This window comes from Acipenser ruthenus, chromosome 1 (genome assembly GCF_902713425.1).
Source record: "Acipenser ruthenus chromosome 1, fAciRut3.2 maternal haplotype, whole genome shotgun sequence".
Taxonomy (NCBI): domain Eukaryota; kingdom Metazoa; phylum Chordata; class Actinopteri; order Acipenseriformes; family Acipenseridae; genus Acipenser; species Acipenser ruthenus.
Genome location: NC_081189.1, coordinates 30,796,201 through 30,912,011, shown reverse-complemented (window position 1 = coordinate 30,912,011; position 115,811 = coordinate 30,796,201). Strand labels below are relative to the sequence as shown.

At 37.7% G+C, this 115,811-nt stretch overlaps 4 protein-coding genes across 12 annotated transcripts; all 4 read left to right on the top strand.

Annotated features, from left to right (window-relative positions):
• Positions 1–2,123: 2,123 nt before the first annotated feature.
• Positions 2,124–35,069, top strand: LOC117420995 (FSD1-like protein). Of its 4 annotated transcripts, none has more exons than XM_059023507.1 (14): positions 2,124–2,284; positions 8,423–8,518; positions 8,755–8,886; positions 11,960–12,061; positions 14,711–14,733; positions 16,548–16,669; positions 23,791–23,997; positions 24,406–24,504; positions 24,793–24,922; positions 27,155–27,187; positions 29,282–29,379; positions 30,109–30,360; positions 31,277–31,365; positions 32,106–35,069. In XM_059023507.1, exons 1-14 carry the CDS (start codon positions 2,270–2,272, stop codon positions 32,226–32,228), a joined length of 1,521 nt encoding a protein of 506 aa, XP_058879490.1. In that variant the 5' UTR covers positions 2,124–2,269; the 3' UTR covers positions 32,229–35,069. The 4 variants fall into 4 exon arrangements, with proteins under 4 accessions (XP_058879490.1, XP_058879485.1, XP_058879497.1 ...); XM_059023502.1 differs by having other exon boundaries at positions 29,279–29,379; XM_059023514.1 differs by lacking the exon at positions 27,155–27,187.
• A 3,835-nt stretch (positions 35,070–38,904) lies between these two features.
• On the top strand, positions 38,905–50,901 carry LOC117973023 (ribitol-5-phosphate transferase FKTN-like). Of its 5 annotated transcripts, none has more exons than XM_059023489.1 (11): positions 38,906–39,036; positions 44,419–44,502; positions 44,954–45,146; positions 45,313–45,360; positions 45,669–45,869; positions 46,098–46,375; positions 47,289–47,421; positions 48,230–48,359; positions 48,623–48,756; positions 49,475–49,599; positions 49,851–50,901. In XM_059023489.1, the coding sequence occupies exons 3-11, from the start codon at positions 45,045–45,047 to the stop codon at positions 50,062–50,064; spliced, it is 1,365 nt and encodes a 454-aa protein (XP_058879472.1). In that variant the 5' UTR covers positions 38,906–39,036; positions 44,419–44,502; positions 44,954–45,044; the 3' UTR covers positions 50,065–50,901. The 5 variants fall into 5 exon arrangements, with proteins under 5 accessions (XP_058879479.1, XP_058879472.1, XP_058879463.1 ...); XM_059023480.1 differs by having other exon boundaries at positions 38,906–39,051; XM_059023496.1 differs by lacking the exon at positions 44,419–44,502 and having other exon boundaries at positions 38,905–39,051; positions 45,672–45,869.
• A 13,264-nt stretch (positions 50,902–64,165) lies between these two features.
• On the top strand, positions 64,166–68,954 carry LOC131737072 (T-cell acute lymphocytic leukemia protein 2-like). The gene is made up of 2 exons (XM_059023477.1): positions 64,166–64,306; positions 66,790–68,954. The coding sequence occupies exon 2, from the start codon at positions 66,801–66,803 to the stop codon at positions 67,134–67,136; it is 336 nt and encodes a 111-aa protein (XP_058879460.1). The 5' UTR covers positions 64,166–64,306; positions 66,790–66,800; the 3' UTR covers positions 67,137–68,954.
• Positions 68,955–83,416: 14,462 nt separating this feature from the next.
• On the top strand, positions 83,417–110,381 carry LOC117420522 (trimeric intracellular cation channel type B-like). 2 transcript variants are annotated; one of them, XM_059023475.1, is made up of 7 exons: positions 83,716–83,823; positions 90,581–90,607; positions 99,349–99,505; positions 103,195–103,379; positions 107,883–107,970; positions 109,227–109,344; positions 109,693–110,381. In XM_059023475.1, the coding sequence occupies exons 3-7, from the start codon at positions 99,399–99,401 to the stop codon at positions 109,939–109,941; spliced, it is 747 nt and encodes a 248-aa protein (XP_058879458.1). In that variant the 5' UTR covers positions 83,716–83,823; positions 90,581–90,607; positions 99,349–99,398; the 3' UTR covers positions 109,942–110,381. The 2 variants fall into 2 exon arrangements, with proteins under 2 accessions (XP_034760769.2, XP_058879458.1); XM_034904878.2 differs by lacking the exon at positions 90,581–90,607 and having other exon boundaries at positions 83,417–83,823.
• Positions 110,382–115,811: the final 5,430 nt, after the last annotated feature.

The following is a 115,811-nucleotide window of genomic DNA, read 5'->3' as shown; positions in this document are numbered from 1 at the left end:
TGATATGTATGAATATCATCAGCCTAGCAACACATATTAAGATACATATATAATACTGGTTGACAAAGTGCTGACACTAGTACTAAAAATAAGTACCATAACAAATGCAGTTTGGAAGGGTGGAGGAAGTATGATATGCTTTCTGATAATAAAGGCTAGAGTCATGCACTGAAGGAATGACTGAAACGTTGAACATCATTGTGAGTCACTGCAGCTTTGGTGGGCTTTGTTACCTTCCTTACCTTTGTCAACCACATGGGAACACTTCACTACTTCTTCAGCTCTCCGGGCTCTGAAGTGAACTCGATCCTCACAGGTGAATACAGTATATCAGGTGAGCATATGTCCAGTTTCATTGCTACTATGTGTGCATTATATTGTAAACAACTCAATAATGGGCTTCACTGAAGGGAAATTCTTTCCAACCGACAGTATGAAGTTGTAGGAATGATGTTATACAACAGAGGTGAAACACTTAGTTATTGTGCCTTTCATCTTTCACCATGACTAGAATCTACATAAAAGCTAAGGTGTGTTTTTGTTATGCTTTTGAGGAAGGAAGCATGAGGCTAAGGGGTTGTCATAAATGTCACAATGTTTTGTAATCTCACCATCATCTTCCAACCATGCCGCTAAACATTTTAGACAGGTGGGCCTCCATACAGGTTTCAGCACTATTTTACCTGTGATAGCCCTCATCACTTTCACTGCACTGCACTTATAGTCTTGTTTTGGCAAAACAGTGTCATTTTAAACTGTTTGTAACATTTATTGTTGTGCTTTGAACCCTACCATATAACTATACAAAGGTGTCAAATGTAATGTGGGGTTATCAAATCACTTTGGTTTAGAAAAGGTTTTAGACACTAAGCAATGAGATTTTTTAGCTAGAGTAGCCACGGGATGTTCATTGTCACAGCTTCCTCTAGCCCATAGGGGGAGCTATTTCCACATATTCAGAGGTTTAAATCCACGAGTTGGTCCGTTTGCTTCAATTACATTCACTCTTGTCAGGATGCTGTAAACTTTTGATCAGAGCATCTTCACTGCAAAGGCCTCATGGAATCTTGGCATACAAGGGTTATTCCCTGTTCATGATGGAGTGTGATGGACACATTTGACCTGTTAATACACTAGGAACTGCTTTTATATACAGTGCTGATGCTAGCTAATTCAGCTTTATGTAAATTATGGAAACGCAGGGCCCCCAAGCCCCAGTGGAACTTGTGTAAATGTGACACACATTATTTGGCAAATATCAGTGCACTGTGATATAAATATGCTCTGTAACCAAGCCAAATGATCATTTAGAGATATCTCAAATTACTTTTTAAGATATCTCTAAATAATAATTTGGCTTGTAATAGTGTAGTGATATTACCCTCAAGCATCACTGCTCCCCCAAGGTGAATTTGCCAGGAATGTCAAGTTTCTGGCCCTCATTGTCTGTCACTATTTTTGTTTTCACTATTAGTAGAATTGAAACAAAACATCTATAAAAATGGATGAAATGATATATTGTGTGTTAGTAGACCACAGACATCTCTCAGGTGTTAAAACGTTTAAGGTTGTTCTTGAATTTGACTGGTTTCCACACAATTTCAGCATTTCAAGATTAACTTGTTGTTTTTATTTGTTGCAATATGTGAGTGGTTGAGATTAAACTTTTTGAACACAGTCTTTTAAAATAACAACAAAGAAAGTTACAGTTAACATATAACAAGTTAACCCCACACATCACTGATTCAGAAAGCAGTTGTGTTATCTGTCATACAAGTCTACTACAGTACACCAGTGTGAAAGCAACGGAAAGTACTAAAGCATTGGAAAATCACAGTATAAGCATGGGAAAGTGCAAAATTGCTGTACAAATTTATCATAATAGGTTTTATAAGGGATCCTAACACTATCCTGTGCATTACACAAATACACCTTAATTATTTTCCACTTATACACTTTTTTAATTCTAATTATTTTAGACTAAACGTTTGATTTTCTTTTTAGAAACTTAACACTGCAGTAAATGTTTTGTGAACGCCTTCTATTTAAGACCCTCAATACACTGGTGCACTCCACAGCTCATGACTATTAATAAAACGTAGAGGTCGTATATCCCTTTGGTCTACGTGAGGGCGGAGTGTTGATTAGTGCGCATGTCTCTGGAGCCCCGCCTTGTATCAGGCTGCTAACATCGTCCTCCTTTTCTAAAAACTTGCCTCTTCTTTGAACTGTATCGAGGTCTTTTTCTTCCATATTCATCATCCTCAATATGGACCCCCAGAAAGTAAGTGGCATCTTATTTGAGCAAGCATGCTATACATCATGACGATCTGAAACTGCAATTTCTGTGTGTAAGGTTGATACATTTTGAAACTTGCACCGTTACGTGGTGCTCTGAGCTGATGATATATACGCAGACTATTCATGACCTAGCAGATTTAGCAATTTTTGTTCTTATGATTTGATCGATGTATTAAATAATGTGTGCATTTGTTTTTTTGGCATAAATGAGTCTACCAGAAAACACGGGATTATATTGTTGTTAAATGCTGCTTTTGCAAATAAGTGTTGACTTTTGCTTTGTGCCTTTTATTTCTATATATATATATATATATATATATATATATATATATACCTTGCACTTATCTGATTCATTAATAATGCTTTATGAATTTGGTTGAAAGATTCCACTACACAACGAAATACCTTGTACAATTCTTAGTAAATTACGTAATGGTAAAGTAGGCCTATTACATTTACTTGAGTCGATATTTATAAGTAAGTATTGTATTTAAGTATATATTGTTAAAAAATTCTTCCAGTGTTACAAATTGCAGCGAATTTGCATTGGGAGCGGTTAAGATGTAACCGGATACTAGTGTGCAGCATACTGTGTATCCTCACAGTCAGTAAGCGGCTTCTTTTCTGTACCTTGCTTCTGCGAATACGTTCAAGTAACAATAACAGATTACATTAGTGTCTGATGAAACTGGATTAGCAACGTATGTTACTATGCTTTTAAATGGGATAAGGGCGACGATCTAAGAATAGTTTGGCCGCATGGGCACATTTTTAGCAGGGTGGAAAATTACAGAAACAAGCTTCATTAAAAAAATTAATACTGAACAGTCTGCAGATGTACTGTAGCTCAGTAGTTTTGTACTTTGGGCTCCATTGTTTGCGTTCTGGGAGTGCCCAGAACACTTAACTATGCTTTTACTATGGCCAACTTTTATAAGGGTGGTGTCTCTAAAGAAAATTGTTACAAAACCAACCTGAGTCTTTATATTTGTACATGTTGTCAATAACTACATCCTCACGCTGTTTAATATTTATTATGTCCAGTAGAGCAAAGGCTCTACCACATGCAGTTACAGTTACAGTATTGCCTGTGCCCCTGACTCATCCATTTGTGTCAGGGGGGTTAATGGGATCTGGGGGCTTAGATACCGACAGGCTGACACACAGCAGAGGACTTTGGCTTGGGATTGTATTGGAAAGAGCCAGAGTCAGCACACAAGGGAAGCGCTATGAGAAAGGTTAAGGGATAGCAGTTTTTCAGGTTTGTTTTCTGTACCTTCACAAGTGTGTAAATAGTAAAAGGTACACTGGTTTAAACCCTAAGCGTTTTCAGACGTAACCCCTTAAATTCAGCAGTGTCTTTTACACAAAAGTGTAGATCAATTAGTTAAGACATTATTTTTGGGGTCCATGTAACCAATCGCTTTTATTTTGGGGTGGTCTTTTTTAGTTTGCCAAAATTGTTTTTTAAGTTCTATTAAGTTCCTCTCCTTAATATACTGGCAAAACTACATTATTTAAGTACAGTAAGCAAATGTTGGTTACAGTCTGTAGTCTATAATTAACTATGTCATTTGTATGTGAAATGCTAGCCAGGGAAAATGAAAATGTTGTTAGTAAATCGATAGTGGATTCCAACCTAGTTAAATCATTGTAAGGTACCTGTTAAAGAATGGGCTATGGTAGTAGGCACTGGGGATTCAGAAATGTAACTGCAGACCTTTTGATTAATATATATATATATATATATATATATATATATATATATATATATATATATATATATATATAGTTCCTATTTTCTTACACAGTTTGATTTGAATCTTGAAAAATGTTAAGAATAAATGCAAGGAAGAAGTAGATTTATCCTGTGGGATTAATGTCTATAAAACAGAATGGGGGAGGTGCATGTTTTGTGGCTACTATTTTCATGGTGACACATCATGACAGGACAGAGGACGAGTTTGTTGGAGTGTCGGTTAATAATTCCAGTTGACTTTGTCTTCCTAAGAGTAGTGTCTGCCAGCTGTGGAGGAATTGTACAGTACTTCTCAGAGTTAGACTGGCAGTGTATTTTATTCCTGTATATAGGACTTGGCAAACTTGTGCCTTCCAGTCCAGGTCTTTGTTTCAATTCAAACTATTACACTTCCATGGAGGTCTTGCAGTAGTTAATCACCTGTTTAACTGATACTGAAATTTACCACCCATGCTGTAAAGGAAGAGCTGCTTGAATCCAAATAACCTGCTTTTGGGTGCTCAAAGAGAAATTGGGGGATGTCCCACTGTGAGCCCCACCAGTCAAATTTCATGACAGTATGCCTATAGTGTGGGCAGTGGGCAAGGCCAACCCCCATATGGGGTCTAACATGATGTTATGATAAGGAAGGGCTCCCATAGCAGCAGTTTGTGCATCATAAATAAGCTGTTCTGTTGATGGACACGCTTTCAGTTTTTATGTACTGTATGAAAATATTGTTTTTGGTTATTTTCCAAAATGCTTGGGCATTTCTTTGTCACAATATGTATAGTAACGCGACAGTACTTGCACTCTTAAGTTTTACACAAAGAAATCCTTATGGTCATGGCCACAATCTTCTGGGGTTTTTGTGTGTAGGCATTTTTTTACATTTAGCCACAATTTGCAATTCTCTTTGTATCTTAACTGTAGTACAGCTTTAAATCCCGCAAACAAGCCTTCATTCCTGATTGTAATCTCGTTGTAAATCTCGCAAGCGGAGTCTGCCACTCAGTAGTTAGGGTGGGTTTAAAGTATTCAGAGCGAATCAATGATAGATACAAGTCAAGAAGGAGGGACATTGCCCAGCTGCACTGGGAAAGGTATTTTTATTTTTTTTGTCGGTAGTAGTAGTTTTTTTTTTTTGTTTGTTTCATGGGAAAGGGGTGGTCAACATGAATTGAGTAACCATTTTCAGTGTTTATTGGCTATACACCCATTTAATTTTTTTGTATCAGGGATGTGCTATCAGTTTTTATCTGTTAAAACCGAAAATCAGGGCTTCTGAACAAAATCCATCAGGAGAAGCCCTGAAATACTGTAGTTAACACGTGTAACAAATTAATACCAGCGTTTTTGTGCATACAGTACGACTACTGCACATGTGTGTGGAAAAGACTGAATGAATACTGAATAGCTGAATATTGTGGCTGGTTCTGCAGGGGTTATACTCTGTGATTAAAGGATTGGGACGTACTTCCAGCTCAGGATAACTTCACATGTCTGTCCAACACTAGGGGCCCTGCCTGTATTTTGAAGCAAGTGAAAAGGAACAGTTTCTGAGAAGATTGAAACAATACTCTTAGTAGGTTACTGCAGTAACTTGCTTCAAAATAGGGCTGTTTCATTACTTTACAAAATACTTATTATTTACCTAAAAAATATAGAACTGGCAGTTGATTTCTCACGGTCTGACAATTTAAAAGGAGTTTAGGGTGAATAAAGTTATATAATTTGTTGTTTTTTTCAGCATACTGAAGATGATTAACTTTATATAACCTTAATGATATGTTTGTTCCCTGAAGCATTTTGCATTATGAAATGAAAAGCGTAGTTAATATGTCCCCTAAAAGCTTTGACAGAGCATTGTCAGAAGATCTCCTGATGCCTGGTAATAAGACAGAGCTGTACAGTAATGCAGTGGCATAGATGTCCTCTTGTGTTTGGACTGATCATTCTCAGTAGCAGTAGCAAAACAGTAGGGATTGTTTCCTGTATGAAAAGCAGAACTATCAGAAGATACTTGTTTTCAATATGTTTTAGATTTTTGTTTGAAATTAAAACATATGACTTTGCCAGCCCTTTCATATTGGTAAACCTGTTTTTCTTTAAAGAGCAGTTTGTTAATTCAATAAAAGATAAAGCTTTACGGACCATTGTGTTTATACGTTACTTAAATACTGTGATTATGTGGTTACGGTAGGTGACATTTTATTTTCAATTGTTGTGTCTGTTTGGCCCAGTTGCCAAAAGTAAGCTGACAAGGTTGAAACTATAAAATGTTGGTGTCCATCTGTCAGGTCTAACTTTAGCTGCTTTTTTATACCCTTGCACATTTCTTTTTTTCTTTTTTGTGACTTCCTAAATATTCTGTTTCACCAACCTGTCCTTTTCACTTCAGCACTTGTCAACTTTAAAGAAAGACTACTCTTAAATAAAAGTTTCTTATTCTGTTGTTTATTCATTGGGGCTATCTTTCTTATACAAGAGTGGTGCGGAGTTACTGTGTTTCGTAGACCTGCAGACAGGAATATAGTGTTCACAAAGAACATGAAACCTGAAGAACTTCCTCAAGGATCAATGTGCTTTTGAGTGAAATTATTTGACTCCTTGGTGCTGCAGGGTCCAGCTAAAAATCAATACAGGAAGTTTTCCAACCCCATTGTTGCCAGAAATATTTTCCAGGACATATGCGTGTGTTACATCTGAAGCTAATGGTAACCTTAATGCACACCGCAATTCCACAAATAGACCCGTCCAGCTTTGACGTGTTTGCATGTGGGAAAGAGATCAACACTTCCTGGCACACGGTAACTCATGAAGAAGCTGTTGACATGCAATGCCCTTTGCTTCTCGGTAGATTTTTATGTACAGTAATGCTTGATTCTGAGTAAAACTGAAATGTGCTGTTGTTAAATGTAACTAGTCAGAAACAGTAGGTGTTGTGGAAAACAAAAACATATGAATGTTAAATAATACAAATACGGTACAGTGTTTGTTGTAGGCTACTTTGTGGAGAACATTTACCTATACAGTGCATATCCAACAGTCCCAGTAGTCATGGGGTTCAGAAATCCCCTTGTTTAAGTAGGCCGATATGTTGGAAGACTATGTGCTTGTAATTTTAGCAATCGTGCTGCTAACTCTTAAATAAGTCTTGCCTGAGTGTATATGTGTAACAGGGCACTGACGTGGATGCTTGATCGACAGGCCGAGACTGGAAGGTTGGGATTGACACTCCCTGCAGGCACGCAGGTTTATTTACATATAGATGTACATACAGGTACCCCACATAATGCATCTCAGTCCGACAGAATGTCGCCTTCTATCACAGTATTAAAATGTCTTCTGCTCATTCAGTTGAATCTCACCCAAAGAAATAATTGCTCAATAAAATGACCGTCAGTTATAAAATGACAACTTTCATGAAATTCTGTCACATTAACATCACCTTGTCATTCAGGATTTTGCTGAGAACCTTTCAAATGTGAATTATTTTTTATTTATTTTTTTCACAAAACACACAGTTTATCTATTCTAACTCTTATTTAAAGGTACAGTGGTCAGTCCAGTTAAAAAATGTGTTATACATATAAGGTTATTGCCTCACAAGCCCATGTTGCAAATGGACACCTTAAGAGACGGTTGCATCCTTTGGAAATTATTAATTGTGTCTGACATAGAAAATTACTAGGTTACTTTCAAGGGCGACAAAAAACTACCTAGCAGAGTTGAAGGTGAATTGTTCTGAAGATAAATGGGGTGGAATATGCAGGAATATGGGGGTATTTGAAGTTTCCTGGATTTGAATTATTTGGTCAAATTGAAGAACTCGCAGAGAATTGTCAATCCAGTATTTAAGTAATTTCCCCTGGTTTACAGTTTGCGCTAAAACTGAGGCCATTGAACCATGAACAGTTTTTCCATGAGACAAGATCAAAGTTTGATGGAATCTGTTATACATTGAAGGACAGGGTTAACTGAGTCGAATAATATACAGTAAAAAATTGAGTATACTGATATAGTAAGAATGGGTCCTTTTGGGGCAATAAGACACTATGCAGTGATGCAGTGACAGAAGCAAAAATACTGTAGTCCTATGAGCTCATCAGAATCAGGTGGTAACCCAGTTTGGAGGCGTTGAGGAGAAAAGAATAAAAAGGTTTGTTCCTGCTTCTTTTAAGAGTGGCAGTAAGAATGTGTTACAGTATTGTGGGGTTGTGTGACTTAATGTGGATCCAAACCGCTTTTAAAATAAGCGTTGAGGTGTCATGGAAAGGCGTATTTACAAGATGGAACTGGAAAGTTAAGTCACTCTTTATTACCCGTTCCAGTATTGTTATTATGTAACATGACTTCTAATTCTAATCTGCTGTTTTGTAGGCGGCCCTACATCGGATAATCGCAACGCTGGCCAGCAAAAATGAGGAACTCCATAGTTTCATTGATACACTGAGCCACTCACTAAGAGGTGTGCAGGTAATAAGTCCTTTCTTTTTTTACAGTGGTACCTGCTAGATTGTAACATGCTAGGTTCAATACAACACATATGAACACATTCTTAGAATTTCTTTGGTACTGTACTGACAAGTCAAAACCAGATTAGTTGAATTTATGCTCAGGTGGTCAGTTTTGGAATAATACCAAACTCTTTTGTTATAATTTCAAAAATTAAAATCTGGTTGTTTAAGCACTAATACTACTATTTTCCACAGGAAAATTCTTCAAAAGTTATATTGGACCTGGATGAGGAATTTGATAGTCTTTATTCTGTCCTGGACGAGATGAAAGCGAGCATGACAAACACAATAAAACTGGAGCAGGCCCGAAAAATGCAGGAACTCCAGGTAACCTTTTACTGACATAGATCAATGAACATGTGGTGATTCTGAAGTTGTTTAACTAACTTTTATACTGATTTATGCTAATATATTAAACACTTCAAACCCTTTCTGCACTTATTGTTGAGAAAAAGTTGCTGCAAATCTCTGTTGACAAAGGTCAAGACAAAGCCCAGACACACCTGCTGTAGAGTTATTGTCAACTGAAACCTTGTATTCTCTATAATGCCATGGCAACCTGGCAGGAGTTTTGTGGGAGAAAAGTCTCTTGTGATTGAATACACACAAAGCATCATTCAGGTATTCTGCCACAGTATGAGATATTTCAAACGGATAACTTAGTAAATAAATATATTTATAGTCTGGCCTAACAGTTCTTTCGATTTTATTAAACAGACAGGCAGCACTGGCCAACCACGAAGTCAGTTAGCCAGTAACAGTATTTTAATAATTCTGCCTGACAAGTACCGGTAGCTAACCAAAACAACACTGTTTATAAACAGATTGGACATACTCCAGGCAGATGTATTTCAGGCTTCCCCACTATGCAACCTCTGACCTGGAAGGAGAGCGTAATCCTGTCTCCACATGCACTCAGTCATCAGCGATCAGTCGCTGTCAATTATGCCTGACTGGATGTTGGCTTAGTGATGGGGGGCTGTTTGCTAGGAGTAGAGCCGCGTGCCAAACTCATCGTTTGAGCCTGATTGTATTGCTGGATGTGTAAAAAGACCAGTGCCCACCAATAACCTAGTCCAACCAACACCTTCAGTCATTGAACAGCATGTATTAGTAGTGCAGAAATAACACAACAGGGCCAACATATCAATTTCTTTACACTGAAATGTAATTTGTATTAGTAACATGACTATCTTGACTGTAAATCTTTGTTGCATCTTGAGTCTTTTAACAGTGAACGTGTCTCTGTTTTAATTGGTTCGGACAAGCTGTCTAGCAGGGGTGTGCCGATACTCATAATTACCTTTAAGAGGTAATCGTCGGCAGTTATTAAATACATGAAAACACAGTAATTTCATGAATGTGTTGATTTCAAAACAAGAAAAGCAGCCCTTCCATCACATATTGGGTACCCATCAATAACAATTAACTTCCGCATTGAGTGTTTTAAAAGCCGCTTGGAAGCGAATTTTCATCCGCGGTGCTGACATTTTTACTGCTATACTGCTGTATGAAGGCCGTAAACTGACAATGAAAATGTATAGCAAAACTAGCAAATACAACTGATTCGTCACGTAAACACGACCTTTCCTCAAAACTAACATGAGCTACCACTGTGGACACTGGGATGTGTATTTCTTTGTCAAGTTTAATCACAGGTAACACCTTGCTCAGTACTACAATCCCACAATTCACTGCAGAGGTAACACATTTCTAAGGAAACTAAGGAAATAAAACTAATTAAAAAATTCATATCAACAGGATAAAATAAAGGTAAGAAAAATCGCTTAAAATATAAATATATGATCATTAAAGGTTCAATATTAAATAACACCATCAGATTGTTATTTTTTGTTACTCAAGAATTGGGTAACTGAGGGACCACATTGTTTTGTGTTGAGTAACATGTTTTCTTCCATTTTAATTAATACCTGACAGCATCCGTTATGTCTTAAATTATTCTCATGTTCCCCATAATAGGGTAAAGTACACAGATTTTTAGTTCTAGCGATGAAGCTGGTGGGACATTCTCCAAAAGTGGTTATTTAGATATTCACTGCAGCTCGATTCTCAAACTATTCATAAATGACATTACTAACTTTAACCTGTTACATTGTAACTCTGAGTCTACCCACTGAGACAGCAAAAAGAACCAATATTTGCTGACTATTCTGATTTAAAAAAAAAAAAAAAAAAAAAAAAAAAAAGTGCATATCCGAGCCAGCACACCATGACTCTGCACAGAAACGTGGCAAGCTTCCAGACCTGCATCCCAGAGAATAGGCTGTTGCAGTTATGATGAAGGGTTCCTTCCTGGATGGCCAGAGATACTTGAGCCAGTAGTGCTCGCTTTGCTACTGTGCCCAGTTCTGCATGCTTGCTAGTTAGTGTAAAGTTTGTGTGAAGTGCACTTCTTACAGTCTGAATTTGATAGAAATCGGCTTCTTGTGCAGATGCAAAGCTTAAATATTAGACATATAATTATAAATATGATCGTTTTCTAGTGCGCTGTACATTTTTTAGGCCATCTCATTTTCCTACTGCTTAGTAGAGAGCATCCAATCCCCTACTACTTCCGTGACAAAGCAGTACCAAGCAGTGATCAAGCACCAGTTTGCATGCCCTGCATGCTGTGGAGTTATATTAGCATAGTCCTGCTTTCTAGCTTTTCCTTTCCTCTTTAATGCAGCGCATCAATCTTTATGGTGGTTGTATGTGATGGAATACAAGTAAAACCCCATTCACCTGTATAACCTCAAATTCACTTCAATTTATTTAAAAAGAAAAACTGCCTTTAGTGGATGTAAGAAATACTGAATAAAACATAAAGTGTTTCTTAAATTCTCTAGAGGTAGTGTTTCATGGTTACAGTCTGTTGTACCAAAGAACTACACAAGTGAAATCGGTTTCTTATAGTAGCAAAACACCCTTAAAGGCCATGGTGCTGGCATACAAGTTGTTGGAAAAGTGTGCCTTTTTTATCTGTGCCCCTGTCTCCCCCACTTTGCATAGACTGGTGCTTCAAGCCCTACTCACACTGGACGTCTGGCGAGCAAATTCTTATCCCTCGATGAGTCACCCCAAATGCGTCAACAATGACCTCGTCCATTGCCGTTTCCATATGAAAGACACACACTGTTGGTTGCTGACCAGTCGGTTCCAAATCGAGTGGGGTGAGCGAGTTTGCACCACAGACAGCGGGACTGTTCTCCCTGATATCAATATCATTTTTTGGTTGATCGCCATGTGTCTCTTGCCAAACCATAATAGAAAAGGAAAACAACCTCAAAAAGACCGGGAATCATGACTATACTCAACGATACTCTTAAGCCCCAGGGAACATAACATTCCTACAACTGAAAAGAAATAGCAGAGCTAATTTCCTTGTATCTTTTTCTAGAACCAACACAGCCAGAGCATCAGCGCCTTGGAAAGCTCAGAAGAGTTACTGGAGTTTGCCAACAATGCATTGGACATCAAAGACCCTGAGGGATTCACAAAGGTAGAGACAGGCTGTGCAGTAATATGGGAGCAACAGAGTCTGCTGCCAGTTTCTGAGGGCAGGGATCATTTACTCTGGCAAAGCTCATCACATTTCAGTTAGTACAATACCGTTAGTATGGTTTTGCTGTTAATCTAGCATTTAAGTGGGGTCAAAAGCAGACCTGCAGTCAATTACAATTATTATTGTGTAATTTGTAATTAATTGCCATTACAATGTAAATTTACCATATTGATCAGTTACACATTTATTTGTCATACTTCTTTTTTCAGAATGTGAGTAATACAGTCACCAGCGCGCAGGTTTGTTTCCTGGCTGGGCGAAGCTGCTGTTTTTCATTAGGGATTCCAATGGCATTGTCTGTGGATCTCCTGCGGGTTTGGGAGGCAAAATCTGCAGGGACTGAGTCACTTCAGTTCTCCTGAGCTGTTGTGGGGAGCTGCTGCTGTGCGGTTTTAAACTAGACATTTTCTAATACTTGGGAGTAAAAAAAACAAAACAGGGGTAGATAAATAAAAATGAAAGTTTAAAGGTCAGCTTTATTTTTTATTTGATTGGGGTAAACTGTTTTTTATCCTTTCACAACAATATAAGTCCACTTCCTGTGCTACAGGTAATAATATACACCTTGGCCTTACACTTCTGCATTGAAGCACAGTGGAAACTAACTTTTTATTTGATGTATAATGTTTAAACTGCATAGATTTTATTACAGATTGAAATGTCATGAAAAGTACTTTATAATGTCTGTTGTTGTTTGGAGTCCTGTATCGTCGTGTAACACAGGAAGTGAAGGAGAAAGAAAAACATTTTTTTAAAGCAACCTTTTTTAATTCTATAACTAGTGGATCTGAATACTTTAACTAAATGTCCCATAGGGCCCAATTTTGAATCAAGGTCAAAGGCAAATGTTCTAATAATAAAACCACTGTAACAGTTTACCGCTAGCAAGAAACAACTTAGTTCTAGGAAGGAGCAGTTCAGTTATTATTCTGAGTAGTTACTTACTAGATTCATCCAATTAAAAAAAAAAATATATATATATATATATATATATATATATATATATATATATATATATATATAATTGATTGTTTTTGTATTTTCTTCAAAGTGGGACCCTGATTCTGTTGAAAGTCTGTTAACAGTTGCTCAGCTAATCACTTTTTATCAGATGGTTATTTTAACCTCAAAACCTTAAAGATAATTTATTGTACTAACTGTGTTCCTTCCCTCCAAACCAAAGGGTATGAGCTCGCTCACGCTTTCTTCTAGATGGTCTTGCTATGCTGCTTGCTTCACCTTGTATGCTAACAATGCAGATATGTAGAATAAGGTTATCTGAAAAGCTACCATAATTGCTAAGGTAGATGCAGTAAATCAGTTATGCATGTGTTCTAACAAGTAAAACACTAAGCTTCACTTTTGGCTTAAATGTATTCATATTTAGTCATGACTTATCAATAGACATTGAAGCCCATCATATATTATGTAATGTATCTGCAGTACTGTATATTTATTTTGCTTGAGACAATTATACATACATTACTTTCTAACCAATGCAGCTGTCACCTAGAATACACAGGGATTCATTGTTTTCTCATGTACAAGAACCTGTTCTATAAATAACTTTTTTAAAGTTTTTTTTTTTTTACAAAAGCAAAAAACATAATATATAGAATATAGTAGGTGGCTGTGTGGTCCAGTGGTTATAGAAAAGGCCTTGTAACTAGGAGGTCCCCGGTTCAAATCCCACCTCAGCCACTGACTCATTGTGTGACCCTGAGCAAGTCACTTAACCTCCTTGTGCTCCGTCTTTCAGGTGAGACGTAATTGTAAGTGACTCTGCAGCTGATGTATAGTTCACACACCCTAGTCTCTGTAAGTCGACTTGGATAAAGGCGTTTGCTAAATAAACAAATAATAATAGTGGTCAAGTTCTACAAAATGCATGTGCTAATGTCCTTCATATACTTGTGTGTCTATTGCACAGTATTCATAATGACCTGCCCCTCTTTAAAAATACATACCGTAGGAAATCTCTGAATGTCAAGTGAAAAAGCAGGGAAAGGGCTTATCTTGTTCCCTTTTGCAGTGCGAAAATGTTAGATTTAATCTGCCTCTTAGCCACATGTGGTTTTGTCCTTGTATATATTTTAATTTAAACTCGACTCCAATCAAAGTGAAAAGTTTGACCCCATTTCTGACCCCAGTAGGGTTAAAAACTTTGCACTTTCACGTGGCTCTTCCTTCCTGTAGGAAGGAATCTAGACCAGTCCATGAAAAATGTAATGTTTATTGCACTGGATAAGAGGTCAATATCGGACTACTGGCAGGCCCAAGTCTTATTGATACTCAGACTTCCGTGTGTTATGTTAGACTCCTCACCAAAAAATATTGGGCTTATCGTTTGTGTGATACTGATGAACAACATTTCCATGGGACGGCCTGGCTGGGATTTTACTCAAATCTGCTATACTGACAGTGAAGTTTATGCTGACCATTTTAATAATGTGATTCCAACAGACCCAGCGATGTTGATCCAGCACTTGACCCAATCTGCACTCTTCTGCATGATTCCCTCCATTCCGACTTGCATGGCTCCACTAACCAACCTTCTCTTCTCTTTCCTTCTCCTCTTCCACAAAGGCTGCGAAACAGATCAAGGATAGGTATGGTACTCTTTTCACTTTTTTTTTCAGGGGTTGGCCTGTTATATTGCTTTGCAAGTGATTGTATTCCTTTACAAACGCACCTTATTTTCAGTTCATTCAGGATGGCAAAGAGTATGTACTTTTCAGTGGAATATTGCTTGTTCAATGTGGTTATAAAGTCACCTAGGGGCTAAACAGCAAAATGAATTAGTCACAGAGCACAGAAATGATGTAGCTATAGCTTGTTAAACATACACGCCAGGTGTAACGGGCACTGTTGTGTCTTGTGTGATACACTGCCGGTATGGATTCTGACCCCTGTCGGTGAGATGAGATGAGGTGAACAGCTCTATAAGTTCTAAAGCAGATAGGCCTGGCCCTTTTGCATAGCGATGAAGATGCTTGCTTGTGTTGTGCGTGGTCACCGATTCACGACCAGCTGCTACCTTGTTACATTGGTGCCATGGTTCAGATCTCATTGGCTGCAGTCGGTTGCAGAGGTTAAAGGAGGACGCGTGTAACAGGCAGTGTTGTGGGATGCACTTCCTTCATGAATTCTGGACCTTGTTGGTGAGATGAGGTGAAAAGCTCTATAATATGTGCAGTAATTTACTGAACCAAAAAATGTTAGTTGCCATTCCTTAAATAGGGGGATACAGCCACCTACCCCCGCACAACTGTTTGTTTACAAAAAAAGAATTCTTAATTCCGTTTCAATTTGGGTTGCACAATATGTTTTATTAAATGTATAGCATTGACACCGACAGCCATTCTAAAATGCATATTCCACCCCACATAGATGCAACTACAGATGTTATTTTTTCAGTGTCCCTAGGCTATGTGACTTGTTCACTTTATTCACTATTGCTGTTTAGTCCCCAAGTGACTTTATCACTAGCTTTTACTACTACGCAGGTCTAAATTAGTCCCAAATAGATGAAGCGACTTAGTCAAACAGAAAGTGAATGGCCCAGTCTAGCTGAAACCTGAATTCCCTGGCTTCTAGTCTACAGCCATGCCAAGCTCTGGCTTGCATGTTTTTAAGGTAATGTTCTTTGGTAACTTTGTGTACCTACAGTTCAAGCCCTTGTTTTGTTTGTTTTTTTTTTAGTTTGTGGTGTGTTTTTTGACATTCAGTTTTTTGCCAGTTTTATTTATATTTGCCTTTGTATTTTTTTTTCAAAATTGAGCCTTTTAAACTTGTTTAAAAAAACAAACACAAAATAACACATTAGATCGATGTGGGTAAATGTCTACTTTCATTTGAAGGTCATGATGTACATGGGTGACACTGTTTCTACCTGTATTTCCCATGCATTATGCACCATAAGCTACATTTACATGTACACAAATACAAGTGATACACTGGGCTAATGCTCTACCGTTTCACCTCCTGAAGGACAGAAGGGAAATGAGTTTGGTGTTTTCAATTTAAACCTCAACAGACCACATCATGAAACTACAACACAATTCAGCATAGAGGCACATCTTATAGGCAATCTCAAAGAGATGCAAGTGTTTACATCTATAGATTTGGAGATTGGACTGCAGCCTTGCCCATTAGTTAGGTTCCTCTTGTACAGACTTGAGGCACATTTGCAGGGGAATGTCTGGAAACTGTCCTCCCCACTGCTTGTGCTGCAACAGCTCTGTATAAATACTTCAGTTACTAATGCCTCTAACCCAGCTTATGTCATGTGCACAGCCATAAAATAAATGTATAATTATGCATACATTTTGACTGGTGACCTTTTTAAATAAGCAAAAATAAACAGCTTAAGGAACGCCTGCCAGAAGTGTTCTTTATGCTAAAGGTACACTGTTGGTTGCAGGGTGACAATGGCTCCAGCGTTTCGCTTGACGATGAAGCCCAAGGCCACTGACTGCATGACTCATCTGATGGTCGATTTCTCTCAGGAAAGGCAAATGATTCAGTCCCTCAAGTTCTTGCCAGGTAAGAGAAACCTCTTTTATAATTGCACATGTTAATACCAGACAAGGGTAAAAGACTTCAAAGAAAATGCATGAAAAGGCTTGGAGTCTCCGGATCCCTTTGTATGAATATTTACCTGCGCTTTGCTTTTAAGGAAAGTTAACTTTTTATTTCAGGAACATTCTTGTATCAAGTATGGTATCCTAACTATTGCAGTGCTTAGAACTGCAACATGTCATGTTTATATATGTATGTATTTACAAGCCAAAAAGCAGACATTTAAAAAAAATGAATCGGAACTAAAGCATTTTTTTCAGGGTGCCCTACTTTGTATGTGTTTCTGGATTCATTGTGGCAACACCCTTTTCTTTGAGCCAGACAAAGCACAAGCCTACTGTTTCTTTATATTTTCAAGATTTATGTCTGTTTTTTTGTTCTTTTCAGCAACATACGTTCATTGCCAGTTTTTTTTTTTTTTCCTCCTTCCTTAGGCAGCCCATTTTGGGTTTTGTGTTGCAAAAGGAAAACATGTCAATCTATTCCGTTTTTGGTTTCTATTTTAAATTAATGTTCTTTTTAAAAATGTTTTTGTCTGGCTCCTCATGCGGGCCACAATGGATTTTATGACTTTTTTTAAAATCCCGGTTACAGGTGTAATCATGCAGAAAGCATTTTATGTTGGTTTATTTAGCATTATTACAGCAAATGTCACAGCGCATAACGTTCCAGCAATAAATTTGCTGTTTGTGAGCCAAAAGGCTCGGAGCCCTTAGGCACATTGTATTGAGGAGCTCTGCAGGAATAACCGCAATCCACTTGACATTGTGAAGTTCTTCCGGAAATTCAAAGTGACATGTTTTTAAAGACCAATGCCAGCAAATAGGGATTTCTTCAGGACATGTTTGTTTTTGTTAACAAATCCATCAGACTTGCATCTCACGTGGACCCTCATTTTGTGGTGTTTACATACAACACGGTTCTGCTTACCAACCTCATGTCCCCACAATTTGCCGTGAAGATCTTTTCAAGGAAAATTTTACTGTTATAATTAAATATGGGCATGAAAACAAAACAAGGGTGAAATTAAATATTAGAACAATGAAGATGATAAATAGGGCCCTACCAAGTTTACGGTCCATTTTCATAAATTTCATATTCATAAAATTTCATGGTGGTGTAACAAAGTATGACCATGTAATTGAAAACGGTAAAATATAAAAATGTAAAGCCCTGAAGTTAACAAAAGCACGTGACTAACTCGGAAAGAAAATGAAACTTAAATCCAGAGGATCGCTCTATGATTGCGTTTGTTATTGTTATTATTTTAAAAAACTGTTCTGGTTTTAAAAGTCATTTATATGCAACAGTAACTCAAAAACTATTCTGAAATACTGAGCATTAACAGGTCACACTCTTTACTTAAGCCAGGGGTTGAATGGGAGCAAGCACGGAGCATCTTGCAACTGTTTTTTACTTAATTCCATGTCTCTGCGGTGTAAATGCCTGTCCATATTTAGACACAGCTTTCTCTGCATCCACAGAGTTTGTTGGAATTGACAGACAGTGCTGAGCTAGCCTTGCGAGCAAGCCCAGGCAAAGAGCGTCTGTAGCTGGGCAATATATTCAGAGGCTAACAAATATAAACGTGAAGCCTCTTCCACTGCAGTAATGATTGTAGCACTTTTTGATTTATTTTGGACACTCTTTTTAAAATCTAGGTCTAATTTGACTTGCCTAACGGTACTACCAGTTGAGATTCGTAGGTCATACTAAACCCGCCCCGGATGCTCATATCTACCAGTAAGTGTGTAGAGCCCAGTTATTGGGTGCTGTCAAGTGTCAATCAATAAATCCTGTCTAGTTCATGATGAGCCTTTTTTTTTTTTTTTTTTTTTTTTTTTTTTTTTTTTAATTAAAACAAGCTAATAATCGCATCAAGAACGTGTAACGGTACATACAACTTCATTGGATTTTAGTACAGTGTAAAAGTACACAAAACACACCAGATTGCATGGTGCAGCATGAATTTTAAGGTCCGTGTCTGTTTTAAGGTATTCTCTGACTGGAGTGTCTTACTGTTCCAGATTCTGCAAGCCATGTTTGGTTACCTAGCAACTGTGCAAACACAACATGGATAGAAACTCGATCTCCTGGCATAAAGCGGGAAATGTAAAGATGCACTTACGCATACTAAAGTATTGACATCCTACGCTTATTCAAGGTAACGGGTTAAAGTCATGCATAAAATAAGCTTCAACCACACAAAGCAAAATACATCATTCTAGTAATTTAACAAATAAGTGTTATCAAAAAACAAACTTATTTCTTTGAAAGTTTTCATTCATGACAAAAGTATTGGCACCCCTGCTTTAGTATTTCGTGTGGCCTCCTTTTATTTTGATTACAGCTTTCAGGTGTTTATGATAATTCTTAACCAGTATGTTACATCTTGTTGGTGAAATCTGGGCCCATTCTGTCTTGCCTATTTCCTTCAGCACAGACAGATTGGATACAAAGTGCTTGGCTACAGCTTTCTTCAGATCAGTCCAAAGCATTTCTAATGGATTGAGATCTGGTGATTGCTAAGGCCATTCCAGAACTTCTATTTTCATTTTCTTCAAGAACTCCAGAGTTGACTTAGTTGGGCCGTTGTTAACTATCTGCTAATCAACCTATGAGCAGATGGTATCATTGTACTTAGTATAATGTTTTGATACATGGCTGAATTAATTCACTCTTCAATCACTAAATGTCCCTGAACTGCTAAAACACCCTCATATCATGATCAAACCATCTCCATGTTTAACTGTAGGTGCAATGTTTTCTTCATTGAAGCTTTCCCTTTTTTCTCCAAACATACTGTGGCCCATTTGTGGGGAAACGTTATATTTTAGTCTCATTGGACCAGAGAATTTTGTTGAAGAATGCTTCAGATTCCAGATCATATTTCTTCATATTGTATACATTTTCTTTAAAAGTGGTTTGCAGCGATGTCTATGTGCATACATTTATTCTGTGTTCAGGTGCCTTTGTACAGTTATTTCGTGCAACATTATGCCTGATTCTTTTAAATCTTTCTTTTAAGTCGTTGGCTGTTAATCTTGATATTTTTTGAGCTGCTCGGATGATTTTCATACCTGGTGTACCCATCATTTTCTTATGATGTCCACTTATTTCAAGCTTTTCCAGTTGAATTTGTTCTGTGGTACTTCTTGATTATTGCTCAGATTGTGGATTTTGATAGTCCATATTTATTTGATACTGTTCTGTAGCCATTTCCTTTGTTGCAGTTTGCTGCGAGTGCTTTTCTCAAACATGAATCCAACTGCATTGTCTTGACCATCTGCCTTGTTGCCAACATGTTCATCTTCAACAGATGTTGGAAATACAGTAATAAGTACTTTTTGTTTTTTTATAAATTGTTTAAACTACCAGAAATTGTGTATTTTGGTCTTTGTCATATTAATAATGGCTAATGTTCACTAAATGTTTGTATTTAGCTAATGTTTTCTTGAATTATCCGCAACCTGTATTTTCAAATGAAACAATTTATTTAAATGAAAACTTTTTAAAGTATTTTTATTTGAAAATAAATCATTTAAGCTTCGAAAATCAAATTTAAATGAGTTTTATAAATTACTGTGAAAGAGCAGTCCATATCAGAGACATTTGATACTTTCAGTTCACTACCTCCTGTTTCTCTTCTTTCCAACTTTGTCCTTCGTGTTGTTGGGTTTGGTCCAATCATTTGCTTTTTCAATTGAACCTATCAACTGCATATTGATGACACCATCCTGTGCCGTCATACTGCAGAGAAAAACACTATGGAATGAATTACCCTCGTCCGCCGATCTCATCCACAGATCCGATACAGAAAGCAGCATCCCCCTCAAGTCCCTTACCCTGCCTGTCCAACACTGATGAAATAAAGAGCCTTTTCGGGATGCCTTTCCTTGTATATTTATTTTCTAACAATCAACAGTGGCCTGGGGCGACTCGTCTAATGGACTGATTAAATCCTGCCAGCACTTCTAGATTTAGAAAAGGAGCTGTGCAGTAGTGCAGTTTCAGTAAATGGACTGTAGGGCTGAACAGTCCTCTGAAGTCACTCAGTTTAAAGGGGTTTGCACAGACTATCATTGAAGGGAGGGAGGGCATGAGTGGCTGGGTCATTAGAGGAGTGAATTTTAGCACTAGCCATCTGTTCCAGAGTATTGAGACACACCAATCACTTGTACAATATACCTATGTAATGCTGTACATCAGCTGAAATGTGTTAAGTCATTGTTGTCAACATCCCCCACTGTGAGTATTTTTAAGGTCATTGTTGGTATTGAATGTTGAAGTCCAGTTTTGCTAGTAGTTTAATAATGACTAATGTATACCCAAGTGTATAATGTTGCTGTAATTCTATCCAGGGTTTCTGGTGACATAAATCATGAGTGCTTACTCTCTGAAAATACCATTTTACTCAACTGACTGTTTATGAATGTGTATGAGGCATTACTAATGCACTCGAAGAAAGGCGTTCGGTTTTTTTTAACGAAAGGAAATTGAAGTATTTTTTGTAAAATGTTTGAAGAAACATATTTCCACCTGGATGAGGCTTGTTTTAAGTACTGTATATTAACATTCTTTTGTAGTGTCCAATTTGAACAATTCTTGCTAAGTTAGAATTAAATTAGGGTAGGCTTAATCTTCTCATACAAACCAATGAAGTGCAATGTCATGTATTTCATTTTTATATATTAGAGTTTTGAAATTGTCATCCCTGCAAATGTTGAGTAGCTTGTGAGTGGTGCTTAAATGTTCTTTTCAATCTGATGTTATCCCTTGACTGCTGCCTCCTCATCAGAACACATTAAGTATTTTGACATATATCTTTAGATTTAAAAACATAAATAAAAAAATACATAACTTTCACGGCCACATTGTTTTCATTCATAACTTTAGGCCTCCATTTCAAGTCAGTTAGAGTGCTTGGTACATTTCATCCAACCAAAAAAAAAAAAAAAAAAAGGTTTTGTCTCTTGGCCACAGCAGTAGTAGTTAACCTGTGTAGGCCCAAAACGTGTTCCATTTTAGCACCTTGTCCTTTGTTGGTGTGTAATTTCTAATTCATGCAGCTGTTTTGAGAACCATGTGGAAAGCTTAAGTATTAAAATGTGGTCCATCTTGTGTCCCTGAAGGCTAGTGTTTGCTCCAGCTGTGATGCTCTCAGACCTCGCTGTTTTTTTCTTAGAGACTTGCAGGCCACATGCTAATTGAGAAATGGTACATTGTCATGGTAATTGAGACATCTGTCACTGGAAACGGACATTTTTATTGGTCAGGATAGTGCCCAGCAGTTTGAATTTTGTATATTTTAAAGTGCAACAAAATAAGGTGTACCTTAATATTTACAATACCTAGTAAATCTTGTGTCAGGCAGCAAAAGCTGACATTCTTATTACTGAGGGTGAACAAAGTGATGGAGTTTTATAGGGGCAGGAATATACATTTAGATGCTGTTTATCTATGCAGTGCTATCCCATGGTATCTTTTTGTCATAATCACTTATTTATATTCTCATCATTTACACATTTGTTATTTTTGAATATCTGTTTCCAGCATTTCCAAGCCAGAAGGGCTTTAGCTTCCAGCCAGGCTACTGCTAGTTGTGTTCTGTCAGATATGAATCAGAACATGGAAGCAGCTAGGTTTGTTGTCATATCACAGGAATTGATTATTGGTCTATGGGAGCGTGTCATGCATACTGTACAGACACGAGTATCTTGAACACAATAATACAGAAGCTCTAATGATTTCCCCTGTTTTATTTAAACATGATAGAACATGTCTGGGAGCAAATACCTGCTGATATGGAACAGTTATGAAATGCACGTGTGGGGAGACGCTATGAATCTTAGTACTGTAAAACTTCAAATAATTGCCGGGTCTCAAATAATCGCCTGTCTCCAATACTGCTAATAAGTGACAGTGATGAAAGTGACTCTCAGGATTAATAAATAATAATAGAAAACATAATTTAAGGTAGGCCTACATGTAATCCATATTTGTTTAATGATATTAAAAAAAGTTTTGATAATTTTAAGCGTGCTGAAAGTAGGCCAGATACAAACCTCTAGGTGTATTTTAATGTGTTTTGTTGTATTAACTTTGAGATTAAACAATACTTTATTTTTGATTATGACTTATTGCTTTTATTGTTCATTTTTAAAAACATTTTAGAAGTTTTTATTATTATTATTATTGTTGTTGTTGTTGTCATTATTGTGCTGCAACAAGCCTGTGTTATGATATCTACAGGGCTTTTAGTGGATTTAATTATTATTATTATTATTATTATTATTATTATTATTATTTTTATTATTATTATTATTATTATTAACAACAATGGTAGATCTAAATCAGTTTTTAAATACAAATCTGTACGTCTGCTTGTTCATTTTCCAACGTTTTGCATACCGTATCCTTGTTAACCAGTGCATATAAAAAGACTATACTAATACTTTCGCTTTATACTTGAGGGTGTACAATACAATGTCATTTTGTTATAAAACAAAACTGTTACTTGGTTCCCACTGCCACACAACCTTTTAACAAAGTTGCTGGAATGTTTAAATTGAGTTACGATGTTGCTACAAGATTGTGTGTTAGCGGCTTCTCAGTGACGCATGAATAAATGACTCTGGGAGTCATTTTTTTGTACCCTGCAATGCGTTCCCAGGACTGAAAATGCTGTGTCACCAAATGATCTCAGCCAAGTCCTTTGGCTAAGCTGCAAAGACTTAAGGACAGTCACTGGGTGAAGGAAATTGAATTGAATTTGATAATGATGCTGTGTGGTCCAGTGGTTAAAGAAACGGGCTTGTAAGCAGAAGGTCCCCGGTTCAAATCCCACCTCAACCACCGACTCATTGTGTGACTCTGAGCAAGTCGCTCAACCTCCTTGTGCTCTGTCTTTCGGGTGAGGTGTAATTGTAAGTGACTCTGCAGCTGATGCATAGTTCACACACCCTAGTGTCTGTAAGTCGCCTTGGATAAAGGTGTCTGCTAAATAAACAACAAATAATAATAATAATAATAATAATAATAATAATAATAATAATAAATGAACCTGTATCCCATTTCTTTTTTAGTTCCAAGTGCTCCAGAAGTAGACATTTCAGACTGTCTGGTTGCTGACAACTCGGTAACAGTAGCGTGGAGAATGCCAGAGGACTCCAAGATTGAATACTACATACTGGAATACAGGAAGACCAACCATGATGGGCTTCCCAGGGTAAAAGATGAGCGCTGCTGGGAAGTTGTTGATAACATCAAGGCCACTGAATATTCATTGACAGGTAATATGAGCTTTGCTGTGTAGATCCTTTGTAAAAAACTATCCTTGATTGACCGGTAAGAAATGCACCCATCATTCCAGAGTATTCCACTACACACACCGTTTACTTCACAAGCAGTCACTACAGCTGGCTGTAGATGTGCTTTGTTTTGGTTGAAATGTGTGTTTCTTACTGTAGTGAGCTACTTCTTTAGTTAGTTAGTAAGAAAGCTAGCACATTCAAAATAATTAAAACATTAAAAGTGAAGCAAAATGTTTACCTGACTTCCACGAATCAAAACTATTAAATCTGAAAACACTTCCTCATTTAAAAAATAACTGAACCAATCAGAGTAGACAGTCAGTATGATGTTTGCATCCTGTTCAATGTTATAGTCTTCTTCAGTGAAATGTACAATTGGTCTTTCAGACTTAAAGTTTGACTCCAAATACATGAACTTCAGAGTGAGAGCTTGTAACAAAGCAGCTGCAGGGGACTACTCCAATCCAATTACACTTGAAACTAGAGGTGGGTGAAGTCTTTTTATAAAACCAAATAAGCCCTGTCCTCTTTTGGGAATTGAATATGGGAATGTCCTCAGGAGTCGTTACCCTTGTCCATGGTACCAGGTTGTTATTAAAGGGCCGCTGATCTATTTAACCGACAGTAATTGATCAGTTTATTGATTTTATGTATTGGTTTATTAACTTTAGGTTCAACTGTATATAAAAACAACAACAACAAAAAGAAAAGTCATTAAAACTAATTATGTTGGTGAGTAACAATGTTATGTCTTTCTGTCCTGATCTTGAACAGCCTTTAACTTTAGTTTAGATTCAACGTCGTCACACCAGAACTTGAAAGTAGAAGACGGCTGTGTGGAGTGGGATTCTGCGGGGGGCAAAGGGCAAGAGAGCAAAATCAAGGGCAAGGAGAACAAGGGCAGGTGAGGCTTATTGTGTTAAAGTAGTATCTTGAATCTAGTGGTTAGGTTATAAAGCTTCACATCTGGTGGTGGTTGGTTTTATTACAGACTAGGTCAATGGCGAAATAAAGTCCTTTTTCATCTGAAGGGCCATGACAATGGTCAATGTTTTTTTAATGGTTGTTGTCCATAAAACAATGCACAGCACAGAAACTTGCTGGCTGTCTCTTAACCATTTAAGGACCAATGCAATTTACATTTTGGTATTGCTAGGCTGCAGTAAAGATGCCACCCCAAAAAGCCAGGAGACAGTTGCATAAAACACTGCAAGTATTAAGTTTAAGTATTAAAGATTAGTTTTCCCTTATCTAGGTGTGGCAGTGTGCTGGTTCACGTGAGTGTGTTGGTGTGGGGAATATTGGTTTGGCAGGGAGGGGGTTACATTTATCCCTGTCAAAACACGTGGGAACGTGGCTGCAGCTGACAAGTGAATAAATGATTAAATGATTAATTAGGCTCCAGCCACATGTGTATAAAATAGGTGTGCACAGGTGGTAATGGAGAGTTATTGGATTAATGCTGGTGATAGAGGTGGAGGTTTGTGTTGTGTGTTACTGTGCTGTGCTGTGCTGTTCTGTGTTCGTAAGTTTTTGTAAAACCTTTTGTTTTGGCCCTTGTGCCATTTATTTTGTTAATGTGTTTTGTTTAATGGTTATGTCCACGTTATTTTTGTTTAATTGATTATTAAAGAGAGTATTGGTGCATTTTAAACTTGCAGCTTTCTGTGTCTGAGTCTCTATCCCTGCCATTACCATCTGGGCTGGGAGGATACCGCGCCACACTAGGGTATTGACTTCAATGTGTTAAGCTGCTTTCTGAATCATCCGTAAACTAAAAAAAAATACTTCAGGGGAACACTAAGGTGGAATTTTAACGCAAGGTGTTTTAGGCAACTGGCCACTGGTCTTCAAAATGAGACCAAGAATCAGATGGGCACAAAGCAGAAACTGCTATCTCTTTTTCATAAAGTGCCAATTAACAGGCAGTGTTGAGACGCCCCTACTGCCTAATAGTCTTGGGCCAAAAAAATTAAATTAAACGTGTGCATATATTTTAAGTTAAAATAAAATATAAAGTCTGTCAACAACTTTACGTGAAGTTCAGTTATGTATTATCCTGTCTTAACCTGACCTGTACATTTGAAGCTGTCTGGGAAAGAGAAGCTTTGTCTTCTTTGGTTTAATTAAATGCATTGTTCGTGGAACACAAGGCCTCATCCTGTATTCACATGGAGTTATCTACCTCTTTACAGGAGGTAAAGTGGCTAGTCACTTCTATTAGGAGAAAAAGGGAAAGTTGGCAGGATCACTTTCAGTTTGTGGATCAAATGTTTCTTTCTGTATTGATGTGCAATACTCTTTTGTTTCATTTAAATTGTGGACATCTAACACGTTTCTTTTGTGCTGCTTTCATCACTAAATTGAAAAAAGGAGACCCACAGTTAGATTTAGGGGCATTCCACAATAAAGTAGACATGATAGTCCAGTGCAGGGGCCGACACCATGTTGAGTGGTGACAGACATTTAAAAAAACAAACAAAAAAAACATCTTGGCCACAGACAAACAAAACAGAAGTTCTATACAATTTTGTGTGTGTGTGTGTGTGTGTGTGTGTGTGTGTGTGTGTGTGTGTGTGTGAGTGTGATACTGATAACTTGCCACGGACATGCGTGTCCGTGTACCGACAAGTTGCCGACCCCTGGTCCAGTCACTCACATTTTTGTTTTTGTACTGACCGACAATTACACATCCTAAAAAAAGGTTGTTCTGTTTCCATTAATCTATACATTGTATGATAGCAAACAGCCTGAATTTACGGTTTTTAGCCTGGCTCACTAACTGTACTGATAGGACTCTACCAATTACCCGGGCCAGTAATGAATGTTATTTTGAGAAAACTCGAAACAAAAATCTCTTCTCCAAGTCTGTGTCGGGCTGTGAAATGCCCTTTTAATTTTAAACTAAAATTGAACTTTACTGTTTACATTCCCCAAAGATAGTTTCAACTACAGGGATACAGTAATGTCATAAGTGGTTATGAAAGACATCCGCATCATCATATCCTACTGTTACAAGGCACTAGCGACAATGCATATGACTTTCTGGGCAATGTAATGAAGTGCTAGACCATTCAAATGCTTGTTAACCCATTGCTTATTTTTTTGTTTTGTTTTGTTTTTTGTTCACTGACAGCGGCCATGTTACCATTCTGAAGAACACTTCAAGGTGATCCTGTGACTCAAGCTGTAGGATTTAGCTTAGCTGACCACATTAGCAAGCTGCTGTGAACTGTAGCTTGTAACAATAGCAACAATCTTTAACACACTTTAAAACTCATTTTTACCCAGCCTGTGTTACATGCAGAGTTTTATTTCCAGGGTAGCAGCATTTGGTTTAGCTGCTTTTAGTGAAAGCTTAGTAAAATAATTGTATTTCCCGACACATTCTGAAAACCTGTTTCAGAGAAACAGGAGTACTTTTTAAAAATACATACATTGAGTCTTCTGTGAATTAATTCATTTAAAAATACAAAAAGCTTAAAGTGGCTGGTTAAAAAGGTTTGATCTGCAGTGTAAAAATGATATACGATGTGGTCATTTATAGATGGCATATATTATACTAGAAAAAACATGTTGAAAAGCACTTTGAGAATTGGGCTACAATTCCATGTCTACCCAAATCCATATGCTAAGTGTATAGTTGTTTAAAACCTTTTATTATTATTTCGTGTGTGTGGCAAAATACAGCAGCAACATCTATAAATGGCCATATGTATTACAAATAACTTAGCTTCCCTCCTATTAATTTAGTTTTCCTCCTTATTTTTTCTTTCTTGCACAAGAAATGGCAACAAAAAAAGACAATAAATTAACAGCAAAGTTTGGGGTAAAGTTGCTGTTAATAACTTTTTTAATTGCTTATTTTTTTCATGCTTGCAAAAATGTTTTTGTTGGTGGTGAGTAAAAATGTTTTATTTATTTATTTATTTATTTATTTATTTATTTATTTATTTTTGCCAGTATACTCTGCTTGGAATGCCTTGAATATTTGATATAACACAGCATGACTCAAACATGAGCAGAATTTTGCAACTTATAAGCACCTGTTAACACCTCTGTTAAAATAAATTGCAATATAATACAACATTTTTCTTGTGAATTTGCACTTTTCATATACACACATCTTGGCGCTCTTTACAGACTACAGACTCCTTGACAGATAAATTGGGTCTAGCTTAAAAGCGCCTGCATGTCAAATCTGTCTAGTCAGTGCCGTGCACAGCTTCTAACTTAGGGCTGCAGGTAATCTGCTGGCTACAGGCCTCAGTAAGCAACCAGGCGCACAAGGGGTGATTTTAAATCATAAAAGTAACCAATAACCATATCGGTCCTATTTATAAAAACAAGCTACCTATTTGAATTAAATAGCGCAAACTTTGTGGTAAATCTGTCTCAGTCTTTCATTTGACTTCAGGTGTTTATAAGAAGCATAGGTATGCAACTAGAGGAGCATCTTTTTGACACAAATTGATTTAATATTCCTCAATTTTAGGGATTGTAGGGAAGGAGGATGCCAGGTCTCACGGTTTGCCAGCATCACTGCCCATGTATACATGTACAGCATGTAATCACATATCTGTAGCTCACTGTTTCAACTTAAAGTGATACTGAATTATGAAGGCATGTACTTTGCGGTTGTTTTTTTTTTCTCTACCATTGTGACATAAGTGTATGGTTAATCAGTAATTGAGTTGAATACATGAGTGCAGACCATTCAGTACCATTTACTACCCAGCTGTTCCTTGCCAATGTGAGGCATGCACCAAATGGGCCCTGGAAAAAGAGTTCCCCCACACCCATCACATCAGTACAGCTGACATTCCAGAACTACTGCTGCAGCGCTGATACAAGGAGATATCTTAGCAATGCTGACCTTGTGAGGAGGAATGATATACATTATATAAAGAAACTGACTGGGTTTACAATAATCGCTATATTGTTTTACCTTTTGCATCCTGTTGCATTCTTTACAATAAAGAAGCCTGCTCACGTGTCTGTCTATGTACACCAGTACCAAACCTGGAAATGTATCAGACCCAAATCTAGTTACAACAATTAAGAGCATAAAACTCCAAGCCAATACCAATATCACATATCCATTACACTATGTTACACTATGTATTGGATACTTTTGACTCAAGAGCAGGACAGCAGTTTAATGTTAGCTGTTGCCCTGTTCTTACCATGTCATCCTTCAGTTTTTAATTAATATATTTATCCAGTAGTTTGTGTTGAACTTTTCTTCTGATGTTTCTAGAAGTGGAACTCCATCTCCCAAACGGACATCTGTCTCCTCAAGGCCACCATCAGTGAGAGGAAGCAGAGACCGTTTTACAGGGGAATCCTACACAGTACTGGGTAGGCTTTGTAAAACATAACTGACAATTAAAAGGAAATCTGTTTCAACAGACCTGTGATGTGCCAGGGACACATAAAGCCACACTCACATGTATTGGATCTGTGACCATTACTAAACTGCAATGGTGGAGAAAATGTATTCACCACATGTCACTAAAATTTAGTAGTTAAGAGATACCACATGATGTGCTTCACAACATTTCAGTCCATATGTTGTTCAATTGCAACATCCATTATCATAAGGATGTTGTTAACAGCAGATCAGAGCATATCTACTGCAAAGGCCTGGTGGAAGTTTTGATTCCTGGCTGTAAGCTTTTAAAGCTAGAACAGCATTGCTCTTGTTGGCATAATAAATTGCTTATTTGCTGTTCCAAGGTCAGTATGTATTGTCTGTTCTGGACACAAATAAACTGTTGGCACTCTAAAAGAATTTGAGGTGCATAGCTTCTCCTGTGGGGCACAACAGAGGTTGTGACAATGTGGAGCATATCATGTGGCTAGTCTACCTACAGTACAATATTCCAATTCTCTGAGACTACAGGTACAGGTATTATCCTCCATTACTGATTTGTCACTTTAACCACCCTGTTTTTTGAGGTCATGTAAAACACATATCCTACAAGTGATACAGCTTATGAAAGCCAAGAAGTGAAAGAGCGATGAAGAATGCTTTTCCTTTGTCTATATTGAGCTAACTGAAGGCATATTGCCTTTGTGAGTTTTCAGGTGACACATGCATTGACAATGGGCAGCATTACTGGGAAGTGAAGGCCCAAAAGGACTGCAAATCCTATAGCCTGGGTGTGGCCTTCAGAAACCTGGGGAAATTTGACCAGCTGGGCAAGACAAACACAAGCTGGTGCATCCACGTCAATAACTGGCTGCAGGCCACCTTCGCAGCCAAACACAACAACAAAGCCAAGACCCTGGATATGCCAGTCCCTGACAGGATAGGTGTCTACTGTGATTTTGATGGAGGTAATGCTCTTCCTTTTTGAGTAAATTCATACTTGGTTGGACAAGGACAAAATCTAGGGATTTTTTTTATAAAATCTGCATTTTTATTATTATTTATTTCTTAGCCCATTCTTCCAATTTAATTTATCTGTTGCAAGACATTATTCTGCATACTGTGACTTTGTCATGGTGACCTGTTTTATTCAATAAGATGAGCTATTAAGGTTATGTGTCTTGGGGAACCATTTTACAGTACACAGACATTTTATTACGAGTTTCAGTATTGTGTGCTGTGGTTACCAGCATTTTCATTGCCAGGTACAACAACTTAGTTGACAAATAGATGGACATAGATTACCTTACCATCCAAACCTAGCTTGGTTATATTAGAGTCAATAATACAATCAAGGGGTTTCCGATTACATAATGTGAACTCATGAAAAGATATTGAAAACCCTGAGATCGGATTACAGACACATTATGCATTTTGCCAGCCAGATGATATGATTTAAAGTATATTTGGTTGCTATTTATTTATTTATTTATTTATTTATTTATTTATTTATTTTTACCTTATACATTAACAAGCTTACTCCAAAGTTACTTTGAATTGTTAAACAGCACAACAATATTTCTCAATACCGTTCCTAATTACCTTGTGCCATGAAAACTATTGAAACAAAAATTGCTTAAAACCAGGAGCATTAGTCTGTTTTTTGAGGATTATCGTCTGGCTTCAAAAATTCACATTGTGCAATTTTACCGTATTTAGGATCTCACACAGGTAATATTAAATATATTGTAGTGCTGGATAAACTTTCAGCTGCCTTAAAGAACAGTGTAAATGTTTTTTTTTTTTTCTGACTAGGGACTGGGGTTGTTTTCTTGTGTTTTGTATAATAATATAACTGTCATTTTGTTTCATTTTTTTCTTTAGGTCAGCTCTTATTTTACAATGCAGACACCAAGCAGTTGCTGCACACATTCAAAACAAAGTTCACCCAGCCAATTCTTCCAGCTTTCATGGCAAGTATCTGTTTACCCTTTGGTTTCTAAACACTGGGGCACCCCTTTGTATCTAAAACCAGAAACAAATACTGGAAGCAGATCTCGTTCATTGCTCATTGTTTCTTTAGAAGCCTCAATGAAACACCAGCACACATTTTGTGGTGATGATTTTAGCGGTTTCAGATGTATTCTAATATAACTGAGTCTCACGTGATCTTGTAAAAGGCACGGCTTTTGGAGTTCATGCTGAACATTCGTTCAAGGGGCAGACTGAGATCAGAATAGCATAATATAAAAGGAGCTCCTCTTTCTCTTGTTGTACCACACCTGCAACACTGAGCTGTATGCCTGTCTGGGTGACTCAGTGGAAATTAACCTGCTTTTGATGCTGGGACCTGGTTTGAAAGGTACCAGGGGATAGGTCCATTGTTTTCTGGTGGCCTATTAACCCAATATGCAGTGGAGTTGCTTGAGGACTGATTGTCAAACTAGAGGTAAAAGTACAATAACCTGTTCCTGGTCTTTTTCTCACTTGGTTATCAAGTGTTAACTGTTTATCGGACATCTTTTAATGAGTGGGAGCACCTAACTGCAAGTGACAATAACTGGCATGTATAGGTAAAATTATGTGTTTTTGACTGCTAGAAATGCATGCACTTCTGTAACTAGTGTCATACTGAATGATGGCTTGACCTGTGGATGTCATTGCAGGTCCCCTTTTACATTCACAGTAGTAATTCGGTGTGCTTTCCTTGCAGGTCTGGTGTGGAGGGCTGACATTGTTTACAGGACTCCAGGTCCCCAGTGCAGTGAAATGCTTCCAGAAAACAGAGAACGGCTTGAGTGGCTCAGCCAACAGTCTCAACAGTGTTGTACATTAGCTACCAGCAAGAGGATTCTTCCTTTCTTTATGCACGGTGCGGTTTCTATCGGCAGGAAAGCAAACCTGAAACCTGGATTGACACAAGGAGCGGTCAGACTGCTGCTGTAAAGGCCTGGTTGCCCTAGCTGTTTAAATACTGAATTCCCTTGAGTAATAAGAGTTTGTTTACTTCCCCTTGGAATTTTATTGAGATGCTAGAGACTTAGTCAGGGAATAATAGCTGGATGAAAGATTTGTGTGATTTTTTTTTTTTTTTTTTACATTTTTTGTCTTGTACTTCCTTTTCGGTTTCAGATCAATTCTCACCCGAATGAATTGCTTCAAACGACTTTACATAAGTTCTGTTGCTCCAGTATTGATTTTTAACTTATTTTAAATCTGCTGTTGAATGCTTTAGTGCCTTCTGTTTGTCACGTGATACTCAAACGTTTTCACTTTGTTGGCTCTACCTACACTATATTCTACATTGAACAATATAGTTTAAAGGTCAAAGCATTGCATGCATTTCCTGGAATGAGGAATATCAGGCAGTGTCTGGGCCGTTATCAATCCTCAGCTTTAAGGGAATTCAATAAAAATCAATATTGAAGCTACAGAACTCATAAGTAAAGATTAGAAAGCACATTCAAAGGAATTTAAGATTTCATTCCTTGCATATTAATGATATCGTGCATTTATGGAATTTATAGTTTAATGCAGTTAGGTGATGGTGGCCAGTCAGTGTTGGCAGCAGTCAAAAATTGAACAATTCTAGTGTTATTTTTTTATAAGTGAGTGTGTCTGTGTGTGTGTGTGTGTGTGCGCTCGTGAGTGTGGCTTGGCTTCTTGCCTGGACACATGCTTAAAACTACTTCAGTACATTTTATGCACTCCTTTATCCTGATGCTTTTGAAATACCTCTGCCTCATTTTTGCTGGTAGGAAGACTGAAAGGAATGACGGTTCAGCTTATACTGATGCTCCTCTGTGGCTTACCTTGGCACGCCATACCTCAAGTTCTGATGGTCCTTTTACCAGGTCCCCTCGAGTTACTCGCCCTCCACTTAAACATAATCTGCAGTGTAAACTTGCTGCTTTATCATTTTACAAAATCATCCCCCTGTGCTAACGGTTTGTTAGACTAGCATACAGTACTTTACAGAATTTCTGACAGTGGTATTCCCACACACAGATATGGTAAAGACAACACTACTAATTCAAGCTCCTTGTGCACAGTTGTGCTGAATACTAGTTGTTGGAGTTTTTGTTAATGCTGGCTCATCACAATGTGGTGGTAGTCTCTTCAGCTGACTTGCATCTCATTCAAGGGGGGTCTTAAACTCAGTCGTATCACGTCTTTCCCCTGACAAAGCTTTGCATACAGCTTCTATATAAACCATTTCTCTTCAAGATATGTTGTTAGTCACGGGATAGACCTTGGAAGAAGCATACCCATCAGCCTATAAATTCAGGGATGATTCTAAGACATGCTTTAGAACTCTTGTCCGTTTGTGTTCTGAGCTGATGGTGATGTGATCACACAGACCCCAGTGGCAAATGGCATTTAGTCCTTATTGGGTAATGGAGAAATGTGACGTGGCAGTCTGATGTCAGCTGCTCTTTGCTGACTTAGGAACAAGGCCAAGCAGGGAAGAGCTGCTGTATTAAGTCAGACCTGGCCGTATCTGCCCCCTGGTGTTTATTCAGAAGAACTACTTGGAAGAGAAGACCAAAACATTATTGGGGGACAGGACAAAACATATCTTTTCAAGATAGTAAATCAGAAGATGAATTGAGATATTGCCTATATCTTAATCCATGTAGGTTTACAAAGTCAAACTACAAAGATTGGACAGAACAATGATTTACATAAAGAATGTACAGAGGAATTGACCAGGACTGTAAGAGAAAATGAACAAAACAAAAACCTTCACGTGTTTAATCGCCAGTTGTTTAATATACATGTATTGATCTTGTATTCAGTAGTGACTTGCATTTATTCATAGCTTGCCTTTCTTTTAAGCTATTTTCCCTTTGAATCGGCTACGTCAATAACACCCAATTTAACTGTTCAGCGGTTGCATAGTAAGATAGACACCCGGAGCTTGATTTGCAAGCTGTGTAGAGCCAACCAAAGTATATATCAATATCTTAATTGACACAGGCTCTGAACAGGTTTTGTTTTATTTATTTCTAATGTGTGTTTTAATTTGAGTAGTTCAAAATGAATACTGTATTTAAATCCTGGTTTAAGTACTAAACTGGGTAGTTTGAACTCTGTATGCATTTTATTCACAGGGGTGTGTTGAATTGAGGTAGGAATCAAAGGGTTAAAGGTGTAATAACCAAAGTAAAAATAATAATAATAATAATAATTTCTTACCTCAAACAGCATTCTCACAAGCCCTTTTTTTGACAGTTCTTTATTTTCAGGTGAAACATTAATTAAACAAGAAGTACTTGACTTGCTTTCCTTTCCCCATTCACTTCCTGTGTTACAGGTAATAGCACCCCACCTGACCCCATAAGTGTCCTTTGGGCAGCATGGAATGAAAATGTAGGCCTTAGATGGGGTCACATTACTGGTACGGGACATGATGAGAATGGTTGGACATCTGTTGCTTTAAAATGTGTCTCATTATCCTGAACTATCCAAACTGTAATTACTGTGATTATTTGTTTGATCCCGCCCCCCCCCCCCCCCCCCTTTGATTTAAAATGTATATTTCTAACACAGGGTGCTGCTGTACAAGAGCTTTTATGTCAAGTGAAGAAGAATAGCAATCGAGTGAGTCGAAATGTTTTAAAGGATAAACCCTGTACAAAGATCTTTTAAATAAAAAATAAAGCTCATAATTTGAGATCGGAATACTTCTTGTAAAGGTACAGTAAATATGCTGTGCATACACACTACACACTTAAAAACATGTACATGAAGTAAAAAGGTATTATGTAATAGATGTTTTGTATTATTGCTATTTATTTATTCATAACAAAACTGAATTCTTAATTCTGATGTTGGACCCCCACAAGCTGATAGGGGAGGTCTCTTAACCCCTGCTCATCAATTGAAATCAGTTATTAAACAGGAGCCTTGGTTACACACACTGTTTAGTGGAATGCACTCTATACACGTTGGCCATAGTGTGTAAGTGATCTGCATATCATGTCACTGATAAATGATACCCTGCAGGAGGGTATGATGACAAGGATAGTGGAGGTGTACATATGTTTCACATGTACAGTATCTAGAGAACAATTATCCAATTGTGATGCAACTTGGTAAGGATAAAGTAATGTGGTTTATTACTTGAAGAAAAAACTACTCAACATCAGGATTTCACTGATATAAATACTCAACCTCTCATATTTGAGTCAATATAGGATGCTGTAAGGAACACACAAATCTGCTTATCTGTAGTGTTCACTGTCTGTGTTTGTACAGACTGCAGCAACATGTTTTGACCACAAGGGGGAAGACTTGCACCTTCTGTTTCAGATGTATCTTTAAGGCAGTCAATAAAAATGGAGAGAATGAAAACCTTGTTATATATGTCTAATATTCCAAATAAAATATGCATTTATGAAATGCTGAACCATATTTTTAGTTGACAAAAAAAAAATCAATAAAATGTGTTGCAGGGAAGTTAATGTGAAATTTAGGAATTACTGTAAATGTATCTGAAATGTCTTGTCATGCTCCATACACTTTGGTTTTGTTCCATGTCTCGCTTGTGAGATGTATCAGATTTACACACAGAGTCCCAACTGTGCGACCCATTCCTGACACATATACTGAACTTGTCAGCTATTAACACAGGTACAAAGAATGAAAGTACATTAGTTTGGTAATATGCTTATGTCCTGTGAACTGATTTACACATTGGCTATTAATACAGGCTGTAGGTGGTTGGAATTAATGCCTTGTCATTCGGTATGTTGTGCATACCGCAGAAAATGGCACTAACTAGGGGAAACCAGCCGTCAATCATAAACTCTGAGGTAAAAATAAAAGAAACCATGTCAGGTAGACAAACAACACTGGTAGCCAACAGATGTGTGTTCTTGACATACAGGGAGATGTGATCAACCTATACCCCACCTGAATAAGACAGCTTGATTGTATTGGGCATTTTACAGTAGCAAGGCACCCGCTGGATTGTATCACCTATGTGTTGTGGTAATCCAGATTTATCCACGGTTGGGTGACGTATGCAAAAATCAAGCTCTGTCTTAAAGGATTATAAATCAAATGGACCCCTCAGTTTCTTATAGGTTTACTGATGTGGAGTTCTGATTGGAGAGAGGCTTTCTCTATCCAGCAAAGAAATGATAAGGGACTTTCCAACATGGAGGAGAGTGACGGTCTATAGTGTAGTAGAGGCGTTTCAGAGTGAATTTGAAAGTATTAGAAATGAAATGCACACAATGATAAAATAAGCATTGAGAATGGCACTGGATCTACTGTAATACATTAAAACAATCTTTAATACCTTACGAAGTAAACCTTAAAGTCTTCAATTCTATTCTGTATTCTGTAGTTGACCCACATCAGTATTCTTGGTAGTGTGTTACTGCAATCCCAGTATAGCACACATCAGAGGTACGGATACATAAAGCAATAAACTGTAAGTATAAACGTAGATCTTCAACTGCAGGTTTAAATATGCAGAGATAGCAAATTACATTACACACAGGAGAAATGCATGCCTTGATGATATTGACACAATGACAAGAACACATGAAGTGGAATTTCACAGCTTTTTTTATGGTAGGTCTTGACTGGAATATAAATGGGTGGTTTCCCATGCATGAAATCACTCTGCTGTAAAAGCTATGAGCAGCAGGGAGCGTAATCTACCCACTACACAACCTATCAGCTTTCCACAAAAACATTTATTTTGGCATTATTATTATTTTGAATAATGTTTTCAGTTGAATTTGGTTTGTACATTCACTGCATCTGCAATGAAAATTGAATTCTGACAATATGGTATATGACTTAAACTTACGGATGTATAGAGAGAATGACTGACCAGTCCCTAAAGTGCCAAAGTTGGGTTGCTGGTAATGTAATCAAATGGAAAGCCAATTAAAGATAATGCATTTAAACTGGAAAGAATTCTCAGGTAAATCCTCAATTGTCCAGCTAGCTCAGACCACTCACAGGCAGGGTGCATTACCAAATTAAACAAGTGGTGGATTATGTTATCTCTCGGCATTGGCAACATTGCACTCATAAATGTTGTGCTGAACATCTTTTTGTTTGATTCATTTTATGTTGTACTTTCATTTCAAGCACCACACTGCTGCAAAATTAAATCTGTCTCACTTCCTGAGGTGAAGGTCAATTCCATTCTTGCTCAACTGTGTTGACGGATGTAAAATGGACCAGAAAGGACAGTCCAAGATGCTATGACATATTAGGGGACCATGTTCCAAATGAGGTGCAAACATCTACTTCAGAGTCAGTAGTGCATATCCATTACCTGCCACTGTGCAGAGATCCCATGAACCTTCGGCGTCACTAGGTCACTAAATGGGCAACAGTAATAACAAACTTATTTACACCAGCTTTGCAGGGCACCTTTAACATCATAAATGAAGGCACATATAAAATTAATTCAATTTTAAAGTGTAGTTGTTATCTTGCCAAGATCTACTAATACAAACAAAACCAACAGGGTGTTGCTGCTGCATCCTTTTCAGCAGCACTCAGTGTCTCAGCACCTTCTCAACAAACCTTTAGTTTTAGGATATAGCCACGTGGTCTACTTGAGTTTGTCATGTGACATGAGTCAGCTGGTTGGTTTCAGCTTCGGAGCAGACCCTGGGTTTGAGGGTGCGTTCACGACACTTTTGTGCCGGCTAGATTGCAGACGGGAGTCTGCGCGTAACGTCACGGTCTGTGCAGACGGAGCGTGGACAGCTTTGGTAGATGAACAACAGTTCTGAGCAGAACCAAAATGGAGATGGTGTTGAGAGAAATTCTAATCGCAGAAGTGGATGCAATCGAAGTTCCTTTTGTGCTCCACCAGCTTCATAATTTACAGCATGATCAGAAAAATGTATAGTAGAAACAGTCCCTGCTATAAAGATATAATATAAACGTATGTTTTGTGATGTGAGACAAATTAATGAGTATTATAACGGACAGGATTCCCCCCCGCCCTCTCACAAAGGGGTTGTTAGACAGTACTGTATTTTGATCTGGGACAAAAATAGTTCAAATACTTGCACATATGGTCACATATCTCACTTCAACTACCTGTTATTAAAGCTGATTTATTCTCCTTAATTCAAAGTAGGTTATTCCCTGTCCCTGAAGCCTTTCATCAATAACCAATTACACCTGCTGAAAATAACAGAGCGGTTTTAGGTTCATTTCAACCGTTTAGCTTTTTTTTTTTTTTTTTACATGTTTAAACCTTTAGAATAAATATCTGAATATTTGAAAAGTATAATAACTGTGTGTAAAAAGAGTCAAATCATTTTAATTTGTATTACAAATCATTCATAAGATAATTAATGACATGACTGGAAGGCGATTCACACCCCCTGACTAGGTGGCAGTAGCACATGGAGTGAGGATTGTATCTGGTTGCCTACACACTTCTTTGTCAGCCACCGCTTGCGCAGTAACTCTTGAGAAGCTGCGCGACTGTGCAGACTTTTAAGCCGTGGATGCGTGACCTGGTGACGTCTTTTCCGGCTGAGTTCACGCAGACGATGAATTTGGACAGGTTTTCCGCAGAACCTGCGCAGACTTACCCTGAGTGTTTCAATGGACGCTATGGGATTTCTATTTTGTTATCATGAAACTGCACAGTAAGCGTTGGGACAGTAAGAATATGCATCTCTATTTATTCGTTTCATTTTCCCCCCACAACTGACATGTATCAATCACATTTCATGCAAAAGTTGACGTGTTGTGGAGGGTTTTCATTTCTTTAACGCATTCTATTGTACTGAATTGTTTTCTGTTGTCTCTAGTGTGCCGTTCCAGACATTATCGTCTCTCAATCGTACTGTAGTAAGGACAGTCAGGAGACATTCAGTCTTAAAAATCCCATAATACGTTTTATGTGCCGCTTATGTAAAACACATTTACCTACCTATGTTTATCGTGTTTTTCCAGTTCCATACCTCTCTCGGTGCTTTGTCGTGGTTGACTGATTTACTGTAACTGTGTTTTACTGTATGGTACACTGCACTGCAGTCAAGTTTTATAAGGGAACTAAGCTAAAGAACCAGAAAGAGTGCATCATTATTCATTGGGTATTTTTTTCTGTGACTAGAAATGGAGGTAAATCACATTTTAGTGAAACTGCATTAATCATACAAGCACACCGGTGGAGTATTAGAAATAAGTACCGCTATCCCTAGTATATTGCATCATAGTGCAGCAAAGGAAAACACAGCGTTGCATAAATTGAGATGTAGAGAGTACTGAAATCCACGGTGATGGACACTTGAAAGATATGTTAGTTAGTACCTAAGTCTGTGCAATACAGCTGAATTACACATTGCTTGTTGTTTATTAAAACTAAACGTTTACTGCTCAAAATGCAATGTCAAACTGCCCATATGGGCCTGTTCTGTTTGTGGAGTGTGACCCCGTAGAAACAAATGAACGCCACTACTTCAAATGCATCCCTTTCCTAACGAGTTTAATAGGAAGCTACAGTGCCTTACATAAGTATTCACCCCTCTTGGACTTTTCCACATTTTGTAGTGTTACAACCTGGAATTAAAATGGATTTAATTGGGATTTTTACCATTTGATTTACACAACATACTGAACACTTTGAAGGTGCAAAATATTTTTTATTGTAACACCAAAGTTAATTAAACAAAAAAAAAGACATTTGTTGGTTGCATAAGTATTCACCCCCCTGAGTCAATACTTGGTAGAAGCACCTTTGACAGCAATTACAGCTGTGAGTCTTTTTGGGTAAGTCTCTACCAGCTTTGCACATCAGGATCCGGCAATTTTTCCCCATTCTTCTTGGCAAAATTGCTCAAGCTCTGTCAAGTTGGATGGGGACAGCAATTTTCAAGTTGGTGAACAGCAATTTTCAAGTCTTGCCACAGATTCTCAATCGGATTGAGGTCTGGGCTTTGACTGGGCCATTCTAAGACATTCAGTTTTGTTTTTAAACCACTCCAGTGTAGCTTTGGCTGTGTGTTTAAGGTCATTGTCCTGCTGGAAGGTGAACCTCCGCCCCAGTCCCAGGTCTCTTGCACTGAAACAGGTTTTCCTCTAGAATTTCCATGTATTTGGCTCCATCCATCTTGCCCTCAATCCTGACCAGTTTCCCAGTCCCTGCCGATGAAAAGCATCCCCATAACATGATGCTGCCACCACCATGCATCACCGTGGGGATGGTGTTCTCAGGGTGATGAGCAGTGTTGGCTTTGCGCCACACATAACATTTTGCGCTAAGGCCAAAAAGTTCAATTTTGGTCTCATCAGACCAGAGAACCTTTTTCCACATGTTTGTTGTGTCTCCCACATGCCTTTTGGCAAAATCCAAACGGGATTTGATGTGGCTTTCTTCTCGCCACTCTTCCATAAAGCCCAGCTTTGTGGAGCGTCCGGGTTATAGTTGTCCCATGGACGGTTTCTCCCATCTCAGCTGTGGATCTCTCCAGCTCCTTCAGAGTTACCATTGGCCTCTTGGTTGCTTCTCTGACTAATGCCCTCCTTACCTGGTCACTGAGTTTTGGTGGACGGCCTTCTCTAGGCAGAGTCGTGGTTGTGCCATATTCTTTCCATTTTTTAATAATGGATTTAACGGTGCTCCAGGGGATGTTCAAAGTTTGGGATATTTTTTTATAACCCAACCCTGATTGGTGCTTCTCTAGAACTTTATCCCAGACTTGTTTTGATAGCTCCTTGGTCTTCATGATGCTGTTTGTTTAGATATGCTCTAACAAACTCCGGGGCCTTCCAGAAACAGGTGTATTTAATCTGAGATCATGTGACACTTTAATTGCACACAGGTGGACTCCATTCAACTAATTATGTGACTTCAAGGCAATTGGTTGCACCAGAGCTTATTTAGGGGTGTGTGGCAAAGTGCCCCGCCCCTGTGTGCATTTGTGTGTTCTGTGTTGTATATATGCGTGCGTATGTTAATGTTGGTGTATAGATTGGTACACGGGATATAAACGGGTCTGTGTTTCACGTGTGTAAAAAGTGTATATTTGTATTTAGGCACGGGATTGCACATCACGCACGTGCATTTAAAATGTAATATGTGAGCACGGGGTTGCACAGAATTAATTCACGTGCTGGGATTCAAGTGAATAATTAATTAGTAATTGAATCCCAGCACAACAGTATATATAGAGACACGTAGCACTCAGTCAGGGTTGGGTGTTCGGAAGAGGAGAACGGGTGAGAGAGAAAGGAGTTAAAATAAGTGATATAAATATAATAGTTGTTTGTACTCACCGTGTTTGTTTGTCTCCGTGCACCGTTTGTTAAGTGTTTAGTCGTTTTGTCTGTCTGTTTATTTTGGCGTCAAGTGCCGTGTCCTGTTTTGTATTCCATTGTTCAAACCTTTTATTTGTTATTAAACGCTGAGTGCAGCCATTGCACTCAGCTCATCACTATCACCGTCTGTCTGTGTTTGAATTCCTTCCTGCTTCCGGTCTGACGCCACCCACTCTGGCCGTCTTTGTGACACGTGGTGTCAGAAGTGGGATAGCCGCGCCTCCAAGCGTCAGACCAGGAGGGGTCTGGGAAAAAAAAAAAAAAAAAAAAAAAAAAAAAAAAAAAAAGGTCAATGGCAGAAGACGCCATCAAACTGCGGGGCTGGTTCCTAGAGAATGCTGGGCTGGAGGCCCAGTCTCTGCCCATAATCGTCCGGGCCCTGTGGATGATGGACAGTGAGAGATGGGAGGCCTATCAGGAGGAACACACCCCAAACACCTTGGAGGAAGGTGTGGAGTTTCTCCTCAGCTACCTGGAGGCAACGATAAAAGGAACAGCAGCCCAGGTAGCAGGCCCACCAGCAGAGGGTGAATGCCTGCTGTCCCCATCTCCACCAGCAGAGGGTGAATGCCTGCTGGTTTTGCCTCCACAGCCCAAATGGGAGGAGCCTGAGCGTCCACAGCCCAAATGGGAGGAGCCTGAGCGTCCGCAGCCCAAGCGGAAGGAGCCCGAACGTCCTACGCCTGAGTGGGAGGAGCCCGAACGTCCTACGCCTGAGTGGGAGGAGCCCGAACGTCCTATGCCTGAGTGGGAGGAGCCCGAACGTCCTACGCCTGAGTGGGAGGAGCCCGAACGTCCTACGCCTGAGTGGGGGGAGCCCGAACGTCCACAGCCCAAGAGGGGGGAGTCGGTGCGTCCACAGCCCAAAAGGGAGGAGTCGGTGCGTCCACAGCCCAAAAGGGAGGAGTCGGTGCGTCCACAGCCCAAAAGGGAGGAGTCGGTGCGTCCACAGCCCAAAGGGAGGCAAGTCGGGGCTTCCACAGCCCTGGGACCCAAGCCACCAGCAGAGGGAAAATGCCTGCTGGTTCAGCCCCAAGAGCCGGAAGGGGAGGGGTTACAGGCTCAACCCCCTGAAAATTTTTGGGGGGGAGAAGGGCAGGATGCTGGTGTCCCCCAGCAGCCTCTCGCTATGCTGCTGAAGGCAGCACGGCGCGCACATGCCCAGCCGCCACAGCAGAGGGAGCCAGCACCGCCAGGAGCAGAGGAGCAGGAGCTGCCTCTGCCTCCGCCACCACCACCGCAAGGAGCAGAGGAGCAGGAGCTGCCTCTGCCTCCGCCACCACCACCGCAAGGAGCAGAGGAGCAGGAGCTGCCTCTGCCTCCGCCACCACCACCGCAAGGAGCAGAGGAGCTGGAGCTGCCTCTGCCTCCACCACCGCCAGGAGCAGAGGAGCTGGAGCTGCCTCTGCCTCCACCACCGCCAGGAGCAGAGGAGCTGGAGCTGCCTCTGCCTCCACCACCGCCAGGAGCAGAGGAGCTGGAGCTGCCTCTGCCTCCGCCACCGCCTGGAGCAGAGGAGCTGGAGCTGCCTCTGCTGCCCGTACCTCCGCAGGGAGTACGATGGCCGGAGCCCCAGAAAGGGGAGCTGCCGGCCACGAAGAAGGGGGATGAGGTCTGGAGACCACTTTCCCCAGCAGCAGTTTCGCTGCAGGAGTTCTTGTGGCCGGAGCCCCACAGGAGGGAGCTGCCGGCTATGAAGAAGGGGGAGGTCGGGGGACCACCTGCCCCCGCAGCTTTTTCGCTGCAGGACGGGACCAGCATGCTGTCAGCCGTGCCACTACCGGCAGGGGAGCTGACAGCATGTCCAGCCATGGGCCCACTAAAGCCTCCCTTCCCAGCCCGAGACTTTGGCCTGGACTGCTGGGTATTTAAGGGGGGAGGTGGCCGTTGAGGCCATGTGTGCTGCGCACAAGGGGGGGTATATGTGGCAAAGTGCCCCGCCCCTGTGTGCATTTGTGTGTTCTGTGTTGTATATATGCGTGCGTATGTTAATGTTGGTGTATAGATTGGTACACGGGATATAAACGGGTCTGTGATTCACGTGTGTAAAAAGTGTATATTTGTATTTAGGCACGGGATTGCACATCACGCACGTGCATTTAAAATGTAATATGTGAGCACGGGGTTGCACAGAATTAATTCACGTGCTGGGATTCAAGTGAATAATTAATTAGTAATTGAATCCCAGCACAACAGTATATATAGAGACACGTAGCACTCAGTCAGGGTTGGGTGTTCGGAAGAGGAGAACGGGTGAGAGAGAAAGGAGTTAAAATAAGTGATATAAATATAATAGTTGTTTGTACTCACCGTGTTTGTTTGTCTCCGTGCACCGTTTGTTAAGTGTTTAGTCGTTTTGTCTGTCTGTTTATTTTGGCGTCAAGTGCCGTGTCCTGTTTTGTATTCCATTGTTCAAACCTTTTATTTGTTATTAAACGCTGAGTGCAGCCATTGCACTCAGCTCATCACTATCACCGTCTGTCTGTGTTTGAATTCCTTCCTGCTTCCGGTCTGACGCCACCCACTCTGGCCGTCTTTGTGACAGGGTGTCACAGCAAAGGGGGTGAATACTTATGCAATCAAGACTTTTCAGTTTTTTATTTGTAAATAATTTTGAAAAATATGTAGATTTGTTTCCCCGCTTCATTATGGACTATTTTGTGTAGATCAGTGACAAAAAATCCTAATTAAATCCATTTTAATTCCAGGTTGTAACACTACAAAATGTGGAAAAGTCTAAGTGGGGTGAATACTTATGCAAGGCACTGTAATCCATATTAACGCTGGAGAAGGTGATTTACACACTACTTTGTTTTTTTTTGTTGTTGTTGTTTTTAAATAATGCATAGCCTACATTACAGTTGATATGTACAATTCATTATGATATTTCAATCTTCATGATTTACAGTATTTCATTTTTGTAAGTTCAACAATGAATCATGTGAGTTTTGTAAAGGTTTTTATTATAAAGATTAATGAAATTACTCTTGTTTTTTATAAAACATTTTCAGTGTGTTTCTAAAGAAGCCAAATTAATTAATTGTTATTAATATCCGGATGAAAATATTACTCCCATTGCAAATGCATTTGAGCCATTCTGGGTTTTACTGTGGGTTTAATGAAACACCGCCGTGCTCTTTACACAATGGTTAATAAAACACAAAAGCTGGAACTGTATGCTATGGGAGCTGTAATCCCAGCCCTATGAAAAATAAATACACCTTGTCACATTGTTTCCAACAGGATAAATGTCATCGCAAATATAAGTAAAGATGAACAAGAGCACCCCATACCATCTACTGTTTTTTCATAACAAAGAAACTGAGGAGGACTAATGCCTAGGATTAACAAGTCTGTGATTTTGGCCCTCCTGACTGTGACAAGTTCAGTATTCCTCTTATTCCAGCTGTATTATTATAAGCAGTATTTGTCAAAGGTATGCTGTTTTTATCTTTTTTTAATTAGTTTTTAAATTGTGATGAATTGTGTGATGTCGAATGATGCCCTGAGTTTTTGTTGTTTTAACAGTAGTTTGTATTTACTGTAAATCAGTGGTTTTGTCAGCGAGACCCTTCAAATAACACATGATGTCTTATTTTTAGGATGGAGTGCGTAATTTTAATAGCCTGTCTGCAAATGATGCACAGTGGGTAAGTATCACACACATGTTGTTTTTTGGAGTTGATGTTACCTCTGGTAGAAATGAATTAGGGATTATCTTGAATGTAGTGGGGAATTTTAAACCGTCATATTAAAATAACATTTTGGGTATATTCATATAATACACTGAACCGTGTCCCATGAACAACTGTGCTGTAAGGAGAGAATGCATGTACACATTTATAACTGTATCTACATCATTAATAACGAGTTAAGGGAGTGAAGTCACTAATTATAATGAAATGTACCCTCGACCACATGTTTGAAACCATCAGTTTGATTTCGGTCCTCCCTTTAGCAGGTGTTTAAAAAGTTCCTCGACTTGGTGGGCAGACACAACTTGCCAGTGTACCTCATCGACCCCGTGACCCTGGGCTTGCTAACTCCAGATACACAGCATCTGAGGGAGAGTGACACTAAAGGGCCAAATTGCAAGTATTTCTGTGCCCGGAGAGAGTTTACTACATTTGCACTGTTAGCCAAACTGTGGAAATATGATGTAAGTAATACACATTTCTTGTCTTGTGTGTATGTATAATATGGATATAAAAGGGAGAGCATGCTGGGTTCAGTAGTTCTAGTTTTACCTGTAGAACTTATTTTCTATGCTATTAGAGGGCAATTCTGTAAAACATGTCATTCATAATACACATTTTGATATTAAAGTGAAACAGAAGTTATAATCCCCAACACAACTAAAGTGGATCCCTCTTGTTTTGGTGACTAGGCAGCCCTGGCCAAGTCGGCTGCGGAGAAGGGGTTTGAGTTTCTAGAGCTGCGTGGGAAGGACCCTCGCCTGGCCAGCATGGATGACTTGTCTGGGACCGAGATCCCACTGCACTTTATCTTCAGGCTGCAGTCTCACGCCATCCACCTTGTGGTATTCTATGAGAGGAGCGGCAACTACCTCTGGCATGGACCCCTGCGGCTCAAGCCGAACATGGACAGGAAGTTTGTGCCCTTCCGAAAACTGGATTTTGGACACCAAGCCGGGGTGTATGACAGGTAAGCAGTTTATCAGCGTTGGTCTGGAATATACAGTGGTGTCCAACAATATTGACCCTCCCATCCCGGGTTTAAAAGGCATGTCGTATGCAGACAGGCTCAAAGAATTGAATCTGTTCAGTTTTGAACAAAGAAGACTACGCGGTGATCTGATTCAAGCATTCAAAATTCTAAAAGGTATTGACAGTGTTGACCCAGGGGACTTTTTCAACCTGAAAAAAGAAACAAGGACCAGGGGTCACAAATGGAGATTACTTAAAGGGGCATTCAGAAAAGAAAATAGGAGGCACTTTTTTACACAGAGAATTGTGAGGGTCTGGAACCAACTCCCCAGTAATGTTGTTGAAGCCAACACCCTGGGATCCTTTAAGAAGCTGCTTGATGAGATTCTGGGATCAATAAGCTACTAACAACCAAACAAGCAAGATGGGCTGAGTGGCTTCCTCTCGTTTGTAAACTTTCTTATGTTCTTATGTTCTAATGCAGAATGTTATATATATATATATATATATAATTCTGAGCACTTATAGTATTCAATTACACAAAGATCTATTGAGTAAAACATCTGAATTTGAAATTGTGGTCAAATATAAATGTAAAAAAATACCCATTCCTCTCAGGTTTGCAGTTTTAATGTATTTTATTTATTTATTTTTATATACAATTGGTTAGATATAGTAAAGCTCTGTTTTTTAACTTTGAAGTCGTCCGTATCTCAGAAGCACAGTTGGTAAAGTTGGCACTGGACACCTTGGCAGTCTTTCCAGATTGTAAGAGCAGGCCAGTGTAAACAGACGCGTTGCCACTACTTGGGTAACAATACTCTGTGGGTTACTGTGTGCGTCACCATTTTATTACAACAAAAACAAAAATAAATGTATACAGCATATAGCTATCTTTCCTAATGTTTCAGACCAGAGCTGCTGCTGACTTCCATTGATGGTCTGGAGATACGCATTCCGAAGAACGTCTCGAGATTTCTGGGTGAAGTGGCCAATTCCAGGTTTCTGGAATGCAGATACAAGGAGGCACGGGCTTTCTATCAGGTCTGCCTACTGTTGCTTGATTTGGAATGCTGTATAATTATATAAAACCACAAAATACATTGATAAAGACACACTTGTAAATGCTTGTCTACGTTAACTTTTTTTGTATAACTGAAGAGCTTATGATTCAGTGTTTAAAGTTAAGGATGGTATGACCCTTGGTATTGGTTGTTGGTAAAAATCTAGTAACTGATGTTTTAAAAAAAAAAAAAAAAAAAAGTGACCACCAGGTGGCATATGTTTTATGCAAAAAGCACATTCCGTGAAACAGCCATTACAAGGGCATTAGAATGAATAATACACATTTTTAAAACAGGGAGAAGTGAAGCGAAATATCTCTTGAGCAACAGAAAATTGTCATACCTGGGTAAGATTGTGAATTCTTTATACAGTGAAATATTCAGCTTTGTGCAACAATGAAGACTTTAAACAGAACTTATCAAGCGCATAATTAGCTACCCATCTCAATACTTGTACAGTGTTGTTGTTGCACGGAATTCTTTTGAACTAAAAAAATTATGTTGCACAAATGGCAGTGCTACAGCTTTGTAGTAAAACAAAGTATATCCCCTTGTGGACATACAATTATGTGTTAAATACTAACTTACTTTCTAATCACCCTGTATATAAAATAACTCTATACAAATGTAATTTAAAATAATGAGTTCATTTAGCCTAATGTTAACTGTAGGGGATATGGTAAATGTTTTGATTGAAGACCTAATGATTCTATTTTTTTAAGGGTGAATGTGTTTTATGGGAAATACATGCTTTTGGATAAATGTCTTTGCATAAATTCCCACTACAGCTGTACCCTGATGATACCTCCCAGGAGGCAATAGAGTTCAGGAAGAATGCCAAGACCTTGCTTCATCTGGCAGCCAGGACCCTGAACAGCCTGGGAATGAGGTTCTGGCTGAGCAGCGGGACCTGTCTGGGTAAGGGCCTGAGCTGGAACTAAAGAGTTAGAATCTCGTTGGTTGATTTGATCAGCCTTCACCCTGCCGGGATAAAGCCTCTACTGGATTTTGTTGTGCAGTTTACTGGATTGCATGTATTATTAGGGATAAACCCAGGATAACCATGGATAGGTGGTTCATGCAATTTACAGGGATTTCCACACTGTTCCCATGCATGTTATCTATCTGTCTGTCTATTTATCTATCTATCCATCTATATCTATATTTCTGTTTTTTTGTAGGCTGGTTCAGGCAGTGCAGTGTCATTCCACACAGTAAAGATGTCGACCTAGGAATATGGATAAAGGACTACAGGTCAGACATTATCCCAGCATTCCAGAGGGCAGGCCTTCCGCTGAAGCACAAATTTGGAAAGGTATGCAATATAAAGGACTTGTGTAATGCAAAAAAATAATATTTACTGAATGTGAGGTGTCTTGTTTTTAAACTTACTGCAGCATTGTTAAAATAGAAGGAGGCAATTCCCTTAGTGTTTTAAGGGGTTCATTTTTAAAGTTGCATATGTTTTTCTAAACCAGCCGTGGCGGTTATTACAGTTTCTAAAAAACGTGGTCACTAGTTGTTGAGGATGAAAAGGTTTGTTATAAATCAAAAATATGAACCCTTTAAAGCTGCAGGGTCCCACAGTTGGTTGATTTTGCACTCAAATATAATTTGTTGGTGGCAGTTCATTCATCTATAGTTTTTCCTTTTGTGCAATCGGCTGTTTACAGTTTTTGCTATTGGGACAGAAGCTTCCTCCTCCCTTAACCAATTTGAGAGCCAAATAACAGCAGGAGGTTATACATGCCATTGGTTAGGTCTGTTATAGCTCTGGTAGCAAAGCATACTTTAAAAAAAACAATTGGCCTTTTATTTCAAATTGGGTTTTTATTATACTGGTAACATTTGATAACAAGAAGCATCAACAGGTCTGATATTTTCATATAATGTAGACAACTTTTTGACTATTAAAAAACACCTTTCAAAACATATTTATTTTGGATGATCTGGTCTTAAGCACCAGATGTGTTAACGTGAGGCTTCCACTCTTCGTGTTGAGGATTTACCAAGTGCTTCTCTGTATATTGTAGAAGGAAGACAGCCTGGAGCTCTCCTTCCAGGCTCAAGACGTGAAACTCGATATCTTCTTCTTCTATGAGGAGGAGGATCATGTGTGGAACGGAGGGACCCAGGCCAAGAGTGGAAAAAAATTCAAGTAGGTTCTAGTTCTGCCCCCCACCCTTTTTCTTTATTTTACAAAGTGATTAGATACATTAAAGCTGCAGTTATATTCCAAAGATCCTGGGCGACTATGCAATTTATCTAAACTTCTGCAGATTTAAATACAGGCAAAAAAAAATGCAAATGCAATTTTTGAGGAGTTTTATTTTTAGTTGTGTAACATCAGCAGGCGTTTAACTGAACTGAACTGCATTTGATACTAACCAGCTGACCTGACCTGTGCAGGTACATGTTCCCAAAGTTTACCCTGTGCTGGACTGAGTTGGTGGAGCTCAAGGTCCAGGTTCCCTGTGAGACAATGGATTACATTGAAGCGAATTACGGTAAGAGCTGGAACGTTCCGGTGAAGACGTGGGACTGGAAGAGTTCTCCAGCCAACGTCCAGGAGAACGGGGTCTGGCCTGTGGGAGAATGGGATGACGTCATTCAAGTCTACTGAGTCGGGATGCACTAACAAAGAGCAGTTTAAACAGCATCACATGGAGTTTCCTCAAATGGAGCTTCAGGTTCAGTTCTTTGAGAAATCAGAGAGGGGTTGCAGCCCAGCTGTATCCATTTTGTGCATAGGTTGTGTAATATGGCCATTGAATCATCAGTCCTTATTGCTGGTTAATACCTCTTTCTGAATAAAATAGTAGCTAAGGCTTCTCAGCAGCTTTGAGCCATCCTAGAATAGGCGTGGCCAATCTTTTTTTGCCATTTAAAACGACCCTGTACATAAGGAATATGTGTTTTTATCACTTGATGTTGGTATCTTGAATGCATAAACTCACTTTGGGATTGTTGACCACTATCTTCCACCCTTTAAGTACCCCCTCAATTTGAATAAGTACAAAAAATAGTAATAATAATAATTATTCCACTAGGGATGTAAATCAACTTTTTCTGCATTTTCCATGACTAAGTACTCTGTTTTACAGAACTGTTATGTCTTAATTGGGCTTTTGCATTTTAAATATGGTCTATAGTCTATAGTCTTATAATGTGATTAAAACAAAACATTTTTAATTGTGTTCATTTTTTCCTCAAACTGTATTTTATGAATCACGGAAGAACATTACGAACGTTATTTCCGACTCTTGGAGTTTAATGTTTGAGATCACTATCCTCCTAAATTGTTTACCACAACCCCCTTGCAAATGAGACCACGGTCTCAATTGGTTTACTTCCTGCATAAATAATAAACACATAAATAATGAATCAATGATGTGTATCTTATAAATATAATTTACTGATTTTATGTTCATTCAATAAAAAAAAATACTGTTAAAAAGTTTGTATTTCACTTGATGCCCATTTTTTACACCCCACAATTAATTGCTTGAGCAGCATCTTTAAAATCTGATCGGGGACTGCATTTGCTCAAAGCACATTTTGCATTTTGAGTAAATCCCTTTACTCACAGACTGAAGAAGCTGTCTCTCTTCTGTTTCACTCTTTGCTTGTTTAATATTTTCCATTTCGCAATTTGATCAAAATAATTTGCTCAAAGACCAGAATAACCTTTCGTTTTGTTGTTTGATAATTTGTAAATGCTCGAATCGAGACGTGGTAGTTTTTTTCGATGATTGACCGAATCCTGACTGAGTGTAACATATATATATATATATATATATATTTCCCGGGGCTGGAGTGAAAGATTGCTACTTGGAGAGGTAGTTTGAGGAGTGGCCTCAGGGGATAGGATAGAAAAGTAAAGAGGTTCCCAACCGGCGGGAGCCTTTTTGCTCAGAGGAGGGAGCGGCCTCAAAGGCTGGCTTTTCAGCAACTTCGGGAACCAGAAAACACATAAGATAGATTGGCTTGGCGGAGGGTAGAATAGATTTGATTATTGTGATTAATAGTCCACGTGATTGGAATGTTTATCCTAAATGCTGTGATGCTGTATCATGATTGTATTTGGACAGAGCAAAGTAGAGTGGGCTGTGGATGCGCAGAGTCTGCAGGCTTCGGCTCACGAACCGCTGAAAATGCGGTTAAAAGAGGTCTAAAGTCAGGAAAATAAGATGGCGGCAGCTTTAGCGGAGAATGCTTTATGGTACTCATAGAACATAGTACCCCCGTATCTAACGGAGAACTCCACAATGTAGAATAAAGTATTGATCCAGTTCTTGAAAGTGTAACCCTGATATCTTTACCTTCAATTATTTATTTTCTGGTGTTAGGAGAGAGAGTGACACCTGATAGAAGGGGCTGTTGAAATCACAGGCAAGTGAGGCATGGCCTGCTGAGCGTCATCTATCTGACTATCTATGAAGACATTTTGCATATTCTTTATATAGTTATTATTCTTTTAAAATATATATTGAATACATATTGTAGGACAGTTAAGCATGTATACAAGTAAGTTAACATAGGTCCATGAGACGCGCCTGCAGTTTGATTTAAATGTCACAAATTCAGCGCATTGAACATTCTCTCTCCCGTTGTGAAAACACAGAGGCAGGAAGCTGGAAGATTGCAGTAGTGAGGCACAGAGCTCACAGAGCCACATGAGACTGCCTGGTTACCACGGCAACTTAATCATCCCAATGGTTTGTTTTGAAAGTGATGTTATGGGAATTGAAAACAAATTAGTGTCCTTACCCATTATGATTTTTTGTCAAAAACTTTTCACCTCTTACAAGGTGCAAACCATTGTAGAAGTGAGTAACCAAGAGCTGCATAAAAACACACCAGCAGAGACCTGTCATGGGCTTCAGGATCGCTGCTGTGGTACACTTCCTGATTGGCTCTTTTTGAGAAGAGGCAGCAATACGTTCGGAGGAGAAGGGCAAGACGAAGAAGACCCAGCATATTCAAACCCAGGGTCACTTTGTTTGGGATGCCGGAGGATGCAGTGCCACTCCGCAGGTCATCCTAGACCTAATAGCTGAATTGAGGGATGGGTTAGACCCCAGCGTCAATCTAGGGACCGCCATCCCTGCACATGTGAAAGTGCTGTGTTCTCTGCACTACTTAGCCTCTGGTTCCTTTCAGACCACAGTTGGAATGTCTGGAGGGATAGCGCAATCCACCTTTTCCAGAGTGCTTGGCAAATTTCTGGATGTCATGCTGAAAAGGGCAGGCCAATACATATCGTTTCCTAAGGATACTCACATACTAATGTTGGATGAGGCTTTTCCAAACAACTTCATTTCATGCTGAGTGATCTCAGCCGTAAGGACCCTTAGTGCTCCACAAATGTCATACAGCGACTACTGTTCTCTGTACTCCTAACTCTGTGCGGCCACTAAATAGACTGATGCGCTCATTGAGACCCTCATTGTCATAATTGCAGATTATTATTTGTGTGTGTTGAGTAATTTGCATTGCTCTTTAGCTTACATAGGGCACAGTGCAAAACAATTGCCTGGCCATAATGCAATTTGAATCTTGCATCTGCAATTATTTGCACAGCGCCTATACTTATATCACCCCCTATGGGCAGTAATCATTAAGCAGGGCTCACATATCCATCCATAACAAATTAAAAACCTTACAGATTCATCTCATCAAATCAGTACTGTCCACGGTGACCAATGACTATTGATAGCATTAAGGCAGGTGTTTCTATTTATTTGTTTCCGTGAAAAATAAAATGTATTGTGGCTTTAGCAACTTGTCTTTACAGTTTGTCCTCTTAAGCCAGTTTTCATTGGGGCTGTGAAATGTGCTAGTTCCCAGTAAACTGCGACATAAGAAAGTGTATATGACAAAGAAAAAATCTGTCATACTGACTAGTGGCTGAAAGCACCAGGAATGTCATCTTCTTACCATGCAGTGTTTAGGACCTCAGATTTCAAACTCTGGTATGCTGAGTTAGCCGCTGAGGTGGAACAGCAGGGGTGAAGAGTCCAGCTTTATCCAGGTGGGTTATCTGGGATTTGTCGCATACTCCATGAACCAGCTTCTCAGAAATACTGGATTCAATGGACAGGAGTTGCGGCGTATAGTGAAGGCTCTAAGCAAGGAGGCAGAGGGACCTCAAAACAGAGGTGATGGCGGAAGTTAACATCAATGGTAAGGAATGGATGGCTAAAGTAAGTGATGGATTAAGTTAACATCAATGGAAAGGAATGGATGGCTAAGGTAAGTGAACTTGGCTGGGTTGGGTGGGGGATGGAGGGGAATGGTGCTGGGACACCATCATCAACGTCGAGCATACCCGAGGTGTTGTGGACTAACATCGAAGTCGGGAGGTGCCCACCTCATGACACCTGCGAAGTGCCCCACTCAGCCCATTCCAGACGGTTTGATTAATCCTTGGAGGCAGCATCGTTGCCGTTGTGTGCTGATGCGCCAGGGAGGCTGCAAATAGGCTGATCCCTGGAGCCACAATTACACTTGAGCCATCAACACCGGGCCAATAGGAAATCCTTGTTACCTGGCAGAGGACTAGTGCGGAAGGCTCATATATTACAACAAAGCTACATCTTGGTTGGTGCCCATCACTACTATCTCATTTTATCTTGGCAACAGCCGAGTCCAATATTAGCATGAAGTAAATAACAGCTACTCTCATGTTATAAAAATCAGAAATCCTGAGAACACTTTGGGGGGGGGGGGGGGGGGGGGTTGGTGCTCATGGTGGTTTCTGTTTTGGCATGCTTCAATGCCATTTTCGTTCTTTTAGACCTTAGTGCTGTATTTTATACTGTGGATCATGACATTTTAATTGATCTTCTTAAAAGCTGGGTTGGCCTGACAAACTGTTCTAAACTGGTTTAAGTCATATTTAACTAACAGATAATACTTTGTTTCTTAAGGGACATTACTTGTGGTGTCCCCCAGAGACTTGTGGTCCCATATTATTTCCTTTGTATATGTTATCACTGGGTGAGATCATTTGTAAACATAATGTACATTTCTACTATTTTGCTGACGACACACAAGTTTTCTGTTTCTGTAAAACCTGGCAAGTGTCTTACCAATATAAAAAGTTGGATGTCTCAAAATTTCTTGCAGTTAAACTCAGATAAGACAGAACTTGTTACAATTCCTTGCAAATTTCTTAAAAAATGATTTGACCGCTAATTTTTGTCCCCATATAAACGCTGGCCTTTTGTGCCTCCCAAATTAAAATTGAAAAGGAGAGTAGAAACAGCATTTTTTTTATAATGCCCCCAGATTGTGGAACTCATTGACCTTCACTATTAGAGATGCTACTTCAGTCAATATTTTTAAGTCAAGATTAAAGACTTACTTCACAGTTTAGCCCTTTTAACCTGATTTTGATTTATAATTGTTTGTATCTATTTTATTTGCTTAATTTTGTAATGTTGTGTTTTATTCATCATTCTTATTAATTTCCAAGCACTTTGAGATACCGTGGTATGAAAGGCTCTATATAAATAAATAGATTGAAATTTAATTATTATATCATGTATAAAGAGTACAATGCTAACCAGTGACCAGAAGTCAGGTGAGATGTTGACTACTGATATGTTGAAATCACCAAATGTATTTTACTTTGAACACATGCCTAAAGAGGTGAAAAGCTAACCCATTATGCCATCCTCATTTTTAATAATGATCCTTCCCATTGTGGGAACCACAATAATATCAGTCAATTACTCTACAACCCTAGAAGTCTGCATTATTACCAACAATGGCAACACAGTGGTCCTGATTCAGTAGCTATTATGATATTGTACAGTACCATGGTGCTACAGTGGATTGCCAATGTACAGTATATTTTCTAGCATCATTCATTGATCCCCTATATGCTGTATTGCCTGAATGAAAGTGAAATATATATAACGTCTCCGTCGGTTTTCAGCCATGGTGATCTGCAATACCTGTGGGTCAGTTTCATTTTATACCTTCGAGATCATTTTTAATTAATGAGTCATAAGATAAATTAGTTGAAACAGTATTCACTACTAACGACATGACACCCCACTAATGACATTTGAAAACAATTTGGGCAAGAGCAGTAAAACGCATTATTAACCAACCTGGCATGAGGTATTTTGCTTTATTATAGCAGCTTAGATTCACTCGTGTAGCAGGTCTCTGCGCTTGGAAACCACATTTTCACAAAATTTACTGATTTTATGTTCATTCAATAAAAAAAAATACTGTTAAAAAGTTTGTATTTCACTTGATGCCCATTTTTTACACCCCACAATTAATTGCTAGTAATCTTCAAAAACAGCAGGAGCACTTTATGCATCGCTCATTTACATATCAACCCCCACCTTTCATTTGCATGACGTCGGGTGAAAAGTCACCCATGTGATACCATTGGTATCTCAAAATATGAAAAACGTTACCTGTGGTAGTAGTTGCCTTTGTTTGCCATTGCCCCATTGTACATAACTATTACCTCTATAGTGTCTATTGATGCCCTTTCCAGTAAAGGTCAAACCATGTAAATGCTGGATGCAAAGGGAACAGTCTGCCCCTCCCCTAGTTTGTTTTTTTAAGATAAAAGAAGCATGTGTACTAACTCCCATTTAAAGAAACTTAGGAATCCTGGCACTTAAAGGATAACTGCTGTGTTTACAAGTAATTAGAAGAACCTTTGCAAAACCAAATGAGAGGTTGTAAATGTATCACAACTGACGTTTGCTGAACATACTGACAAAGCCACAAAGTCTGTGGCTAATACAAATGTTTTGCAACATGATTAGAAACCAGAGAAACCATTTCAACGTATCACTGAATGAAGTAAAAAAAAAAAAAAGAATAATGATAACCACGTGACTCAATATCAATATTCATTTGTATTTCAATGTTTCCATTTCCATATGAATGAATTCAATTAAAAACAATGGCATTTGACCTGTTATTCAAATAAAATAAAAAATTGGCAGAAGGACAGAGGCGCTTGTAAAATGCCAAAAATGTGTTAACATTCAGAAAAAGCCCAAAACACATATATACCCCCTCCCTGAGAAATGCGAGTGAATGTTTTAGAAAAATATATTTACTGTTGTGGCAAAAGGACAGTACAAATTTATTACAAAACAATAAACAATTGAACCAAAGGTTTAGTTTGTAGGTTTGATCTATGACAAGCTGCTCTAAATAATGAGACCATGCAAGCACATCATTATTAACTGGCTTTCTCTCAGTATTGTATGCTTTACTTAATAGGAAAATCGGGGACCTTGCAACTGCTGTTTTGGATTAAGGTCGTTACAGCTGCATGAAAATTCAATTAATTTAATCACCTCAAAAGACTAGAATTAGTGAATGGTGTAAAATATATTTTCAGAAAATCCCTATAAAAATAGAGCAGTGCTTAGACATTTTATAATACAAATATCTTTTTTGAAACAGCGTGTTTAATATTGCAGTTAAACTGATAAGGCTTCCCATTACATGCTTAAAAAATAATCTTTTATTAACAAAACAATCCCCTTATCACACTCCTGCAGAGTGTTGAAAATGCTTATCTTCACGAGTCAGCAAACTGAATTGAGCTCGCTCTTCAGTGAGTGCGAAACAAAGGGAACCCTGGGGCATATAGATTCCTGGCAGAAACATCCTCAGCCTCAGTGCTGGAAACTATAAATAACTCCGAATTTTCATTTTTGACCACCATTTAATGTCAAATGACTCTGGCTATGTAAACAATGAGTACAATTGACACAAAAGGGCATCATTTAAAATCTAAACTGCTGACATTAACCCTGGGTAAACGTTTATTTAAGGTAATAGTTTCATAATGACCGCTGTTGTCACACGTTGTTTGTTTTTCTTTTCTGGTAAGCGGTTTGTGAAAAATAAGATTCACTGTGTGAATAAACCTGCTGTACAAATGTAACTTTGGCTTGTTTTCTTTTGTTTTTCTTCCACGCACAAACTGGATCACTGAGCCATTTGTTAAATAGGTTGTCTTTTTTGCCCTTTTACTCTTTTTTTGCATGGCATTGCTGGTCTTGAACGTGCTGTTGTTTTGTAACTGAGTATGAGCTGCTCTAATTTCTCCTTAGCGCATCCACATTTAAAAAGGAAAATGAATGCTGCTGTGGTTTTTCATCCTGTTCCATAATTACTTAACTGTTTAGACATCCAGCTAATGTAACCACTTTGCTTATGTTGTACACGTCTCTCATTATGACTTCAGTCAATGTAAATATTTAGTGAGTTGGACCCTTACAAAACTCTACCATAATAAAAGCATAGAAAAGAATAATAAACCACAGATAAGAATTGTAAAGCCCATAAAGGTCTGGTAAAGCCTAATGACAGACATGTCAAAAGGTATGCAAATGTATTTAACATAAAAATGAGATAATATAGCGGTATCTAGCAAGGCTTCTTCTACAGTAGCTTAAATAAATCCAAAATAAATTCAATGTGATGTTAAAGTCTAACTTCAAAGTGACAACAGTTTTTCCATGATAACCAAAAAATCTACCATCTGTATCTGTTGTATGATATCATTTGAATTTATACTTTTATTATTATTATTATTTATTTCTTAGCAGACGCCCTTATCCAGGGCGATTTACAATCATAAGCAAATACATTTCAAGTATCACAGTACAAGTAATAATACAATTAAGATAAAGATAAATACAATGACTTTGGTTCAAGCAAGCACAAGTGTGACAAAATACAATTCAATAATACAGCAGATAAAAGTGTCAGTGATAGTTACATCAGGATATGATTAAATACAAAATACTACAGATTAAATCCTTGGCAGATTACAGTACTCTGAAGTACAGGATTAAATGCAGTAAAATAGGGGGCAGATACTTCCCTCAAGTTCGCTCAAAAAGAACACATTTTCCATCCTGTCATTATGCTTGATAATAGAAAATACTGAGTGTACTTATGGGCCACTTGTATTGCTTGGAGCATCTACATTTCTCATCTACATTTCTCTGGCAGACCCTGAATAACATTTTCATGGCATTTTTGCACAGGAGCAGTTTGTGAATGTCATGGCGTGACCAGATGAAGAATATGTTTTCTGCACCTTGTTTGAAAAGAAAAATCAGCAATGCGACAAAGCACAAGCTCAAAAAATTATGAAAAACGCCTTGTGTTTATGTGTGGTTTAATCATGTGGATTTAACATCATGCATACTCCCCTACGCCAAGAGAATCAAACAAAGGTGTATTGTTGTTCCTAACCTGTGGGGGATACTTATGGTCCTTAAGCAAATCCTAATTTGTCCCTAAAAAAATCACAAAATGAGGCTTAAATTGAAACATTTCAACATAACCAAACAAATCTGCTTCATCAAGCAATTATTTATTGATTCATTTTTTGCTCAAAAGATTTTGCCATTGAACATTGTAGTCTGAACAACAGCTTCATCTGTACAGTGTGTTTGTAGTATAAATACATACTGTACTCTTGCAGTCTGCAGTCATATGCTAGTCCTTAAACACTATGGTACTTCCACCTTGGAAAACCCTGTCTGAAAAGAATAACCACATACAGGTATTTGTAGTTTAAATGCACAACAGACAGAAAAAAATCTATTGAAGCCAAGTTTGTTGCAGTGAGGAAAAGTACATTTTTTTATTTTGAGTTGTTTATTGATTATTCCTGGTTGTTTTTTATCAATTATTCCCAGCTGTTTCATCAATGAGCTACTTCCTTAGGTTTCAAAACCAAAGAGTGTATTCCCAGAGATAAAAACAGTATGGTTTTTTTCAGCTTTAACTTGGCATGGTTTTCCTATTGCACTAAAAACATTCTTGCAGTTCACACCAGTTCTGAATATCTGAAGTCTACATTCTGTTTTCTCAATTAAATTTAAATGTTCATCCCACGTTTACAAGTGATTTAATTGTTACCAGTATTTATGTGGATGTATACATTTGAATGTGCCATGCTGGTTCCTATGATCAGAACAGAAAATAGGAGGCACTTTTTTACACAGAGAATTGTGAGGGTCTGGAACCAACTCCCCAGTAATGTTGTTGAAGCTGACACCCTGGGATCATTCAAGAAGCTGCTTGATGAGATTCTGGGATCAATAAGCTACTAACAACCAAATGAGCAAGATGGGCTGAATGGCCTCCTCTCATTTGTAAACTTTCTTATGTTCTTATGTTCTTATGATCTCTGGAGGCACCCTTGTAAACAGATTTAACTGAATGGATTTCTTTCAAGGTTAAATAATTAAATGAATAAATACAAATAAAAACAACCTTTTCTAAATATTTTGTGTGGCTTTCAGAGAAAAAGGGGTCAACTTAACACTTGCAAAGGTGTGTTATCAACAAAAGTCAGTAGGGTGTTGTTTACTTTTGAGTCCACTGGCCAATAATCCTCAAAATAGCTATCCGCTTAGGAAGCAAATTGATATACATTTTATGTTCTACATCTTATGGCCAATGGTTAGGAAAACATATTTAAAGAATCTCAAAAGTAGAACAATTTCCAGTAAATGTACACAAAATCAAAGAGTGTCAAATATTCCTGGAGACAGTTCAGGACCAATCAGACAATACTTCCCATCAAGACAGGAGTTAGGCCTTTTCAGAAACCGATGACCCGTCGGATAAGGCTAACTGCCCTGGCTTTCATTTTCCGTCTTCTTGAGGATAATCCAGATGGATCAATTAAAGGCGATGCCTCCATAAAGCCGTTTATTTTTTCTCCTTGCTGTTGAATTTTTTAGATCCAGGAGGAGTGCCAGCCAGCGGTGCAGGTGCAATCTCTTGGCAGTGCAGCAAAGACAATGAATAGTAAGAATTCAACTCAGGCCTACAGAGGCTGTTTCGCAGGCCACAAGATAATCCCCCAAATCGGATTATGTAAATTCCTACTCAGCAGAGAGGAGGGATTCTATGGAAGGCTGCATCTTTGAAACAACACACTTGAAGGGGGGGGAAGTAACAATTGCCTAAACTAGATGTTAGTTTTTGATCTGCCAGCAGTTGAGGTGGAAAATAGGACCGGACAGGGACCTAACGATGGTGTCATCCCAGGGTTCTACCCCTACAATAATATAAAACTATTTGCCAGTCTGTAACCTTGGATGTATACCCTTCCCTCCATTGTTATTTATGTGTGACACCATGACTCAACAAGATTATCCTATTTTGAACAAAACCTGCATTGTTGAAATGTCAATCTGGATTTGATATTTTTACTTTTGAAACTAAATATTTTGGATATAAACTTTTTGACACTTGTCGGTCGGATGTTTCCATGTTTTCTTCAGGCTCATGTTGCCTACATTGTTACAACAAGTAACACATATTTAACAACGTTAGTCTGTTGTTAAACTAACTGAATGACTGATTTACATCAAATTAAATACACTCTAATAAAAAGTAAAGTATATGCAAAGACTATAAATTAGCTTAGTTAGCACAACAGGCTAATTTAAGGTTTTCAGGTCATTAAACTATGGATGCCTGTGTTTGAATAAGACTCAAGTGACTTAGCTCCGAGTGAACATTATTCCACATCACAAAACTATCACACAATTGGGCACAACTTGGCACTCTCTGTATGAGAGAAGCTGAGGGATGAATGACAGAGGGTGTTCAGGTTTGGACTGAGGTGCACTAGCAAAGCTATGAGGGGAAGCACTCATGTTACCTGAGAATAGTATGCCTGAGTGTTAGCAGCAACACTGTCCATCAAATTAAATGAGCACTAAACCATTTAAATAAAAACAACGAATGGGTTTAGCTTTGAAATACAGTGAAATGTAATTACATTGAAAACAAGTATTTCCATCTAAATGAGCTAAGATTCAAACCTGAAATCAATCCTAATGTCTCTAAGGCCCAGACCAAAGCAAAACTGTGACAACCCGCTAATCGCACTTAACAAAACTGTATTTAATAGCGTTTTCTTTTTTTGTAAGTATATTATTTCTTCTACTCATAAAAAGAAAACACTATTAAATACAGTTTTGTTAAGTGCGATTAGCCGGTTGTCAAAGTTCTGATTTGGTCCCAGCCTAAATCAGATTTGAGCTGTTTTGTTTTTTTCAGTGCCTTTCCTCAGTGGTAGCAGGCACCTTAGTGATCCACAGACACTGCAGCAAATAGATTATTAAAAAAATTCAACATTGCCACTCTCCCCCAGCACAAAATTATGAATGATTCTCAATTTGAGTCGATCATATCAGTAATAATGGGAAAGTCATAATGACCAAGACAGTACTGCGAAACCAAGGTGCTTATTGAGATGCAGACTGATATTGTTTTTGAATCATTTTATATATATATATAATTTTTTTTTTTTTAATTACCAGTACTGGTGTAACATCAAAATGAATCTAATTTGTAATATTTTATACACCCCTAAGTGAAAGCCTCAAATATTTCAGACTGCATAATCACATATAGGATTAACCAAACTGTTAATCTGCTACACTGCATGTAATTCAGCATATAAACTATCTGCTTCATGCAGCTTCTTGCAACATTTGCTATTTATCCGACTATTCTATTTCTCCAGCTATGAATGAATTGCTAAAATGTAACTCCATTACAAATCATTTTTGTTTCAGTTTTAAATGTTGTATTTTTTCTGCATGTATACTCCTACCTGACTATAGCACATAAAGAGGTTACTGAGACAGAAACAATACCATACAACTACCTATCATGCTCTTCCAATATCTTTAGAGATTTCATATGTGCTTTGAAAAGACATGTTATAGTAACATGCATTTTCATTGTTTAAAAAAGATATATGGTACCATACTACATTAAATTAAGCTTCCAGTTTGCACGCCCTATTCCAGGTAGTGATATTGTTTCACTTCCTAGGTAATTTCACATCTGCAATGGCTTTGGGGGCAAACCACGTCCCTGGCTTTAAAGCATGTCAGTCACTAAGGAAAGCAGCTGGTTGGTTAGTGACAGGGAATGACGGTGTTGACAGGCTTCAGAGAACTTTACTCTCCAGGGGAAATGGCTGAGGAAAGGTGGGTATAACAGACCTTGAAAATGAAGAGCTTGGTATTCCTAGGTTGCTTTTCCTCATCTATTTTGGCAGTTGAAAGCCTTCATACTGCATTACGTGCTGAAAATGGAAGACATGCACAACAAGAAATGGGGCAGTGCAGCTTTGAGTCATATAGTCTTAAAACTCCCATACCAAAAATAGCAGGATTACAGGATGCACCCTATAACCTGGAGGTTGTTGGTTCGAGTCCAGGCTATTCCACTGCCGACTGTGGACGGGAGTTCCCAGGGGGCGGCGCACAATTGGCCGAGCGCAACAGAGGATGCTGATATCCCAATTAGGAGATCTGCTCTGAGGCAGGTCCTCCACCACTGAATTTGGTAGATTGTAGAATCTGAGTTTTTTTAACTCAAATTTCAAATCATAAAATCTTTTTTTTATTTTAAATAACTGGGTGGCCAGGGCACTAAAACATTGTAAAACATCTTGAAAACTAAACTACGTGATTACTCAGCCTCTATACATTAAAAAGCACTGCATCATTAAACAAGTTCATACTCCTCTAATCATATAGAATAATTAGACATTTCTCATTGGCTTGGTTTACATGCAGCTGAAATTATAAATAATAAACAAAACAAAAGGCACGATGGCCAAAACAAACATTCAAAGAAAACACTGACTAAAACAAGTATTGTATCAAGCATAGCAATTGTCTTTTTCTCTTACTTGGTGCTCGCTCTCTCTCTCTCTCTCTCTCTCTCTCTCTCTCTCTCTTTCTCTCTCAGTCTTTCGTTCCTCCTAACCACTCTCAACCCCGGTCAGCAAAAGCTGCTGGTTTTTATAGTGGTCGAGAGATTACCTCTTTTTATCCCTCAACCACATTCTGCACGGGATTTTTAATGAGAGTGGTCAACAGCCAATTTGTCAATAAATTATTAGCTGCCGACCACACATTCTCACAGAGGTATTTTGGCAGAGATGAGAAGCAAACATCGTCCCTGCCAAAATACATTTAAACACTAACAATAATAATAATAATAAGAAGAAGAAGAAGAAGAAGAAGAAGAAGAAGAAGAAGAAGAAGAAGAAGAAGAAGAAGAAGAAGAAGAAGAAGAATAGTAATAATAAACACAGGGGCGGGGTGTCACACATGGGTACTTACAAAGAACAAAAAATGTCTTAAAATATATAAAATTGGCATAGCTGGGAATTTGTGTCGTGGTCTCCTATATTACTGCGACAGCTCCATTCGTAGACAACCATAAGGATCAGAATTGCTGAAGCTACCATTCTGTAGGAAACCTTGTACATATTATATATGTATAATATGTATAGAAATACATATGCAGTCAAAAAATATTTAGCAAATAATGCATGGATAGTGCAAAGCACTCTCTAATGAAATGCTGCATGATACAGTAGTCGCGCAAGGCCAAATTAGAACACTGAATACTGATATATGAAGAAAACTACAAGTAAACTTACATGTCTCCCTAAAAGAAAACTACATGTAAACTTACATTTCCAGAACTGTACTACCAAATAGCATGCCAAAAAGGTGAGACTTATTTCATGAATACCAGTATATGAGTTCTTCCTAGATACACTGCAGGCTGAATTGGCAGAGCTAGGTGGTGACATGCGTCACACAAAGAGGCTGACTGCCTATAAATCGTAAGGGGCCAAACCCCCCCCCCAGCGACAGTGTCAGTGAGCTTCCATGTGAACTGAGAGGATGGGGATCTTTGCTTAGGAGCTGCTTGGATGAGAGGACTGGTCTGCCCAGTGCCTTAAAGGATATCTGTCATTTTAGAAAGAATTATAGTTCAACTTTCAACGCTAACAGGTAAGATGTTTGCATATATGGATGCATGTTATATATATATATATATATATATATATATATATATATATATATATATATATATATATATATATATATATATACTATAATTAAATCAACATGTACATGTGTACGGTAGGATGTGTTCTTTTCATTTTCATATGTATTATCTTTTTTGCACATTACATGTAGGTAATCCTGTTTAGTTCAAATCTGCATTTACAGTTCATTATGTGAATGTCTCCTGTTGGTGGAGCCCTTTAGATTGTTTAATTGAAGTCTCAGAGCAGGTACAATTGTTACTAATTAGACAAATTAAAAGCTGATGTTGGTGAAATGTTCAGTTTAGGAGCACTATGTGAATTCAGTTGCATTAGTAATGGGTGTTTATTTGGCCGTGGTGTTTTAAGCTTTTATTTTGATGTTTACTTAAAATGTTTTAATATAAATTCCCTTTCAAATAATACAATTCCATTGGTAATACACCCAACATTCTGATGTGATTGATAATTTGGTATCAAAACATCTTGAACTCCATCGCATCGTAATTCTAGAATGTTTTTTTTTTTTATCATACATTATATGTATTGATTCCAATTTCCACTGAACAGCAGGGCGACATGGTTTATTTTTAACACTTGTTTAATATTGAATTGCAAAATATGTATTACGTATTTTAGCGTTAACAAATATTGGGTGCTTTTCTGAACATGAATGTTTACATTTAAATAGTTTGTGGTACAGTCTGGAAAAACAGACCGCTTACCAGCGCTATATATATCTAAGAGATAACCAGGAAATAACCATTACTAATTACTAGCTTTGCAATATAGTAGCTAAAAATTGAGGTATGTCAGCCAAAATATGTAAGTGGAAAGTATTTTTTTTTATATTTCCATATTTTTTTTTTTCTTTTAAGTATTTTCCCTATTAAATCCCTACGAGATTTATAACTTACACCTTTCCGTCTTTACTTAAATAGATTACACTAGTTTGGTTTAGGTTCAATAAAACCTATTATACAAAATAAATAAATAAATAAATAAATAAAAACAGAGTTCATTGTAATGGGACCGATATGAAACCCATAGATTAGAAATAGGACCATTAGAACTTTATAGTTCAATACTTCATTATATTTGGAACCCCAAATTAAAAGTCTATCAAATCAGTCCCAGTTCTATCAAAAGCCTATGAGAGATGGAACAGTTTTGAGTTGAGGTTCCGTCTCCCCCAGTTAGGAATCAGCTAGCTTGGTGTGGTCCTAAACCACAAATGGTAGAAAAAAACTGTCAATGGAATTTTACCAGGAAGGAAATACAGGAGGCTGGTGAAAAATGAGAAAAAATGCAAACACGATGCATAAGGATAATTGTTGGTCTTAGTATAACGCCCATTTTAAGACTGGATTGTTGACTGCAAATTGAATCTGGATGGGTTTATGATGCAAATAGAAATTATTTGAGGGCTACTGAATCTTTATGAAATAAAGGGTCACACATATCAACTCTCAAAATGTTCTCATATTAACACGTTGCCCAAAAATTGTTGTTGTTATTTTAGTTTTATTGGAAAAATCATATGATCAGACCAGGGACATCCCAGCATACAACTGTCGTCCTAATGCTAAAAAGTTCAATTCTAAATGCAGTATAAGCCTAATTCAGATTTCCATCTTGTTCACTGTAACCTCTGGGGCCTGGAGCCGACCTAATCTATCAATGTACACATTAAAATAAGAATAATACAACAGCTATAATTAATTAGCAACAATAAGCCGTACCAGTACATCACAAAGGCTCTATTGTAATTCCACTGCATTGTAGCTGTATGACAAAACTGAAATGTAAAAAGAAGCCAGTTATATTCTAATGGATATCTGAGTTGCCATTTCTTGGTATTTTTCTCTAAGACACATTCACTGAGTGGCAACATTTCATCTCCAGTGATGCCAATGTCGCTATTTGTATTAGATTTGTGTAAATATAAAAAAAAATTCAGAAAATAATAAATCTACCTCTGCAAACGGCCAATGCCCAACCCATACTTATATGAGTCATATGAGTCCATGATTGTACACTCAAAAAAACACTTAGTATAATGATCTAATAAAGTGAAAAATAATTACTCAAATTACCCAAAAATCTGATTGAATGACAGTGAATGTCAATTACTAGTACAACGCTCCCTTTTTTTTGCTTTCTGATTTACACATTCAAAAACCTTTACAGTTTATTGTCAACATTGTCATCCGTGTATTAATCATGAAATATCAAGCAAGCACTGTAATTACTTTTAATTGATAAGATTTATTTCATATTTTTAAATAATTCTGTGATTTTATATATTTTTTTTAATTTCTTTTTTTTTGTGTGTGTGTGTAAACTTATGTGAATACAATATGTTGCCTTGGTTGCATAACTTTCATTATCGGTTTGCTTTTTTATTAGATGGTTTATATTCTATAACAATTTTCCTTTTTGCAGACCAGTACAAAATGACCAGGAAGGTTTTCACAAACACCAGGGAGAGGTGGAGACAGCAAAACGTAAACAGCGCCTTCGCTGAGTTGCGAAAACTCATTCCCACCCACCCTCCGGAGAAGAAACTGAGTAAAAATGAGATCCTGCGTCTGGCCATGAAATACATCAACTTCTTGGTGCAGCTGCTAGATAGCCAGAGCGGCAAGCCGGCATCACACTCACCCGGGTCCCTCCTTCATTTCCTGAGGGGCAACGTTGAGCGCCTGAACTCCGTGAAGCAATGGGGGCTCAACAGTGACAATGACATCCCATCCCCTAGCTCAAGCTGTGGCAGTTCTGAATCCTGGTAGCCTCCATTACGTCTCCCTCTAAACAGACTGCTGTGATACCTGAAACTGGGAGTGTAACGGCTGCTGCTAGCCCCATGTTTGCTACTACACCCTTCTGGTTAACACAACTTGTACTGCTACTTAAATGTTGCAATAGTTTTGACTTTATTCTCAGTAGCCTTATGTTGTTCATCTCACAGAGGTGTATTGTGGTAAAACAATTTGCTTTGCTATATTGAGCTGCCAAATTTCTGAGTTCCTGGCCTGTTCTTCATCTCTCATGATTGTTAGTTAGGAAACTGATGGCACAAGGAGACTGATGGCAAAGACTTCTATTTCAAGCTGTTGTTCCATTAGTTGTATTTGCATGGATGTTACATGGATATTACACAATCACCTGGTTTCTCCTAATTTGCCATCCCCCTTTCCATTCAGATCATTGGTTGTACTTTCACCACCCCTCACATAACCCCATCTTCAAATGGAACATTGTTCGGAGGCATCCTCAGCTACATGTCCATATAGAGGATACTGGTGAATCAGGAACCCTTATTAAGGATGGTTTACGGAGCTAAGCTGCAAAGACCACCCACCTTTCCAAAAAAAAATAAAATAAACATCTATAGCTTATGGAACTGCCTCTAAGCCACCTAGATTGCATGTTTAACTTTCACATCTACTACATGTACAGTTCAAGCTGCAACAGTATATGGCAAAACCATCTCTTGGATCTTTAATAGGTTTGACTTGGTCCTCCTTTAATTAGGAATACAAGCGCATTCATTGTTCTACAGAGTTTTTGAGTAAAATCAATGTGTGGCTCTTTGAAGAATCTCTTGCTGCTTAGTCCATCATCTGTGCTGGTGGTGGTCTTCTGTTGACCTGCCAGCTAAAAACGCTGGGATCTATTTTAATGCCCTAAACAATAGTTGGTCTAAATACTGCCACCCTTTAACTCTACATGGTAGGCAACCTTGGCACTTTCAATTCAGGTCTTTGTTCCAACCAAGTCCTTATTTATTAAATGAAACCAATTAAACCCCTGACCAGGTCCTAAAGTATTTAATAATATAAGTATACCTATAACATGGAATAGATGGACTACAGGACTGGAGTTGCCTACCCCTGTATATGATTACGCCTGTGGGACTCCCTTTTTAACATCACTAAATACAATGGAAATATGGTGGATAGAGAACACTTTAAGGCAACCTTTCCTGGCAATGACTGAAGCAACATTCTAAATACAGTTTTAGGTTAAGCAGCCTTATGTTTCATGGGCTTCATGGCATTGGGTGATTATTGAGGCTTCTTGGTTGATTCCTATTTGTAATTTATCACAAGAAACAAACAAACAGAAATTCTAGTCTGCTAGTGCTATACTGAAGGAGAGATGGGATGCCTTTGGCAAATTCATTTTTTGGATTGCTCATCATTTGCATTCCTTTTCAACAATGCTGGATGGCAGGATCGAGGCCTAATGAATCATTTCAAAACTATCATTTCCATATATTTTCATCAATAATTGTGTATAAAGATCTTTGATCAGGAATCAACATACTGTGTTAGTAAAGCAATTTCAGAACCACCCTATGTAATTTGAATAGTTTTAGGGGGTAAAAATATTGAAATAAAACATTATTTAAATTCCATTCTGTACAGCAAAATACATGACATTAGCCAAAGATTATTGTTTGACCAATCCTTGACAAAAGGTGTTGTGATATAAGATGTTTGCCTTTTATAATGTTGTTCTGTGTTATTTAATTATTTATTGTGATTTATTTATTTAATTGGCATTGGTATTGTATAAAATAAAGTATCTTGTCACATACGATATGTATTGATACTTGTCCAATTATTATTTAGAATTACAATTACAGTATGTAAAAGTAACTATGAGGGAAAAATCAACCTAATTAAGTCTATCACTTTAGATTTATTATAGTTTTTACAGGGTCAATCTTATTGAATGATCTTCAAGGGCAATGCAATGACATTACAACGCAATCTTACTGAACTAGGGTGTAATGGTGAATTAAAAAATACTAAAATAAACTAAAATTCAATGCAGATATTTATACTAGAAGTCTTGAGTACTATGTAGTGTTTAATAGCTATGGATAAGGAGTAATGGTAGCACAAGTGTAGATACAATGGTGTATCTACCTAGACTTGCACAAAAGGATTGCTAATGCTATGCCAAGTCAATAGGAAGATGGAATAATGCCAAATGAGGTCATACCAAGTAATACAATAATAAAAGACAGAATGGCCTGAATCACAGTACTTATGATCAAGGCATTGCTTTCATTTTTTAAATTCTGTTGTTATGTTATTTTTAGCTCCTGGTAAAACTATGTATTGTCATTGAAATATACATGCTCAAACCAAATAATTGGTTATCTAAAACCATTGTGTGTCTACTTTTATGGGCACCACTGTCTATTTACGCATGTCCACCCATAGATGTTGGTGTGCAAGTGGTTACCTAGACTGCTAATTGTCCAGCAGGAGCATTTTGAAATCGGTAAACACAAAAGTGACCTCTGTTTTCCATCCAAGTGAAGTGAAGACTGGAGAGTGAATGGGCAGCTTAACTCATGACCTTTGGGCCAAAGGTCACCCTGGAGTCATGTCCTTAAATCCTCTACATCACAGAATCGTTAAAAGGACTTTAATCTCACGAAGGAAGCAGATGCTTCCTAAAGTAAAAAAAAGTGTAAGGCTTATGTTCCCCAAAATAAGACACAACAAAAAAAGATTAATGAATATGTATACATGGACAAGTAATGGACGCTGTTGAATTATGAAAATATTGCCAGAAAACTGACACATAATCATAAAGCAATAATGGTTGTCAATGCATATTAGTCATATGTGGACCTCACAAACCAGCACATAAAATGCCTCTTCCACAAAAGGATTAGATGTGTGCTACTTCCCCTAAAGCTGTTGGTCTTTTCAACATAAGCAGTCAAATTCTGTATTACTCTACACCTCGTTCATGTAACTGCCATTTAACTTTTGTCTAATAACAGCCATCGCCTACACGCCAAAATGTCTCAAACACTAATCTTTGCTTGCCCACAGTCCTCGTACGTCTGTAAGCTGGAAAGTAAATACTGGGGTTGGATGCTTCACAGTCAGACAATTAAAACTGTAAATAGCTACTAAACAGACTTCTATCCAGCTGTACACACTCACACTGCAACACTGACCTGTGGGAATTAGCAGGTGCCTGAAAGTCCTGTAATAAGAGCATGCCAGGAGGACTGCTTAGTGACATTTTCTTTTACACATATTGTTGCATAAGCATTAAAAGAGTGATATCCTAGGCTTCAAAATCATTACATCTTATTAGCGCATTATCACTGATCCACCATCTGTTCTTTTTTACTTTATATATATATATATATATATATATATATATATATATATATATATATATATATATATATTTTAAAGGACACCTCCATAGATAAAAACTGCTGCTTCCTATTACCAATTCGCTTCCCATGTTGCTGGACTACTGTATACAGTGTCATTCAATTAAATTGAAATATCAGCATTCTCTAGAATTTATAATGCACTAATTAAAACCACATACATAATAGAAGAACAACTCCAAATGATCGTATACCCTTCAAACAGATAATATTGATTTAACCTTTTTTTTCTGAATCTAGATCTACAAACCCAACGTCACACTGGCTTCAGCAAATAAGCGAGTTCTTTCTACATACTTGCCAAAGACATAACCACAGGGTAAAAACATCACTGGTTGCCACTACTGGCAAAAATCTGAGACATTTTTTCAGAGTCAGTATATGTACAGGCTCGTTTTGTAAAAAAAAAAAAAAAAAGTAATAATAATAATAATAATAATAATAATAATAATAATAATAATAATAATAATAATTCAATTGAAACCACTCAGCCGGAACCTCATAATTGTATTATTTATTTATTATAAATGTGTACGTGTGGCAGGGTGGAATGTGTGTGGAATATTGGGTAGGCAGGGAGGGGGTTAAATTCCTCCCTGCCAGAACACACGTGGGAATGTGGCTGGGGCCATAATAGAATAATTGATGATTAATTAGGCTCCAGCCACAGGTGAATAAAAAGTGAAAATAAGTGGTGTTAATGTTAGTGTGGGTGCTGTGTGCTGTGTGCTGTGTGCTGTGTGCTGTGTTGTAGGGCGAAGGTACAGTTGTGCTTTGTCGTTTGTTTCAACTGTTTATTTTGGCCACTGTGCCTAGTTGTTTGTTTGTTAGTGTTTGTTATTTTGATATAGTGCTTAAACTGCAGCTTCTTGTGTCTGAATCTCTCTTCCTGACGGTAACAAGCCTTGACAGAGACGCTACCCTGTCACAGTACAATGTAGGAAATTATCAAACATGGGTTTTAATGGGGAATTACTCTGGTTAAAACGGACTTGCTTATAACGTATATACCGTTTAATACATACAGTTTTCCTGTTCCACACACATGTCTTGTGTTTTATACGTACAATTTAATGCATACAGTACCGTTTAATATGTACAGTTTTTCTGTACCACCAATTGTGCGCCGCCCCCTGGGAGCTCCCGTCTTCGGTCAGCAAAGAAACAGCCTGGACTCGAACCGACAATGTCCAGACTATAGGGCGCATCCTGCACTCTACACGAGTGCTTTTACTTATGTTCGCAGTTACATACAGCATTTCAAAGTGAAGTGGTTCAAATTGTGGCGCGCACCTATATATACTGTATATATATATATATATATATATATATATATATATATATATATATATATATATATATATATATATATAAGTAATTTTGTTTGCTGAAGAAAAGAGAAACTGTGGCATATATGTGTCAGAAGATGGAGATGTAATCGAAAGGCTGTATACAGACGTGCTCAAATTTGTTGGTACCCCTCCACAAAAAACAAAGAATGCACAATTTTCTCTGAAATAACTTGAAACTGACAAAAGTAATTGGCATCCACCATTGTTTATTCCATATTTCATAGAAATCAGACTTTGCTTTTGATTTTTTATTCAACATAATATTGTAAATAAGAAAACAAATGAAAATGGCATGGACAAAAATGATGGGACCGCTAACCTAATATTTTGTTGCACAACCTTTAGAGGCAATCAAACGTTTTCTGTAGCTCTCAATGAGACTTCTGCACCTGTTAACAGGTAGTTTGGCCCACTCTTCCTGAGCAAACTGCTCCAGCTGTCTCAGGTTTGATGGGTGCCTTCTCCAGACTGCAAGTTTCAACTCTTTCCATAGATGTTCGATAGGATTCAGATCAGGACTCATAGAAGGCCACTTCAGAATAGTCCAATGTTTTGTTCTTATCCATTCTTATCGTGTGTTTTGGGTCATTATCCTGTTGGAGGACCCATGATCTGCGACTGAGACAGAGCTTTCTGACACTGGGCAGTACGTTTCGCTCCAGAATGCCTTGATAGTATTGAGATTTCATTGTGCCCTGCACAGATTCAAGGCACCCTGTGCCAGGCGCAGCAAAGCAGCCCCAAAACATAACCGAGCCTCCTCCATGTTTCACTGTAGGTATGGTGTTCTTTTCTTTGAAAACTTCATTTTTTCGTCTGTGAACATAGAGCTGATGTGACTTGCCAAAAAGCTCCAGTTTTGACTCATCTGTCCAAAGGACATTCTCCCAGAAGGATTGTGGCTTGTCAATATGTATTTTAGCAAATTCCAGTCTAGCTTTTTTATTTTTTTCTTTCAAAACTGGAGTCCTCCTGGGTCTTCTTCCATGGAGCCCACTTTCGCTCAAAAAGTGACGGATGGTGCGATCAGAAACTGACGTATCTTCACCTTGGAGTTCAGCTTGTATCTCTTTGGCAGTTATCCTTGGTTCTTTTTCTACCATTCGCACTATCCTTCTGTTCACTCTGGGGTCGATTTTCCTCTTGCGGCCGCGCCCAGGGAGGTTGGCTACAGTTCTATGGACCTTAAACTTCTTAATAATATTTGCAACTGTTGTCACAGGAACATCAAGCTGCTTGGAGATGGTCTTGTAGCCTTTACCTTTACCATGCTTGTCTATTATTTTCTTTCTGATCTCAGACAACTCTCTCCTTTGCTTTCTCTGGTCCATGTTCAGTGTGGTGCACACAATGATACCAAACAGCACAGTGACTACTTTTCTCCATTTAAATAGGCTGAATGACTGATTACAAGATTGGAGACATGTGTGATACTAATTAAAGAAACTAATTAGTTTGAAATATCACTATAATCCAATTATTTATTATCTTTTCTAAGGGGTACCAACAAATGTGCCCAGGCCATTTTAGAATATCTTTGTAGAATAAGCAATAATTCATCTCTTTTCACAGCTTCTTTGCTTTATTCTATGACATACCAAAGGCATGCAAGTATACATGATAAAATAGCTTTTAATTTCATCACTTTTCAGGAGGAATGAAGCATTATTTCAATGAGCTGTAAGGGTACCAACAAATTTGAGCACGTCTGTATATATAATACATGGATGAAGGCTATATTTGCATCCTTAGCCATTAAAAAAAGTCATAATACCACAGTAGTGACGTCAAAAAGTGATAATTCTTCTAGAGGAAAATATACTTAAACTTTGACCCATTCGACTCCTTGAGACCATCACTTTCAATTCCAACACAAAATGTCTCGTTTTCAATCACTCTACAGCACCCACAGTACAAAAATGTTCATTAATGATCAACAAAATGAGAATATGTTAAAAAAAAAATGATGCAAAGCTGGTACATTCGTATCTCAGAGAAACTGGAGAGGAATGGGGAATTAAAACAAGGTAAAGGCAATCATCCAAATAAAGCTGAAGCACTAATGGATAACAACATAAAAAGTCTGTACAGTACTGAAACACTACATTAAAAAAAAACTGTACTGCTGAACCTCGTCTTTAATATTAGCATCACGGGTATCCATGTATTATAAAAAATAATAGATGGGCCTCTTCAGTGAGTTACAGAAAAACAATTCCATCTCAGGTTTCTCGTAATTTATGACGTCACAGAAACCCTAGATGGGATTATTTTCCTGTAACTCACTGAAGCCCATATATATATATCCAGATAAACAGATAAACAGCATGAAGCACGGCCGACAGCAAAAAACTAAAATCTTTCTGTTAAAATGATAATCGATGTGGTGAACAGAGCAAGAAAAGGTGAAACTCAAGCAGCAGTTTCAAAAGATATAAATGTTGCAGAATCTACATTGTGTGGATGGCCAAAAGACAAAGAAAAACTTGAAAAGATTGACTCTAAAGAGGGCTGCTCTAGGAACAAAATATGTTTCGCTAAAGAGTGAGAAAAGCTGCTCTGTGAATCTGCAAGACTGTTTGTTGTTTTTGGTGTGGTGTGGCTAATGGGCCAGGAATTATTGTCCCGATAAACCGTGGATTCGAGTACCTGCAAATTGTGTGTGTCTCCTTCCTTCATTTTACTCGGTAGGCTACAATGTTAATTTGGCTTGTGGGCCTTGTAAATCATTTCGGGAAGAGCATTATAATGGGATAGCAGTGTGCGTGTGTGTGTGTGTGTGTGTGTGTGTGTGTGTGTGTGTGTGTGTGTGTGTATATAATTTTAAAGATTTACTATATTGTACTATATTTTAGTTGTTCATTTGTTTTACATATATTTGAAGAGCAGAAGGTTATATGTTTAGGAATAGCAAGATATTTAGTAATCATGGTGTGCGTCAGGTAAAACAGGCAACAACTGCCCTTCCCCCAGAACCACAAACCAGCAGGTTTTTAAGATAAACCAGAATATGGTGCATTTAGATAGGCAGCAGTGTGGAGTAGTGGTTAGGGCTCTGGACTCTTGACTGGAGGGTTGTGGGTTCAATCCCCAGTGGGGGACACTGCTGTTGTACCCTTGAGCAAGGTACTTTACCTAGATTACTCCAGTAAAAAACCCAACTGTATAAATGGGTAATTGTATGTAAAAATAATGTGATATCTGTATAATGTGAAATAATGTATAATGATATCTTGTAACAATTGTAAGTCGCCCCGGATAAGGGCGTCTGCTAAGAAATAAATAAAATAAAATTTACTGCATTTATTTTTCAATACAGTATATTGCACTGCACAGTACTTTTTCCTTGTAATGGATGCAAAACAAGTCAGCTAAACATGTTTTGGATCCTACTTTCAACATTTTTTTACAGACTGCAGGTGTGATAAATTGAATTTTCATTGTGAGTTTTGTGTTTATTAAATATTTAAACTTATTTTATGCTGTTAAATCTCTAAGAATAGGTTGCAATATTGCAGAATAAAGAGAAAACAAAATGAGGCTGTGTATTATTTATATGTGCTATACACAGTATATTAAGAAAAACACATCAGTATTCCTCTCTACCCTTCCTGCACGTATATATTAGAAAGGCCATTTTGCTAAGAGTATCAGAGTAAATCTTTAGCTGAGTGCAAAGTTCCTTATCAATGGCTCACACACTGTCTGAAACTCTTATCACAATTGCCCAGATTACTGGCCCCAGCCTCTCTCCATGCTGAGTACGTATGAAAAGACTTTTCTCAACTAGCAGCAAACGGCACAGCCCTGAGCTCTTTATCCTTCTAAACCAATTCAGTTTATGCATGTTTAGATTCCCCCCCCCCCCTCCAGTTTTATCTGGAGCTCGCAGAGGAGGGACAGCCAGTCCGAGACGCAGGTGCAAGTTTGTGCCAGTGAGCCGGAGACTGTGCTGAATGGTTATTGGACAGCACCCTCTCTTGTGAAGCACTTTTTTATGGGGTACAATCCAGCATTATAATCAGATTATGCTAATTTATACTTCAAAAAGCAAAACACTGTAACAGACACCATGGGAGTGTGAAACAGGAGGAGGAGGGTGACGAAGGAGCTGGTAATTCAGTAACAATCCTGTATGTGAGAATGCAGCCTAATGTGGGAATGCAATTCACATACATTTAAAAAAATAATACATGTTTTCACCATTTTGAAAATAAAATTCTCTATTATTATTATATTGGTTGTTTGTAATTTGGAGCAATGCTTGCGCAAATCTCCATAAGCAATCAGTGTTTGGGTTATTGTGATTATTTATTGATGCTTTTTTAATCCTCTACACTCTAAAGTTGCCTTCTTCCTCTGCCAGTCATCATTCTGTTCCAACTGCATGTAGACCAATCAGTAGTTCTGGATGTTTGCCATTCCTTAAAGACACAAACCCAGTGGTCTTTGATTTTTTTATATTCTCTGATATGTTTTATTTAACCCGTTTGTGGCAGGGTGGAAGCCCTGCCGGTGCACGTGTGTGTGTGTGTCGATGTGGGGAATATTGGGTTGGCAGGGAGGGGGTTATATTTTTCCCTGTCAAAACACTGGGAATGTGGCTGGAGCCGTGAATTGAATAAGTGATTAAATGATTAATTAAGGCTCCAGCCACACACAAAAAATGATTGGAGGTAATGTTGGTGAAGGTGCAGGTGTTGTGTGTTCCATGCTGGCCCGTCTTATGTTTACATTCATTAGTTTTTTTGTATAACATTTTATTTTAGCCTTTGTGCTGTTTGTTTTGTTAATGTGTTTTGTTTTGTTTTGTTTAGTGTTTATTAAAGTGTGCATTTAAACCGGCAGCTTCCTTGTCTCAGAGTCTCCTTCCTGGTTGAAACAGCTTGCCAGTGACGCTACCCTGTCACACCATTTTACAACCAACTACCTGTCAGTTTGCTGCTCATACTGCTTATGAACAGCAGTGTCATTCTTCAATCCACTCTATTTCTTAATATTTCCTTAATAAAGTGGTCAGATCTGTTATGCACCTCTGAAGAAGTAATGACCATGTCTTCAGTCAAGGGCATGGTTGTCTAAAGCCAAAAGAGAAATATCAAAGAACAATGGATGCATCAAGCCTTTGCACTGAGAAAAATATATTGTCTGCTTCCTACTTTCCTGCTCACAAAGCAGACACACTTACACATTCTCATATTCCATTTTAAGTTGAATAAAATACAAGCTTCTCTATGATTAACTAAGTTCTCTGTAAGACAAACAATTGTTAAGGCATAGACAAACATTTCAATGATGTGTTTCATATTACAGTAACTTTCCATGTCCCAGTTGTGCATTGATTACAGTCCCCAAGAGCTTTTCTTAGCTAAAAGGTATATTTGTTAATACACTACTCAAAAAAATGAAAGGAGCAAACATTAAATATGTCAAAATAAAAAAACATGAACATACACTCAAAGTTGTAAAGGCATTCACCAGGCAGAACTTTTATGTGTTCTACAATAAATTGTGATGGCTGTTAAGATGTATTTGGCACACGTTACTTCCCCTTAAAAGCAGGTACCCCCATTCAGACTTCAGATTTGACCATTTGTCAAGTGGCTGCTTAGGTGATAATATTGTTTGTTGTTGTTGGTTTGGGAATCATGGCTTCTAACGATTCTAGGTGTGGCAGACGAAGATTTTAACTGACGTCCAGACTTGCAGAGCTGTTTAAATGCTGCAGTTTACATAAAGACCTGTAGTTGGTCAATGGGATGTGACCCTTTCTGTTGTTTCTACATTGTGGACACATTCTCAAACCACAGGTCTGTACACCAGACGTCCTGGACAAAGTGTTGGGAGATCAACCACACCATACAGTACACTGGTATCTACACAATAAGGCAATGAGAAATGCCAGCAGCAACTGGAGTCACTATAAGCAACCAAACTGTGAAAAACAGATGCATGTCTGGTTTTGAGGTCAAAAAGACTAGCTATAGATCCTCCATTGACCCCACAACACAGCTGATAACAGACTACACCAGAACATGCAGCTCCGTCATTGGGCAGCTATTTTATTCACTGAGGAATCAAGACTTCATCCGTCTGCTAATGATCAACGTGTTGAAATACGGACAACGTAAGTAGAATGATTTGCTAAACACAATGTTGTTTAACATGACTGTTTTGGAGGGGACTAACTATTCTGTTGGGAGGTATCTGCATATGAGGCCACACAGATCTTATTGTGCTTCCAATGTCAAATGTACAGCTGTATGGTATATAGGTAGTCTTGGAAGATGTACAGTAGTAAGAAGATTTTCTGGTGCTTCTGATTCAAGAGCTTTTGTCATACTGCCAGGGTTGTCATAGATTATCGTGAAGGAGACTATAGAGGTTATGGGCTGGCCATCAAAAAGTCTGAACCCTAGTTCCATTGAACACTTTTGGGACCTTCTACGCTGTTGTGTGTCCGCATGATAGCTCTCCACAGGACATCAGAGAACCTGGTGTTGCACTGCATGAAGAATGGTAAGGTTCCTTCAAGACGCCTAATTAGAAATACAACCAGTGACGAAGAGTGTGTATCAATTCCAGAGGAGCCCATACTCGATACTGAGACATACGGACCATTTTCAAACTGTATGAAAAACAGATTTCCAGACACCAAGACTACAGGCATTTTGATTTCAATGGGTCTTTAGATGCTTGTCACTGATGTGACACACATGCAGTAATACAATTCATTTGTCTGCTAATTTCAGTGTGTAAAGAGTGCTCCCTTGAAAAGCTCAAATCTGATTCTTTTAAATTGTGTTAAGGAATAATTCAAGATTGAAATGTTAATAAAATATCGGAATGGTAATTGTCAACAATACATGATACACTGAGAACACTTTTTTATTCAAAAGCAAGAATAAAAAAAGTGAAGACTGTTCAGAAAAGCCATTAAATACAGTAATTTGTCGTGTATCCGCCGTCACATATCCGCCCTAGTTGTTTATCCGCCATGATCAACCTCTTCAGCAACGTTAGTTTATTATTGAACAGAGAAGATTAGTTCAGACATTGTAAATCATAATGTTTTCGTACACTGTGTTGTATGTGCTCCGTGCGTTGCCATTGCTGGTGGTGTCACGTGAGCTGTTCAGTGTGTTGATATGTAAATAAATCTTGTTCACCTGCGGGGCGTATCAACTTCAACCTCCATCTCAATCTCCTGCCTACCACTCAGTAGCGAATGCATGCATCCACACGGCAGCGCCTACTCTGTCACAAGCATTAATACACTGTATCTTTCTAAACAAGGGTTTTAGGGGAGCTCCTTAATAAAAGCTAAATCTCAAAACAATAATTGTATTAATATAGTAATTGTTACAGCTGTGTATAATGGTAGTTAAAACAGGATTCATTCATCTGACTTTTTACATATCCAACCTTTCTCTGGTCCCACCACAGTCGGATATGCGATGGATTACTGTACAAATACAACATATTCAATGAAAAAAATGTTATTATTAAGAAGCAAGAAGTCTTTTCAAAAAAGACTTCAAATACAGCTGGAAACTACTACTATAATATATACATTAGTCTCCAAACAGGGTACCAGGGACATTAATTGAGGAATACGTGTTCAATTGACACTTTCTTAATGAACCATGCCTATTAATAATCGATAATTGTTGAATATATACTTATTTTGGTTAACTTACATAGCCGAGTCAACAATTTTCTCATTACCTGGTTTAATTAGATTCTCTGAGGAAAGTTTCCTGCCTGATTAGCTAAACATATATTAAAAACCTTTATATGGCACTGTGAAGCCCTCACAGAAATGTCGATGTGTAAACTGAGTTTTCTGGCATTTGTATGCAGATTTTTTTTTTTTTTCAAAGGCCCTTGAGTTTCTCAACTGGACCCAATTACAAAAGAAATCTACAATGTTAATGAGGTGCCTCAACGGTGCAATGAACAGTCTGCTGACTGTTTAGGCGCACACTCTATGGGGGGGTGTGGGGTTTAAATTCTACAGAAAAGAGACAAACAATACCACTGCCCCTACATTGCTGAGAGTCAGCTAGCATACCCTTGGACCTGACCTTAACTACCCCCTAAGGCTTTCCAGTGAATCAGCTGCTTCACTGAGCTGGTTTATAAGTTTATGAGCAGGGACAATAGTTTGAACACACTGTTTCTTTTTATTCTCTATAAGAAAAATGTCTGTTTGTTGCCTTTTGGGTAACAGAAGAAAAATAAAAACACCATAGCAAAATGCACCGCACTTCAGCAATGCATGGCTGCTGCATACACAGTATTTAGTATTTACTCAAGCATAGGTATGGAAGCTCAAGCTGTCAGTTTTTCCATTTCCATTTAAAAGGTTTTAGATGGCGAATACAAATGTAGGAACCATATAAAAACTACACAGTGTGGTTCCTACATTGTTTGCCCTCATTTATTTTATTCATAACCATAATAAGAAAATGTATCCAAAGGTAAGTTGTATCTTGTTTTGAAATACGTGGGGCAAACATTTAAAAGTTTAGTTTTTAAATAAACTGATTTTTAAATTTCTATTTTTACGTTTCTTACATTTTATAAAATAATTGTCTTTTTTTTATTTTTGGTTATACTGTATTTTCAAACTTTCCTCTAGGCCGTACTTCACACTTTGCTTAAAGTGGTTGTAGCTAACAAAAATAAATCATACATATTTCCTGTTGTGCACTTTCATTCACTTTGTAGATACTGTATTATGTTTTAAAATGAAAATACATATTTGCAGGTGTTTTCTGCCTTCCAAAAATAGAAGTAAATTACAAATTGGAGTAAGCTCTTTCAAAATGGGTGCCTTTTTAAAACAAAAATAGTTTATTAACAACAAAAAGCCTTCTGAAAAAAATGGACTATGAAAGCACATTGCCAAGCAATGCCAACCATACTCTGATTTCTGAAGCAGCTTTACCTGGTTTACTACACTGCTCTTGTGTAAAACCTGTTATCAGTGTGGGGTGTTTATATGCCATGACTAATACCTTTATAAAACGTTAATTTGCAAGATTATTTTGCTGTTTGCCATGCTTTACATTTAATTATAGCTAAAGGTCATCAATGCCAGTGCAGTGATACTTAGATTGTAATGCACTGATCCTGTATTAATGGTTAAAATGATACCACAGTGGTAAATAGTACCTCAGTGGTATGAGCCAATACACACTGGTCATCCAGTAGAATACTGTTTGTACTGTGCAATATCTATTCCAAATCCATAGCATTGCGTTTGCCGGTAATTATCTACATCAGGGTAATACACTAGTATTCAAAAAAATCTGTGTAAAAAATCATTCTTTACCATACTTTTGCTTTGCTTTACTGCACTGTGATAAGGTTGACTGAACTGCATATTTTCACATATCATACACTCTTTTTGTATGTGTATGCACATAGCTGAAATGTTTTACAGTAAAAACCACAGTGAAAATGTATTTTACTTCACTGGACTGGATTGCTTCAACCAGCTGTTTTAGGTTATCCATGGCTTACAGCTAAAAATAAGTGGCTGATACAAGCCAGGGGGGTGCATACAATTCTCTTAGAAAATCCAAATTTGGCTTATCCATGCAGAGTATAGATTTATAAAAATCCATTCATAAGAATCTTATGTTTTACCCTTACGATTGTGTGGATATGTGAATTTGGCTCTTCATTCACACAAGATATCAAAGCGTTACAAGTCGATGCACAACTGAACCATCAAACCTCCTCTGCAGTGCAGATATCTCAGGGATGGAACATGGCAGCCATGTTATCTTCTTTACAGGGATGTCAAGCCTCCATTTAATATTTGAGAATTGGCCAGGCCTGGGGGGTTATTTTATTTACATGTCTAACTGAATTATGTATCCAGGATACCAGGGTTAAAACCCATGCTCTTGATTGACAGAGTGCCATGCAGAGTAGACAGGACCACAGTGCCCACTAACATCGTGCTGTGGCATCATTTTTTGTTTTTTGTTTTTTTAATTGGCAAGAATAACATGTTATTCATTAAATGTACAAATCAATGTTACAATTTAACTTAAAAACATAAGGTGAGTGTGTACAAAACATCAGAACACCGGAAACCAAACATAATGCTGACACGTTTGGATTGTATTTAATAACTATATAGCTAGTGGGGTAGATATTATGGAAAATGTTAAAGCTAGTTTCTCTAACTTTATTACTAATATAATATTTAAATTAGAATGTCCAAGTTGTGAAGAATACCATGCCAAAATTAAATTCAAAGTATATCACCTTGGATAATAAAAGTATTTCTTATGTAAACATTGACAAATCGAGTCAAACAATTGTAGTGACTCTTAAATAGAGTCTGAATTTGTGAAGGAATATTATTCAAAATATAACAGAATTATTGGTATGGAAATGGAAAATCATACATATGCAGAAACACTTTATATGTCAAAACAATTCCAGTCATCAAACGAATCTGAGATACACAAAATATAATTTTCTTTCCAAGACACATGCTGTGGCAGTTTGAGTGCCTCCTACAGAGCCACCACCATCACGTCTTACAGCACCGGGTTTTCATTGGTGGTCACGACACATCTAAGTACTAATCAGGCCCAGCCTTGCTTAGCTTCTCAGAGTTGACAAGATCAGACTCCAAGGTGGTAGGATAAGTTATTATTTGGTCCCAAATAACAAAAGTGTTGGCTATGTTGTAAGTTGCTCCTCTTTGTATGCAGTAGGGGTAATTTCCAGACATTTTAATCAAAAATGATTCAATTACTTTTTAATACAAAAAACACTCTTTCAAGTTATGGAATGAAAATTAAACAACCTAAGGGCCCTTCAATTAAACACAAATGTACATGTTTGAAATTATAAAATGCTTGTATGAGATACACAAAAGAACCATCACATTAAAATCATTTGAAAATGTACCTAACCATTTTTCCTGCTTTAGTTTGAAATAACTGTCATTAGACTGCCACCCAGTGGTTATGGATATCACTACAGGATCCCCCAAGGATTTTTGAAATGCAATTCTTGATGGCAACTTTGGGTCTGAAGTTAGTTTTGTACAACACCTATGCTTAATTTTGTTACAGGTTATTCTTTAACCTTTGTATTTGTAACATTGTAGACATACCTCAGGGTTAAGCAAATTTGTGTCCCAAAAACAAAAGTCTTGGTTAATGTAAAAAAATAAACTGAAGACACTTGCATCCAACTTTGGACTTGTTTCTGAATTTTGAAAAAAAAACAAAAAAAAAAACGTACCTTTTAGCTATGAAAGTTTTTTTTTTTTGGGGGGAAAATATAAACTCATGATTTGTATAACATTTTTAATTTGTGCTAATAGAATATAAAATAAAAATAGTAATGTGCTCTGTTTATTGCTTGAATTTATATTTTCCTAAAAGGCTTTTACCGAATTAAAACTGCAGTGAATTGGGTATGGTGGAGAGCACCAGGTCAAACTTACTTTACGCTGTCTGTTGCCCCGAGCAACTGGGTCATGTGGTTAGTGCACGCTTTACTGCGCGCTCCCGTTCATGTTTACGGAAGCTGCAAGTGAACATACGCGTACGGAAGCAAAAGTGTACGGATTGTCGAAAGTGGAAAGAGAGAGGTGTTGGCTGTCGGTCAGCGCAGCTGTCTCAAGTTTGTCACTCCACTCAGCTGAATCCCGGGCAGATCCAGGATAACCAGGCTTGCGCCACAGCTGGTGTGAAGTGCTGCCTTGAAATTGAATATCAAGAGGGAAAGAAGAGCTAGTGAGGATGGAGCAGCTCTTGGGAATGAATTTTGATGAGGTCTCCCTGCAGTTCTCCAAGATCTCAATGTATCCCCTGTTCGATGCAGCTCATTACATCGTCTCTGTTATGGCACTCAGAGAACAACCAGGTAAGGATAGAAAGAGATAGATGTTTCCAAATATTACCTGTGTAGTATTATGTAACTTTTTCTTTTTTTTTTTTTTTTTTATCCTGCATGACTACAAAGCTCGACATTCTTTTGTTGACTGTATCTGTTGTGCTTCATATCCTTCTTGTAGTTCACAAAATAACCAAACATTAAACTGGAGATTAGAGTAATAACATATTATGAAAGCTGGAAATAAGAACGAAAGGTTATCAAGACTGCTATTTTGGTTACGTGAATCATGCTAACATTACAGGTTTGCTTTAAAATGTTTTGTAACACTACTGTCCGGTGCAAAAGTACAGGTACTAAAGTTAAACCTAATTCCTGAACCAACAGTTTTGTGACCCTGGACATATTGCGCGAACTTTATTTAAACACCGGTAGAATTGTCTTCTTTTTTTGTTTTTGTTTTAATGTTGTTAAAGTACGTTTTGATGTAGTACATCAGTTATCGTTTACTGTACAGTAGCAAATAAATAAATAAATAAATAAATAAATAAATAAATAAAAAGGCACAGCTGAGTCTAGATGTGTTGATTCACAGACTTTAACAGAGATGCCAAGCAATCATTACACGAGTTAAATCAAACAAATTCAAGAGGTCTTCCCTACTTTACAATGTGCATGCGAGAAAAAAAACAAACAACAAAAATAAAAACGCGGGCTGTGAGGGAAAATCAAATAAATTGTAACGTGGAATAGATGGGCTTTGCATCAGAAAAGTCGGAAATCGCGTGTGATGGGTAAGTGCAATAATTTGTTTATATATATATATATATATATATATATATATATATATATATATATATATATATATACAGTGCCGTGAAAAAGTATTTTCCCCCTGTCTAATTTTCTGCATGTTTGCATATTTTTGACACTGAATGTTATCAGATCTTCAACCAAAACCTAATATTAGATAAAAGGGACCCTGAGTGAACAAATAACACAAACATTCGATACATATTTCATTTATTTATTAAAGAAAGTTATGCAACACTCAATGCCCCCCGTGTGAAAAAGTAATTGCCTCCTTAGACTCAATAACTGGTTATGCCTTTAGCAGCAATAACTGCAACCAAACACTTCCTGTAGTTATTTATTAGTCTGTCACAGCGCTGTGGAGGAATTTTGGCCCATGCCTCCATGCAGAACTGCTTCAACTCAGTGACATTTGTGTGTTTTCGAGCATGAACTGCTTGTTTCAGGTCCTGCCACAACATCTCAATGGGGTTTAGGTCTGGACTTTGACTAGGCCATTCCAAAACTTTAAATTTCTTGTTCTTCAACCATTCTGGTGTAGACTTGTTTGTGTGTTTCGGATCATTGTCTTGCTGCATGACCCAGCTGCGCTTCAGCTTCAGCTCACGGACGGATGGCCTGACATTCTCCTGTAGAATTCTCTGATAGAGCAGAATTGATGGTTCCTTCAATGCTGGCAAGGCGTCCAGGTCCTGATGCAGCAAAGCATCCCGAAACCATGACACTACCACCGTTAGTATGAGGTTCTTACTGTGGAATGCAGTGTTTGGTTTTCGCCCATGTGAGGCAGAAACTGGGTGTGTTTAGTGTTTCATTAAAATTGCTTGACATACATAAGTATTGATATAAAAAATATTAAGAGATTATCCTGTGTTAAAGAATTGTGAATGCTGTCGTAGTTTTGATATTTACTGTACAGATTTTTTTATTCCAGGAGGCTACAGGTACTGTCAGCGTTCCACTATCTTTTTCATTATAGGCTAAATGTACACTATTCTTTAAGATTGCATCTGATTTGTTGAAAAATAGTAATACAAAAAAAAAAAGTTTTTAAACTGGAAGGCCAAATTAGAGCTGTAAATATATAATTTGATATGTAAACTGGAAATTATAACTATAAATCTCATCTGTTTATCTGCTGGTCTGGAGCTAATCCTGTTACAGAACACAAAAAATGAGGACGTGAGCCCTGATCCTGCGCGGGATCCTATTATTGCAGTCTGGGCTGCCACAGGTGACTGTGCTGCAATAGGGAATTTCTACTATTGGCTTTTTTATTTGTTGATTTAATTTGTGGAGGAGTAAGTCAGTGATCAAAAGAACAACCTTCTAGACTGGTATCGGCATTAACTTAATTGTTGGGTGTGCACTATCTGTAGACATTCAAGGAGTTTCCACCAGGTCTCTCTCTCTTCTGAGGTTGACTCAGATTTCGTGCAAAGCCACATTTCCCTTTGAAAAACCATGCAAACCAAAGGGGAAAGGTCTTGGAGATATTTAAATTGAGTATTTGTATAAATATGTAAATGTATTAAAATTAGCTGTATGACAGGCAAAATCAAATGCATCATTCTGTTGAAAGTAATGTAACTACACTTGAGAGCTATTGATGATATGGCATAAAGCAAGTATTAGGGTAAACCTGTAGAGAACACAGTTGTTAAAAAAAACAAAAAAACACTATTTTTGTGTGGTGTTGGAGCTCCTGTATTGTATTGTAGCCCCACGTTCTTGTCATAACTCGGGAGGATTGTGGTAAGAGCAGTGCAGAATGTACTGTATGCACTTGGATGCATTTGCTCTAGCATCCACAGTTCACAGTGTACTGTGACACTTGTCAACATGAAATAACTTGCAGTAGGTTAGTTTAGAAGAACAAGTGTATCGTGTATTGTGCAGCATAGAAAGTAACTTGTCTGTTAGGGAGAATTATAGGCAGGCAGTGGACTGCAACAATTATTCTCATACCCTCCACTGAGTTTATTTGTATCCACTGTCATCCAGGAGGCATTGTTCATCTGTTGACTGTTTTCTTCTGAGTGACAGGTGTACCTTCGCTAGGAAGGCTTGACCTTTCCAGTTTAGTCTTATTGTTGTGCTGCCCACTGATAGCAGGTTATTTTAGACACAGAGAATAGCTTTCCTTGTTTGGTTCCCTTGTCATCAGTTTTCAGTCCCTTTCCCCATTGTCATCTGTCACACATTTCTGATATCAGGTTTTAAGTATGGCTTCTGGTCATGGTCATTTAAATGTCAAAGATTATTTTAGCACCATAGTTGTAAATGTGGAATGTACCCTTTGTGTTTTGACATAATGTCTATCTATAATTGAGATAGAGTTGATTGTGCAGTATACGGTAACTAAATTACCGAAGGCTCAGATCTATGACTCAAAGATCTTAGTGTTCATGGAAGCTAGGATGAAAAATTATGTTAGAAATGAACTAACCCTGAATATAGTACATCTTGACTTGAACGATAAGGGGTCATCACTAACTTTAACAGGAGATTTTTATAATCATAGTTTTATTTTTGTTTGTTTGTTGAGAAATGGTAATCACTGTTTTAATGAACACTGGATAAGTGGTAGACCCGCACTGAAGCAAACATTCCTGTTCTTTAGAATGTATCCAGGACCAATTTACAGATTTTCTGTAGTGCATGCATTTTCAACAATCATAATGTTTAAAAACTAACAGAAATGCAATAATAACGGTATATCTACAGGATATTAAAGTTTCAAAGTTCAGCACCTTATGTGTCAAAGGAAAAAAAAAAAAAGGTTTTCTGGACCGCGGAGGCTGGTTGTTCTGCATACAATATGGAGCAACTTCTCACACTGGAGTGGAAAATAACACATGTGGATGTTAAATGGATTTCTTCAGCCAACTTTTTTTTTTTTTTTTAATTGCTTTCCTCATTTTTCCACCCACACACATGTCACTAATCATTTTTACATTAAACACTATAATACAGGGGTAGTCAATTATTTTATGTTAAGGTCCAAAATTCAGCAAGGACAAGGTCCAGAGCAACATTTTCACCTTGACTGCTATCCCAATATCCACAAACAAACCCATAGCTGCACAAATATAGTTATTACACATGTTGTTGGTTCTTCACTAGGTTAAAAGTAGTTCTTCTTTAGCATAACTACTTTCTCTTTTCCAATAGTCTGCCTTCCTTGCCGTCTTGTTTCTTCCCTACCAAAACCACAGAACTGTATGTAGGCCTAATTATTTTTCAACGGTTCTGTGTTAAGACTCTGCGGTAGATGTACTAAGATTGGCCAGTCGCAGCACAAGCGTACCGCTATTTGCATTTTCGTGGGGCCCCCACCTTCAACCCCAAAATAAAAGATGTGCTTCTATCAAAAAGCTTTTCATAATCACACAGTAGCCAAATCACTCATTCTTGCTGAAGAAGATGTCTATGTTGCATTCACAGCGGCAATGGTTCGGGGATAGTGTTTTTCATACTGCCTTTCAAAGGTTTGCAAATTGCGATTGTTAATAACTTTTGAAAGCATGTTTTAAACAAATTGATGCAACTGTAAGTGTCACAATTGCCGGCAGCTTTAGTGTATTTCATTTTAATATTTGTGAACCCTGATTTGTACTATCTTCACCTGCTTTTTGCGAATCTGTGCAGGAACACCCATAGTTACATATTCATCTAAGGTTGAACTGCAAAGAAAACTGTTGCCGCAAAGCATTCCCTAAAAAGTCGCTAATAGCATTGCGCTTGTTTAGAACATTTCACCCAAGACTTCCTGCTCGTTTGCGACTATTGTGACAGGCAATACTGTTGCAAAAACAAAGCAAATTGTTGCAAACCAAACTGAAGCACAAGAAAAAAAAAACATCTTACAAATAATAAAAATAGTTATTTTACATTCAGTACAAGTATAATAGGTTAGCACTCACAGTAAAAAGAAGTGGCAGGTCCTCAAAGGCCTTGTCATTGGTGAGCTTAGTTAGTAAGAGCAATATGGAGGCAGAGATTTGCGTCAATCAACCTCAGTCAACGCTGCTATTAATAATGTTAATCTTGGGAAACGAATACATGCACACATAATGTGATCTGCAGATACTTCAGACTGGAAACATTTTAATTGCATGTGTTTTAAGACTGGCTTAGATGGCAACATTTTACAATTTTGATCACCGTTACATCGGCACATTCATTGCTAAACTTGCACATAGCACAGTTTGGTGGATTATGGAATGATGTAATGTCAGTGTTAGGGTTGAAGTCTATCATGGCCAGAGTTCGGTCCGTTGTGCTTCCAGTTGTTAATTTGTATAGACTAAATCAGTCACTGTAGTTAGACACTGTTTAAAGTACCAGAGGGTGTCAGGTTGTCTTACTGTATTGTAAAGTAATGTTAACTGGATACCCAATGCTTTTTTAAATCAAATAGTTCCTTGTTGAAAGAAAAACCTGTACCATAGGGGATACTATAGAAAATTCCCTGTCCTATGTTATTTAAATGATTCCCTTTTACTCCCTATAATTATAGCGTACAAGGTTGTTCATTGTAGGTAACTGTAATGTGTTTTGAATTAATGTTCTACTGTATTGTAACAGATTGTTGCCTTGAATACAGTATGTTACATTATTAGTTTTACAGTAACAACATACAGCACAGGTTTTCTCATTTTTGACAACTTACCTTACACCAACAGAGTAGGTCTATACTGTATGCCTAATTTTGCCTAAGGTTTCTTACTGCATTAGATCTGTTATCAGACTGACTGGTATCTTTGGCCCTCCCGTGAAGTTAATAAAAGATCAATTGCAAGCAAAATAAAAAATGGGTTATTTAGATGCCCTGAAGGAGTTCAGCATTTGTAATTAAAATGTGATTGATTTTAATCACAGCTCTAAAATTGGGGTTTACAAAGGATAATCCTGCACAAGCACCAGAACTCCATTCAGATGAAGCAGAGTGTAACTAAATAATGTGGCAAGCAGAGTGTAACTAAATAATGAGTCATTGTTGTGAACAAATGACTCAATGTTGTGATTGCCCCGGTTAGAATTGCTTGGCTGTATCCATAAGTGATAATGTTCTATAAATGTAGGTATGGAGACATTGGACCTGAGGGGGAATGATCAAATCCATACTACATGAATCTTCTTTTAATGCTCATTTTTCTCATGCAATTTACACAGTTTATACCTGAAACCGTAGATTTATGTCATCCTATATTCTGTGGATACATTCTGTAGGTAGAGATCAGCATGTGTGCGAGTCCAAGTATTTCTGGAAGAGTTTTGGAAATTGCATCTCTACATTACATACCTGTTTGTCAAGGTTTTGATTCCTGAGGACATGTGATGTTAAATAGACCCTATTATTATTATTTATTTCTTAGCAGACGCCCTTATCCAGGGCGACTTACAATCGTAAGCAAATACATTTCAAGTGTTACAATACAAGTAATACAATAAGAGCAAGAAATACAAAATACTAGACAGTATTCATTCACTGTATCCACAGTATTCATTTTATCTGCCATTCTTGTTACCACTGTTGGTGTTGAAGAATCTGAACATTTCAAAAGGTTAATGAAGAGTCATTCCTAGTATTTGTAACGGTGTGCAGCTGTACCATGTCAAGTGAAAAGTGCTAGAGAGGGACTACAGTCCAAAGCTCACCCTACAGGACTCCTGAAGCTTTTAACACTTTCTATCTATTAAACAAACTCTAATCTGTTGCAGACAGAAAAACACTGTTGAATTGCACTGAGCAGAACGAAAAACTACTTTAAATGTTACAAATTATGATCATGGTTTTACATCTAGATTTTTCTTTTTTAAAGGTGTGCATAAAGTTTACATAGCTTTGATTACTACACATCTAGATAAAACCAAGGTTTGCAATCTCCTACTCAAGTGTAATAATAGAAAGCAATGCTATTACTAAATAATTATAACCATTAATACCCTGCTTTTGATGATATTACAGGTTAATTCCATCAAGTACAGTGAACAGGTATGTTACTAAAATGTTTTTCTTACTTGCCAGTGCCTGAATCCCAGTGCTAATATTTTAAAAACAATGCTTGTGCATGAGAAGTACAGTAGTGTTTGTCTTTTGTGAAAGTGTGAATAAAAAGCAAAGTTCCCCAGTGAAAGTACTGTACACTAACTTGATAAATAAATAACAAAATAAAACCGGTGTGCAGTGTTTGCAAATGACCGTCCTTTTACTTATAACCCATGTTTCCATAAGACGTGCATGAGTTTGCAAACTAATTATTAGTTATTAAAATACATAATACCCAGTAGTCCCCAGTGTTCTTCTTGTGTAGCCAGATGACTACATCCTCAGCAAAGTGCCCTGTGCACTATGATAGTGTTCAGTGGCCTAAGACAATGGTGGACACTAAGAAAGCCTTTCATGCATTCTAAGACTTGGGGTAACAGGTAACAGAAGGACACAGGTTTTCAGTAAGCTGTGTTTTTTGGTTAAGTTAGTTCCTATTGACAAACAGGAAATGTCAGCATGAAAACCACCACATCCCATGCAAGGGTGTTGCTATTTCAATGTGGTCTGAGCTCAGTAGATCATTTGCATTTTACCAGACAGTGGTCTCTCCTGCATCCTGGACATGGGTAAACAAATACTCCTGCCGTCTAGAATACAGAATTCAAAATACAGAATCCTTGTATTTATCTGTTGACATGTACACATTATTCCTGTATGTATGCCATAGAGACCAGTCTGTACTGTAACATAGCTCTCTGGCTTTGAAGTTTGACTCAGGATGTAGAAAATGTCACTGAAAGGATACATTGCTTCTGTCACTTGCTGTCTTCTGAAACTGAATAGTGTAAGGATGTCTGCTTGGTTCTACTGTGAAATCTACTAAGTCACATGTCCCTTAACCAGATAATCTCGATTAGCTCCTTAAAGATTTAACTGTTGCTCACTATTGTATCTCCAGAAATAACAAAATGTGCAATAGGCTCATTTGGCGGTAATGCCCAATGTAACGCATCATAATACTCCCTGTTTACAGTGTGTGACCAGAGTGAAAGGATGCTTAGTTGACTAACACTAGTGCCTGTAACAAATTCCCCTTCATGTAAAAGAGTGATATTTATATTCTTGTTTCATTAGTGGTAGTGAAACAATGGTATGCTTTTTAAAAAAAAAAAATTAAAGGACCATACGAAAACATTATACAGAATTAAAAAAAAAAAAAAAAAAAGCAGCAGCAACACGTAATGGAGACATTTTGATTTTGACACTTTGCTTTACATGTTTTGCAGCTCTGTACAGTATCTAGCTGAAGATCTTACTGTAAACAAAGGGCCTGAGTTTAACCTCATTGGATTGGTTTTAAAGTTAACCCCGCCTCAGCACAAGCCTGAGAACATGTACTCTGTAGCTACTTGGCTGCCTGGCCACAATGTTGGGACACTGTTTGCTCCTCAGTTCTGTTCTACAGTAGACAGACACTGACAGCATTATAAACTTGTTAAACCTGTTTAGTTTATGTGCTTGAGCAAGTGCTGCAATACAGCGCTGTGGTATAGAGTGGAGTTGTTATCTTCAGTATTAATTATTAAACCGCTAGCTTTAGCTGGCAGTATTTCTAACCTGACATGACTTTTAATTCTAATGTACAAAAACCTTTGTTGTGCTATCAATGGTCTTACTGGTATACAGTTAGACCATTATACTTCTCTAATATATGGATACTTACTATAATTGAATCTCATCCCATATAAAGTTAGTACATATTGACCGACAGGAAATTCTCTGTATGTCTTTTTAAACTGCATTCGTTTCTATTAAAAGAATTCCAAGCATTGAAATTCCCACGCTAGAAGCCAGAGAATTATTCACCAGAGACCAAGAAAACAAAAACCCAACTAAGAAAACTTTGATATAAACTTTGTGAAAGCATATCTACAACAGCTAGGAGAGACTAGAGGTTTGCATGACATTGGCATTGGGGAGTTCTATGTTCATTTAGCCAACCTTGTATTGTGTAAAAAAAAAAAAAAAAAAAAAAAAAAAGAAAAGACAGGACTGAATATGAGTCAGGAACTGTGAGAGATATCCTTGGGAGTGTAGAGCGCTATTTCATTTCAAGAGCACCACCTACAGGAAAAAAGCATGAACTGCCGCCTTCAGGAAAATACTTGCAAAGCCTGTTTGGATCGCATTGTATTTTTTAACAAATATTTCCCCACCCCCACCATTGCAGAAATGTTCAAAAGGCAAGTGCTAAAATAGATACTGACTCTGAAAGCGATTCATTTGTGATGTTTTACTGCGTTCTAAAATTAAAAACCTATTAATTTTAACAAAAGTTGTGTAATCTAGATATCATCAAAAAATAACAAACAGGGCTGAAGTGAATTACTTTACGGTATAGTTGCATCTCAGGGTTTTGGTGAACCCCTCAAGCTTCCCTCTTGAGCAATCGGAAGCAAGGTTAACGCCCTTGACACACGTCAAACACATGCCTCAAAACACATCACGGCTGAAAACAAGTGAATCATTTTATGTAGTCCCAGTAGTCGTGTCTTGCAGGTGGTGCATTTAGCAGCACCGAGACATTTTCTTTCCGATTATGCAAGTTGCATAAAAATAGGTTTATTAATAAGCAAAAATAAACCAGATCATGCATGCAGTCTATATATCCAGCATTTAAATGAAAAATGTGCACTTTTTGCTGGCTTTTAAAAATGACAAAAAAAGTTTGTTTGTTTGCTTTTATGATAACGTTTTGTTCACTAAATTGTTCTGTGGCACAAATCTGTGACAAGACGAATGTCTTTACATACGCATAAAGTGAACACATGCAGAGATTCACCAAACAAACAAAAATATTATCAAGGTCATATTATTCTATACGTTGTAAAACAAAGCCAGCAACACGTTTGTATTCTATGTGACACATCCCAACATTACCAAGCTCATAGTTTTGAGCCAGTCTTGCATCTTGCCATGGCACACAACCTTGTTCTGTGTATAATTATTCATAAGTAAATTAAGTCAGAGACGGCTCAAACACTCGCCCATGATCTTATGCGTCACAGTCTTCAATAGCGTTTATGATAAAGTAGAAAAATATATTTGCAGAACAGCATCAGTAGTAATACAAGGTAAGTGGTGACTTGCGCATAATAACACGGGCAGCAGTGTGGAGTAGTGGTTAGGGCTCTGGACTCTTGACCGGAAGGTTGTGGGTTCAATCCCCAATGGGGGACACTGCTGTTGTACCCTTGAGCAAGGTACTTTACCTAGATTGCTCCAGTAAAAACCCAACTGTATAAATGGGTAATTGTATGTAAAATAATGTGATATCTGTATAATGTGAAATAATGTATAATGTGATATCTTGTAACAATTGTAAGTCGCCCTGGATAAGGGCGTCTGCTAAGAAATAAATAATAATAATAATAATAATAATAATAATAATAATAATAATAATAATAATAAAGACAGTGATTATGTGTGCTTAACAACAACAACTTATTAATTAATAATAATAATAATAATAATAATAATAATAATAATAATAATAATGTTGCACTTTAAAATACTTAAGAAGTTGATAAAAAGGATCAACGAAGGAATTTGTAAAGAAACAATTGAGATTGCAGTAAGTTATATATAAATGTATAAGAAAATAATAATTTTGTTGAAAATGCCAGTTCAATTATGCTACTATTGTCCAGCTGGGCTCCAAATCAGACTACTACTGGTACCACGAGAAAAAAATAATACCACGAGTACAACTGTACAATTACTACCAATATATGTTCACAATAAACCTGTTGGATATATAGGAATGTTCAATAACTGATCTATAGATTTTACAAGTCCAACCTTTATTTTACTATGGAGTTGCTGGGGGTCAGGGTGGTAAACTTTTATCAAAACAAGACCTGTTTTGTAATGGGACAGCCCATCTCTAGTATGTCCAATAGGAATGCACGGGCGGGGTCATGTATTTATTTCCAGTCTTTTGGATCGTTTCCAAGTCACGTCTGGTGTTGATTGACATTTGGCGACTTCAGTCGCTCGCGTCCAGAGTGGGTGCAGCTTCAGAGTCACTGGAAGGCAAGGCAGACGGGCCCGCTTCGTCCTGCCGCGGAGACTTCAGCCGTCGGCCAAGGTATTGTGCACAATATTCATTAAGTGTTTTTTTTTTTTTTCCTTGCGCCCCATTTTCAAATCAAACCTAGTAACTGTCACCGTAGACCTAAAGCAAAAGCTTACGTACACCTTAACCCGCTGATTTCAAAGTAGGCGCTTTGAATGACAGGCGCTGTAGCTGGCAAATGAGAGCATTCTAGCACTGCTTCAGGGTGAAATAGTAAGAGTAATAACAGACCACTGAGATGACTGACAGCGACCCCCAGCCATTCAGAGTGGAACGGAGACAGAACAGACAGCAAGTATAAAAACTACACAAACTAGAGATTTCTAAATTTATTATTTTTGGTAAGAAAATAAAAAATAGCAAGTATTTTTTAAACTCATATTTTTTGTGAATTTGACATTTAACAAGCTTAACTGATTAATATTGAAAAGTAGCAAGTCTATTTGGTCAGTATTTTACAATCCTCAGTCACTTTCTAGCAACATTTTTTTTTTTTAATCTTCCTAGTCATCAGTGATCTAAAGAACAAAATATTGTGACTTTGTTCATTTAAGTGTCTCTCCTTTTATACTTCAGTAAAGATCTTGATTACTGTTTTCTTATGCTTGCAAAAAGTTTGAAGCAGAATGAAAGCATTCGGACAGTTCAAGGCTGCCAGAGAATAATCGCTGTCTAGACTTTTATATTGTAACAGTAAAGAATGTACAGTAGAAGTACACGGAATATCCTGGCTGACACAGGTAGGTGGCGTTGAAAGGCAGAAGAAGTGCTTGCACTCTGTGATAGTGCAGGGTATATATTATTATTTGTTTATACTGCCCACTGCAATCCAAAAGCAACAGGCCAACTTTTGAAAACTGGAGTTTCAGGCTGCTGTCAGCTGGTAGTTCAATCAGCTACTTTTCTAAGGCTAGGGCAATGTTTGAAGCAACAGGATCCACTGAGAATGGATCCAAAATGCAAAGGTTGCCTTCCTAGGGATCTTCTGAGAATGGTTCTGACAGTTGACTTAAATGCTGACATACAACTTTGGAGATGTCAATGTAGGAATGTTCTTCCAAAAACTCACGTAGGAGCGGAAGCATTTCCATTTCTTCTTGAATCCCACCATGAACACACTACTGTATTTGCCTTGAATGGAAATATTTAGTTTGCTAACAGTATCAGATATGCCAGACATGTAGGCAAGCTTTGTTAAAAACACAGTCAGTAAAATGCAATGCCATGGTGGATTTTTCCTCTCTTCAAATAAGTTATTCAGCACCTTCCCTCTGGAAAGCCAAAACTTCAAAAAAACTTTTCAGTTTATTTCTCCACACCACAGTGTTTTCCCATCATGTAGCGCCTACAGAGCATACTCCTACACCATTTTTGTGTGAGATCTTAAGTAACATTGTTTTCATAATAAAAAATAAATATCTTTGCTCAATCTGTGTACTACACTTTGTAGGCTTGGAAAAATAACAACCTGTGATTGGTTAAACAGCATCACATGACTGTGTATATATAGTGTATAGTACGGCTTGCATACTAATGAGCCGCTTCACACTGAATAAATCACTACACACCACTACATTCTGAATTCTATGACAAACTGCCATTTTATTTGTTATTAGTTACAAAACCACAGCCAAGAATCTGTGGCATTTTACCTATTTCCTTTAATATATTTGGGGATGAAACTCTACATAACTGGCACAACACCAACTTTCTGAGTGAAGACAGCAGTCCATCTGAAAAAAATTAAATAAGTGCACCAGCAACAGTAGACACAACAGTAGATGAGGAACAGCTAAATTAAATAGAAGAAAACAAAGATTGAAAAAAACTCACACACTAAAAACATTAAGGGAATTTTATGCCAGTGCAAGAAGTTCAGCTGGGGACCAGTATTCAGTCTCCAGTTTTATAACGCTGAGCTGGACTAAATACATATTTTAACAGTAGAAGTTTTAACATCTCTGCTGACAGCGAGTTTAAAACCAGCAATAATGTATTCCTTCCCAAAAGCTCATCTTCAGTGTCATTTGAAATGGGGACACTGAGTTGTTTTTGCAGCTGCTTCACACAGTAGTTCATGGCAAATGTCCACAGCATTTGGCAAAATAAGCTCTTCTCCAATATGCTGTTCCAGTTTTGAAGGCTTCAGTGCTTCATTGGACACCTCACTGCATTCCACACCCCGCGGCCTTGGCTCTGAATCACCAGCTGTAAAGCCAAACGTAATGTAATTGGGATCGGATTTTCTTGCAACTCGCTTTAGCACTTTTGCTGCCATTTGTGAACTTGCCACACCATCACGATCTATCATGTTATATTGTTCTACCCCATTTTCTTGTGCCAAACAATTCGAACAGTTCTCTGACCTTTTTTCTGTTCCCCTTATTAACTTTTTTCCTGTGTTTCCTTAAGGATTCAATTCTATATAATGATTCAAGTCTTTTTTCACACACTACCCGCTGAAGCCTCACAGTACCACCACTCGCAGAAGCTTGAGTCAGTGAAATCACTCCAGTGATGGGTGGTTCCCCAAAAAAATGAGGAGGCAGAAAAAAGGCAGAGGGCTTGGGGGGGGGGGGGTTCCCTTAAGCTCCCAGCAGCAGTAGAATATGATTGACAACATTCTTCTTCATTTGGCAGACGCCTTTATCCAAGGCGACTTGCAGAAACACACTGCCGATAAACTTGAATTAAAAACACATTGAGATTTGAAAGAAATATAATACATTTACTTGACAGTTCATTATTATTATTATTGACAGACACGTTCGCTTTCACTCTTTTAACCAGCTTTGAGGGCAGCATCTCATTGACAGCGGCCCCGCCTACGGCTCACTGGTTGAGAAACTGCTCTAGAACATTGTGTTAAGGTATGATCCTGTACTCTTGCGGCTGAAGAACTAAATACTGGGCAGGCAGATGCTAATGTGTCCTGTTTTCATCATCAGGTGAATCAAAAGATCCATCTGTATGACATTTTTAAAATGCATTTATACCATCATATGGCATGGTACAGTATTAGGTGCAAGTGTTATGTACTGAGCAAGTTTTTTGTACAGTGAACTTGGGATGGATAATTGTTCTTCGTTTTAGCAGTTGCCATTACAGAACCCTTATTTTGGAGGTAAAATTAAGAACAATTACTTTTATAAGGGTTTTTTTCCCCCCAAACACAGCAATCCCAACAATACTCATTCTCCTAGACGTATTAATAGCCATTGGAGGGAGACAGTGTTTTGAGGTAACTTTGTTATATTGTGCATGTTTTGTTTCCCCACTACAGTGAAAGCTATCCCACCCTGTCTGCCTGCATTGGTAGTAAATAGATAACATTTAGGATGCCACTACATTTGTGGAACATCTTGCTAAACACCCCAGCCAGTTGGTCATTACTAGACACTTGTAACTGTTTGGGGTGGCCACTGCTCTTATGAGACTTCTTGCTTATTAAATCATTTACATATCGAAGAGTGCATGATTATCAACTGATGAATTTATTAGGGACTCAAACATACAGTATATTGCTTTACATCCACCTAACTAGAAAAGATTCAGTTGATTAGTTTCACTGCATCAGCAGCCAGAGATCATGCACAGGCATAGTTGTTAATCATTATTCATCAGGAACTTGTGTGTGTGTCACTGTGTCACTCTGCCTGTCCTCTTTTATTTAAATTCAATTTATCTTCCCTTAAAAGCAGGCTGACACATTCTTGTGGAGGTGATTGCCAGCTCATACCATGTATACTCAATTTTATTTCACATGCCTTACTGTTGCAACAGAAAAATGATCTCTTGGTTGAGAAGGTTACAGCTTGGAATTTTGCAGAACCAGAACAGCAAGTCCCTGCATTGTGTGTCGCTGCATTATGTCAGCAACTATTTTCAGGTGTCACCACACACAAATTCCACTGTCCTAATGAAACGATAAAAGGACAGGACAGATGAATACCCGTAGAAAGACAAGGGGTGTTGAATTGCCTATCTAGACCATCTTAGACCTTTCTTCTACATATTTATGCAAATTATTTTTATGATCAAGCTGTCTCATTGTGCAGTATTCTTCAAGTTCTCTTCCCCATTGTACTTCACTCTGACCTCTGTTCACTAAATATCTTGGTATCGCTGAATAGAGCATCGTCACATCTTTTACATTCAACATGGTACTGTTTTTGGCAGTGGTACTGCACTGTATCTTATATATGGTTGCATTAGATTTTGAGAGTCTGAGTGGTTGATACTGTTTTTAATGCTGTATTGTATAGAAACACTACTGTCCATAATTTAAGTAAATACATTAAATGTACAGGAATATTTGAAGACATTTTAATACAATAAAAATTAATTATTTTGGGTGATAAAGAATGAATAGAAACCCTTATATTTTATTTATTTTACGCTAGGCCTTATCTATTATGTTTATTCATGGCTTACCAGAGTATGCAATTGTATAAACGACCGTACACAGCTGTCTACCTTGGTTCCAGAAAGGATGACTTCTTACAACGACCTACAGTACATCATTCTTTTCTTAAAGGTACAGTTTGCAATTGAGATGCGTTTCCTTTTCTGTATTAAAAGGCTGCTTTGCTTTCTGTGATTGCAGGAGCAGTAGACGTGGCACGACGCAGCCCCTTTGCATGCTGGATCAGTGCTATGATTTACTGCTTCGGTGGAGCAGTGCTGTCGGGTCTCTTTTTGGCGGAGCCAGCACTCCTACCCTTCTCAAACACCAGTAATATAGTATTGGCTTCAATAATCTGGTAAGTCACCATTTTATCTCAAGCTGCACTGTACCAGTTGGTTAAAAAACACGTATATTCAGAACAAATTTTAAACCAAAGAAGTGAGAGACTAGTGCAGCTTTTACACATAGAGATTAATAAAGCATTGTTTGAAAACCAACTGATAATGTATCATAAACCAGCTTGCAACTTCATATTTTCTGTGTTATGGTAAGTCCTCGGGCAAAATTAACCGCTCCTTTCACTTTGATGGCTGCCAGATTGGGCTAAAGTGACTGTGGTTTCCTGGTGATTAAAGATCCAACACTTCACGATACTGGCATTAATCTTGGTACACAGCTGTATTACTGGGGGGAGGGGGGGAGGCTCTTGGCAAGTTGCTGTACTCTACACAACACTGCCCTCCAGAGGAAGCAAAAGAAAAAGCACATATTTCTCCAACATAGATTGATGATTGCTCAATACCACCACAGTTTATGACTGTTATACAGTTTAAATATGAACTGTGTTCAGGTCCCTTAGCAATTCAGTATATATTTTTAAATGATTCTTAAGACAGATTTCTGTGCTTTAGGGTTATGATATAACAGAATAATGTAAAACATTTATAAAAAAAAAAACATACCGATGTTTGTGTATTTCCTAAACCAATGTACACACACACTAGGCTTTTCATTATCTTGTTTGCAAAAAATGTATACAATTGTTTATTGGATTGTTCCGAATTGCAATCCGCAAGGACTATACAGTTTATATGGAGAGAAGATTTGTGGAACTGTAAATCCATGAAAGGCTCTATTTTGAATGAGGACAACACAATTAATGGATTCTGTTCTCGGACACCTACAGTGCACGTAACCCTGTCATATTTAAAGAATTATAAATAAAGAAAAGGCAGGTGGGTATAAAACAAGTTCTGTGTTTTGGTATAATTTCCTGTGCCAAACAAAGCCTGTATAATGTGACTAATCAGTATGTGTGGCTTGGTTATATTCACTAGATAGCACTGTTATTCTAATGGACCTAATAAAGGTTTAACAGGTGGCATTAAGTCACTCCTATGTCCACATCCTACACACACCATTGGGATTCTCTACGTGGGCTAGGATCAACGGGTCTGCCACAACTTTAAAACATAATCTAGACTCTCTTAATTGAATGTCATTAAAAAAGACTTCTAGTCAAAACGTTTTGTCATATAATTATACTACTGTAGTTTCCTTTAGTATTTCTGCATTTTAAAATACAGTATTGTCTACTATTGTCTGGTACATCACACTACCTCCTTAGTTCCCTTATAGATAAGGCCCTGTGAAAATCATGGATACGGGTAAAGTATCGTATTTTGCGGAATGTGCATGGAACTATTTTAGAAATTGTGTACAGATTATTATAATTTTAAACAGCAAATAGAGAGATAAATCCACTGACATCATCAAAATGAACGTCAAAGTTACTCAAGCACTTTACAATAGTTTGTGAAACAGTGTTGTAATTAACAGCCTGTAGGTAAAGTGGATCTGCAAGGACAGCTTTGAGTTTAGTGGACTTTTGAAACATGGAAGCCACCGTTTTTGTGTTTCTTTGCAACTAAAGCAGTCACGGTATTGCTCTGGATTTCCGCCTTTCTCATTCGGTGAATACTTGAATCTAAATGCCTGTCAAAAATGATTTTCAGTAGTGATCTACAGTAACTTTGTAAGACATACAGAAGAGCTTACCTCCATCTCTGTGTAAAATTCCTGCTGGATACTGCTTTACGTGATCTGCTGCAGACACATTTTTAGAGAAATCCATTTTCTTGTTTACAGTGTGTAGCATTTTAATTTCCCGCCTAGATTGCATATAGTCACTTGACAATCACTGCACATACATGACAAATAGTACATGCAGGCACACAGCAGAGCTGTACAGTTTAGTTAATGTGATTTATTTAATTTTTTTTTGGATGAAATACAAATAATTATGAAATTATTTATTTTTATTTCTTAAGAATATTGTGGTAATTTCACGATTTACACGCAGTCTGAAATCGCGATTTACACAGGATCTTACTTTATTATTTATTTATTTAGCAGACACCTTTATCCAAGGCGACTTACAGAGACTAGGGTGTGTGAACTATGCATCAGCTGCAGAGTCACTTACAACAACGTCTCATCCTCAAGACGGAGCACAAGGAGCTTAAGTGACTTGCTCAGGGTCACACAATGAGTCGGTGGCTGAGGTGGGATTTGAACTGGGGACCTCCTGGTTACAAGCCCTTTTCTTTAACCAGTGGACCACATAGCCTCCTACTTATAGACAATGTTATTGAATATCAAAGGGGAAGACTATGGCTAGGTGGTGATGAATATAATAATACAACTGTACAATGAGCATTATTGCCAGGAACATGCATGGTACTTGTGTCCCATTATTCAAGAAACAATCCAGGCCAAGAGAAGGTAGCATAAGGAACACTGGATAACTGTGACACATGCCTTGTATAATGGACTGCTGAAATGGTGCCTAGAGATAAATTAGATTATAAATGAGTATTTGTTTTGGAGCGAGACTCTTGTTAAATTACATGTATTGCCATCACGGGTCCCTGGTTAACAATGAAATGGTTTTGAAAACAATAGAAGTGCTGACACAGATGGTGTCTGTATGCTTTTGACTTGCAATCAACATGTGCCATACATAGTCACAATTTTTCAGCAAGAGGGTTGTGCTTAAAATTGGGGAGAATAATAGGCCTATGTACTGGAATTCATAACTCCTTTGTTTACTTTCTTATGATTTTACTTTACCAAATAGCTGATAAATGATGATTTTTATATATTAAATTGCATTTCTGCTGTTTAACTGTGTGACAAAGCTGTCCTCAAAATATGGTTTCTTATGGCTTGTGGTGTTAAGTAGTTTTAAACAGCTGTGTGCTGTCTGAGTTACAGGGGCAAATCGTATTGTTAGTTCAGTGCCTATTCAGCTGTTACCAACAATTCAGTCTGCCCTTATTTGCCACAATATAAATAACTTCACTTTTATCGTCCTTTTGTGATTTGCATTTTTAGGAATGTCTTCAGACCTTGAAACGAGCAGGCGAACTGTATACCTTACTACGTGTTACTGTGCTTGTGGTGATTTGTTCAGGCTATGGCACCATCTGCTGGAAGTACTGTAAATGTGGTATTTGTGTATCCCATGGTGTTCACTGCTAAAGGGTGCCTAATATTTTGAATACAGTCTAATAGGAGGTGGCATTTTCTCTGATGGAATTAAGATGTTTTTCACTTTTGTTTTCCACAAGTTAAATTATGCTGCATTGTATGGTAGTTTTGTATTGCGGACTAATAACCATTTGGGCTAAGTTTCACAAAGAGAACCCAGGAGGTTTCACCCTATACAGCGCATCCTATTTTTGTGGTCAATAGCAGTGTGCTGAGTTACAGTACAGTATTTCCAAAGTGATTATGTGGGATCCTATGTTGAAAGAGCTATGTGAAAGCTGGGATTTAAAATGTGATGGTAATAAATATTATGACAACCGAGAGATTATTCATTCTTTATTTTAAAACTTCATCTAATCAAGTTTTAAATATTGTAAGATCTGTATGACAGTCAGTATTTTTTAAGCATCTCTGTGAGGCTAAGTGTGAAGTACATGTTATTCCCCTAAATGAACTTTCTTTCTAATGCACACCTGCTTGCTTTTCTCCCAGGTACCTTGTGTTCTACTTCCCTATGGACCTAGTCTATAAGTTCACTGCATTCCTGCCTCTTCGGCTGGTCCTGGCCAGTATGAAGGAGGTAACCAGAACCTGGAAAGTGGTAGGAGGAGTAGCTCATGCCAGAGCACGCTATGAAGAGGGCTGGCTTGTGATGATCGCTGTTGGCTGGGCTAAAGGTAAAAATGTGGAAAACGATGTTTCAGTTTTCTGTTTGCACTCACCCACACCAAATTCCAGTTCCCCTCAGCATGGCTAGAGGTTAAACAGTTAATTCTGTTTCGTCATACAAAAGGATATAATACACCACCAAATGTTGCGGCTCACTCTAAATGTGATTTAAACATGCAGCTAAATCCATATAATGTTCTTGCACCAAAACTGAGCCGAGTTTAATTCCCTGAAAGATGTTGGCTGAAGGAGGCTAAAAGAGTTAATGGACTATCGTTTTATCATGGTGTTTTAACATGGGGAATCCAGATAAGGGGTTCTTCCGAGTCCACACTAAAGGTGGTCCTTAGTACATGTTTGACTGTATTACTGTGGACAGGATGGTCGAGTGGTGATGTCACAGACCAGGAAGTAACCACACACAGCAAGGTACCATGGGTCGAGTCACAAATGCGCTTGTTTTTCTTTTATTATTAATAAGATATTTAAACAAAATCAAAGCACTACACAGAACAAAACAGCACAGTGGCCAAAATAAATAGACAGTAAATCACACAGAACAGTACCGTGCTGGTCAAAATCCAGCACGAATAGCAATTTTCAGTTCTTACTTTTGAAGTTCCTCTTCTGAACAACCCCAACCCCGACTGAGAGGTTCCTGCCTCTTTTATGCAGCTGTGCCTGAGCTTGATTGCTTGTCAATCATTCAGTCGTGCTCAGGCACATTCTACACGTGAATTGATTAGGCAGGAGAAGCAATTAACCCTTCCCTTCTGACCTAAAACAGTGCAAATAAAATATTATTATTATATTATTTAAATAATAATACAATCAACACGGGTGGGGTGTACCCTGTCACAATTGCATACGTTGTTAAAGTGGAGAAATGTAAAAAAAAACAATACAAAATAAATGGTATCATGACAAACAGTAGAACTTTGTAAAAATAAATAAATAAATAAAACACTGTCTGTTATGACCCAGACTCTCTAACTTGTCTAGTTATATGCTGTTTTCTTTGTTGGACAGTAATAATTGAAGCCATGACTGGAAGTACATTTTATCTTGACTTAAATCATAGGCATAGAACTGGAGAAGTATTAAACCCCCTACATTTCTTGGTCAATGCTATCATCATGGGCCACCCACCAAGTTAAAACCAGATTTTCTAAGCTGACGACCAATCATTTGTACAAAAAAACCCCACATACATAATATCTATTTATGGAAGAAAATGCTACATTACTTTGTGCATAAGTTCTGAAAAGCATATCATCTGGATGCAAGATCGGTGAGTTTTGATTTTTAAACATATTTCACAGATTGAAAAAAACTCTGAGCCAAATGAAAACTATCATTCTCTGTTGTGCATATCATGATTCCATTTACCAATAATTATGATCAAATGCAGAACCATGTGTTGTTTTCTTAGTTTTCTTTATTGTAGTGCCATGTGTTCTGCAGAAGAAAGTTTGTCCTTGTTTCAATAGTATTCCTTTAGAAAACATCTTATTGATGTAATCTCTGTCACACACACACACACACACACACACACACACACACACACACACACACACACACACACACACACACATACATACATACATACTGTACTTATAAGTTAAAGCACACATTTCACTAGTTAAACAGGAGAAGTACGCAAGGTAGTGATAATCTGTTATAAAAAAGAAAACAGATAAATTAATGCACCTCAAGACTGTATTTTGTCTATTATTCGTACTGATAAAACAAGGAAGCCATTACTTGGATGACGGTAATGTTTCGGTGAGCTATTTCTTAGTAATAATTATCTACCTGTTATGTGTTCATTTTTAGTGTGGGTGAAACTAGGGTTAACATTATAACAAAACCAGAGCTGACATTCTCCATGACAGATTAAATTAGCATTTTATAGACACTGAATAAACTTAATATCCTGTTAGGTCATTGCCTGTTATCTTAAAGAATCACAATGTTTTTACAGTTGAATTTTACTTTTGGTCTATATATATATATATATATATATATATATATATATATATATACACACACACACACACAATATCTAGAAATTTCTCGAAAACAATGAATTTTAGGAAAAATCTTTCGTAGCAAAAGTTTTGCTTTTGTAGATGAGGAAAAAAAGTTACAAGAAATGGATGTCTGCAGTTATTTATCAGCATTTTTTTGCAAAACTCCAAAAATGCTAATTCAAAAGTACTCATACCCTTTGATGCTATGATAGTATTGTCTACAAGGTGCTTGAAATTTCAATATGATAATGCAGAACCTAACTCTAGAAAAGTCTAGAAAATGCTGGATTGTAGGTGAACATTCTTAGAGTATAAAAGGGTTAGGCAAAGGATGATTGCTGTCATTACCAATAAGCCAATATGGGGAAAAAGTAAAGAGCTATCTGAAGACCTTAGGTAGAAAATGATTTATTGTCATAAAGCTGGAGAAGGATACAAGATTTACAAGCATTTGAGAATCCCAATTTCAACTATTGTTTCTATTATCAAAAAGTACAAGACTCATGGTACTGTCACAACACTCCCTCGGTCTGGAAGAAAGAAGGTTCTTTCACCAAGAACAAGTAGAAGAATTGTGAAGAAGGTTAATAACAATCTGAGATTGACTGCCAAAAATATTCAAAGTGAATTTGGCTGCAAGTGGGACTGGGGTTTCCATTTCAATCTTAGGTCAAGTATTGCATGGTGAAGGTCCAATTGGTCGCAGGCCAAGGAAAAATCCACTCTTAGGAAAACATAAAAAGGACAATCGCGTAAAGTTTGCAAAACGGCATTTGAATGATGGATATGCGTTCTGGTCAAAGGTTTTGTGGAGTGATGAAACAAAAATCGAGCTATTTGGTCACACTGGTAGTCGTTACGTTTGGAGAAAGCTGGTGAGGCATACAAAGAAAAGAACACCATACCTACTGTCAAGCACAGAGGTGGTAATATCCTTCTATGGGGCTGTTTTTACTAATGGCACAAGAAATGTAGTTCCAAAACATGGTAAAATTGATTCCTAACATACCAGAAGATATTGGCCAATCATCTGAAACCCTCTGCTACAAATTTGGTTTAAAGCACAATTGGATGTTCCAACACAACAACGATCCAAAGCACACATCAAAATCAACTTTAGAATGGTTAAAGAAGAATGCAATCAAGGTTCTGGAAAGGCCTAGTCAAAGTCCCAATCTAAATCCGATTGAGAATCTTTGGTATGAGTTGAAGAAGGCTGTCTGTGCACAAGAGAAGTCCTCGGAATTTGAATGAACCGGAACAATTTTGCATTGAAGAATGGTCATAAATCACTAAAGAATCATACCAAAAGCTCATTGACAAATATCCTAATCGTAAGATTATTATTGCTAAAGGTGCATCAACTAGATATTAATTTAATTTTCTTTGTTAGGGTATACATACATACATACATACATACATATACATACATACATACATACATACAGTCAACCTCGTTAACTCGACATCCCACAGGGATGCCATTTACTGTTGACTTATCCAAGGTGTCGAGTTAACCACGGGTGCACATGAGCCATGGCATTAACATGCATATAAGTAACAGAACTCACATGTTTACAGTATTTACACGTTTATTTTTAGTTAAATATCCTTATGAAAATGGTTGAAAGAACTGCAGTGAATGAATCAATTACAGTATACAGTACTGTACAAACAAGGTACAACTCGTGTAGTTCGACTGAAATAAGAGTTAATAAAATAGCTGCAGCGTTATTTTTACGAAAACAATCCATCCACAGACTCTGCACAAACTGTTGACTATACTTTTAGTTATTGGCTTGTACTGTCTAATTTGACGGCTTAAATAGCAAAAGTTAACAAATGTACATTATACAGAATTAACTCAGTGAACAAAAAAAATAATAAACAACTTAGTTTCAGACAGAAATTAAGCATTGTCGATTTGTTTTGCATGCAAAGACACGCACTTTGAAAGTTCTGCTGACAAGGAGCTGAGACTCTTTGGAGTATCTTCAATGCCCTCTTGAGCCAAAAACATCTGCTAGGAGGCTCTGGAAGTTCAGGTGTCGAGTTATCCACTGGTCTTTTTAATAGTTTTATCCCTTCGGTAGGCAAGCATTTTGGGCATTTTGTCCAACCTATGAATTGACCCAAAATAGGTTTCAGGCCATGAAATGGCTCTACAAATGACACACTTTCCATGACTTTGCCTTAGATATAGTAAGTCACTTGTGTTGCAGTAGTTTCAGGTTGGAAGGAAGGTTTTTATTTAAATTTTAAGTATTAGAAAGCTGTGTAGTCACAGATATTATGTTTGTGTCTTGTTGGTGAATGCTACAAGGATATTTTGCTTTTGATTATTCCTGGACCGTGGAGTTCTACGGGCTGTGAGACCGTGCTGATTATTCGTTCATTGCCTCACTGTTACAGCCCTGTTGTTTTATGTTCTGATTAACTGACACAACGTGACTGTGTTTCCTTTTTCTTTCTGTACAGGTGCAGGGGGTGGGCTGATGTCTAACTTTGAGCAACTAGTTAGAGGAGTCTGGAAGCCTGAAACCAATGAGCTTTTGAAGATGTCTTAGTGAGTAATTTTTAATAGATTTTAATAGATTTCGGTAGAACTGGGTGGTGTTTTGAGGGGTATTTTCAATTGAATTTGATATTTACTGTAGGTTCCAGTTCATATAAATAAGGCGATCGTACTATAGTTGAGGAATTTGCCATGTTTATGATTATTTCATTTGTATTATAAAAACAATATTCAATTTCTTATGGAGGTGCAAGGGAGGTAGATCGTTTGCTGCCCCCCTTTTTTTTTTACCTCTCTCCCCACAATGCTATAATATCACCTATGGCATTTACATGACAGCCAGAAAGTTATCAGGTCCCTAAATCTGTTTTATTAGGGTAATAGGAGGGAAAGGTAACATTTGTTACATTTACTAAAATGAAAATAATAATACAAATGGTTTTAAAAAGACCAAATTTCCATTGGGCATGCATATATATATTAAGCAGAATGAGGCAACAAACAAGTGAGTACAGACACAACAAACCTGGTTATAATGGGTCAGGTCTCGGTTTTACAACAGCTGTTTAAGATTACACACAGCTACTGGTACTCGTGCTGGAAACACTGGTACTTGAGATGAAAAGGTTGAAAACCACTGATTCTTCTAGTGCAATGATCGTGTTTCCATGTACGGGACCTGCTACCAACCATACAGGTTTTAAAAAAATAATCCAGGTCTAAACAACAAAAAAAAAAAACTTGGCAACACCTATGTATTTATATGTGTGTGTGTGAGATATATATATATATATATAATCTCATATCATTTCCAGCAGCCCGTCACTTCGACAGTGATGATCACACTGCTGAAGACATCACAGTCTGTGTGATCAATCGGTGCTATGGAACAAATGTTGCTCGAAAAAGGAACGAGAGTTTGTCTTCAAACTGGGAACTTTGGAACCTCTGGGAATGAACATTCTATTCTAAAAATCATGACACCATCCACAGATTTTTGTATAATTACAATTCTTGAATAACAACAAGTTTACTGCACTGTTTTTACTTTTCTTTTTCAACAGCTGAAGAAGGTTTTTTTCCCGAACATCCTGAAAATTTAAAGATTTTTTTATTTATCTTTTTATTATATCGTTTAAACCTTTTGTGTACGTTTTTTTAAAAACCTTTTCTATATATATATATATATATATGAATGTGTGTGTGTGTGTGTGTGTGTGTGTGTGTGTGTTGAGTGCCCAGTTGAAGAACCTGTCTGTACTGTGTGTGAATTTTAGATGTGGTAAACCCTGCTCTTTACTTTGCAGTCCTGTCAAGGTAACTCTGGTAGGATCTGTGCTCTTCACCCTGCAACAGAGTCAATACCTCCCATTGGCCAAACATCAGCTTATGTTTATGTACACCATGTTCCTCGTTATCAACAAGGTAAAACATGTTGCACACTTTGTGTTTTTGAATCTGCGTCTATCAAAGGCTTAAACTTGGTATGTGTATGACATCTCAGTTATCTTAATAATAACACTCTGGTGTACCAGATGTATTTAGACATGTTTCTGTAAACAGAAAATGCAAGTGATTCTAAATGAGAAGAAGGATTTCATTTTTGTCCATCATCACTTGTGGCCTTTCCCCTTTTTTTTAACGATTTATTGTTAAAGACTTCTATGATGCATACTTTACCAGTTTATTTTAATATTATTATAGTTATGGATGGACATATATTTAACAATACTTGAAAGACTGCTTCCTAACTGTTGTTCTTTTTCTTTTCAGATACGGATGATGATCACTCCCTCCACTACCTCTGTGTTTGCACCGTTCGAGGCTGTATTGTACAGTCTGCTTTTCCAGTGGCAGACTGGAGTCCAAGGACCTTCTGGTGCTCCCAAGAAGGGTATCAAGGGACGTAGAGAGAACCCCAATGGTTCAACCGATACAAATGGAAATATTTCAGAATCTGTTGAAGAAAAGGGAAATGGTACAACAGTTTCCAGAAATGGATATAGAAAGAAAACAGATTAAAGACTGGCCAAATTGTGCAACACTTTTCATAGATGTTTTTCACTTAATGCATTTGAATGACTTTGAACTGACAATTAAAAATATACAAATTTATAGTTACATACTACTGATATTCTATTTTCATATTTCTGTGCATGTACGTTTTGATTATGACAACTGTAATGTGTGACAGTTGCAAGGGGCTTACTGGGTAGTGTTGAAATAACTAAACAAAACTTCCTTGTTTTGTTTGTTAGTTATATTATGAGATTTATAGATTTCTTATATATTGAATGTGATTTTACCAAAAAATAAGATTTTTATTGTTATTACGGCAAGATTAATATAATGTTATTTATACATAATTTGCTCTAATCACATATTTTTTTTTTTTTTTTTTAAAGATACAACTATTTTATGAGAGCTTGAGATACTGTGCGATAATAAAACTTGATTCTTCAGCTGCGTTGGTGCGTTACAGTCATTTCACAATTCTAGGGAATGGCAATTCATATGTCATGAGAATAGATATAAACAACCCACTCAATCCCTTTGGAGGGTCATGAATTATTTGTGGAAACAATAACAACGTTGACGATGTATCCTCTGTACACATTATGGGTCATAAAACAGAAGGAAAGTTTCTACATTTCCTTCCTCGGAAGACACTATTTGCCTCTGCCAAATCTCCAAGCAGTATTTGCTACACTAGGTGCCAAATACTGTCTCCAGCACAATTGTAATAATAAAGTAATAATATGCAATATATTGTGTAACCATATTGATTTCATATTGTAATTGTTTTACATTATTTGTTAAAATTATTATGCTAAAAATGTACATTGTAATCTCAGGTGGTAGCATTCATAGATTAATCTTTGCATTATAAGTATTTCATGATATGAAATCAATATATAGCAACATGGATGTTATTTAGAAATAGATGGTTTGTTGAGGTACTGTGTTACAGTATAGTGTATGTAGCATAGTTAACAGATTCGTGGTTCAGGGGGTGTGGAAACAGCGAACTGCAGTAACCTAATTTGAGATTCTCCACTTGAGAATTACTCATAGGTAAGTGCTGCAAGTAAAAAAAAATGAAGAAACAGGCCCATACTGAACAACAAAGATACAATTATAAGATATCTATTCTGTATACTATCCACTGGATTAAAAAAAGATCAGTGACCAACACTATCTTTAGATTACCAGACAAAGTAAGTGGTGTTGTATTGTGTCTCTTTGTTCATTAAACCCTGTACAGCCTTTACCGATGTAAAGCATGTTGTGGTTTCTTGTCAATAGCAAAAGGGACAATTTAATGACAAGACAACGTACCTCATGACCAATGAAAGGGTTAAGATAAAGTTCCAAGGTAAAATTGGAAAAAAATATATACGATTCTCAGCTTCACTTGACTGGATCTTGCATTAAAAAATCCATGATTCAAGTCTTAGCTTGCAACATGCTTTATATATATATATATTTTTCTTAAACCTGGTCTGATCGTTTGAATTGCATGAGCCTGTTAATGCATAGTCAATGCCATAGTGACAACCCAGCACTTTCAGCAAACCTGCAGTGCAGTAAATGGAAAATAATTTACTTTAATAGCAAACTACCTCATAATGTTAACGCTCACATATGTTATCAACTGGGGAAATTGTTCTTCGAAATTCCAGATGTGTCTCTTGATTGTGCCATTTCTTGTTGGGTCTTGGCAGGAATCCAAACCCAGCTAATGTTAAAATAATAGTTGTTATACTCTAAATCAAAGTATGTAACACATTATGTAAAGAATGGTGTTCACCTGCCGCTCTGCACCCACTGTTGCTAGCACTTTGCCATCACTAATACATTAAAATTATATTGAAATGTATTCAAATGAAGAATAGTGCATGGAATTGGGTCGGATCCGGATACACAAACATTAAAATGTGATGTAAGGATTTGCCTTGCATTTAGGCAATTTCTGACCCTCCAAAAACTTTACACCTCGTCTTACAAGGTGCACGCCATTGTAGAAGCGAGTAATTAAGAGCTGTATAAAAACACACACCAGCAGAGACCTGTAACTGGCTTCAGGATGGCTGCTGTGGTACACTTCCTGATGCGGAAACACTTGGCTCTTTTTGAGGAGAGGCAGGAACACGTTCGGAGGAGGGCAAGATGGAGAAGACCCCGCATATTCAAACCCAGGGTCACTAAAGCATTATCATCTCACGCCGCAGGTCATCCTAGACCTAATAGCTGAATTGAGGGATGATCTAGACCCTAGCGTCAATCTAGGGACCGCTATCCCTGCACATGTGAAAGTGATGTGTTCTCTGCACTACTTAGCCTCTGGCTCCTTTCAGACCACAGTTGGAATGTCTCGAGGGATAGCCCAATCCACCTTTTTCAGAGTGCTAGGCACATTTCTGGATGTCATGCTGAAAAGGGCAGGCCAATACATATAATTTCCTAAGGATACTAGCATAACTGATGTTGGCTGAGGCTTTTTCATGCTGAGTGACCTCAGCCGTAAGGACTCCTTGAGTTGATAAAATAGTTTTTGTCCTTGCATAGCTATACTCCTTAATTTTTGTATTATAAATTCATGTAAACTCATTATAATAAACTCAAATGTGGGTTTAATTGTATCATAACTTTGTATGAGGTTTGGTTAGGTTAGGGCATTGTATGCTTTTTGAACAGATTTTTTTTGTTTGTTTGTTTATATATATATATATATATATATATATATATATATATATATATATATATATATATAGCTTTTATGCACATGCCTTCTTGAAAAATAACTGTAACCACCAGAAATGTATTTTTTGTCACAGTTCATGATATTTTACTTTTGGCTGAGTAGAAAAAAGGATCCTCTAATGTTAGCACACTTTTCCTTTCCAGCGCACAAGAAAGTATAGAAGACACTGAAGCGTTAGCAAACTCTGGTTATTGTAATCATATGTTTAAAACTTTTGTTTGAATGACAAATAGCACAGAAAGACAGGACTGCACAGTTACATTAAAATGCAATTCATTCATCAAAAACCAAAAAGTTTTTATTTGTTACTGTATTCCTTCAGTTTGTAAATACCTGCACACCTCATTCAAATACAATAACAATACATCTAAAATCTGTTTATTATACCATACAAAAAGCCTATTTTAAACTAAATAAATAAATCTAGCTAGATTGAAAAATTCTGCCTGTCACGCAATACCTCGGTTTCATAATGAAATTGGATTACAAAACACTACATATTTCTTGCAATATATTTGTAGTTACTAAAAAACAACTTTTTGATCTAACTAGACCTACAAGGATACAATCCTGTTTGACACAAATATGTATATTTTTTATATAAATAGTAAACACTCACACATGTTGGGGGACTTAATAAAATATAACTTACTTTAAAATGACTTCAGCTGCCTCTATCGGTAGATGCTATGAAAAATATGTATAATATATTAAGCCATGTTCTCCACTTAGAGCAATGGATATGCTTCAAACCAGATGTTTATGTTTACCAACTAGTAAATAGCCTATCCTGTTCAGATGAGTTAACAATCCAATTTAATGTATGCGTTACAAATAACAAAATACTTAAATGACCTAATTAATGCCTTGACAGGTGTAGGTTACTGTCAGTTTATCCATGTTGTCAGCTCCCATTTTGGAGGAATTGAAGTCCAGTATAATCTCTGGCTTTTGACATCCCTGGTTCACACTTGGGCATTGTGCTTATCACAATAACATCCTTGATTTTATTGAACAGTATGAAACAACTGTTGTACTTTTTGTAAAAGCAAATTTGGTAGAGTGCATAATTTGGTTCTGCATTTTTACGATCTCATTTGGAAGCTCAGGCTTGTTTTGTTTCACAGTTCCAAACATGGTCAACTTTCTAAAGTACTACTAAGTGCTGCTAGATTTATGACGATTTCTAAATTACCTTTAATACGCTAATTGTGGTTAAAAGTACACCAGTTGCTTAAAGGTGTACTTGAGGCTATTTCTTAATTGGACCTATTAGGATACTGCAACTCTATGGCACTGAACCACCAATCATAGCTTTAGAAGATATTTAGGAACCAAGATTAATATATAGGAACACACTTTTAAAGTATGAGGGCTAAATGTAAAAAGCTTTTTTTTAAAATTTGTTTATTGGTTTTTGCAAAAGAAAATACAGGATACTTAAACAAAAATACATGTATGTACACAATAAAATTCAATTGAATACATTACATCATGTAAATCTTATATAGACAGGAAAAGGAAGACAAGAAGGAGACAGTAGAGACAAGAGTATCAGGAAGCAAAGGAGAAGTCCTATGCGAGTCATCAAGGTAATTTAGACAGGGGATTTGAGCTGTATCTGTCAAAATAAGTTAAAAAGGGCTGCCAGGTAGAGTAAAACCTTTCAGTGGAGCCACGAAGCGTAAACCTGATTTTCTCCAGGTGAAGAAAATTCATCACATCTCTCACCCAGTGAGTGAAAGTGGGTGGGGCAGATTGCTTCCAATGTAACAAAATCCGGCGTCTTGCCAGCAAAGTGGAGAAGGCCAGAGTGCCTAGCTGTGCAATAGGCAGGGTTACATGACTGGGAACAACACCAAAAACTGCTATAAGAGGAGAAGGTTCCAGGGGTGTATTTAAGATCTGTGAGAGAGATTCAAAGATAGACTTCCAGAATTCAGCTAATTTAGGACATGACCAGTACATATGAATTAAAGTGATGGGGACCTGTTTACATTTATCACAGGTTGGATCTAAATTTGGAAAGATTTTAGCTAGTTTAGCCTTAGACAAATGAATGCGGTGGAGGATTTTAAATTGTATCAGACCAAGCCTTGTGCACAGAGATGAGGAATGTATACAAGACAGCATGTATTTCCATATTTCCTCTGAAAATCCTGCTCTCATAACATGTTTAGAGTAGTCAATGAAGGAGACTCCAGAGACAGTATAGGGGAGTACATTTGGGATATTTACCTTTATAGTTTGGAGTTAATTTAAAAATAAAGTCAATTGCTGACTTGGCGGGAGGACAGGAAAATTCGGCACTTTGTTTTGTATGAAATCCCGAACCTGTAGGTAACGGAAAAAGTGTGATTTGGTATTTAAAATTTTTGGGACAGCAGTTCAAATGGAGCAAAGCAGTCATCGATGTACAAGTCTCTGAAAGATACAATACCTCTTCCACACCAAATGCGAAATGCCTGGCCTGCAACTGATGGAGGACACAGGTGGTTTACGTTAAGAGGTGCATAGATACTCAAGGACTGAAAGCCAAAGTGTTCTCTAAATTGTGCCCACTTAACCAGGGGGTTAGTACTAAATATAGAGATTGAGAGAGGAAGGGAGGAGCACACTAGGGCTGGTAAAGAGGAGGAAAGGCAGGAAGATGCTTCCATCTGCAGCCCACATGGACAAATCTGTTGAACGTGGGATTGCATCCAGTACGAAATTATACGAATGTTAGTTGCCCAGTAATAGAACAGAAAATTAGGTCCCCTAATGCTTTAGGTCTCTGGAGAAAGGCTTTGCATATTCTAGGAGACTTTTTGTCCCAAATGAAGGAAGATGTAATTTGGTCGAGCGATCTAAAAAAGGATTTGGTAATAAATACTGGAATGCATTGAAATAGATATAAAAATTTCGGAAGAGAATTCATCTTAACAAAATTAATGCGACCAGCTAAATACAGAGGTAAAGTACACCAACAAGAAAAATCCTGTTTAGTGCATTCCAGTAAGGGAAGAACATTTTATTTTAAAAGACTGGTATGAGAACAAGTTACATTGATTCCTAGATATTTAAAATTATTAGTAACAATTTTAAAGGGAAAGTTATCGAGAGGATACTTTTGGGTGGCTGGGCT

Bases quoted from the DNA above. Each gene is read 5' to 3' on its own strand.
- LOC117420995 (XM_059023502.1), top strand. The intron at 8,887-11,959 runs GTAACCTTTTAC...ATCTTTTTCTAG, and splicing joins GAAAAATGCAGGAACTCCAG to AACCAACACAGCCAGAGCAT. The intron at 27,188-29,278 runs GTGATCCTGTGA...TGATGTTTCTAG, and splicing joins ATTCTGAAGAACACTTCAAG to AAGTGGAACTCCATCTCCCA.
- LOC117973023 (XM_059023482.1), top strand. From the start codon at position 45,045: ATGCCTAGGATTAACAAGTCTGTGATTTTGGCCCTCCTGACTGTGACA. The intron at 45,147-45,312 runs GTATGCTGTTTT...TCTTATTTTTAG, and splicing joins ATAAGCAGTATTTGTCAAAG to GATGGAGTGCGTAATTTTAA. The intron at 45,870-46,097 runs GTAAGTAATACA...TTTGGTGACTAG, and splicing joins CCAAACTGTGGAAATATGAT to GCAGCCCTGGCCAAGTCGGC.
- LOC131737072 (XM_059023477.1), top strand. From the start codon at position 66,801: ATGACCAGGAAGGTTTTCACAAACACCAGGGAGAGGTGGAGACAGCAA.
- LOC117420522 (XM_034904878.2), top strand. From the start codon at position 83,700: ATGGAGCAGCTCTTGGGAATGAATTTTGATGAGGTCTCCCTGCAGTTC. The intron at 83,824-99,348 runs GTAAGGATAGAA...CTGTGATTGCAG, and splicing joins GGCACTCAGAGAACAACCAG to GAGCAGTAGACGTGGCACGA. The intron at 99,506-103,194 runs GTAAGTCACCAT...CTTTTCTCCCAG, and splicing joins GTATTGGCTTCAATAATCTG to GTACCTTGTGTTCTACTTCC.